The sequence below is a fragment of the Fistularia commersonii genome, chromosome 17 (assembly GCF_037954325.1).
Source record: "Fistularia commersonii isolate RoL2024-O1a breed Wild chromosome 17, RoL_Fcom_v1.0, whole genome shotgun sequence".
NCBI lineage: Eukaryota > Metazoa > Chordata > Actinopteri > Syngnathiformes > Fistulariidae > Fistularia > Fistularia commersonii.
Window position 1 is genome coordinate 8,602,489 of NC_141300.1, and position 141,984 is coordinate 8,744,472.

General features: G+C 39.6%; 4 protein-coding genes across 6 annotated transcripts in view; all 4 read left to right on the plus strand.

The window, feature by feature from the left end:
* Positions 1 to 535, plus strand: part of tsnaxip1 (translin-associated factor X interacting protein 1) — a 4,235-nt gene extending 3,700 nt beyond the window's left edge. The window contains exon 9 of the mRNA XM_086163625.1: positions 1 to 535. This exon is cut by the window's left edge and continues 310 nt beyond it. The gene's annotated coding sequence lies outside the window, so the exon portion shown is untranslated.
* Positions 536 to 1,997: 1,462 nt separating this feature from the next.
* Positions 1,998 to 10,982, plus strand: nutf2 (nuclear transport factor 2). Of its 2 annotated transcripts, none has more exons than XM_086163803.1 (5): positions 1,998 to 2,070; positions 3,229 to 3,350; positions 7,987 to 8,058; positions 8,322 to 8,420; positions 10,112 to 10,982. In XM_086163803.1, exons 2-5 carry the CDS (start codon positions 3,252 to 3,254, stop codon positions 10,223 to 10,225), a joined length of 384 nt encoding a protein of 127 aa, XP_086019929.1. In that variant the 5' UTR covers positions 1,998 to 2,070; positions 3,229 to 3,251; the 3' UTR covers positions 10,226 to 10,982. The 2 variants fall into 2 exon arrangements, with proteins under 2 accessions (XP_086019929.1, XP_086019930.1); XM_086163804.1 differs by lacking the exon at positions 1,998 to 2,070 and adding an exon at positions 2,227 to 2,338.
* A 4,353-nt stretch (positions 10,983 to 15,335) lies between these two features.
* On the plus strand, positions 15,336 to 36,329 carry edc4 (enhancer of mRNA decapping 4). The gene is made up of 30 exons (XM_086163417.1): positions 15,336 to 15,521; positions 16,624 to 16,786; positions 17,216 to 17,327; positions 18,852 to 18,951; positions 19,702 to 19,888; positions 20,066 to 20,213; positions 20,664 to 20,768; positions 21,918 to 22,030; positions 22,237 to 22,320; positions 22,461 to 22,556; positions 23,586 to 23,685; positions 24,016 to 24,196; positions 24,302 to 24,368; positions 24,678 to 24,769; positions 25,009 to 25,193; positions 25,982 to 26,061; positions 26,259 to 26,388; positions 26,474 to 26,763; positions 27,252 to 27,482; positions 27,750 to 27,851; positions 28,061 to 28,201; positions 28,416 to 28,452; positions 28,953 to 29,100; positions 29,380 to 29,535; positions 29,970 to 30,085; positions 30,200 to 30,365; positions 31,150 to 31,336; positions 31,770 to 31,989; positions 32,229 to 32,392; positions 34,307 to 36,329. The coding sequence occupies exons 1-30, from the start codon at positions 15,434 to 15,436 to the stop codon at positions 34,488 to 34,490; spliced, it is 4,173 nt and encodes a 1,390-aa protein (XP_086019543.1). The 5' UTR covers positions 15,336 to 15,433; the 3' UTR covers positions 34,491 to 36,329.
* Positions 36,330 to 45,905: 9,576 nt separating this feature from the next.
* Positions 45,906 to 114,182, plus strand: nrn1la (neuritin 1-like a). Of its 2 annotated transcripts, none has more exons than XM_086163581.1 (3): positions 45,906 to 45,958; positions 100,205 to 100,355; positions 112,097 to 114,182. In XM_086163581.1, exons 1-3 carry the CDS (start codon positions 45,910 to 45,912, stop codon positions 112,401 to 112,403), a joined length of 507 nt encoding a protein of 168 aa, XP_086019707.1. In that variant the 5' UTR covers positions 45,906 to 45,909; the 3' UTR covers positions 112,404 to 114,182. The 2 variants fall into 2 exon arrangements, with proteins under 2 accessions (XP_086019707.1, XP_086019706.1); XM_086163580.1 differs by lacking the exon at positions 45,906 to 45,958 and adding an exon at positions 49,178 to 49,322.
* The last annotated feature ends 27,802 nt before the right edge of the window (positions 114,183 to 141,984 follow it).

Below are 141,984 nucleotides of genomic sequence, written 5' to 3' on the forward strand. Positions count from 1 at the left end.
AGCACTAATTACAATATGTCCTTCTTACGTATTTTCAAAATGTAACTATGGTTTACAATTATGTCAAGATGTTTTTGCCCATTTTCAGTCGAGGTGTTTCACTGGATCGAGTTGCACTGACAGTCACAATTTATATCAGTGCACACAATCCAGTTGGAAGCAAAATTGAACACTAATTTCTAGTCCTTTGTGCTATTTTCATTGATTTGTTCCTATTACAGCAAATCAAAAGTGTTCTTGTTCCCATAGTTTGACCTTCAGTATTGAAAAAATGATGCATGATTAGAACTCAACACTTTAAAGATGTTTTCACATTCATTAGGTTTTCTCTGAACTCACTGAAAATTTAATTTCATGTGGCAGCCCCAGCAGCATGATGCATTGCATTGCGAATATTTTCAATGTAATCCTGTTTTATAATTCATTGGACATTTGTTTGATGTAGAAAGTCGAAGCAAACTAGAGAGTAGACTCTGTGTTGATGTTGAAAATATTTGGATTAAATTTGTTTTTCCAATAAAGTTCAACTTCTGGTTGACAGCTTGAAAATTCCAGCACAGCAGTCTTATCTCTAATAGAATCAGAGGAAAGGCATTGTAATATTATACCTGCCAATTGAGAATATCGTGTTTTTTGACTGGTTGTTAAGCAAAGAGCTGTCTGCTGTTGCCATTCACTTATAAAGTAGTAGTGGGCTGTTTTGTATGACAAGAATCATACAAAGCAATGTTTCTAATAATCTGCCCATGCAAGTATCAATGGGGAACTGAAGACTCCACTCCATTTAAGCCCTGTTCAATTTATCAGCAAACTAAAAACTCAATGATAAACATGACAAAACATGCCATGGAAAATTCTTCTATGACATACTAAATATTTTTCAACTGGTAGAATTTATAGCAAAGCTGTTTATGTCAGGTTGTCAGCTTGATTTATTGAATGAAAACTTTGACACGTGTCCTGCTTTAAACAAACCAGAAATTAAAAAAAGGTAAGCAATGATGCATTTAAAAAAAAAAAAAAGTTTAATAGGGAAAGGCCGTTGAAGCGTATCTTCATAGGGGAGACACAGCACAGACTTCAGTCCAAGTCAGATTTGGTTACTCAAGACTTGGCCACTATTTATACCTTATGTCATTTGAAGCACCTAGTTCCAAACACGTAGTGGCAAATGTAGAGTTAACGTTGTGCAGGATTCAAATGCAAACTGGAGCATTCCACTCTTACTAATTTCTTGTTAACTTGAGAATTGTTCATCAAGTCAAACCCAACATTCCCTATGAGCAAGCATTTGGCGACAGCGGCAAAGTAAAACTGCCTTTTGCCGGGGAGAAAGCTTGAACAAATCATAGCATAATGTTGGCAGCTCTCTGTCTTGACTCTTACGGTTAAAAAATGAGTAAGAGATAGAAGCAAGAGTTTGATAGTTGCAGAGTAGTATGAAGGTTAGGTATGGACTGCATTATTAATTACTTAATAAAAGAGATAGCATATGCCCATGATTTATTTTTAAAAATGTGCCTCAAGAATATATTTGATGATTTGGATAAACTGCATTATTCTCAAAATGTCTTTTTTAAAGTATTCAGATAAATCTGGCATCAACATGTAGACAACAAATCTGTGACAAATATCACAGTGGTCCTATTAAATCTAACAACACTTGGTGTTTCCCTTGTTTAAAATTTTGAAAGAACAGCTTAGTGATGTTCAAGACAAACCAAAACATCCTCCTCCACGCCTGTAATCGAAAAGCAACAGGCTGTAGTATTAACATACTAATGTTTACAGATACTCCTTTGACAAACAAAGAAAATATGTCAAAAGTATTCTTTTTATTATCCTTTCTTTCTTCTGTTTTTTCAACAAACGCAGAAAATAATATAAATGTCAAAATGCCCTAATTCCAAGAACATATCAACTGTCAATGCACAAACTCATTATAAACGCGACTCATAGACCACATTTCCCACAATCCACCGGGGTGTCTGTTACGGCTTAATTGCGTGCCTGCACGTACAGGAATAGAGGGCGCTGCCATCGTGCTTTCAGCTTTGACGTTGGTTAGAGGTAAGTTTCGCTTACTTATTTTCTTACAAATATCCTTCAGTGAGTGGTGAATGGGAACACATGAGTACAAATAGTAGTAGTTTAGTCGGATGTCCTAACAGCTTTGAGCTTGTATGAGTCGTCCAATTTGGCGCCCGCCAACTGCTAACATTGGGCACGCCTATGTAGGGTAACTGTATATGCTTCGGGTTCCACCGCTGTGTGCGCGGGCCGGAGAAGGTATCAACTCTTGGAGAAGACGTGGTATTTATAGCTACCGGCGAAAAGGGTGAGGGCCAACCAACCATCCTGTTAGCTACGGCCGGGAAAAATAAGTTATCTGGCATTTAGAACTTTGGTTGTGAAGAGGAATATAATGCTACATGAACTGTCTGCCAACAGGGGCTGAGTCAACGCCAGCGATACTGGTAGCTCCCATAAGCTAGTAGCAGCTAGTATGCTAACTGTTGCTACCTTTGGAAATACCTCTTATATCTGTCAGTGTTTGAAATTTGCATTTTAATTGTCCCCTTTCCTGCTAATCGCATGTTCTCTGGGTTCAGATCTATTTATCTACCGTCGGTGTCAGCGTCATTTTTTAAGACTGCACTGCTAAATATCAAATCCCTCCGATTGTTACAGCATCAACAGTGCTACGTTATGTGGAGGCACATGACTATTTCTGTTCGTGTCACCCAGGCGGAAGGGATCAATCTGGGTGCAGCGTGTTCAGCAAAACCCGCCAGGACCACATGTGCCCCCTTTATCACTTATTTGCGTTGAACATTTCAACTACTGACAGTCCTGTTATCCTTTTGTCGACTGTACGTTTCAATGACGCCGTGATTGTTATATGCTGGCGCTTTGAAAAGGTCAACATATCACATAAATGAAACAGTGAAAACCCTTGGGATTGGCTTATATGTGGCAACCCCTTTGCTGTGCTGTTTGAATGTTTATGCATTGTAACACTATGAAATGCAGCATGACAAACTACATAATTATTACATTGTGGCATCTCCTATAAATATACAGCTAGCATGAAATCTACTTCCATGGAATTATTTGAAGCTAATGATCCCAGTACTAAAGTTACTATTAGTTGTTCATTGATCACTGCTCAGTTATTGTGCTGTTGCTAATTCTCAACATTTACATCCATCTTTTCTATCTACCCAGTGTGTGTTGCCAGGTGATACAGAATGGTTGACCAGCCTCTGTGGGAGCAGATAGGATCCAGCTTTGTGCAGCACTACTACCAGGTTTTTGACTCTGACAGAGCACGACTAGGATCCTTATATGTGAGTGTAACAGAACCATGCTCTGGTTCAGTTTAGGTATTTTCCACCATAAGTTTACAATGCAAGAGTGATGGGCTTTCAGTCTGATACCACTGTTATTGGAGAAGACTTTTTAAAAAGAAAAACATGTATAGGGATGCAAAATATACACACCTTTCTCATTACAATGGAACATTGCTAACATGTATAACATTTCTTTAGTTTTCCTAGAAACAAGTTACGAATCAGCACAACCTAAATTATGCTATACTGACAATTTCCTACTGCTTAAATATTTCATTCTTACACAACAGACCAATGAATTTAAGCAATCCACTTGCATAGACATATCCATTGTTGTATAAGCAAAATACTGGTTGCTGTCAGGTTTTGTAAGCTAAATGTCTGGGGCTTTCATCTGAAAGCTTGACTATTATTCTGAGGAGATACCTTTTCTTTGTATATTCATATTTGAAACACCAATTTTTTTAACATGGCCTAAGAGAATAGCTTGTTGGCCTCCTACGTTCATAACTATTGCCCCGGCAACATTGTTTATTCACACCTTTCATTCCTCTCATTGTTGGTTTATAAAATTTTGTGTTTGCGTTAACATCACCACATCAATAGTCTCAAGTTGACCCTTACATATGATTTTTTTTTTTAATTTTTTTATTCAGTTTCATAGCTTAGTTTGACCTATTATATAACAAATACCGTTACTAAGGCATCACAGGCATTTAACATGATATTCTTGTAATTTTTTTCTGGACAAAAATCTGTCCTTCACAGATCCAGTTATTTAATGGGATTGTCAGGATTTAGTATGATTTTCAGGATTGTAGGTATTACCTGCTTTTCAACCTTGCTGTGCAGCATTATTAAATAAATCCAATTTTCTATTGCAGCATTTTCCTAAGTACTTTGATGCATTGCTGTATGGCTGTCTGGGGGCCTCATCTGGTCTTGCATGGGACTTTGACATTGCAATAAATGCGCTGCATGACTGGTGTAATTGAAATAAATGTCTGTCAGGTTGTACAAGCCATTCTGCAGCACACAAATAGTAGAAGATTTCTGCACACATTTCGAGCCCAATTTGGAATGAGTTTTTGTGTTTCATAAATAAACAGTAAAATTATTGACTTTTATAGAGCTTTTTCTAATCTACAGGTCATTACGCATTCCACAATTGGCAGCCTGAGGACCAATCTAAACATCAAGCAAATTTTGATTGAAGGAGCTGACTTAAGATTTCTGCCTTGAATTTGATCCAGTCCATTTGTCTGTCTGGCCCATTGACATACACTTTTCTTTTTATTGTAAAGCCTCTTTCATTGATATACCAAGTGGCTCAAAAACAACATCATTACTTAAAAGATAGATCGATAGAAAGCTCTGCTGTCCCTCGGTGTTCATCGCTTTCAGGCTCACCTTTGAAGTCATGTAGTTGTTTATTGAACAAAACAAATGTCCTTCTAGCACTGTCTTCAGACCTAAATAAACCTTAATTCTACCACTCGTTCCCTGCAGCTGTGTAGTCATGGTCCCTTGTTCACTGTAGTTCCAACATATCTTCCTCGGTTTGCTCTCGTTTTAGCAATTGCTAAGATCCAAAGCATTTTTTTTCTTTTGTATGAATGAATTGTTAATCATAGATTATATTACTTTGTTCAGTCCTCAACGTAATTATTATTTCATATTCTTTAGAATGTGAATGGAATGCAAATTATTTTTCACTGCATTGTACCACCACTTTGTAACAGTGCTGCCACTTACAATATCTCTTGCCGCACTGGATTCCCTTTCAACAATTATTCTCATTTTTCATCTTACACCCTTCTTGCTACTTCTCTCTTTTGTTTCTAGTGATGGCTGAATGTGCTAGGGACCATATTACCGTGCCCTTCTTCGCATTACTAAACAGCTCAACTTTTAAATTTTGTAGATGAAAATCAGCCTTGCTGCCAGCAAATCCATTCCAATAACATGAAAAATAACTGCATCGTGACCACCGCAAAAGTTATCAAGCATGGAACCCGAGTTAACTCTGAATTGGTTACCATTTGCTTTAATTGCAAATTCTGCTTTCATTGTTTCTTTCTTTCGTTTAATGATAAAGCATCAAAATCTTATTTAATTTATCTAGTTATCAAAAATTATAAATTTTATGTAATATGATTATTGTGCATCAAATCAACTGTGAATTAAAAAAAAACAAAACAATTTCATAATTCACCAATCCATGAATTTCCACAGACTGGCAGGTTGGTGCAGTGGTTAGCACTGTAGCCTCACAGCTCAAAACTTTAATTGTCTTAATTGAAAGATATGATACAGTAAGTATATTCAGCAAGTGCGAAACAACAACCACGCTTCGTAAACAAATGCGTTCTATGATTCGATTATAGGGCACAGTGTCGTGCCCAAATAGATTCCAGTACTGAGCTGGGGGCTCTCTGGCTTCCTTTCAAAATCTAATGCACAATAGGTTAATTTGAGAGTGAATTGTTGAATTTCTCTAGATGTGGCCCTGTCATCGACTGGCAAAGGTGTACCCCTGGACAGGCCAGCCATTGACAGCTGGGATTGACTCCAGCCCCGACACAACCCTGTGTGCAATATTTGTTCCAGAAGAAGAGGGCGTTAGAGGGTAATTTCTGTGGCTTTATAGGTTTCATGATTTTTATCCCTAGTGACAGTTGTTGCTTCACCCTGTTCTAGGGACAGGGTGTTTCACTGAAGTGGGAAAGTGTCTGGAGACTTTTGGAAATTGCATTATTAAAGTTCTCTCACCTACTGTTTGTGCTTAGGGACTTGAAAGCCCCCCAAAAATCCACATAATGAAGCAGTCGCATGTTGTCTTTATTTCTGAGTCATTACCAGGACAGTTCTTCTGTCAAACTCCATAATCCACTCGAACACAGGGTTACAGTTTGATCAGAGCACTTTATTGTTCTGTAACCCCCAACTTTTTAGGTGTTAACCATTTTTGTTGTGTTATGGTATTGTCTTCTCTATGACATTGGAGTACAACACCAACCTCTTTTTTTTCTGAAAGTGTAATTCACAGCTGAATGACAGTACTTTGCCCATTGCATCCTTTCTTCCATCTCAGAGTTTGCCCACCAGTTCAATGCTTGATTCTGTTTTTCCACTTCTTTACATGTATTATTCCACCATTACACCACATTACCGTCTGCCTTGCATATGCTTTTGGTTGAAATTCAGCCATTATTGCAATTGCTTTATTTAATTGTAAAGTAGCCACATTCATCACTTTCTACCAAAATGTCTTGATTTGCACTTTAAAACCAATTTTCCCCTCTATTCTCAGCAGTCTGTACTTATTGAAATACGCCGTACAAGAGAGCGATTTATTGCAATAGTTACCTTCTGGTAGAATTTCAATGAGACTGAAAACTGTGGTATTTAGGTTGTCTCAATCCACTGAAGAATCAACATGGATGACTTGTGATGACACTATGCAGACACCCCTGTGGATTGCAGACTGCACTGCATATTCCTTGACGTTTTCTATCTGAAACCAAATTGGTACATGGCAGCTGTTAGTCCTAAATGTGGAGTTTGTTACTCTAAAGATTTTCTTCTTACTGTGCAAATATACTGTACTTTAACATCTTGTCTCAAAACCCCAGTCTTCATTTAGTAACACTCTTGTTACCTCTACTATTGCAACAGTCAGGCCCTGCTTTGTCTTCTTGCTTCACTGTCATGGGTGCATATTTTCCAACTAATGGCTGACATTAAGGCAGTTCTAGTACGAGAGGATATTGGTCGATGCTAGTTGCGTCTACAAATTCAAACCAGATGAAGTCAAGCCAGAAGATCTCCCAGAGGCTGCATGATGATGACAATACTTAAAATGGTTTATTAATACTATTTATACTATACTGACCAAATGTTGACATTTGGAGTAAGTGTTTGTATCAGATGCACTTTTTGTGTCTTTGTTGCAATATAGGGAGATTTGCTGCCTGGAATGTTTTGCCATTGAAAAAGGTTTTCTGATGTCTTTTTGCCCCCTGTGACAATATTGTGACAGTTCTAGATTATTATAAGATTGATCCTACACTAAAATAAAAATAATCTGAGAACCCCCTAGGCTTACATATTGAACTGATTCTCTACACCAGTATTTGATACTCTTATCTATATGTTTGTGTGAAAAAGAGGCTAATGAAATGAAGCAATCTCTTGAGGAATTCACTTCCCACATACTCCAAAAGATTCAAAGCCTTCATTCTCATGAATTGGCCCTTCCATAACTGTGTTCAAGGAATAGTCACTGACAACTAGAAATGTGGAAATCCACCAAGACCTTCTGTCATATTAAAAGAAATCCACAACAGGATTCCTTTTCCTGAAAGATTAGAATATGCATATTTTATTGAATTAAGATGAAATAATTACTTGGGACTGAAAGGAAATATTTGAAAAATCCATATTTTTTATTTTTGATCACTGATGAAACAGAGAAACTCAGGATACACTTCTTACATTTATGCTAAAAAGCAGTTAGGAAGGGCTTAATGAAAATGTTGTTGGAATGAAATGTATGCCATTTACTTTCTTTTACCAAGCAATAGTTTACAAATCACTTGCATTCCTTGATCGTGGTTTATTTTATTAACAGATTGACGAGTCATGCCTTACCTGGGAGGGGGTGCCATTTCGAGGAAAAGCAGCAATTATTGGGAAACTCACTGTAAGTTTGTGCTGCTCTTTTTTTGTTTTGTATGAATTTGTGTCTGTACATAAACCTTGTTTCAGCATCGATGAGCCTTCTGGAAATGCCTTAATTGTCAGATTTGATTCAGCATTTTTGGCTTGTTTTTTTTAATGAATTTTGTCTTTACCAGCAGTAATCTTAATGTTCTTTCTTTCTGTATGTGTGTGTGTGTGTGTGTGTTTGCGCACACGCCCTCCCGCACCCACCTGGCCGCACGCACACCTGTGTTAATACCCCAGAGTCTCGACTTCACAAAAATAGCGCATATTATAACAGCGCAGGACCACCAGCCAACCCCAGACTGCTGCATCTTGAGTATGGTTGTAGGACAGCTAAGAGTAAGTAAAATGACAATAATAAAACAAAACATTGATCATTTAGATTTTTAAAAAGTCTGCATGACTCGCATATTGCTATTTGTTGGTGTTTCAAATCTGTTGCAATAATATTGCCTTTTTGTAACCGATATTCAATTTATACATACACACAAATCTTTGACCCACACTTTTGGTGTATTTATTCATACACAGGGTATTGTTGTACTGTTAATTGTTGTTTTGCCAGTGTCTATTTTGAACACAATAGAAAGGTACCACTTTGGATTATGCTCAGAAGATTTATATTTTCAGGAAATGTCAAGAATGTAGAATAATTAGGTGTGCACACTGATCAGTAATATAAATCCAACAAATTAGTTTATTTGCACGAGTTGAAATAGATAACTTGAGCATTAGAAAAGCATGTTGATTTTCACAAATGTTAAAATCCCTGTTAGTCACCATGTTGCTTTCAGAGATAATCCATCCATGCGACAAGTGTAGCCTGTCACCTCTGTGAGATGAAAAAAAAATGTGAATGTGAGATAAGCATCAAATTCTGTTTTAGTACTGGAAGTGTTAACTGAAAATCTGCAACAGTGTTTTGATATTGGGGAATCCTTTATCATACTCACTGGCTGAATTTTAAAATATCATGCCTGCATTTGGATCTACTTTACTAGCCTTTTTTTTTTTTTTTAAACCAGTCTGAAAGAGATGATAAAGTTAGAGACAGCTCATCTCAAGCCACATCGAGGCTTAAATTATACATGTGGTCAAAGGACAAGGTAAAGCAAAGATAACTGCAACTTAAATATGTATTGAAATTTAAAAAAACTATAAAACGTTTACCATCAAGCTAGGGAAAGCAGATTTGCCTCTAAGCTAGAACACCAAACTAGAAAATCAAAATGATGCGGCGGCACTGCATTATTGATCTTTGTTTTTTAAATCATGTGTTTTCATCAGCTTTTAAAAATTGCCATTTAACAGTTTAAGCATGATTTTTCCCATATTGATTGGAGGTATTTGCAGTTTCAATGACTGCAAGCCCAATCTATTTTACTTATCTCCACTCTTGACTCAAAATCCATAACTGGTGACTATAACTTAGACTCCAGGTACTACCTCGACTTGGTCGCCTCAAGAGTGCTCAACTCTTTTGGTAGTTTCTCATTTCAGTTTGCAGCTTCAAGTGACTAAAACCAGCTGCAACAGAATTCAAAACTCAATATGTTAATTCCATGCCTTTTTTTAAAAAACCTCTTGCCAACAATTTTCTGTTTCTAATTGCCCCTCAGAATCTCTGTTTTACCATACATAATAGTTTAAATGTTTTACTATCAGAATTTTTATATTAAACACAAAAAATATTACCTTCTACATAGGAAACTGTATATTTGATTTTATAAAAAATAAGAAAAGGGTGTAGATGTATCTGTTTCTATGTGCCCCTGGCCCAGGCTGAACTGGCTCTCAATTAACATACCTGGTTGAAATCAAGGTATCCTATTTATTATGCTACAACACGATTTTTAAGGGATGAGCTTTTTCACCTGTATAGCCTGTAGCTCCAGGCTGAAATAACCATAGTAGTTTTTAATTATATGATTTCTATCTGACTTTGCAAAGAGAGAAATGCATGAAGTATAATTGTATTACCAGAAACCCCCTCACATTAGTTTGAATACCTGCTATTTGTGTGTTTGCAGGCAGATGATGATCCAATCATTGGCTTCCAGCAGTGTTTCATCCTCAAGAAGTTCAACGATTCTTGGGTGTGCACCAATGACATGTTTAGGCTGGCTCTTCACAACTTTGTCTAACCCCGTCCCCACCCTGGTTGGCAGGGGTGGCCCTTTTGCAGCGCATCATATGATGCGGTATGGAAGGTGAGGTTGAAGAGAACAGACAACAGTCATCCCTCCCTTCTGAGGTCTCATCATACACCCGTTTGAGAAACAAGCAAACTCCGGATTCTAGATGTCAATCACTGAACCTCATCTAGGTGGGGTTTCAACCCCCCTCCCCCCAAGATAGTAGAAATGCAACTTTTTGTTTTTGAGAGTGAACCGACCAATTGGACACCCCTGTCTACCACTGCGTTGATTTGCATGACTCTGACCGCAATCCAATTCAGCAACTCCACACAAGGCAGAAAGAGGATCAGCTGACTGACGCCATTTACTCTGCTCTCCACCCTTCGTTCCTAGGCCTAACACGTTCTACTCTGCTCTGTTGAAGATACTGCTGTTAGCAATTCTGCTAACTGAGGTGTAGGTTCATGCACCGGTTCAGAGTTTGCTTCTTCAAATCCAACTTCTCGTGTTGTAATTTGTTTTTAGAAGCCTCCTCTACTTACGCTTGCCTTAGTTTCTTTGTAGCTGAGTTTTATCTTTCTTCAAACAATTAACATTATCATGATTCATTCTGCCAGGTTTTGTGTTTGCAAACCAAAGCAACCCACAAAAAATAAACTTGCTGTTTGATTGGCTCTTATTCTAAATCTTTCCCCATCTCTCCCATACACTTCAGGCACTTACATGTACTACATCCATGATACACAATAAAACCTGGACTTTTTATTGATGGCGTGACTGTTTTCATATGACTGTAACTCTGAATGTATTAGCATTATTTGAGAAGTCTTCAGCATGATTCTTAATGAAAGTTATGTCTAACTACTCATGGTTGTCAACATGGGCAAATCCAACAAAAATTCTCTTTGCTAACCAAAAGTTTCTCACAACTGCTCTCAACCATCACTGGTCTTAAAATGATCTTAGATTTTCCAGAAATTGCAGAATTATAATTTTATCTGTTTTCTGAAAAGTCGGCCTCTTATACTTTTTCTTCAAATGAATCAATTGCCATCCCTACCTGGAATATTCATAAAAAGAGGGCAATAAAAATGTGGATGCAGGCAGGCAATGTTTTGTAGATGCAGTTTGGGCAAGAGGGAGCTCTTGTGTCACGGTTTGAGCAGATAAACATTGAAATGTTAGCCTGGGCCACAGAGTTCATAACCCTGTTATATTAGTGCCATCTGATATTTTGCCTCGTGCAACCTAAGTGCAGGTCAAAGTTTTGACAGCACCCTATAGGCCGACCTATTTCAATAACATTAAAACATGTAAGCTTGTTTTTTTTTTTTTTGTTTGTTTTTTTTAATGCATTTTCATGAATAGTGTAATACTTTTGGGGATACTAACTATATTGCTGTTTTCAAAAACCCTCTAATTGATTAAAAATTATATAATAATGTATTGAACTGCCACCCTACAAGGTGCCCAGGGTGAGTCCACATAATACCAGCAAGATCAAGAAAACTTTTTGGGGGGTGGGGGGCGTTAGTCAAAAGAAATGTCAATTTATGTATTTCACAGGTCACATTGGAAGGCAGCACAGAACATTTTTGTTTTCAAACATCAGTAAATTAATTGTCCTTATATTCTATCATGGAAATACTTACTAGCCCAGCTTCATACTTTCTCTTTTGGCTGCTCCTTCAGGGGTTGCCTCAGCAGATCAACTTCCCCTATCTAACCCTAATTGCTGTATCCTCTTCTCTCACACCAACAAGCTTCATGTCCTCATTCTCTCCCATCCATAAATCTCTTCAGTCTTCCTCTAAGCCTCCTGCCTGGCAGTTCCAACTTCAGCATCCTTCTACCAATATAATCACTATCCCTTGTACATTGCCAAACCATCTCAGCCTGGCCTCTGACCTTCAAAATATCTAACATTTTGTGTCTATCTGATGGACTCATTCCTGATTTATTCCTCCTTTATCACCCCCAAAGAGAACCTCAACATCTTCATCACTGCCCCTCCAGCTCTGTTTCCTTTGTTTTCTCAATGCCACTGTCCACACAATACAACATTGGTTTCCCCATCTTTCCCACCACTGTCTTGGCTTCTGGCTTAAACTCTTTTTGTCACAAATGACCACTGATGTTTTTTTTTGTTTGATTCAAATATTTACTTTGGCCAAAAGTTTTACGCCGGATGCCCATCCTGACACAACCCTTTTCATTTTATCCAGGGATTGGGACCAGCTCATGAAGACATTGTATTGTGCCCCCCCCCGGTCCTGCATTAGCCCATCTTACTGTTAACTGGAATTTTATGTTGAAGATATGTTTTTTCTTAACTTCACTACAGTCTTGTTTTTTTCTATAAAAACTTACAGGGAGCTCAACATTCTGAAAAAGGCCAGTTACTCCCCAATTGTTTACAAATGCAAGTGCTGCAGGCAAGACCTTTACATGATTTTAGATTGCGACTTTGCACTATGATAGTAGCTATTTATTAGGATACATGGTAATATAGAGAAACATGTCAATGTGTGACAGCATGCCAATGGATCCTAAGGTTGATGCTCAACATACAAAGCCTTTATAATAGGGTTACACAGAATAAAATTGCTTTTCTGAGGGATGCAAAAATAGTAATGACTAGATAGCCTTTCAAAGGCTTTATTAGGAAGTGTTGGGATCTGATCGGCAAGGTGGTCGGGTTGCAAAATGATACTATGAAAGAACAGGACCAACCACTTCAGGAGAACCCAAGACCTGCCGTGAGGAGAAAAAACCCCGCAACAAATCATCTACCTCTTGACATGTTTGAGCTAAAATGGAGAAAATGCCAGATGGAGGGAAACAAAGTCTCATGAAAATGGATTTCAGCAAAGAAACAACAGATTCCAGTCATTGTCATACCATAATTTTTAACCAGCTGCAAAAATAAACCCTCAGAAACCAAAACTTTATTTGTCCATGAAGGGCAATCAGAGGGCATAAGGGCAAAGAAAACTAGAGTGGTTAACCATCATCTATAAACATATCAAATTAAAATGAAAATATAGAATAAAGGTAAAATAGAGTGAAGTGACTCCCAACATCTGTAAATAAACTATACATCTATACAGGTGGCTGTACATCTGTCCAAAAGGCAGAAGGAAAAAAAAGGTAAATTTGTGTGATGCTCTGTATTTTTGGAATAAATATAGCACGAGCGGCAAAACACTGAAGGGGAGGGTTAGCGAAGGGGTTTCCGAAGCTCCTGGCAATGGAGTAGTTGGACAGCTTTGGGGATAAAGGTTGCCCTCCTCTGGGTTTCACTGCTGGGGCAGCGGAGTCTGAAACCTAAGGGGAGCCACTAAGAAGCAGGTCATAGGATGTGGGAAGGATCCTGAAGCATTCTTTTGGCCATCCTTATGGTTTGTTGGTCTTGGAGGCAGGAGAGAGATCTGATGGGTTGGCTGGTGATTTTTCGAGCCGACCTTGGCAGTGTAGCCTAGGTGGTTCCTATCCTCAAGGGTACTCAAGCAGAACCAGCAGGTGAAGGAGGGAGTCATTAAACTTGCGATAAAGGAGTAATAAAACATGGACGGTACTGGATAGTACTTTCCTAGAGCGGGATAGTGCTGCTCACATCTGTGCAGAGAATGAACAGCAGGGGACACAGTATGCAGTCTTGATGTGAGCCAGTGGAAGTCAAAGAGTCGACGAGACTGCATCTTTTTTGATGAAAACAGTGGTCAAACCACTAAAAAGAAGATGTCCCTGTGGTTTCTAAATGTTTTGAAGCTCTGCAAAACAAGCAATAGACTATAAGACCAGGAAATTATTTTTACATTACATTACATTACATTGCATTTGGCAGACGCTTTTATCCAAAGCGACTTACAATAGAGGACATAGGGACTGGAAATACACTTGCAAATACACGATGCACAGGATGCACGTATCAATGGGTAAGAACATGAAGATGAAATGGCAGTGAAAAATGAATGATACCAATAATATCACATTTAGGATGGACAACTACACTGGAGAAGGCCCCTGGGAGAAGTGTGCCTGGATTTGGCCAGTATTTTTGATACACAATACACAATTGGAGGATATACAGTTTGTAAATGGTCTCCACTTTTACAGTGCTTTCACTGGATTCACAAACACACTCCCACACAGAAGAGCTGCCATGACAGGCACTAACATCAGTAGCAGCTGGAGCCTCAGTGTCTTGCCCCAAAGAACAATTCAGCATGCAGACAGAAAAGTTTGGGAATTGAAACCCAAACCTCCCAATTGGAGGGACATCCACTCTACAAACTGAGACACTACTGATGGGAGTAGAATTCCATTCTTTTAATTGAAGTGAGATTTTTTCTGATAAAATTGTTTAAAATAAGACTGTTTGTCTCTGTTTATTAAACAAGATGAAAATAGGAAGGGTTCATTCAAATTTCAAAACATTTGTGTGATTTACATTATATGCGAGATTAAATAGATTTCTATGCTTTCGTATTGTAATATTAGTGGGTTCAACAAGCACACTACCTGACAGACACACACAGAAAAATGTGGGTGGGCACAGATCTGACATGAAGAAAACAAACATTTTCATTGTTTGTGCGGTACTTGTTTGACATTTAAGCAGTAAATTTTGTTTTGATGTAATTGGTTTTAACAACATAGGTTAGATGTCATGCCATATGATGTAAGGTGAGAGGAGGTGTTAAGCCTTATAGATAACGTGGCATATTTTACAAGATTATTGTGCAATTTATTTAACCATCTCTTTTCTTTTTTGAGCATATAGACGTGTATGTGTGTGGAGAGGCATTATGAGTTAAGGAGAAGAACAGTTTCAAACTCATGACCTCATTGACTTACATTGTGCTGTATCGCTCCTTGAACGGAAAAAGATGTTACGCTTGCTCAAGTTCCACATCTCACATAATAATAGTAATAGGGGCCATCTGACAATCAAATATATTTTACTTTTATTTACTACCATTTTACGAAGGTCGATAAACAATTTAGTAATGCTTGACTACGGTTTTCAGGAACACCATGTTGGGCAGGAACCAACGAACTACCACAGAAACAACACGGAACATACGACGCGGACTACCAGGAAGTTTAGACGGTTGCTCCGGGTGAACGAAGTAAGCACAGAAAGCCTCGCATTAAGCTAGAAATACTTCTGTCTCCTCGGTTTTACCCAGTGTCCCCTTTCCCTCACCTATGGCGTCCAATTCTAATATCGATATTGAGGGTGCGACCCAGCATCTCCGGGACATCCTTAAGCTCGACCGCCCCGGGAACGGAACTGGTAAGTGTAACCAGCAACGGCTGCGCAAGTTTAGGCCGCGAAAGCTAATGAAAAAAAACAGCTAGCTAGATTGTTACTAAGCTAACAAGAATTGACTTAGCGCGCTGCTACAAAATGCATTGGATTGAAGGTAGCTTTGTAGCAGTTTTGCTAACTATTACCAAGCTAACAAAATTGTTGTTATTGTTTAGAATCAGATGTAATAGATGCATTTACTCATTGATTCCTGTGTCGCATCGAATGCATCCGAGTTCATCATAGTGCCGAATCTGTGAACGTCGAAGGAACTGCTGTTATCATTCATTGAGCCTTGGTTTAGCAGTGTTATAAGTTAGCGCATCTATTTTCAGATATTGGAAAGCTCTGTCCTTAGCCGACCGGAGGGTCTACACAAAGATAGTTAGTTATGGTGTTTACTTTTTTAGTTAAAAAAGGATTTTTTGACCTACTTACTTGTATGGATGAATGGCATTTTACTTATTTACTCGGGTTACTTTCATTGTTAGTTCACAATACGAAGAAGGGATGAATGAGGGAAGTAAAAAATGGGCACATATTAATTAAAGAAGTAACTCCTAATTCGTTAGACTAGTAACTCGGTGTACTTTGTTGTATTTTCTAATGTCATAGAGCTAAAAAAAGGAAAAACACGTACATCCGCTGACCAGTTAGGGATCGGTGTTGGAACAGTCGATTGAATAGAGGTTTGAAAAAAATCTGCACACCAAAAGTGCTCTAAAAAATAAAGATAATTTATCTAACTAATAATAAGGAAAAACCTGTTCTTGCATGACATTTTGAGCAAACATAGGCTCAGAGGCATATGACATACACATATATCTGGTTTGTTCTGTAGGGATCTGGGGAAAAGAAAAAACATCCGAAATCTTATTTTGATTTCTCTCAAATTGTAGTTATCCACCATTAAATAGAGGTGAACTGGATTTAACCAGATAAAAAAAACCTTTAACTGCTAGTTGTATTTAACACTGTGACTGAAACCTGTATTTTTCAAGTAAAATATTTTTCATTCAAGACTAGTTTACTAAATAACATGATCACATCCAGTACTATTTACCCTGAATTTATTTTCTATTCACAGAGGCACAATCAGTTGAAGGTCAGAGAAAACTATCTTTTAATGGTGAGCTAAATGGGTTATTGGGAACAGCAGGTCTTCTTGGAGGCGGTGATCTGTCAATCGGTACAGAATCTACAAGACCCCTCTCTGCAGACATTGGCATCACTCAGGAGAGCCAGATAATGTAAGTATGTTTCTTAGATTCAATCTTACCGTTTTTGTGAATCTTATTTATAAATAAAGCACAAATACAGCACACTTTCAGTGAGTATTTTATCTTTGCACAATACAGAATATGCTTTATATTTATTTTATTATTTGTATGTTCTTTTAGTTTAGAATTCATTATTTAATTTAATTTCACAGCAATATTTCTCGGCCAGAAAATGTTTTTTGTTCATGAATGAGGCTCTGCTCAAGTGTGAGTTTGATATGTAGAGCAACACAACATGCGATACAACCCGATTTCATGGTGTTTCGTTGATATAAAAATTATCATAGAAGGAAGTCGAAGCTGTCAGTTTATGCATCCTCCAGCCACCCCACTCAACTAAAGAGAGTGAGCTACTGATATTAATGTGTCAATTGTACTTGATTGTTTTCCTGCCTTTAGCTGTCTCTCAGGAGATGATGGATCCACCTGTATTCCCATCACCTCCAACAATGTAGAGATTGTGGCAAGTCAAGCCTCTAGTATTGACAGTAAGACTCGAGGTAGCAACAAGGTAAGATTTCCAACAATAATTCTATGTCATTATAGAGACTAAAAAATGTAACCACCAAGTTCTCTTCCCTTTTGACAGAAAATAAAGAGTGCCATCACAATATTCCCCAGGATGTGATTTGAAATGTATTTTTTTTCCATGCAAACACAATGCTGTCTGGGTTTTGAGAGTCCTCTCCTCTTCTGATCTGACCTTCCATTTTACACAGTTCTGGTTTGGCGCTGTGGCATCCCCTACTTTCTGATCCTTTTTTCTTGTTTCATCTGCGCAGTTTCATACTGCAAGGCTTAACAACGATGTAATACACCCGAGAAAAACAGTCTGTGTAATGGTTGCTAGTTTGTTATGTAAGCAATGGTTAATAACAACAGAAACATTTCAGAATTTTGTTTTCCCTGCTGCATTGAAGTCATAAAACACAAGCATGCAACTTTGATATGGATGTAAAAACTGATTTTTTTGTGTAATTGCATTTGGAATTACAAAATGAATAAAGAATACCAAAGCTAGTAGATTAACCAGCCTGCTCCAACCACAGTCTGCACAGACTCCTTTTATTTACCAATAGCTAATTCAGTCAAGCTATCTGACTTTGACTCAAAGAAAGATTAACTTAAAAAACATAATAATAATATTACATAATGATTATTTTAACTTCAACAAAAGATGGTTCAGTCATGTATAGAGGAGGGATAGTGAATATATTGGTAAATGGATGTTGGAATTGGAGCTGCCAGGCAGGAGGTCTCGAGGAAGACCAAAGAGAAGATTTATGGACGTAGTGAGAGAGGATATGGAGGTAGTTGGTGTGAGAGAGGAGGATCCAGAGAATAGGGTTAGTTGGAGAAGGTTGATTTGCTGTGGCGACCGCTGAAGGGAAAAGCCGAAAGAAGATTAACTCCATCAAAAGAACAGCATCTTGGACATGGTGATCTGTTAGCCAACAGTTCAAGCAGGTTGGAATGAGTGGAGAAAGGTGTCACGGGTAACATGCGATAGAAGACTATCAGCCAGAATGACAAAAAAGGTGTACACGATTGGGGCGAGACCAGCGATGCTGTATGGTTTAGAAACAGTGATACTGACGAAAAGACAGGAGGCGGAGCCGGAGGTCAAAGAGATGAAGATGTTAAGGTTCTCTTTGGGAGCAATGAGGATGGATAGGGTCAGGAATGAGCCCAGCAGAGTTACTGCACTTGTTAGATGATTTGGAGAGGAGGTCAGAGAGACCAGACTGAGATGGTTCGGTCATGTACAGAGGAGTGATAGCTGATATATTTGTTAGTTCGATACTAGAAATGTCTGCATGGTGTATTTACATTTAGACACTTCCATTGGTCTGTATATTTCTAAATAAAAACTATAATACATATGGTTTCAACTCCTAGTTGAAAAAAATGCAAGTTTGTTTGAGTTAAATACAAGTTTTTCTTGTCTTTTAAAATTAAGTCTTTTATAACTGCTCTCAATCATATTTTTGTGATATTTACTCAAGTATACAATGGGATTTCGATGTCTTTTCAGGTGAAGATTCAACCTGTTGCCAAGTATGACTGGGAACACAAGTATCATTACGGCCGCCTGATAGCTGTGTCCAATGCTTTTCTGGCCTATGCAATCAGAGGTGAGTCATGTTATGACACTTCTATTGGTTTGCGATTTCAATAAATAATTTTAAATTAGCTGATAAGTAAATCAGCAACTCTAAAATAGGAGAATTACAATTCTCATGAAGGAAGTATTTGTTACACAGATATAGTCTGCAAATATTCAGCTGTAAAATCAACTTCAGATTCTTATTTGATTTTGATTTTGATTTCAAAACTTTTTTTCAAGTCTCCTAGATATGCAAAGAATGTAGCATCCATCAAGCACAAGTACCACCACAGTTTTATGTCAAAATGTCAATCAAAGTATACCGTTTAAAGTTTTGACAACCTGATAACAGTAGTCACTGGTATCCTGACATTTAGAAAGAGATGTACAACAGATCAGTGCAAGATATTTATAGATTTATGTGTTGCTGTGTTTGTGCCAATTGAAGGAGAGGTTTACTCTCCGAATTTGAAGGTACACCTAATGAAAGCTCATTGTAACATAATCGCTTTGATGTGGGTTTTTTTTTTTTTTTGTATCTTTTAGGTTTGTATGATATAACTGTTCAGCCCTGCAAGTTATTTACATGCATAGTTTATTTACCAGACAGTCCTTTGTCTTTTCTTTCACTTTTTTGCTTTTGTTTAAACCAAGCACTATCTGAATTTGCCTTATGTGTCATGCAACTCCTCTTTGTAAATACTATTTCACTGACCTTTGCAGACATTATGATTTTCCTGAAAGTAATTAATCTTTTCTCTCGCATTGCTTCCTTTAGGGGCCAACAACCATGCTATGATCCGTGTTTTGAGTGTGAGTTTTGGAGAGCGCTCCTTACTGAAGGGCTTCACTGGGGCCATCACAGACTTGGCCTTTGCCCATCTTGACTCCTCTTTATTGGGTTGTGTGGATGAAGCAGGCAACCTGATGGTTTGGCAGCTCACATGCAGCGGCAGCAAGATACTGTATCCTAATATACGGGAGATAATGCAATGATTCTACAATCTATGATTGTATTACCTTATAGGTTTGCACATATCCTACGATATTGCAACCTGGTTTGGCAATGTAGTGAGATACCAAACATAATAATGAGAAGACTGGTGTCTTGTCTAATTTTCTTTAACCAATTCTGCTTTTAGAGATCAGATAGTGATTCATATTCGACGATCAGATGACACTCCGCTGAACTCATACCGCCGCCTCATCTGGTGCCCGTTCATCCTGGATGACAACGAGGAGAATCAGGATGACACCAGCCAGACACTGGCACTTCTACATGAAGACAGGGTATTGTTTAATATACATAGAAATGTTTGTCTAACTGCCCAAAGACCACTTGTTCAAGTTTCTTATGGTCTGACATCTTGGCAAACCTAATCATCTGCAGCCATGAGGATGCTTTTTAAGTATTAGCTCAGCTTTGTTTGTTAGACTTTATGAATGACATATGTAACAGGTCCTCTGCATGAGAGATGTTTTTGGAATGCATCCTAAAAATACACGCATTGTATGTTTATGCACACTTCTGTGTCTGGCCAGTATTATAAGATAACAGTTTCTCCTTTCTCTCGTCCTGTTAACAAATAGATAATAAATCCTTTTTCTAATTTTGTCAATAAATGACCAAGTCAGTAAAGTTGAAAGGTTATAGCAAGGAATTATAGCAAGGAAAAAAGTCCTTGCTTTAATTGGAGAAGTCTAAGACATATTTTTAACTTAGTCCTTGTCCTCTTGCAGGCTGAAGTGTGGGACCTGGAAGTTTTGAGAGCCAACAACAGCAGTTGGCCAATTGATGCCACAGATGTGAAGGAAGGCCTCATTAAAGTCAAGGGATACTCTCAGGTAGGGATCAGGAGCTGCCACATAGGCATCCATTGTGCTCTATTGCTGCATCAACACCTCCACTACCCCTGGCCTGCTCTTTCTTACAGACTTTAAATTGTATGTTGTGCAGCTCTCAATTATGCATTTCCTGTTATTTTGTCAACGCAAGAAGCAAAGAAAAAAAACAAACATTTGATATACTACCAGACTCCTGGTAGTGATTATGAAATAATCCCAAAATTATGATTGATGACACTATGTCTGTGAAACTTCAATTTTCTATGATGGTTGCGGTTGATGTATGGTTTGTTGGTGCAGTAGTTAGCTCTTTTCGCCTCATAGCACAAATGTTCGTGGCTCAATTGTACATGAGCATGTTCTCCCAGTCCCTGCGTGAGTTCCCAGTCATCCGGTTTCCTCATGCAGTCTAAAAACATGCAAGAGGTTCATCTGAATTTACTTGAAAAATTCCCAGATGTCTGAATGAGAAACGGGATGGTTGCGTGTCCAAATGTGGCCTGGAGATCGACAGGTGACTGGTCCAGGGTGCACCCCTCAGATAGGTTCCAGCATCCCCGCAACCCTAAGTGCAAGATAAGCGTTAGATAGTGGATGGACTGATGGATGCAATTGATGTGTGTTTGAGCACAAAAATAACTGTTATTAAAATTCAATGCCTGAAAAGTAATGTAGGCAGGACAGAACAGGCAAATAAATCATCTTACTTGAAATTTTGAGGAAATTACTTTACTTTTCATGAATTGATCTATTTAGTTCCCTTGCAAAAATTAAGCTGCTTGTGGTCAGTTGTATCAAATTTTGATGTTTTCAAAACACAGTATTACTTTGAATTGCCATGCGTTATTTGGCAGTTTTAGGATACTAACTTTCAGAAGTGTATTTATTTATTGGTAACCACCTTTGGAAGAGTAAGGCTGCCATAGTCCTTGAAGAAGATTGCCTAAGACCCAAGGATTTTACACCACAGTTGTTTTCACTAGATGGTACATTGGGCTTCACAAATGGCTCTGGATCAGGACAGAGCTACTTCAGCACTACTCCTTTGCATTCAATAATATCATGTGTACTTGTTACATGTAGCCTATGATTAAAACGAACTGTCTGTCCACACATTTCTAAATTGTGAAATTTTTCTTGTCCCTCAAGCGAGTCAGTGAAGGTGCCCTATCGCCAGATGGAACTGTTTTGGCAACCGCCAGCCATGATGGATATATCAAGTTCTGGCAACTATACATAGAAGGAGGACAAGACAAGCCCCGGTAAGCATGCACTCATGTATGTTCTTTTTAGCTTTGTCATGTACCAAATGTGATCAAGAAAGAAAGAAAATTAATATTTTTGAAAGGACCAATATTAGATCCCAAGAATCTTGTCTTTCCTTGCTGAGCTTTTTTTCGTGTGTATGATGTACATTTTTGTGCTGTTTTTCCTTTCTGTGGTTTCTTCATCATGCCATGTTTTTTAGATGTCTTCATGAATTACGACCTCATGGAGGTCGTCCCCTCTCCTGCCTTCTCTTCTGCGACAACCACAAGAGGCAGGACCCTGAGTAAGTGCACACATCACATGCAGTTTTGAGTGAAAACAATTACATGGTTTTACGATTTCACTATTAAAATTTTGAGCATTTTGTTATTTGGGTTTTGGTTTATTAAAGGTGTCAACCTCTACTTGCACCTTCCTATATAGGGTTCCTTTCTGGAGGTTTCTGATAACTGGAGCGGATCAAAACCAGGAGTTGAAGATGTGGTGCACTGTTTCCTGGACCTGTTTACAAACTGTCAGGTGAAAGCTTACTTCATCATTCAAAACCATGTTCATCCTAAAGCCTCTTTCATGTTCTATGGAAGAATTCACATCAGACTCAGAGTATGTTTGGTTGCCAAATGTAAAATGTACACAGGAATGACAGCTCCCTATAGGAAATTAAAGATCAGCGCGTAAGTAATAAGAAATAGTAACATTAACTTTGCAAAAAAAACAAAAACAAAAAAAAACACAGGTTGTAGAAATATAAACAAGTTAAGTTGGATATATGTGCACGATGTGAAGGGCAAGTGTCTTTGGGAATGCCGGGGGGATGGGGGACTAAGACAATTTGTTGAGGTGGGTGATGGCCTGTGAGGGGAAAAAATGTTCTAGTGGTTTTGGTCCTGATGGACCTGAACCTGCAGCCCAATGGGAACAGGCAGTGAGTTGGATACGATGGATCCCCCACTTCCTTGTAGCCTGCTGCCTTGACCTGCCGTCGTACAGAACACTCATGGGTTCCTGTTCATAGCTCGTGTGACAACTGGCTGTTTGCACAATGTGTTCCAGTCTTGTGTATGGTACAGGCAGAGTATGCGGGGTACCACACAGTGATAGAGGGGGTGAGGACACTCGATGGTGGCCCTTCCTTCTTCAATCAAATTGTTATTTCAAAACTCACTACCAAAAAACACCGTAGTCCTGAGCTGCAATTTTTGCATGCAATAGTTATATTAAAATGTTATCCAGTCAATTTTTTTCCAATATTAGAGATATAAGTGACTGGAACAATATTTTGTTAACTATTTTCAGTAACTATATAAAGGATAGATAGTCAAACACCAGATCACAGGAATGCTGGGTTGAGTCTTAATTTTTTCCATGTATCTTCCTTCTATATAAAAAAAGCCAACATACAACATAAAGTTGGAAAATATAGTTTAGACTGCCAAATTATTTGGAAGGATTATATTTATAGTTTAGAAAGCCAAATTATTTGGAAGGATTATTTTATTTAAGAGGCTTAAATTTATTTTTGCCAATGATGGACAATTCCTCTCTCAGGTTCTCTCCAGATCCGTTCAACTCTTCTGTATTGCCAAGTCTGAAGGCCAGTCTGGACCTCTCCTCCGAGTACCTCATCCTCACAGATGTACAGAGGAAGGTCAGCACAGCCATTTTATTTATTTGTTCATGTGTATAAGTTTATTTAACCAGGTAAGTTCATTGAGAACAAGCTCTTATTTACAATAATGACCTGTGTCATACCACAGCCATTTGGTGAATTATTTTAACTTTAAAACAGCTATTTCACTTAGTTGTTGATACTTTTGCGGATAGAATAATGTTAAATGCAAACTTTGTTTAATACACTGTTAACTCCCTTATATCTTAAGCAGTCTCATCGGGATGACACCCTTTGCTTTGCTTTTCTTTCTTTAACTTTTCATCCTTAGCCTTACGTTGTATCTTTTTTTTTGTTGCACCTCGACAGGTACTCTATGTGATGGAGCTGCGGCAGGACCTGGAGAAAGGAAAAGCTAGTTTTACAGCTGTGTCTGAGTTTTTGTTGACCCACCCCGTGCTTAGCTTTGGGGTCCGGGATGTCTCTCAATGCCGTCTGCGACATACTGAGGTACTTCCTGCAGAGGAGGATAGTGAGAGCATAACAACAGGTGTGCATATGAAAACTCTCTGTGATTCTTAAATTTGCCATTTGTATTGTCACATTTCCACTTATCTGTGTGGGATTTTTTTTCTTTTTTTTTTATCTCTCCCAGAGGGACCTCAAGGACCCACTGAGTCCAAGTCTGGGATCCAGATCAAACTTTACTGTGTCCATACCAAGTGAGTTCCCCTTTAATGTTTCCACATTTAGGTGAGCTTGATTTTATTCAGAATCTTAGATTTCCTGCAACACTGATAAAAGAACTTATATTAATTTTGTATCCCCACAAACATTGCCCAACTGCTGTAACTAATGCTGAGTACACAATACAAGCCCTTGGATCAAAGGGCTAGTATTGTGGAAATAATTGTTCAAGAAGTGTTAGGACCTTGTTATACCTACTTTATGTCAATCTTTTTTGCTAAAATACAATTAAGACATCATTGGGGCCATTTTATCAATTTCTGTATATGCTTGTGTGTTTTCAGGAGTCTACAGGATGTGCAGATCTGGTTCCAGCCCAATACTGACTCCTCCTCAGCTCCTTTACTGCCACATGCTGATACTCAAGATCATTTTGGTGAGTATCAGTTTTGGAACTTTTAGATTAATTTCATTCATTTATTTTCAACATTTTACTTTCCTTGATTTTACATCAGTATAAACGACAACTGAGGGGACACCTTGGAATACTTAAAAGCAGTCGAATGCATTTTTTTTCCCTCATACATTCTCCTACCCTGTGTGTGGTGGGAGAACGTACACTCTTAAAATTCTACCAGAAACTGTCAGTTCTCATGATGCTAATCCCTCATACAGCAGGATTTTCAGACCATCTGACCGACCAGAGCTCTGACAAGGACTCCGGGAGTGGTTCCCAGACTGACCTGAGGAATATCTCATCGCTTCCTGCTCCCTCTGACTTTCTGTCAAGCCCAGCTCCTGGGAGTGGGACAATGCCGAAGCTAATGACTCCTGATGCCTTCATGACACCGAGCACTTCGGTATACTGGCTAACCTTGTTTTCTTGTGGTATTTATTTACTGTCTCTTTTGATGTCATTTTTTTGTTTTTCAGCTTATAAAAAGGACTTATAGAATTACTTTGGGCATAGAATTGTAAATTTGCACCTGCCACTGTCCAAATAAAGGTGGCTTAATGTTTGTGGGTGCAGTATTTCCTGCACCTACCAACCACAAGGGTAGATAAAAAAGGCGCATATATAGAAACAAATCGGTGATGTTTCCCGTAAAAGATCAAACCTGCTTGTCTCACTGGGACACCTTAAAGAGGAGAATTGGCTTTGCTGCCAGAACTTTCACTTCAAAAGAGTAATGAGATCAATGTAAAACTGGCCCTTTCATCTCTTAGCTATTGATACAATTTTTTTGTCATCATCCCATAATTTGTATTTTCATATTGCATTGCACCAGCTCTCTGTGTTTCTAATGGTGTCACTTACTCATAGTGGCATCAATCTGCATGGGGTATTGCTATCTTTTCTGAGAATGCCACTCTCATAAAAGCAATTTAAGATACATAGAATCTAGAAGTATTAGGTTTTATCCAAATTACCTATTTTAAGGTAATTTTGTTCATTTTAAGAGTTCACGCATTTCCTGCAAAATGCGAAGTGGCAAATATTTATTAGATGATTTAGGGGTAATTCGGGTGCTGAAAGGAACTGGAGTGACCAATGAGTGAGAAGAGATTATGGCATAGACATGCCGCATAAAGTTTTTTCATTTTTGTGCATTTGCATTTTCAACTCAATGTGTACATCCTCCTGTAGGTCCCTGCATCTCCTGGTAGTAGTGCAAGCAGTCTGACTATAGTAACGGCCATCAGCAGCAACTCTGACTCAGCTAACAGGTAGGTCCCTACTCTGTTATATTTTATTTATTTATGTATTTATTTACATTACATTACATTGCATTTAGCAGACGCTTTTATCCAAAGCGATTTACAATAGACTTAAACATCCTCAAACTGTTTTGTCCTTTTTGTGCTGTATTGTAATCCAAACAGCCCTGTAAACTGAAATATGTGCCCATATTATTTAATTTTAGGGGCATAGATGATGTCTGTCAGAGTCCTAACAGAGCTGATAACAGCACCAGTAGTCTAGCACTCTCTGCTTCAACTAGCAACCCAAGACCTGCTTCCGCTGTGCTGCTACCTGGACTGGAAAATCTCCAGGTTAGGACATATTATACCCTCCAGATCTCCTTTCGAGTTTAGATAGCACGACTTATTCCAATGCCCTCTTCCTCTTCATCTCCAGGCTTTGACATCCCCAAGTGGTCCACTTAATCTTGACACTGCTCCGGTTCTGGATTCTCCCCTCCTGCCACCACTTGCTTCCCCCACTAGGGCCAGATCCCCTGATGTTATTTCTTCAGCCTCCACAGCTATGTCCCAGGACATGCCAGAGATTGCATCCCAGACCTTGCTTCAGAGGGGTCTTGTGTCCAGTTTGGAGCCCATGCCTCTGTCTGGTCTCCAGACAGACAGCATGGCATCTGCTGCATCCGCCCTGCACCTTCTCACCTCACCTCGTGCCACTAACAACAGGTACATGAAATATCTGAATCATAATTCTCCTGAAGCTGATGAGAGTCACAGTAAATTTCAGCTGTACCGCCAAAAAGAAGAAAGCTGGTACATGCATTATTCATTACACTTCTGAGAAACTGGGACTACTCATGATGAAAATTGATATCAGTGAAAGGCACTTGCATCGCCTAAATTTTACTTGGTGGCTATCATAGTAAGCCAATATGATCCAATAATTCACCCCCAACCGAGAGATTGGTAATCTTTAACAGGTTTTGAATCTCATGCCTCTTTGTTTGACACTTGATCCAGAAGACACAGGTTGATAAAATGAAACCAAAAGTTAAATAGAATCATTGGAGTTAGCTGGTTTTCCTTCTTTCCCCTTATTTTACACCCCCAACAAGATTCTTCTGGTTTCACTGATTAAGAATGCATTTTGAGCACGAAGAGCTACAATATGTTGCCAGAGGCTAAATTTATGGTAACATTTTTTTTTGCCACAGCTTGTTGCCCCTTGAACTTGGAGGGGCAGATGTTCCAGTGGGAGGGTCTGTTGATTCAGATGCCAGACTTAGCCATACCCCGTCCCTCCTTGAGACAGCCTTATCACAGGACAACCCTGGATTAGGAGGAGGGTCCACAGATGGCAGCGTTAACCATGCACCTTGGCCAGCCGCGCCTGACATCACCAGAGAAACAAGGAACATCCTTAGAGACAACGGCCTTGGCGACTGGTACAATACATGGAAGAATTTTAAAAATCTATAAAAACAAAATCATTTTAAAACGTTATTAAATTTTGATGAATTTTGGTGCCGGTTAATGGCATCAAATATTTTAGACTGTGTTGAAACAAAGCACATTTTTTAGGCCAGCAAACTTTTTTATTTCTTTTCGTAAAACTAAACATATCTGCGCAACATTTGACAATTTCAGATCTTCGTAAATAGATATGTTTTGGGTTGCCATTTGCCATTTGACTAACTTTTTTACTGTGTTAGTTCAAGAGAGGAGGTAAAAGATAGACTTCTGACTTCACCTTACCCAAGACGATCCTATCACCTCACACAGACTGACAGTCAGGATCCCGGTCAGGACCACAGGTAACACAGAACAGAGTGTTAGAACACAATGTTGATGTGAATAGATGAGACAAGCATGTCAGCCTGCACAGCACAATGACATGTTGATTTCATTCATCTGATGATGATCTGATGATTTCATTAATCTCCAAGATGATCATGATTCATGCAACATAAAGTAAATTACACAGTGTGAATGCCTGGGATCTTTGCTCGTGTGATTGATCCAGTGACCCAGATGATGAGGTGGCCAGCTTGGCATCTTCTGGGAATTGCGGAGCTCGCTCATCTCATAGACTATCAGTGAAGGATTGGAAGACCTCCCCAAGAGGCTCACCAAAATTAAAGAGGAAAAGCAAGAAAGATGAAAGGTATGTTAATGTGTTAATGGGATTAGAATGGTTAGTTAAAATGTAAAAAAAAAAATGCTGATAATGTCATGATCAATTTTTTTTGTAAAAATTATGATAACAATTATGTTCATGATTATGTGATGACTTTGCCGTTGAATAAATTATTGTAGTTTAAATATTTTTTTGACAAATGTATGAGAAATCTTTTTTCTGCCTTTTTCTTCCCTTTTAGCGAAGTTTCTCATTCGTGGCAAATGGATGCAGGTCAGGTAATGGAATTCAATTTATTCGCCACAGTGATCAAGAATAGGTGTGCAGGACTTGCACTTGCAGAAATTATATCAGTTGACATAGTTTGTTTGAATTCTAAATACCTCATTTGTTACTAATTATCTAATATAACTTAATAAAAAGATGGTTTTGATAATCAATCAGCTGTCTGATTTTAAAGATAATTTTGATTAAGATCTTTCTGCCTCACATGGATCGCTGTGATTTTAACTCTTATTTGCATGTGTTATTAATTAGAAATTCAAGTAATCATTAATTGATCAAAGAAAACAAGTTCTGGATTTATTTATTTATCTGTCAGTGTCCTATTTCATCACTTACAGTCTCTCATCAGTTGTCCTAGTTACCAGATTGCTTCTACTTGGGTGTGGGTTGACTTATCAAATGTTAGCCTCTGTTTTTTGATCATTCTCTAGAGGAACTGTATGTATTTAATATGGGTCATCTCTTTCTTCTGTATTTCAATATTTCTCCACAGATGAACACAGAGATGCAAGAAGAGTTGTTAGTTCTTCTGCGTAGCCAGCAGAGGGAGTTATCTGAACTGCGTGGGCAGATTGAAAACATGCAAAGCTCCATTATGGCTCGGGTCGAGCATGTTTTGACCAACCACCAGGAACAAGAACGTATCCTTCATAAGGGAACAAGTATTCCACATCGTCAAACCTATTAGTAAAAAAGCCATCTCTTGTCTTAAGGCTTAAGTGCAGTGAACATAAAGAGATAATCCATTTGATCAGAGATTCAGCTTACAGCAGTTTGTCCCAAAGTTAATCCATAATTAAAATGTTAGTGGCACAAAATAATGTTTAATAGCTTCAAAGTGTGATATTTTTTAGCCTGATTGAAGACCCATCCCCTGCATCCACTCTTTTTTGGATTGCCTTGACCTTCAATGACCTCAGAGCGCAGACTAGAGCGGGGACTAATGGAGAGTCAAAAGCAGCAGCAGCAGCTTCAGGAACACCTCTCCCAGCAGCTTGGACATGTACTGTGCTCTTCTCTAACCAACAGAATAGACAAAGTTCTGCGAGAGGAAATGAAGAAAACCGTCCCGCCAAGTAAGGGGGGGGGGGTGCAATGATTCACACACAAACAATGCAAATCAAACTAAAAAGTGATGATTATGGCATTTTTTTATGCCCGCTAAACTTACCTTCCTTTAGTAGACTCAAGTATGGATTACTTCCATCAGGCCAATGCCATGAGGACTTTTGGATGTTTAACATCCTATATCTTTGCAAAACATTGTCTTCTTTCTCTTATAATATAAAAGTAAAAACATTCGCACAATATAATATACATTATCAAATCTTTCTTAATACTCATAGATTTATACATAATAGTGGATATTAATAGCTAGATAGAATTATTAGATATTAATTGTATGTAATTTTGAAACAATCTGTTTTGTTTTGGACCCCCAGATTTGATGATGGGTCTTGACAATCAGTGCTCAGAATCATCCATCTGACTAAATTATTTTCCATTTTAGCCATCTCGAAGAGTCTGGAGCCTGTGACAAATCAGCTGAACAACACTGTTTCTGCTAAATTAACCGCTGTGGAGGTCACCCTTAAAGACAATGTCAGCAAAGTGGCCAAATCCAAGGTAGGTAGCTGGTTGTCTTCACTGTCCCACAGCATGTTTTGACTTAAACAGTTGACATTGCAAAATCTATCTACCACTGTACTTGATCCAAACAAACTATTTTCTTTTTTCCAGAATACAACAGATGCAATTGGAAGAGCTGCAGCTGAGGCAATGCAGGGGCCAATCCAGGCGGCCTATAAAGATGCCTTCCAGAGTGTTGTGCTGCCCGTTTTTGAGCGAGGCTGCCAGTCCATGTTTCAGCAAATCAATGATAGCTTCAAACAAGGGACACAAGAATGTAAGTCATCAGTCATGAGCATGAAAGTTAGTACTGTATAGATACTCATGAACTCTTTCATATAATAACATATAAATATGTGTACTTTGCCTCAGAAGAAAACATATGGTTTAAATGTGGATGAGGAATAGGCCAGTGATGGAATTCCTGAGCAAACATTTATTGTAAAAATTGAATTCAATTTTTTTCAATTGCTGTCTTAAATCTTGTATAATTTCTGTTGTGATATATGCTCTCCAATAGGGAAATGACTTCCAATTGCAAACTGCAGAGTTGTACTCATGCAGACACAGTATTGTCTAAGAATTGATTATTTTAATGACTTATTCACACTGGTAAGACGGTAAAAAGGATTTGCCAATCCCACAGAATTTGCACTGTTTACTGACTCGTAGTCCAAATTATATGGCAATTTGTTTATAATCCCACACTGTCTGGCCCAGGTTTCAGATTTTGCTTTAGCACAATTGTCTGCTGTCTTGTAGTTGAATTACCGCCTTTAGTTTTGTCGTGTTAACCACAGCTTTATCTTTATGCCATTTAGGTTTGACTTTTAATGCCCACAGTACAAAAAAAGACTGAAATGTCCCTAATCATGTCAAAAAGAGCCATCGGTCAAGGGCGCCTCAAACTTTATGCAAAGCTTAACTGCTTCCCACTCATGCCTTAGGGAGGAGCTTTATTTATTGTCAATAAGATTTATGGAAGCTGTTATCAGGGAAAGCTCTCGATCTTTTCTTATACTAGTGTGATTAACCTTTCTGGTGACCTTCATTTTTTGTAGATATCCAACAGCTAGAGACCCACGCAAAGAACAGAAAACAGAGGGAACAGGATACAAGAGACCCTATGATTGACCAGCTCCAACAGATGATTGACAGCTTCCAAAGCACCACTGATCAACTGGCCAGTAGCATCACAGCTAATGTCCGGGCAGATATCCACAGCCAAATCCAGCTGATGGTGGGAAAGTATGTATCCAAGCTGCCACTCATTTCTCCCTGTGTCGGCTAATTGAGTTTCACTAAGTCATACACTGTTATCTCAAAGGGATAATTTATGTCCGGTCTGAAGAAGCTTCATGTGTCACACTCGGTCAGTAGATGGCAACAGTTGACCAAAGGGCTGATGTGTTCAAGATATTCAGAAAAAAGTTCAAATTCTTTCATTTAAATTCTATTGCAATTTTCTTTATTCTTTAATCCAGCAGCTTGGATATGTGCTGCTGCCCCTTTGGTATTTATTTTACAAAAAATCCTGAAATGTTAAAATACAGTATATGGCGGATTCAAGTGGATAATATAACCAATATGTATGTGATATATGAACCAGTGAAAGTTTTCTGTCATCCAGGTCTTGGCACTTGTTTTCAATCTTTGCAACTGGATGTGTTTCCTTCTCCAGTCTTCAGGAATCCATTCTTAGCCATGTTCAGCGTATTGTCAAAGGGGAGGTGAGCCTGGCAATGAAGGAGCAGCAGGCTGTGGTCACTTCCAGCATCATGCAGGCAATGAGGTCAGCAGCTGGCACGCCTGTTCCCGCTGCACATCTGGACTTCCAAACACAGCAGGCCAACATCCTGCAGCTCCTGCAGCAGGGACAGCTGAACCAGGCCTTCCAGCAGGTAACAATTGTTCCTACACACATCTGATTCTTACTTATTATTTCCGCCAATGATTGGGACACAATATTTAATTACTTAAACATTGGCCCATTGGCCCATCTAGTCCGTACTCTTTAATTAGGGTAACAAAGTCTCATGGTTCCTTTTATGAATGGATCAGCAAGGGTTTTATTGCCGATGGAAATGCTATGGGCAGAAGTAATTTGTGCTTCATAATACAACTTCTCCTTCCTTTCCAGGCTCTTTCAGCATCAGACCTGAACTTGGTTATGTATGTGTGTGAGACCATCGACTCTCAGCAGGTGTTTGGTCAACAGCCATGTCCCCTGAGCCAGCCTGTTCTGCTGTCATTAGTCCAACAACTCTCCTCCAAACTCACTAGCCGCTCTGAGCTCAAAATCAGGTGAGGAAACGAAGAGTTATTTAATGTCGACAAGTATAGGAGGATGAATGTTGTTTAGCGATTCTGTTATAGCCCTACAAATCACCGTTCCCTCTTGAAAAACTAGATATGGTTTTTCTTCTGGAAGGAAAAATAAATCTGAGCATCTTTTCTAACTTTAATCACATCAGCTCAAAGAATTCCCCCCACAATTTCCATGGTTTCAATTTTCGTACTGCAGCCTGTTATGAACTTGTTTAACACTCAAGTTATGGCAGCGAGTCTTTCAGCCTCTGGCAAACATGATGCTTACCTTCCAGACCGGAACCTCAGCGGTCATGTTCGTTCAACTTAGTTACAATTTAACAATGGTTGCCAATGTTATGTTTTAACTGTGTCCCAACAGCCCCTTTATCAGTGCCTGTTTGAGTCATGAATATTGCCTGGCTGTTATACCATGCGGTCCTTAATAAAGTGTATCAGGATAGGAATGTAAAAGGGACAAGCAGAAGTCGGGACACCTGACAGATGTTAAATACACTCTACATACATAATAAACCCTGAGACCAGGGTGGCATTAGCCCATCATATTTAGGTTCAGCGTAAACAAGCAAAGTGGAAACACATCTCCAGAGCTCTTAAAGAAATAGTTATTCAAAATATATTAACTTTAATTTAAATTGTATTGAATATACTCATGCATTGGATCAGGAAATATTGCTTTTAGAAATGTATTCATGTTCACTTCAAAACTATTAAATAATAATGCAAATGAAGTTAACAGCTATTATAACAAAAAACAAAAAAATTGGCGCTTTATTTCCTTCCATCAGTAGTAGACTCAGGCTTTGCCCAGACTTCTGCTTTCCATCTCATCTCCATTGTATGTCCATAATTGCTTGTCTCTTGGGCGCTAAGCAGTACTAAACTGCTGACCTGACTGCCCTGCTCCGTCTGCAGCTCGGCTCCATAGCTGTCTGGGGAGCGTGGGTGATCCTCTGAATAGTGCTGCATATTTTGGATGCTCTCTGTTCTTTCTGTGTCCTTGTAGCTCTGACAGATTTGCTTTTTCCTCATCCTACCTAAATAGACAGTTTTTTCCATTTTATTTATAGAAAGTGAACCATAATGTGATATCATGGGTAAGGCATGAATGTCAAATTGTGATTAGACACTGTCTGTATAGCATAGACCTGGAGCACAAATGACATGTAACAGTATTTTGTAAAGACTGTTTTATGCAGCTTCCAGGACCCATTAACTGATCAATACTGATCTTGCTGTTGCTGCCTTCTACCATTTTTTTGCATTAGGATATTTTAATTTATTGCTTGATGTATAAAAAAAGTCTCAATCATATTTTACCATGGTTTATAATGAAAAATGTTATTGCTCACTCTAACTCCGACCCCTCTGGATGTTTGAATGAGAAAAAAAGGGTTTCCTGTATAAGTGGGCTGGCAACAAGGAGGGGCACAAGAACAGCGCTTAATACTGAAGCCAAAATGATCATGTTTACATGGACTGCAATAATCTGGCTTTTTTTTTTTTTTTTTTTTTTTGAGAAAACACAAAATCATTCCATACAATGTGCTGCTCAGTTTTACTGTAATTCAGTTTTTCCCTCTAAAATTACACCACAATCTGTCACTGTTCGTTGTTACACTTGTTGTGCATCTGAATCTAGATCATGCCTCATCAAGAAATTTGACCGAGCTACCAGATACAAAGTGCTGTGCAAAGCCTGTGTTACACATATTATAATTAAATATCCATGTCCATATATATAGATACATATGTGTGTAACATGTATATATAAAAACAACTATGACCTCATTCAGATCAATGTCATCCTGGAATGCCGCTCACATCATAGCATCTCACTGACATGCTAATTTTTAATCTAACATGCCTTTCACTCTTTCTCCTGTACAGTTACCTGGAGGATGCAGTAATGAATCTTGACCATAATGACCCCATGATAAGAGACCACATGGTTTCCGTGTTGTCCCAGGTCAAACCGAAGCTGTTTGCCTTCCTGCAGCAGGACTCCCACAGCCCCCTTAGCAAGAGGGCGAGGCGCTTGATGATGATGCTGCAAGGACTTGTCAACCACTAGTCCCCCATTTCACATCAGAGGCAGAAGTGTTGTTTGCTCATAGATAAAGATCACGAGTCCCATTTTGTTACGAATGTTGCAGAGGAGAAAAACATCCTCCTCATACACCATGGACAGAGTCACCCCACTTAGAGCAGTTTGGTGGCGAGATGACAGATGATGGTGTTACAGCAGGAAAAACGGTATTTAAAGAGTTCAAGACCTTAAGAAGTAGGTTCACGCGCTACCCCCCAGCCTGTTGATCTACATGCACAGTAAGACATCATATGTAGACTTATGGACTGTTTTTGTTGCCCCCCACTCTTACCACCCCTTCAGTACAAGGCAATGTTGTCCCTGCCAAGAAGACCAACATTGCTTTTCCTTTTATTCAACTCTGTTTGTCTGACCCATGAGTCTGAAATATAACATTATGGTTCACTGAACAAGCTGTGCCGCAGAATTTTCTCTGCAAGAACAAAAGTCAAAGTTTTCACTTCCAAATTTCAACCTGTGTCATGGTCTTGATATTGAACAGTGAATTTACACTATTTGCCATCTTGTTTTCCAATATATGCGGGATTGAACATTCTGCAGTTCCTTTTAGTTTTTGAAAGCATAATTCTGGCAACCAAAAGTTCTTTTACAGGCAATTTGATCATCAGTGGCACATTTTCCTTCAGACATCTTGCAGTCAAATGAGGCTGACAACCTCACACACCTGATTGTTTTCAGTAACCCTCAGAGGTTTAGTTGAATATAGAAATTGTTTTTGCTGAAAGTTACTAAGTTGAGCATTTATTTGGCCTTAATCATTCCATTGAGGATTTTTGAATGATACAACTAGAAATGTATGTATGAAAAATAATGCAAAAAAAAAAAAAGGAAACAAACTGACTTCCCCCTTAAAAAAAAACTCATGTTTGAAGCCCAGCATTTAGGGTGGCAGCCGTCCATGTGTACAGTTCTTTCTGACATTTAACCAATTACTCTCCTGGTTTCTTCTGTGTTGATCCCTTTTTATATATAAAAAAAATAGTATTTGTACACCATGTATACTTGTTGAAATGTTCAAATTAGTAATAAAACATAATGATTCTTGTCATAACTGTTTGTGATATTGTTTCATCAGGATGTCCCTAATGTTTGTAAAATGCTCAGTTACATCTCTTGGAGAACAGGAACTTTTTATGTATCAATTTGGTTCTCTCAAATAAATTCAGGTCTTTGCTTTTACAGGGGAACCTGGTGAGGAACCTGCCTTTATGTTGATACTGTGGTATGAGCAGCTCATGTTAGAGAGGGAACTCAGATCAGTCTTCATTTATAAACATTAGTTGTTACAGATGAAACGATAAACAGTCTGTTTGACCTCTGTTAAGTATCTGTTCGGATGGATTTGTCTAGCAAGTGCCTTACCATATTTGGTATTTTACATGGACATTTAATCTTGTTCGGGCCTTTAGGCAACTTTAAAAATTCAAGCATCACTCCATCATTTCTGCAGTTCTGTTGAAGTTTGCTTTCTGGGAAAAAAAAATATGGTCATGTTTAAAGCAGGACTCAAATGTTGGATAAAAGAAAAGCCTGCAGATTTAGTTTCAGTGATTCGGGCAGGTGCTGGAATGTTAATCTCATAATGGAAAGTACTATTTTGACTACTACCCATTTTGACCTTTCATTTACACCCCTGCATTATTCTTAACAGGGGGATAGTGTGACTCCTGCCTTGCCACAAATGAGTGAGACAAAACTGAAGCTTGAGTGTTTTTCTCTTTGCATTAATTTCCCCTGCCCAGTATGGTTGCATTGTATGTTCTGCAGTTTATTTTACCTGAAACATTTTGGAATAAACAAAACACATGTTCAATTAAATAGTTTCAGTTCTTATTTGAAGGCTGTTCCTGAATTTAACAAATTACTTTGCATGGTTTCCCCCCTCCGTGAGCTGCCTTACTGTGGTGGAGGGGTTTGCGTGTCCCAGAGATCATGGGAGCTATATTGTCGGGGCTTTTATGCCCCTGGAAGGGTCACCCAAGGTAAACAGGTCCCAGGTGAGGGAACAGACAAAGTTTTACTCAGAAGACCCACATTAAATAAGAATATCATTGGACCCAGTTATCTCTTGCCTGGATGCGAGTCGCCAGGCCTGCGGGTGGAGCTTTGTGGCGAGCACCTGGTGGCTGGGCCTTCACCAATGGGGCTGGGCCGGGCACAGCCTGAAGGAACGACATGAGTCCCTCTTCCCCTGGACTCACCCCCCCACAGGAAGGGCCAGGGGGGTTGGGTGCAGGGTGAGCCGGTCGGTAGCCGGAGCAGGGAAGGAGCCCGAGCTGCTGCACGGCTGAGAGATTTCGACTAGATATAGTTGGACTGACCTCGACACACAGCGGGGGGGCTGTATGCTTTTTAAACATTTTTTTTTTTTAATTCTGGAGTTGCCCCCGATGAGAGGAGCTGGGCAGATGTGGGCATATCGATTGCTCCCCTGTCTCAGCGGCTGCATGTTGGGGTTCAACCCGGTAGACGAGAGGGTAACCTCCCTCTGCCCCTCATACCACCATCATATTCTGTCTAGCATCATATTCTGTCTAGCTAGACTGAGCTACAACTACTTTGCAGTCACTGATCTCTTTCAGGTTACCTCGTCTATACAAGATGTATTCTACCTACGTGCTCCTCCCTCCGCTCTTACAAGTTACACTATGCTCCTGTCTTCTCTGGAAAAGTCTTCACCACAGCCATTTCCAATAGTTTTGCAAATACTACCACCATCTGTCTCACTGTGTTTATATTCTGTATACCAAATCTGCCCATCACTTCTTCATTGCCTGCACCAACATGTCCATTGAAGTCTGCACCAATTTCCATTCTTTCATTTCTGGGGATATTCTGCATCATCTCATCTAACTCATTCCAGAACTTCCAGAGAAAACCTCCCCGAGTTCCTTGCAGTCTATCCAAACCAGTGATGCTTATCAGAAATTTGCCATGGAACTTCCTCCTCTTCCACGGACCTGCCCTCTGCATCAGCAGAGCAGACGAGCATACAGTGGATTCTCTTACCCTGTGAGCACAGAGCTGTGGAGAAGGGGGAGCTGTGAAGTAAGGCATCATTTCTTTACTAAATTAAATCAGTCTGGGAATTTGGGAAAAGGTTGTGAACCCACCGTGAGCACAGCAATGTGTCCCTGATAAGTTCTTATGTGCCTGCTCCTCCTGCCTGCTGGTCTTATTCTGTGAGTACTGGAAATCATGAGAAGAAGTGGTGTGTCATTGCGCTTTGTGAGGAGAAATGGAATTTGTGGTATTCATCAGCCCAGAACTTCTGCAGAGCAGGAACTTGTTTGTCTGTTAGTTTAAAAGCCCACAAACTGCAAAACTGTAACCTCAACTTAGTGTGTGAGAGTGGGATTGATAGAGAGGGAGAGAGGCTGAGTGTCTTGTTTCACTGCTAAATGTTGCTCTTCAGTTTGTGTGATGACAAAGAATCGTCCTTGTAGGCTCATCTTGTAAAATATAATTTCAGGCAGCAAAGAATCATATATGTTCAACTTTTCTATGCAAACAACTTTGTCATATTAAAATTGCACATGGTGACGTGAATTACTAGGGTCTTAAAGTAAAGAGACTGGACACATGAGTACTGCATAATATACGAGCACCCAATTCTGGTACACTGGTTCCCATATTACATTCAAATCATCTTTAGATATGTTCCTCACTTCTCAGAGTGTGTAATGACTTGAAAAATGGTGAAAACCCGAGGTGTACTGACGAACATTAGACATCCAGTCAAGATGGTGGTTTTGAAGAGGGAAGTCTGGATTCTGTTGCCCACAAGCAGAAGTGTTCAGGTGCTTCCCTGGAGATTTTAGCATTTCAGTTAATTTTGTCCTCCACGTTTTCATTCTGCACATTACTGTATTCAAGCACCCCTTTGACAAAATAAAACAACAAATAAAATTGACTGCAGTTATTTGTTTGTTTAATTGGCAAAAAGGCATAATCAGTCAGATTTAATGACATTTACAAAGCCAAAACAGCTTTTAATCCCACCTCTGAAAAGCCCCGGCTCATTGATTAGGTTTCATCTGCATTGAATCAACAGCGTTGTGCTGATACAAACAATGCACTTATTTGTTGACAAAACATTTCTTCTGAAGTTGAATAGAAAAGCAGTTAACTGTAACGGTTTTAACAAATAAAATATGAACAAACTTTCTCAATTTGACACCTAAGTTTAAGCATAGTTGTCTTTTTAACTGAAAATCCCACGTCATTTTGAATACGCTCCTTTTAAGTGTCAGTCTGCATTTTCCTTTCTCGGATTCATCTGTTGATACCAAGACTCTGCACATCACATGCAAATGTTCTTCAAGAGCACATCGCTGCACCGCCGGCCCGCTGCTACCTAAGACCCTTGTAAACATTGCAAGGAAATACAATCTAGTGCAAGCATTTTTTTCCCTTTCCGCCATCCCAGAAATGATAGCGTGTGCTGCCAAGCCATTCTGACAGTATAGTACTATGGTCTGTCTTTGCAAGACTAGAGGTCAGGAAGCTATATCCAGTCCAGATCTCTGTGGTATTGCTGATTTGTGCTGAACTATTTCGAGTTCAGGTCCTTGCAGTTCCAAGTGTTCTTTTACCCACATGGAGGTATCCCAGTGGGGCTTGCAGGCATCATGGCCAGTAGGCGCATTACTGACAGCATCCTCGCTTTTCCTCAGGGCTCGTGTTTCTTGCTAGACTGGTTTTGTTGTCATAGTGATGAATTCAATTCCATATGCAGGTAACCACCAGTCAATCAAAGAGAGATGGGCGACCACATGTAGTCATTGTTACACAGCTGTCTGGGTTCTGATATCCAATTCATCAAGGATGCTGGACAAATCGGGCAGGTATAAACTTACAAGATAGCACCACTATGCCTCCTTTTATAAATGTTTAGTTTCTTTGTTTTAAGTGGAAAAAATAGATAAAATCAAAATTGGCACAGTTTCAGCAGATAATTTTGCCATTCTATTAAATAGTGATGGCGATTGTTATAGGGGCTGACATTCAGGTAGAATTGCTTCATTGCAGTGACTGAAACCCAAATATCATTTTAATTTTTTTGGCCAAAGATTATTGTTAGGTTACATCTTTAGCCATCCTGCTCACCCCGGTATATTTTCAGGAGTCTGCAGAAGACTTAGATCCAGTTCCAGCCTGACATGGGCTCTACCTTTGCACTTCCCTGACCCCTCAGACTCAGGAAGGTTTTGGGATGTAAATTAGCAAGGATACTTTTCTTCAGATCTGTGTAAAGGAAGGGCTCTATTCTCTCTCACGAGAATAGTGACCTTTCATAAGATTGAATTGGCATGGAGGAGGCGCGGCTGGATATTAAGAATGCCATTCAATAGGGATCTGTTTAGGGACATTTCATTTACAATGCAATCTGTGCTTTGATACTATACTGTCTATCTGTCTGTCTCTCTCTCTTTATATATATATACATAAATATACGTATACACTCATACAACACACACATATATATATATGTTTATATATATATAGTGAGAGAGAGTATGTATATGTATATATATATGTATATGTATATGTATATGTATAAACATTCGTTTCTCTGTTTTTGTACTGTGGGAAGAAATTGGAGAACAGGAGTACATACAAGCTCCACATAGAAAGGTCCCCTCTGCGCAGCTATAATGTCTCAACTCACTTGTATAGCCTTGAATCAGAAATGCTTATCATTCTACTCTCTATGTGCTGGACAACATTTCCTTTATGTTCTGATGCGTGTGGATGAAAGAAAGATGATGCTGTAGGATAAACCTGGAACAAGAAAAATTGTTTGTTTTTTCACAACCTGGTGGCATTTCTCTCATTTAAAGACTGTCGAAAATCCCAGATAAACCCGCCTGAGGTGGAGCCCATAACCTCCTGCTCCATCTGACCCCCTCCCCAGATGAACAAGGCCCCAGATATGCTGATGTTTCTCAGCTCTTGCCATCACGCTGAGCTCAGTCTTGGACTGAAGAAACCTCTTCGGCTTCAAATATGATGTCGATGCTCATCGAGAAATACATCTCTGCTCCCCTCCTCTGTGTGGTAATACGACGGCTGTAAAATTTTATCATGTTTGACATTTTCGAACGGTTGCCTCTTCGTCCCACATTACATCTTCACTCCAGCGATGGTGCAGGAAAAGGTGTCGGTGCCTCTGCTTTCCAGCAGATGGAGTTATCTATGCTGTAGAGACGGACTGAAGCCCGTTTACCGATGCAAAGCGTGTAGTGACAAACCGCTGGGGACAGGAACGTGTCCTTTGTAACAGAAGAACTCATTAAGATTTTCACCTTCAAACTTCAGCAACAACTGTAATCTCTGGTCTTTATTAAATAACATAAGGGGAGCAAAAAAAAGGAATAATCCACAACGTTTGCCTGTACAGTTTATCACAGACACAATAAATAATATTGGATGAATGGTTAAATCGATCCAGTCTCTGCTGTTGTGCTTCTTTGGTCACATCCAACTGAACTTGTTTCATTGAATAGGAGTAAGATTGGAGCTCGCCTGAGTTTATGTGGTTATTATTACAGCAACCGTAGGTGGTCTGGTTTATCCATATCTGACTGTGCCCTCCTTGAAACAACCACAGACATTCACATCTCCAGGATACACTAGTTACCTTCGTCTAAGCCCCGTAATCATCATTCTGCAAAAGCTCAGGGACGTCTTTTGTAATGATTCCCTTTCAGACGGAGCTGCGGAGCCGCTCTGTGAAAGGCGGTGTGTTGATCCTCAGGTTGGAGACGAAAACCTCCACCGGAGTCCGGCAGCTGTTTTGAAATTCACCAAGGCTGTCAGAGTGTGTTCAGAGACACAAACAGCTTTCCATCAGTCAATAACAAGGTAGCAAGGGTTCTTTTTCTCTTTCACTCCTGGTCTGTCTCTCTCTCTGTCTCTCTATCTCTCTCTTTCTGTCCCCCCTTCTGTCCTCTGTCCTTTCTGTCCTCACTCTCTCTGAGTCTATCGCTCTGTCTTGCTCTCTCTCTCTCTCTCTCCCTCTCTTTCTGTCATTCTCTTTTAGGCTCTGTCTGTCTCCGTGTGTGTGTCTCTCTGTCCTTCCCTATTTCTCTCTGTCCCCCCCTTTCTGTCCTTTTTTTCTCTCTCTCCCTGTCTCTCTGGCTGTCTCTCTTGGTCTCTGTCTCTCTTTCTCGCTATCTATCTTTCTGTGCTTCCCTCTCGGTCTCTCTTTCTCCCTCTCTCTCTCTCTCTTTCTGTCCCTCTCTTTCTGTCTCTCTCTCTCTCTTTCTCTCTTGGGCTCTCTCTCTGTCTCCCTCTTTCTGCCTTTCTCTCCCTCTCTGTCTTTCTCTCTCTCTCTCTATCTCTGTCTTTTTCTCCCTCAATAACCAAAGACAGACTTCATATTTGTATGTAGTTTCATTTTCTTTGCTGAAACATAATTCAGTGAGAAGATTGATGAACATGGCAAAACTGATCTTCCTTCCCAGTTTCCCCTGAAGGCCGTCCCAGTAAAAGATTTATTTGTGAAGGGTCGTGTGTCACAGCCCTGGTTCCTCCCCTCCTGTGGCCATGGGTAGTTCTGCAGGCCGTAACGTCGCTGCACACCTGTTTCCTATCCCCCTGCTCACCTGCGCTGTTGTACTTAAACTCCCTGCAATCCAGCATTCAGGGCCAGATGGTGGTCAGCACACACCCTGCGTCCGTCCCCCAACTGTCTGCACAGGAAAACCCCGGCTGGCCTTTGCTTGACCCCTCCCATGTCACCCCCCCCCCCCCCACCTCCCCCCTGTTTACTTCATCTGTTTGCATCATGAGTCCAGCCTGCTAACCTTGAAGCTGCTCTGGATTGATTTAACAAGCATAAAATAGAGTACATATGATCAAAAATCATGTTTAATATCCTAAAAAAATAAAAAATCTGTCAATCTTTAAATGTCAGGTTATTTTGCTTTGAATGTTTTGCTTTGAATGACAGGTGGAATTGTCACTGACAAAGTCATTAAAAAGTCGTTTTACTCTGTAAAACAGAGTTACTCCATTACTCCACTCCGTAAAATAATACCTATGAAAATATAAGTGCCACGGGAGAGAAGAATTTCAGGTTGTGTTTTTTTTACAGGAAAACTGTAAAGTCAAACTTACAGCTGATCAAACTTACAAGTCCTTGTGGCAAATCAGCTGAATCAGCTCTGCACATCCCCCAGACACAGAGGAACATGGGTCCTTTTATTGTGATATTTGCAGAATACTGTTATCCCGCTAATGACTTCAACACACTTTATCAGATTTTCCTCTCGCAGTGTTGAATAAAGATTTATTGTGCTTAATATGTACATTTTTTTCCATTTTCAAAATGGCAGTGGGGCAGAAAGATGCTGTAATTTTTGCAGCATTCACTGTAAGTAGTTAATTAGTCACTACTTATGTCAGTGACATTTTTTCCCATTTCATTTTGGCACAATTTAGGTGTTTTCTAACACTTGCAAGAAGGCAATAAGTAACTTCTGAGTCTTTGTGTTTTTTTCATGTTGACCACCCCTTTATTATTTTCTTGTTTTTGGCCTATCAGGTAAAAAATGAATAGAGGCCTGAATCATGATCTTTTGAAAATGAGTCATCATTCTGGCCCCCTGCAGACTTGGCATTATGGCTTGAAGAGTTTGTTGCAGAAGCTCTCTGTCCATTTATTTGCTTTTCTGCTGACCTTCATCTTAAAATACACCCAGCGATTGGAGACCCTGAGCAGTAAACAGAGGGAGAGGGATACAAGAGACCCTGTGATTGAACAGCCCCAGCAATACGATGGACAGCTTCCAAAGCACCAGTCATCAACTGACCAATCGCGTCTCAGCTCATGTCCGGGCAGATATCCACAACCAGATCTAGCTGAAGGTGGGAGAGTATGCATCCAAGTGACCTCTCATTTCTCCCTGTCTCAGCCGTTTGAGTTTGACAAGATTATACAAAGGGACAATTTGAATTGGGTCTGAAGTAGCGTCATGTTTCAGGCTCAGTCAATAGATGGCAGCAGTTGATCGAAGGCTTGATGTGTCCAATTCATACAGGAAAAAAAAAGGACGCAATAACATCCTCTGAATGCAGAGATAGTGAGTGATCTATTTGAATTCCTGTGGCGTTTCTTCTCCAAATATTATCGACGTAAATAACACTAAACATTTGAATCTCATTGAAACAAGTGTTGGTTCTAAAGGGTCTGACTTTCCCATTGGACAATATATCCAATTTGTGTATGAACAGATGTCTATTTTTTTTATCCTGATTATATATATTGGCAGTTCTTACTGCTGAGCAGCACACAGGGTGCAGGGTTGATTCCTGAGGATGATGTGAAGCCACAAATTTGATCATGACTCTTTCTCCCTCTGCAATTTATTTCTCGTCCACCAAAGTCTTTTTTCCAATATAAAAAAAAAATATCCTGGGGGAATCAGAAAGAGGAAAAATTGACAAAATTGACTTGACACAAATATATATGAAAAAACAACAAAATAACAAACAGAAACCCTTTCTGATATATTTTGGCTGGGACAAAAATTATATCGATTGATCAACTTTATGTATATAAAAAAATACAGGGAGATTGTTGGTTGATGTTGCCCCACCCAACCACACACACACACACACACACACACACACACACACACACACAACATCCAGCAACTTCTGCTGCAGGGACAGCTGACCCAGGCCTTTCTACGGGTAACACACACCCTTCTCTTCCACGCGTCTACAATCCTTTACTTCTTTCGATCAGTAGTAGACTCAGGCTTTAGCCATACTTTCGCTTTCCATCTCATCTCCATTGTATGTCCATAATTGATCGTCTCTGGAGCGCTTAGCGGTGCTAAACTGCTGACCCGACCGCCCTGCTTCGTCTGCAGCTCAGCTCCACAGCTGTCTGGGGAGCGAGGACGAGCCTGTGAATAGCGGCGGACTCGGATGCTCTCTGTTCTTTCCATGTCCTTGCAGCGCTCCCTGTGTTGGTCACTCTTACACCCCCCCCCTTCCCTCTGTTCTTCTCAAATTTTACGCAGAATCACATCAGATTCTCAGTGTTGGCTGCTATTCAGAGCTGCCGCCTCGCTTTGTGAAAGACTCTTCTGAAATCTTCGCTTGCAAAGCTTCCTCCTACAGCACTGCAAAGTCTCTTTATGACCCAGACACCTGTCTGGTTTGCATTTACCGTGTTCTGGCCTATCACTGTTAATGACGCCTCTGTGTCGTCTAAACACACAGATGAGGGACGGAGGTTATCATGCAGCATGCAGGAATAGCAGCATAGATCCTGATGTTCTGGAATCATCTTAAAGTATCGATTAAAAACTGATCTCATTTTCAAGAACTGTCACCCAGTTTATACAAAAAAAAGGATATTGATTGCTTTGGTTTTCTTACAGAGTTTCACTGCTTTTTGGCCTTTTTGTCAGCAAATCCTATGTAGATGTGAAAGCACTAAATTAAACACGTATGCGCCTTTTCTCTAAAATACAAAGGATCTTTATGAGAAACCAGTGATTTGCAAACATCTCTGATGTGACTATGGGACAAGAGAGCCGAGGGCGTTGCCGTGAATGGTCAGTTAAATTGTAAAAAAAACGTAAAAAAAATGCTGGACAGTCCGACCACCAGATGTCTGACTATTAATTTAAGAGGGAAATGCAGGTTGGCAGGAGCCAGAGGGGAGGACGCAGGTGACAGCGGCACAACTCCCATTTCTACAGATGTTTGACTGGAAACACAAGGTGCACATTAACAGAACGGGCGGGCAGCCAGGAGGGGCTCAAGGATGACACCTGACATTGACGTCCAGATGATCGCGTTTACATGGACCGACTATCGATGTGAGTCAAATGAAGAAAAAGTTTCTCCAAAGCCTGTTGACGGAAAATAATTACAGATCGAGTTCTTACTCTGGAGCACTTGTACACTTTTCAGATCATCGCTGCGGCGGTCACAAGCACAAAACAATATTAATATAATCGGTCTGAAAGCTGTCACTGACAGCATGTTTGTATTTCTATCCTCATTCACAATGCACCCTGTGTGTTTTCACACACACTGTCACATGTACGTGTCTTGTTTCAGTGATAATAATACATATGCTTATAGATCACTTACCATTAAAGTGCTGTTCAAGTGAGGAGGGAAAAGAGTAGGACACAAATCAATAGACACACATTCAATTAGTTTTATTTTTTTGCCTATTCTGCAGTGAGGGTCTGGATGGGGAAACATCCAATGAACTTGCTGGATTTTTTGGACTATTGGAGGAAACCGTAGAATCCGGAGGAAACCTCTGCAGACACAGGGTGACCATGGAGACTCCACCCAGAGAGGCCCCCCTGATGTTTCACTCCAATTACAAGTTCAGGCGGAGGGGATGGCGGCACGTTATTTCATGTCATCACAATCAAATGGTTGCAGTCCAGGTAAAAATCCTCAAAGAATGGGATTAAAAACCCTGTTCCAATACATTTCGTGAATATTCATTCATTATCTGTACAAGCTATATCGCACTCAGGGTTATGGGATACTGCAGCCTATCCCATCTGCCATTGGACAGGATTCGGGGTTCACCTTGGATCGATCGCCATTTATAGAGGCGTCAACCATATGCTCTCTCATTCACACGTCCGGGCAAATTGGGCAACGACGTGGTTTTGGTTTGTGGTCGGAAACAGAGAACCCGGAAGAACTCCACGGAGAACACCGAGATAAGGCGCCCTTGTCGGAAATTGAACCAGGGAACCGCAGTGAACATTATCATTATCACTTCTTCTCTTTGTATAAAATAAAAGATGGCTTTAAGCGCCTCCGGTATATTTTAGTATATCTTATTGAGTCTATCTCTTCTCATGTTATTCCTTTAGTGAGGACTGACAGATTTTCTGCTTATCTAAAAAATAGTTGCCCAAGTGAAAAATAGACATAGAATTTTCTTAGTGTCCTTCTCTCTCTGTGCACTTTTATAGAGGCTGCGCTGATGAATCTGGTTCATTTCAACCCTCCCGTGATAAGAGACCCCGTTGTCTGTGAGTTGTTCTGGGTCAAGCTGAAGTGGTCTGGCCTCCCGCAGCAGGACTCCCTCTGCCTGATGATTTGGCTTGTCAACCACAAGTCCTTGATTTCAAGTGTGAAAATACTAAAAGCTAAACAGCAGGCATGGAAACTCTTTTTTTTCCCACTATTTCTCAGTTAAGTTTTTTAACTTTTGGTTATGAAAGAGTGAACCAATCCTAGTTACCAAAACCATTTTTTATCATCTCTGTAAAATTCACTTAACAGCCACGGGGGACGACAGCCTCGCAGCTCCACACCACTCTCAGCACTTTAGAGAGGAGCATTGCATTAGAAATAAAGTTATTAAAAATCAATCCTATTCTGGAAATGTTGCAGTTGAGAGGCACTTCTTATGTAGTTTTAAATTTGGCCTTCATTTTGCAACTCACTCCAATCAATATTTTCTTAATTATTACGCTCAAATTAATAGTAATAGAGGAATAAATGAGAGTAGTTTGCAACATTCCCTTTACGATATCTGACATATTTGCAGCCCAGCAGCTGCTGGCAGTGGTCTGTGCGTGCAGTTTTTTGCCTCTACGTTCACCTGGTAGCTCCTCTGGTTTCTTCTCTATCCTGGTTCCTTTCAGAATTTTATATTTGTGCTTTTGAAGGATTTGGATTTTTAAAACATTGCTCGGAATGTGCAGTTACTCCCAACAGGCTCTGAGTGGCAGCACTTTGTCAAACAGGAAATCTCTACTTTGCTAATCAGTTAGGTTGTTCTTTCAAATCGATCAAGGTTTTTGGTTCTCCGTATGCCGAGGAACCGACATTTCTGTTGTTACTCGCGTGTGATGGCAAACCAAGACCAATCTACCTTTATAAACATTAATTAAAGATGAAACTATCAGCAGTCCGCTATCCTGTCCTCTGTTAAGCATCTGTTGAAATCGATGTGTCTCGGAGGCGCCTTACCGAGTTTAATGTTTAACTTGGACATTTGATCATATTTAGGCCTTTAGGCAACTTTGCATATTCAGGCATTACTCCATAGTTTGAGCAGTTCTACTGAAGTTTGAGAAATATTTATAGTTGTGTCTAAATAGTGGATAAGAGAAAAGCCTGCAGACTTGGTTTCAGTGATTTTTGGGCAGATGCTGCAAGGCACTACTTTGACTACTACATGTTTTGCCCTTTCCGTTACAGCTCTGTGTTGCTCTTATCAGGTGGACAGCGCGACTCCTGCTTCACCCTGAATGAGAAACAAAACTGGAGCTCGAGTGTTTTATTCTTTACCGCACCGTTGCATTGTATGTTCTGCAGTTTATTTTATTTATTTCTTTGGTTCTTATACGGAAGCTGTTCCTGCAGCAAACAGGTCTGATGATATGTAGTCTTCTGTTTTTGTGGGACACTGAGTACACATTCAGTTAGTGATAAAATCTTCCCAACTTCCAGATTAAACAGCAAAAGTGCATCATCCCCCAAGGGGCTGGAATTCAGGACCTATTTATCGGGTAGTAGCTCAAACATTTGGAAAATAACTAGATCAATTTATTTGGCACTGGTGGTGGTTCCATTTTGAGGCATTATATGAAAATTTCCACTTTGTCTTGTCTGCATTTATCTACACTCACATTTGAAACATGCTTGGAAAATCAGTCCAAAATTTCAAAGAAAAAAAAACAATAAAATTTAGGATCCTGTACCCCTGTGACCTTGAGTGCAGAAGAAGGGATGTAGAAAATGAATGGATTATATCAAATTTATTTAAATTAAAATATATGATATATAGATAAATACACGAATATGAATTGAAAATTATTAAATCAAACTAAATCTATTAAATTACATATAATTTATATGTTATATTTATTAATTGATTAATTAAATTATTAAATATTCTATTTATATATTATATTCTATTACATAATATTATATACATCTCTTTAATGTAATATATATTATAAAAATAAATTAAAAATCTACATGCAAGTATTCACTGGTCATCCCTGTGGACCTTGGATAACATCGCAATGTTTTAATAATGAAAACCAGAAAAAAAGGAATGAATTAATGATTGAATTGTTACGTCCCTAGGGGTCGTTGTGTGTTGTTTTCTTCCGTGCTCTCTTCTCTATACATTGCAGGTAGTTTTGAGCAGCTGAGAGCGTTTTTGTTAATTGGTTGCAGTCTGAAAAGTCTTTTTTTTTAGCCACGTGGTGCACGAAGTAAGAGATTAAGAGATTTGAATTAAGAGAAACTATCAGAATTACCATCAAATGTTGATAATATATCATTTAAGCTGGTTTTGTTCCTTAGTTGTACATGAACTTCAATGGAAACAAATGTAATTCCTCGAAGTAAAGCCTCTTGAACCTCCCATCGTTCCAGCGCAGTCTGTCCGGACCAGACTTCATACAAGAGATGCTTATCGGGGGAGCTGCCGTGGACCTTCCTCCTCCTCCTCCTCCTCCTCCTCATCTTCCTCCTCTTCCTCTTCTTTCTCCTCCTCCCCTTCTTGCGCGGACCTGCCCTCCCTCATCCGAGTGGATGAACGCGCCGTGGATCCTCTCACACCGTGAGTACAGCGCTGCGGAGCGGGAGCAGCCGTGAAGCGGCATTTCTTCACGCTACAAAAAAAAACAACAAAAAAAAAACAAAAAACAAATTAAAAAAATAAAGAAAAGGGCTGGGAATTCCTGAAGTCGTGAACGCACCGCGAACCCAGCATGGCATCCCTGACGAACTCTGCGTACCTGCTGCTCCTGCCTGTTGCTCTTGTTCTGAGTAAGTACCGGAAATCGTGCGGGGAAGTTGCGTTTTTGTAGTTTTGGTCAGTCAGAGTGCGGAGCTGCGGCAGGAGGAGGTGAGCGCCTCCTCTCAGGGAAGTTCAAGTGTCCCATCCTCAGCATCCAGAGGATGCTTCGAGGATGTCAGGCACTGAAGTCCCTATCTCTCTCTCTTTCCTGTGAGTGTGTGTGCGTGTGTGTACGTGCACGACGGTTGCATAAAAGTAGTACTGTGACTCTCACAGAGGTTGCTCTGCTGCGCCTCCCCGGCTTTTCTGTGTGACTCCCAACTTGCGTATTGTATATTGAATTTTGTGCACCTGCAGGTCACGCACGTGAACTGATGTGCACTGCATGAGGGGCTGCAGCTGTTTGATGCTCAATCTATCAATAAGCCTTATTCCCTCAAGACTATTTATCTTAAGATATATTTAAAAACAGATTTTTCATTAGATTGGCCCTAGGGATACGCAGCTGATTGAGCTGGATGTTAAAGCAGTAGCAGTAGTGTACAATTATGTTTAAATGGTCGGTGACACTTTGAAAGTTATCGGTTTATAAAAAAAAAAACAAAGAAGAGATTAAAATCATCAAGAGGACATGTAATATCCCAAAAAAAAAAAAAAAAAAAAAAAAATCTCTTCGGCTCTTAACTGAGCATTAGGAAATGTCACTTTCAGTAGAAGGCAATAATAGAGAAAATGGAAAAAAAAACATATTTAACCTCTTTAATGTACAGGTATGTTTATCATCATCATCATCATCATCATCATTCTCATTGTTGTCATAGTCAATAGGGATTTTCATGCCATGCTGCTGCTGCTGCTGCTGATGTGAGAGCACCGAAAACTGGGGCTGGATGAGGGTCTCCTGGGAGCCGGAGACTCTCTGGAAAAGAGAAAAAAAAAACCTCAACCGATGGAGATAAATGATAAATGTATCTCAGCTTTGCTCCCCCTCCTCCTCCCCTCCGCTGCTCAGGAGAGTCTCCGGAGACTCCACTCAGTCGCTGTGTGAACCTGACCGGGAAACACTCCTCTGTCTTTACTTAGCGTGTCCCTCCACGCAGCAGCGCTGGGAAATGTTGTCCCATTAATACAGACAGATGTTTCTCAATCGCAGGGCCTTGCCGCCATTTGCGCGCCGGGCCCTCGGCTTCCCCGTTGACTCCTCGAAACCAATAAGACGATAGAGCCGGATCAAATTCGGTGCTCTTAAACAGAACCATCGGAGGTTCATAATTAGCCCGATTTCTCATCTAATCCTGATTTACTGCTGCCTTTGATCGCACCAGATACTTACAAGGCTCGTGTGTAGCAAAAGGAGTGTGCTAGAAGAAAAAAAAAAAAAAGTCTTTCCAGTGCTCGGTCCCGGCGGGGGCTCATTACTACGTTCACACAGCATCTCGCAAACGTCAGGTGAAGATCCTGCTCTGAGATTTTTTTCCTGACAAAAGAAAGTCTGTTGTGACATTTGATTACTGACAGAGGAGAAATGTGTCCGCTCGGGCTGCACACACACACACACACAGGCATCGAAAGGTAAAGGCTGGTCTGGACCGCTGTGTGTGTGTGTGTGTGTGTGTGTGTGTGGTGCTGTTTGACCATGTGAAATGTTGACAGGCAGGAAAGGCTCGGGTCCAAATAACACAAGGAAGCTTTGACTTTTGGATCCTGGTGCTCATCTTGACTCAATGTCAGCCCTTCCTGCTTGACAACGGATTGTTGTCTTTTTTTTTTTTTTTGGTAATAATTGTTTAAGGCTGAGCTTCCTATATAAAGATAATTTAAACAGTTGTATTTTAATATTTTATCATATTTACATTTCAAACTGCAGCTTTTTTGTCCCATGCTAAATAGATGGTATTAACAAAAAAAAAAAAAATTATATCATAAACAGGCCAACACTGATTTGCGAGTGACTGATATTTCGTTTTCAATGCCGTAATTGTTATGAGAATAAAGTGGGAAATGGGATTGTGTCAAAACATCAAGCTTTGTGCAGTTAGCCTTGACAGATGTTCCCGTTTGTAATGATCGGAAGGCCTGGAAGATGGAGGGTAGTCTTCTGGTGATTGGGAGGGAGCAGGGGATTACAAGATTTCTTTTTAGATTCTCAGAAGAAGTTCCTAGGTAGCAGAAAATAAACCAAAAAAAAAAAAAAAAAAGAAAACAGACATTTATCTTTTGGACCTCCAAGCAAAGTTTCCTCCCGCTTCCTGCTTTTATGCTAAGCTAAGCTAACTAGCTTCTTCATCTTAGAATGCAAACGAGTATAATCAGTGGAAATAATTTAGTGCCAGAAATCAACAACGCACGAGTTAGATGCAGCATTCAATTTATTCAAAATCACGTAAAGAATAATTTTTCAGACCCCAATTGGATTCATGATCCCAGTGTTAGAGAAAATGCTATAATTTGACAACAAGTGCAGGAAGTACACCGTTCATGGTTGTACCTGCGTTTTAGTTACTATTTGTTACTCCAATAGCCTATAAAGCAGGTACTCATGAAATTATCCTCTGGAATATTAACGGCGCTCTGTCTGATGTGTGCTTTTGGCAACAGATGAGCTCCCAAAAGAAATCAAGACTTGGGAAAACAACAGACAAAAGGATGAGAGAGAGAGAGAGAGAGAGTGAGTGAGATAATTCTCATCTATAACACTGGGAATTGTCGGGTCAGAAGGTAAACCCAGTCAAATAAGGCTGCTTCAGCAGGTGCTAATTTATAATAACAGCCGTTCATAACTGGTTCATTGAATGAAGCGTATTTAATTATCACATCCAAGTAATTGATTGCCAAGCCAGTTCAATGTCCTCGATCAATGGGTTCTTTGAAAGACTTTATCATTGAAATCGGCTCATACTTTGTCCATATAGTATGATTTGTTTGGCTTATTTTAAAGTTTTAACTGATCACATTGATTAAAATATACTCTTATGTACCTTAGACAAATCACAGGGATGTTGTTCAAGTTTGTTCTGAAGAGATTATATATGATATACAAATGGGACTCCAGCTCAAACCATGAGACTCCCAAATTAGCACCTTTTCTTATCAGCGAAGCTACACAGTTTGTAATCCAGTCTTAAATATCGTCTAAACAGTGATTGGTCCACTTTATTAGTTTTGAAGCTTACCAGTCGTGGCCGTTGCAGTGGGAATACTGCATATTTTCTTGGGCACGATGAGTTTTGTGCTGCTTCTGTGCTGGAAAACCCGGAGGTATGAGGAGGAGAGAGAGCAGGTTAGATCCTCTTAGCCGGCAGGTCTTCTCTCTGCGTCATCGGCGCCCCGATAATCACATTAAAAGCGGTCTGAAGTCGAGGGGGAGATTGTGCTCCGCTTTTAATTGTCCTCCTTGGGAAATACCAACCTCTCTCTCGAAGTTCCATCTCAGTGGGTCGGCCTCGGCACCTCGAGATGCTTTTGTTTTTAAACTCTAGTCGACACACAGAGAGCGGATGATTCCTCATTAAAGTAGTTAGAAATGTCCGGTGGAAAATAGTCTGTGCTCCCGTTTGCTCCTGGTTTCCCTTCAAAGACTCACCATCAACCCTTCTTTCTCAGCCCCCCTCCGCCGTCCATCCTTCATTACTACTTTTGTACATCTCCTCATGTTTGCTCATTTTTTGCATCTGCGGTCTTTTCTGTCTTTCCACTCATCTTTAAATGCCCTGTTTTTTTTTCCCTTCTCCAATTTGTCCCCTCTGTTGCGTCCGTGTACTTTCGCCCGGGACCCGAAAGTAACGATGAATCCGATCCTACATCAGACCCTCTGAATATAAGCAATGTCACCTCATCTAATTTTTCTAAAGCAGAGAAGAACTTAAGAGGTCTCGTGTGATCAGATAGAGCGCCGCTCCCCGCATCACTCTTTGACTTACTTAAACCTCACGAGGCAATGAGAGAGGAAGCTTCTGAGAAATCATTACTTTGCGATTAAACTAAACTTTTATGGTGCCTGTTTGAAAGTTGTGAACCCCGATGCTGCCGCGCAAACTGGAGGATGATGAACAGACAGAATATAAAACGATAAAAATCATTATGAATAAAAAAAACCCCTCTTGCTGAAGTTATGAATCACACAAACTGAACTTTAGTTAACCCCTTACTGTAAGATTTGCTAGAATTACATGATTGACCGTAGTACACGCTGAGATATTCAGTGCTGTGGCGGCACGGTGGAGCAGTAGTGAGTGCTTCCACCTCACGGCGAAAAGCGCCCGGTTCAATTCCGACAGGGGGATTTTCCATGTGGAGTTCTCCCTGTGTCTGCCTGGGTTTCCGCCGGGTCTCCGATTTCCTCGCGGTAGGTTCACGGGAGACCCGGAATAGTCCTGATGCGAGAATGAATGCGGAACGTCTATAAACATGGCCCAGTGCTCGATCCAGGGGGACCCCGCCTCTCGCCCAATGATAGCTGAGATAGGCTCCAGTGCAGCAGCCCTGATTGCAAGCAAGATAGATAATTTATCAATCAGAATCAGAAATATTCTATTGATCCTGGAGGAAATTGAGAAATAAATGAAAGTGTGTTCGCCAAATACAAAGTTGTCGCTATTTAAAAAACAAAAAATGTCTTTCAGGCCTGTGCTTTTAAGCTTCAACATGGCTGTAATCTTTCATATTTTTACGATATGGATTTTTTAGGATCACTGAAGTAGGATGCTTAAAATGCATAAATTATGCAATGCAGAGGTGAAGGTGTTTAAAAAAACGTTCGCTCTTTAAAGACACCTTTATACTTCTGCCGTGCAGAGACTGTGTGAAGCATCAATTACACCACCAAACCAGGAGTTGGTTAAGGGGCTTAAATGTTAAGTGTAGAGGTTTCACCCACACACTTCTGACACTTGATGCGGAAACACGGCAGATTTATGAAGAGAGCGAATGTAGAACATTCATTAGTTTGAATAACAGAAATAAAAGAAAAGTGATCATCAACATATGAAGTGGAGCACGCTAAACTAAACTGTAGGTTACGGTGCTTGTATCCAGCTGAAGTGCCCACACTTTTGCCAACACGGTTAGATTCTATGATCACGTGTAATCTCAAAAACCCACCCTCCACCAAATTATTCTCAATCAAACTTGGTGTATCTGTGTCTTGTAAGCTAAAATATCTGCATGATTCTTTCCAGACTTACTCAGAGTAATGTAGAATTTCTCCAGAAATACACTTAAACGTATGATTTGACAACACAGGCTTCTTGAGCCACTCGAACAAATCATGCAACTCATATCAAGGTCCAACAGGTAAACCAAAACATGTATTGTTACTAAAATAGTATCTACCTGAAGCACTTAGGATAGAAATGTTTTCATTCATTCTGCTGCTTGGCAGACTTCGCATGTCAAACCAGGCACCCCCGTTACCTGGGGTACGCTGTAGTTCTTCCTGGAATTCCTCAACTTCTCCCCAGGCCACATGGCATGTATAATTTTTCCAGAATATTTAGTGTCAACCTCTTACAAGATGAACCTCTGTGGAACATCTCTAAAGGGAAGTGTCCAGGGGGCATCCTTTTCAGATGAGCACATAACCTCAACTGACTCCTTTTGACGCGAAGGAGCGGAGGCTCTATCCCGAAATCCACGTCACCACTGGTGCCGCAAGGACCTGGCAGCTCAGTTCATGTTTCATCCCAGTCTCACTCGCTAACAACACCTCGAGATACTTGAACTCCTTCATCGAGGTAGTGACTCTCCTCTGAACCCCGATGGGATGATTCGCAGGTTTCTGGGCTGAATCACTCGCTCTGACTCCGAGGTGCTGACTCACCTCCCGATTTGGTCGCAAACCATCCCCGCGTCTGTTGGAGGTCATATGTGATGAGGCTAAAAGAGCCCCGTCATTCGGGAAAAAAAAAAAAACAATAAGCAATGCCCGGGTCTCCACCCAGGACACGAGGTCCTCTCCCTGAAGATTACAAACCGTATTTGTGACAAAGGGCAGCCCTAGCAGAGACCAGCAGCCACTGGATATGTGTTTGACATTGTGCCAGAACTGACGTTTGTACAGATACCGGGGGGGCTTGTTAACAACAGCCGTGGGACGCCGTTTTCCTGCAGCACCCGGCACAGAACACCCTCAAGGATGAGCTTTTATTCTATTTTTCGTGTGGCTGCAGCTCAGCTGGTTCCACAGCCCAAAGGAAGGTTGGTGGTTCAGTTCCCATCTCCCCATTCATACATCCACTCATCCAAACACTGACTCATGTTACTGCTGTAAGCAGCTGTTGTCCACTGCTCGTCTCCATTTTTTGCACTACTCTTAATCTTTTTATTTTGGATGCTACTTTTCAACTTATGATATCTATAACTCAACTACCTTGATCGCAATTTCTACTTTCTGCTGTGTGAATTAAAATTTCCCGATCATGAGATGATTTTAGGCACATTCTATTCTATTCTATTTTCTATTCTCCCGTCTGGGTGCTGAAGTGTCCTTGAGCTAGTCATGCAACCCCCAGCTGCTCCCGATGGCGTGGTTAGTGGCTTGTGTGGTAGCTCTGCTGCCGTCAATTTGTGGACAGGTGATTTTCAGAGAATCCCCGGCCCTCTGTGAGGCGCTCGAGAACAAGGACTTTTAGATTTGGAAGCAGAATATCTGCCATCTCAATCTGTCTATGGTCAGAACTGTATTCACCTACTTCAGCTTAATTTTAAGTTTGGTTTAAAAAAAATGCAGAATCTAAGTCTGAGCTGATGCAAATGGTGAGCAATCACTTCTTGTTTTGAGATAGCAGTAAAACTAAAACACTGTCAAACTTGTAGCCGAGACAGTGCAAATTGTTTACAAGTTGCAGAGAGTGATTGTGAATTGTTATCACATCAACTGGAACCCCTGAATTGCCCTCTGAGCGATCAGACCCGATGAGTTATTGTGTAAATGAAAGTTTAGAAATCTGAAGTAGGAAATTCGATGTTTTTGGGGCGGACCAGGCAGCCCTGTCGTGTTTCCATTATTCGTTGCCGTGTCGTTGACTGCTATTTTTTTGGAGGAAGTGCACGTCAGGTAGGGAAGGTACCGGTAGCTAAACGTAACTAAGCTGAAAACTAATGTGATGCAGAAGGATAAACAAGCCTTCACAAAAACAAACTCCGCTCTCCTTTAAGCTCAGTTCCCCTAATTACCCCCCCAACCCTCCCGGCTCCCTCGCATCCCACAGTATCTGCACTTCAATTACTTTCTATCTGCAAAACTGCCATATGTTTAGAGTTCCCATTTGACACTTATTTATTTTCAATTTTAACCGCAGCTACCCATCCAGAATCATTGAGGGTTGTTTTTTTTCCCCACCACAATGTGTATCTCACTGATGGCGAAAAATCTCAGGATACACTTGATGAACTCAGACATGCAATAAACAAGTTTTGATCTATAGTTAAAATGTTAACTGTACAAATTAGGTAAAGGTAATGCAATTTATACTTGACTATGCCTCACTTCATTCCTTTAATGTAATTTTGGTAAATATTATTAGCAATTTGTGCATTTATGCATGAATTTTGGTTAAGAATGGAGTTGCCTTAGATATAAGAACACGTAGCCCACAATTAAATATCTTACCTAATTTGACATACATAGATTCATGCTTTCCTTAAGATCAACTGGCCTCTAAAGCAGCTCAAAACATTTATTTGATAATAATAACAATGCATTATATTTAAGGTACACAACATTCATGGACACTGTGCAAACATTTACAAAAAATACAGATTATACAGATATACAAAAGAAACAACGAAAATAAAAACAATTAAAGTGACAAAGTGATTAAAAAAAGGAAAATATCTGCACAGTCCAGTGCTATGGTTTTATCCCATTAGCTTGTCCACTAATTATTGAATCCCTGTGTTTATGCGGCATTGTAAGATTGTAAAAATGCTTGCGTGAAACTCTGTCGCATTTCTAATGCATTCATGGAAAATACCCTTAGTGTATAGTAGAGTAATGCCTTCACAAACACACACTTAATGAACAACAAAAGGATAAGTGACTGCACACACACACACACACACACACACACACACACACACACACACACACACATTTGTCTCCTCCAATTTGTTTTCTTGTCCCCTTGATCTTCTCTCACTGCTCTGGCAGTGTCTGCGTGTGTATGTGTGTGTGTTTAAAATAACCTTTACCGTGGAAAACATTTTGGGTGCCTCTTGAGAAGTGTTTCTGGTACAAACACACACATTTGTCAGTCTCAATGTGGTTTGAATGTAATTTTGGACGTCTGCCTTCAGGTCAAGCTTTTGCGTGACTTTAATAATGTAGAGATCCGAATAATGCTATCCATAATAAACAAGTGGATGTCAATGTCCTAAGAAGGACAAATGTACATTTTAAAGCCTGTCTCTGTCTCTCTCTCCCGTGTGTGTTTGATTTTGTTGCATATAGATCTGAAATTTTAATCCAGCTGTTGACATTAATTTACATATTGTATGTCTATGTTAACTCACTCTCCCCAACCTCCTCCTCGTGTAAACACATGCTCGGTCCGCACACTTATTCAACTTGCACTGTGTACAGAGAGCATTCACAAAGGCTGCCGGCATGGTGGGAGCCATTGGATGTTCAAGGTCGGAGACACTTTTAAAGTATGGAAGAGGTGCAATTCAAAGAGCATGAGACGTAGGACGGGGGAGTAGAAACCCATGGAAAGATCAGGACTTGTATTTATCCAGGCTGTCAGTAAAATAGAAGACCATCATGGGTCAATGACTAGAGTCTCAACACAATTCAGTTCAATATGAAGCCAACAAAAGAAATTCTTCTAAAGCCCCTCTCTTGAAACACTTTATAAAACCTACATTACAAAAAATAAAAGAAAAAGGAGTGGCAAAAAAAATGGAGAGGCAGACAGCACATGTGGATTTGTGAAGGACAAATGTAATGAAACTGTACCCTTTCACTTTAGTGGAAAACTTTTTTAGATAAGTAATGGAAATGGAGACAAGGAGGCGTGAAGCACTCGGCAATGTTGTTCCCGGTCACTTTGAAATCATCGGCATCGCCCAAAATAGGTGGATGGTATGATGACGACTGGTCGCATCTTTAGATTGATAATGTTCTTTGGGCTTTTCCCTGGGAACAGAATAATATCGTCAACGGAGATATTTCAAGTATTTTGAAAGTTCTGAGGCTAAAACAATATCATTGCATGGCTCCAGCCCTGCACTAGCCATCCCCTGGCAATATCTGTAAACTGCGAAAATGAATGAAAGTTATTTGTCAAAGTTCCCATGAAAATGTCATTGTGTTTCAATTCAGATAGAATTACCCTTGAAGACACAACTAAAATATTTTGCTTTAACATCTGCTCATTTTTCATTGTGGTCGTTGCTGTGATTGAGGTGTTTTGTTGCATTTTCCCCTTTGGTTGAATGAGGTTAGTTTTTATTTGAGTACATTGTCCAAAATAGTGATGGCAGTATTGCAGTTAATATTTGTGGCATTTTGTAATTGGGGCCCTTTATCAAACCAATATCCAAAATATGATGCATTTGAGAAAAGGCGAGGATCCTTTCATGCACTGTGGCTTTCTGCATTTGCTCTCGATTGAGGTAAGAACATGTTTATACCAGAAACCAAGCATAGAAGTTTGCTTGAAACATTACTTAGAGCATTTCACCCACAAGCTTTCAATTTGCCTGCTTTAACGCCTGTGTTGATATGTTCGCACCTGTCCAACCCTCCTGCCCCAGGGAGACCAAATGCTTTATGTTTTTTATTCAATTAGACTAGCAACTGCAGGTACTTAAATGCTTTGCCACTTCAGTAAGCAACCATTTATCTAACTGAAATGTTTTTTAAGGCATGTGTCGTGAAAAAAAATGAAATGAAATCATTAACGTATATATTAAAAATGTTAACTAATCTCATGGCTTGATCTCCAGTGCTATAAGGAACTCACCAGTTTAGCTGCCTACCTATGAATAGTCGCGCAGTTACTTGTGAGATTAGATCCTGCTACAATAGATAAGAAGTTCTTTGAAAACAGTGAACAATCTCCATGGATGGTAATTGATGTTACATGAAAAAAAGTTGCACATGTCTCAAAGGATATGCATGTATGCACGTCTGCACTTGCCCTCTCGCACCTCAGTGTGATTTTGTGTGTGTGTGTATGTGTGTGTGAGTGTATGTGTGTGTGCATGCCTTTTTCTGTATGCATGCTTGCATATGTGAACACCTGTGTTTCTGTGGGAGAAAGAGGGATCCAAAGTCAAGGTTTTTTTTTAGGCAGAGTGGATGGCAATGAGACTTGTGGACAAAAAAAGGACAGAAAAATCCCAATGCATAAACTAACTGAATTAGTTGCAGGTGCAGAAATCCAAGCAAAATGAACTCCCCGAGTCATCAGTGATTTGAAGGTGGGCAGTATCAGTGGTCTCCCTTGGATATTTCTTGCAGATGCCCTGAAAGTAGAAGTGATGTTCTTATATGTCACTTTTGGTGGAGGCTCGAGGATACAATATTGTGTATTTCACTTAAAAGTTCACCTTAACACACAAGTAGAATAAACCATGAAGTATCCCATAAGCCCAGCACGTTGATAGTTAGAATCCACAATTTACATAGGGTTATATTTGTATATACATGCGTCATAGTCCCTTGTGTTTTGTGTCATTTTCACAGAGGAGACTTCCCTGCATCCCCAGATATTTTCCATCAAACTTAGCTATGACTTGGAAAAAAGAAAAAAAATAATGAAACCCCACTTGATAGAAGAATAAATTCCTTCCCCTTATATGTTCTTGTTTAAGATCCTATTTGTTGTCCTGTTCCCTATTTGAACCCACTCTCTCAAGAGTGTTAAAAATAGTCTCTTAAGATTGAACATACATATGGACAGCATAAAGGCTATATTCATTGTGTGTAACGGAAATCTTATCATCCCACAATGGCATTTTTAAGCTGTTTTTCTTCCTTATCAAAACATTACATTTTGAACATAACGTCCATGTGTATGGGAAGCGGAGTCTCTAGTATTTCAGCAGAATCATTTTCTATGAGAGCATCTAAACGTGTTTTATATTTGGGAGGCCAAAGTCCCTGCAGTCATAACAAGGTACCGCGTCCTTGAACTGAGACTATTCAATCCTCTTCTTATGGGAATATTACAAGCCTTTTAAAGTTTCTGTGACTGTCCCCTGTGACTGTCCTTAGGATCCACCGTATTCTGTGGCTGTACCCACAGAAGGGTTTGCAAACCCGAGGTGCTTAAAAACAAGAAAAATCATTGGAATTGGGCCACAATGTGGATATCTTTTATGCACCAAAAGCACATGTGGGTCGACATGTATGTTCAATAGCATGATAATAACTGGTGTAGATATAATCTCCCCTGACCTGGCTGGATGTTGGTAAAGATGCGCAATGGGATTTTTTATGTGCACAATATATGAGGCTAGACACCTATATCTTGTTAGGTCACTTAACACATTGAAATGTAGTGTACCTTTTTTAGCCTATGTCTGTCAAAATGCACATTTCAGCAACCTCAAAATCCCTTGCATGGAATTATTTGGACATTTGCATCCACCACATAGTGAAAGTATGGTACAGAAATTAATGGACTTCGCACTGGATATCATTTCACAAGCGGGTCTCCACTATCAGCTGCACACTTAATGAGAAACGTTGAAAACACAGTAAATACACATACACGTACATCCAACGTTTGTTTTGACTTTAGACTTTTAAAGGAGATAATGCTGCTCTGAATGATACTCTCACTACTGCAATGTCCAACGCCTATTGGTGATTGTCAGTTATTAATATTGTAATCACTTTTTCTATCATAGTGAGTTAATAGTTGCTGTAATCATATTGAGATTCAAGGCGCCAGTAACAGCTTGTTAATAGACGGTCTGAAGAACACATGGCTGTGAGTACACAGGTATGCAAATGTGTTGATATAGTGGCACCCAAATAGCTCTAATCACACAGCTCTCTGAAATGTAAATTTTTTTTGCAGGCACACATGCACACACACACACACACAAATCTATTTGCCTGGCTTGAGTTGCACACTTTGAAAGGTTCAACTTGAAATACTCATGAATTAATTTATACGCACATGATTCTTTTTGGACACAACGACACATGACACATGCAGCCCCTGGGACAGGAAGTGGAAGGCAGGATTTCCATATTGTGTACATAAGAGGTGTTTTTTAATTTAAGGAGACTGCATGTGCGCGTGGATTGCGCTTGCATGCGTGTACGATACCCTGAAGGGAATAGAGATGAAGATGCAGAGAGAGAAAGACAAATAGTTTTGAATGTGACTGCAGTGACAGGAAATATAAATGTCGCATGAATCATGAATCTTAGTCTCTGGAGAACATAAAATGCAACTTAATGTACATCTGACCAGTCATACAGTAACTGATAAAAGTTGGTATTTCATGAGAATTCTCAATACATGGCATGAAGTTTTGTTCTTTCCAGAGAAATCTTAGTGGCAATGGCACACATATATATATATATATATATATATATATATGAATATAGATATGCACTTACAGGTTTTTTGGGAATATAAAAAAGAATTATGAAGTAAAGACTGTGTTGTGAAGAGCTCTCCACTTGTCACCTTTAGTTTAATGGAGATAGGTTACAAAAGAACTAAAGCTCGATGTTTCTGAAGATTTGAAGATACAAGGTACGATCTATAGTATTTACTAGGACATTCTGAACAACAAGGCTCTTGTTGATGGATATAAAATCTACATTTTTGTGAATTTAGTAAACATCCATATCAGAGACAAGACAGAGAAATGTGATAACAAGGCCGTTGAATTATGTTACATATGTTTTCAACTAGACAGAACAAGTAAATACAACAAAATCAAAAGATTTGGAGCAATTTCTTTCTTTGAAAGACATATTTTGTGCCTTTCATAACCAAAATATATATATGTACAAAAAAAATGACTGAATTGTTAACGTATTCAAAAAAATGAATGAGAATTAATTGATTTTCAAATCTATTTACTTCAAACAACTTCAGTCTCATTTGTAAATAGAATACTGTTTATAGACTGAGGCATCGAAGTATTTATCAAATTGAAATATTGACTTTACTTTTCACAACACTTAAAAGCTGCTTAGAGACTAAAATCACAAAGTGACAAAGGGTTTCTGTCGTCATTTTGCTCAATTCACCTTGCAAACATTTTTTTGCGATGTGCAGAATAGTCACGACTACTTAAAGTTATGGGAAACAGTAGTTGGGAGAGACTTGGGCCAGAGGAGAGACTTTATGACAGGTGTATGGTTTTATGCCAAGAAAGAGTACTATTAATGCAGTACTTGCTTTGAGAATGTTGAAGCACAGAGAAGGTCAGATGGAGCTGTATTGTGCCTTTCAGATTTAGAGAAAGTATATGAAAGGGTGCCAAGAGGGGAACTGTGGTACTGTGAGAAGAAGTCTTGAGTGGCAGAGATGTATGTTGGAGTGGTGCAGGACATGTATGTTCTAGGTAGAGATGGGACTGCCTCAGATCCCCTTCTCGTGTGCTATGCTGATGGAAAGGTGGACAGATGAAGTTCGCCAGGAGTCACCATGGACTATGATGTTTGCAGATGACACCGTGATCTTTGGTGAGATCAGGGAGCAAGTGGTAGTATGTCCTGGAAAGAAGAAGGATGGGGGTTAGCTGCAGCAAGACAGAATACATGTGTGTAAATTGGTGGGACCCTCTTGGAACAGTGAGACCACAGTGAATAGAGATAAAAAGGGTGGATGATTTTTATTACCTTGGGTCAACCAGGGTAATTGAGAGAGTGGAAAAGAGGTGAAGAAACATGTGCAAGCAGGTCAGATGCAGAGAAGGTCTGCAGCAAACAGAGTTGAATGAGTCCATCAGAGGGACGATGCATACCAGATGATTTGGAGATAAAGTCAGAGGGGGATGGGTTGGTCATGCACAGAGTAGGGATAGTGAATATATTGCTGCAAGGATGTTGATATAGGAGGGCTAGAGAAAGACCAGAGGACATTTAGAGACAGAGCGAGAGCCATGAAGCTAGTTGGTGTGAGGGTCTTCAGGAAATCACTTAAATGTCTGCACATTTGCGCCTTAATTGTTGTATCACAGATGTGTAAGTTAACTTAGTCAGACACTCAAAGAAAACCCCAGGCCAGGCTGGACCCCCGACTTCTCCATCCATTCTGCATCCTCCTGCGTCCATGTCTTTGCAGTGCACACAGCTGACATAAGGCTTCCTCATGGTTGAGCAGAGTTTAACTGGAATTCATCGGGTGGAAGTCTGGATTGCTGTGCTTGGCGAAGGTTCACCAACAGTAATCCGGAGCCCATGTGATTTCACAAGCTTTGGATGAGTGACGGGTCCTGATGCAGCGATGCAGGAATCACAGATCACAGGTGTTCAACTCAGATAGTGAAAGTTTACTTCCTCCAGACTTTTTTAATTATATGTTGTAGTGTTTTCTCGCTTCTGGACATATATTTGATGTATAGACACACAAATAACAAATAAATTAAAGATTTAATGTGCTGTATAATTAAATAATGCCACTTCTTGGGTGTGCACAATGGGTATGATTTACTAATGCATAGGCAGTTACAAAAAACAAGAGAAACATGTCTCCAAGTAATCTGGAATGAAATCCAAGTTGAAGTAATTTGAGAAAAACTTATTTTTTAAATACTTTCCCAATACTGTTTTCCTTACTCACAGCCAACAAAATAATAACTAGAGCTGTTTTTGTTATGCTTTGTGAATGGAGTATTACACAAGAAATTAAAAAGTATTTCCCAAACTAGTTTGTGCAGAGGATTCCTTGATTGTCTTTTTGTTTTTTGTTTATCCTTCTGATTGACAGACAGACAAAAAAAATAAAATAAATAACATCGGGAACAACATGCACAGCCACGTTGCTGCAGGCCGGAAACTAAAAGTGAGCTGCAAACGGAGTTCAAACCTATAGTGGTGTGAGCGAGGATGCAATTATCTCAATTTCGCAGCAGCTTGGCCTGTGGTGTCAGACTCGGGGAAACCTAGAGCCCTAACAACCTGTTGTAATCCTTTTAATAGTGACACAGCCAGCTCTTCTGTTTTTCACTTGTATTTACACCCACTGCAGGCTGCGGGAGTTCCCACGCTCGCATTTCTGTGCCTCCACGGAGCTTCACACGCCAACAGATATTACGTGTGTTTGCACGCTCCCCTGTGTGTTGTGTGTCCGGGGAGCAAGAGCTCTAACAGTGATAAGTTACAGCAGCCACTTCAGGTGCTGGAGTCAATAAAAGCTCATTAACTCGACAAGCGGGTCAGTCCTCCACCATATACCTCCCACTTTGTCTTCTTCACAGGGGAGCGGGGTTTGTGTGTGTGCAGCGGTGTTTTCTCTGCCTATGCACGCATGTGTGCGCCGCCGGATCAATGCAACCACACGGTTCATTTCCCCGGACTTTAGAGAGAAGGATGGAGGGGAGGAGGTGGAAGGGCAGAGGATGGAAAGAATGAGTTGAAAAAGAACAACAACAATTACTTGATCAATGGAAGTGGTGAAGACAGGAGCTATCGGCCGTTCTCCCGAAAACCTTCTGTCGTCTTTTGGTTAAAATTGGCCAAAAAAAACATTCCTTGCAGAAGATCAATATACATAGTATTTTCAAGGATATTTTGAAAAAATAACACGGCCACTTCTGGAGCTGGACTAAATCAATATATTCTGTTGTTTGAATATAAAACAAAAGAAACAAACAACCGGGACACTGGCATGGTTTGATCTTTAAATGTATTATATGAATTACATATATGTTTTCTGATACCCCCATCCCACCCGACTGAAGCTCAAGTTTTGAAACTGCAGTACTAGATAGTTTCGGCTGTGCCGAGTGTGGTGGCCCTTGTTTGGCAAGAGGGGGTTCTAAGTCCCGTCTCATGTAGAGACGGTGGTCGCTGCCGCAGGGAGAACTTACTGAATTCATCAGAGATCAGGGTCCCTCAAGTCGCTCGGCTGTTCCTCTCCGTCTCTGTGGATTTCTAGGATTTTGTTTCTGTCTCATCTTGTTTTTTCATTGTCAGTCATTTTGTGAGCTTCTTGTTAGTGTGTTTGTCCTTGCGTCTGCTGTAATTCCCTCTATACTCTCCTGTCTTTTACTTTCACTCAAAATTTGCATATGTAACTCCCAACCGCTGCTTTATTGCTTTGCATAACACTGGCTAACTAAACATTTTTATCTTTTTTTTACACATCAATCTTTCATCACAGCTCTATTGTAGGCTCTCCTTAACAAGCTTTTAGACTGAATAATGTACCAACTGGTGGCCAGAGGCCTCTTCTGTGTATTTTCTGATTCACATTCCTGTAGGCCAGACTCATTTCCAATCACAGCAGGTTCATTGACCCATTCCTGTTGAGGGATGTTTCAGGGCTAAACGCCTCTATCAAGGGCACAACGAGGTCATATGGGCCATTTGTCCAGGCCTAATTATTACACCAAAAAACTCACCCGAACACGTGAACTTTCACTGCCTTTGCTGCAGGAAGGCATTTCATTCCTCTCCAGTCTTCTCTGAAAGTCGCAATTCACATTAAATCTTAATCTGACTCTGTGCCCCCGCACAGCTTGGCCTTACCTGGACCCGTGATCACCTGACTGACATTGCACGTTGGTCTTATTTGTTATCAGAGGAATATGACTAAAATATCGAGCGGATACTTTTGATTGTGTTTTGGTTTAAATGTCCTTGGAAGAAGTAAATGGGAATAATAGTACTGTTTATAACCGCTTATTCATACTTTTTCTACTTACTGAACACTTGTCTTCTCACAGATTGTTTGTGCTCTATATTATCTTAAATGAGGGACCGGCATATGTTTCTGTAAAACTGCCCACCCATACCAAAGTCATTTTCTGTGCTCCTAGGAAAGGTTATTTCCAAGGGGATTTATCGAGGTCACAGCTACTTGTAGTGAGAGGCCGGTCTTGATATATTTAATATTTGCATTAGTACACCCAAAAATCAGCCAACTAACCAACCAATCAACCAAACAAACACAAAGGATCACCAGCAAACAGAGTTGAAAACTGAACTGGGACACTTGTCACAATTGCATAAAATGTATTTTATGCAAATGTATTTTAATTACCAAATGTCTCTGCCACATTAATAATGTGTAATAATCTGATAATCAGACTTTGGCATAACTCCATTGACTCCTTTTGGGAAGATTTTTTTTATTTTCTATTTATTACCTGTGATATGTGTTCACCAGCAAGACTTCAAGTCTGTTGGTCATTCTGTGCTGTAAGTTTTAATTTGAAAAGTTTTTTTCAATATAGTCAAAGTGCTGCGGCATTTGAAAACGGTGCTTAGGGTAGAAGTCTCCAATCTCCGCTCCTTGCGAGAAGCAATTTTTTTCAACATCACACATTTCCTATTTATCAGATTTCGAAGTGGATCAAAAAATGTTTGGAAGCGAAGACATGAAAGAATGAATAGAATAAATGATGCAATAGTGATTGTAGCATATCTATATGAAATATATATACACAAATGTATGTACATGTAATGCATTGCATTTCCTAGAAATAGAAATAGAAATGGCAGCCTATTGCACAGTGAAGTCATCAATTTGATATACAGTAAATGTCCCTTTGTAATATTGTATATTGCACTTCCTGTAAACATAGTTTTATTCTGAAGTCAATGCTAGAGCTGTACAATACCTTTGTAGGTATGCTGGACTTTCTGATGAATTGCACTTGTCTATTTGACAATGCACAGTCTGTATATTTTTTTCTGCTTTTGGTCCCACAGTCTCGGGATGGAGGTTTGACTGCTTGAGATTGGTGAGTTGCCTGAAGTGAGTTCGGATGAGATGGACCAGGAGTCTGACAGGGCTTCTGGTGAAGTCTATGACCTGGGTATTCTACCGGACTGTCATAGCGGTAAAGACAGAGTTCTGACAAAGTCAGCCTCTATATATCAGCAAAACTACAATCCAAGCATCAGCGAGGTCGTGAGCTTTGGAAATTGACCAAAGGGATGAGGTTGCTGATACAAATCAGCCCCTGTGAGCAAAGGGTCAGGGAGAGCAGTGTTTGCATTTCAGAGTAGAGAGGTTGCTTCTTCATACTGAACTGATTGGGATATGCAATGCCTTCCCAATGGAACATGCAGAGACATGCCAAACAATAAGCAGAATAATGTCAGTATTTAGATTTTTTTCTTACTCCTAAATGGTTAACACTTTTCTTAAAAATGCCTACACGTGACACATCGTTGTCGCTTAATAGGATATTCATGCTTGGAAAGCGGCGGTAGAACAGGTCCTGGTTCGTTCATTTCTTCTGCTGCAGCTACTAACTTTCTCCTTGACGCCATGTTTGATGGCAGCACCATGAGTCGTACCGCAGCTGAGCGCTTCCTCCTTTAAACCCCACAGTTTAAATAATGTGTGGACTTCAAGGCTCGTGTCCGGCCTCAAGACCTTTTTCATGAAGGTTGTGGATGCACGTCTGGTGATTTATTCAATATAATTAGTCTAAAATTTGGCCTGTTTCTCTCAGTTAGATTAATGTTGTTGTAACTCCACTAAGTGTCATGCATAGAGAGCGAGCCAGTTGAGCGGTCACCTGTGCCCCACCGTTTGCTGCAGGGACTGTTGACCATATGGAGATAATTAGAAGAAAACGCTCAGAGGTTTGTTACGTATAAGCTCCACGCTGTTAAAAACAAGATTAATGTTACGTTAGACCTAATGTTGTCAGTGACGTATAAAGCCTATTAATCACGCACAGGTGTTGGATGGGTATTTTACAAGCCCATGTCTGAGCAGCCCATTTTCATTAGATGGTTTGTTTGAGTTCATTTGAAAAGCAATGAGTAAGAGATAATGAGAAAACAAATTTTCAACGAGAACTTGTGATTATGGGATGTTTATAGGATTTCCTTCTATATTTCACACCTTGCTTTTTTTGCGGTAGGATACAAAATCACTTTAAGAAGCTTAGGTGTCAGCACTCAGGCTGAAATAGTCTGACCTATTATTTGATTATGGGGAGAAGTGGAGATCTTCATCGAGGTTTTGTTCAAGGTTAATGTGTCTCTCAGATCTCTGACAATAATAAGAAAATCAAGGTGACACATTTACCTTTTTGCATGAAAATCACATTCAAGTTGGCGTCCCAAGTTTTTAAAATGACCCTTTTCTGTGTAGCTAGGTGCCGCCTCTGAGCTATGTCACAGTGGTCTCTGACTGACTGTTGTAACAGTGTGTATTTGTTCACACAACTCTCATCAATGTTACATGGATGCTTATAAATAAAGCATTTGCTGTTGCTGTGCATAATTTTGACAGAAACTGAGATAATTGTTTTCATAGCATGGCTAAATTTGCATAAGCTTCGAGAAGAATCAGAAATGCCACACATAGAGGATTATGGACAAGGTAATTGGCGCAGGGTTTGGCATGAAAAACAAAATCCTTTTAAAATAAAAATAACCCATCCCCCCAAAAACAAAACAAAACAGAAAGGTTGTTTCTTTTGGGTTTTATCGTGCCGGATAAAACTCCAAATCTGCAGGAGGTTTAACACTTAACTTTGTGGGATGAACTGTATCCGCAGTCAAGCAACAAGACTGAAGACAAAACAAGCTGGTGACAAAATTCAGTCTAATTTGTCTTTAACAGGTCTGATAAATAAAACACTTGCACTAACGTTAAAAGCATTCTGCCAAAATAATTACACTCCTCCTCCTCCTCCTCCTCCTTCTCCTCCTTCTCCACCTGAGTCGGAACAGCCAGTGAGGTGTGTGTGTGTGTTTGTGCTCGTGTGCGCTTGAACGAGCAAGTGATGCACTGTTTTTTTAAATATCCGGCAAATCCCCCACCGCTGCACACATGCATGCAAGCACACCCATGCACAGAAAGGTTAACAGATATTCCTCCCAAAATAACAATTTGTTCAAAAGGCCTTTTAATCACCTGATCTTCCTCTCATGGGATTGACACATGGGAGCGCTTGTGTGTTGTAAAGAGGAAACCTGCCACTCACACTGATATGTGTGCGTGTCGGTGTAATGCTGGGACCGGAATCACTAAAACAATCAAGACTGCACATCAATGCTTGCTTTGTTTTACAGGAGAAACTATCAAATATTTCGAAACTCTGTATTTGCCTCGCTTTGCCAGTGACTTAACCCAGGCTCGGTTAACGCGGGTCAGAAGATACGTTGAGGGGGGAGTTTGCGCCACCGTTTTGTTAATATCAAGATTTAATTTCCTGAATTCTGAACTTGAGTTCATGTGAATCACAAACTAATGAGCTGACACTTGCTTAGCCAAGTGCGCTAATATGCAATCTATCACTGTAATATCACACCTCGAAAGGTGAAGGGAGAAAGAATTACCTTTTCTTTCATTCATCTGTTCATTCATTCACACATAGATTATTTATAGTGTTTATCCTGCAGTCATGGTCGCAGGGATGCTGGAGTCTATCCCAGATGCCACTGGGTGAGAGGGTTCATCCTACAAGGAGGGCCATTTAAATAGAGATTTCCTCAGATGACATTATCACACAGTGCATGAGCTACAAACATACATCATTTTTCAGTGTTTGGTTTTTACTTTGATAATGGTTGATATGGAGCGACAGAAAATTAATTAACGTAGGGGACGTGAAGAGATGAAATGGGGTGAAGAAATTAGTAACTTATTTTTATTTGGATGTTTGATCTGCCTTAACAGTGTATAAATATGTTATTAGCATTGTAACAACATTGTTTATTTACATGAGGAATGCATATGGAGGTATATGCAGCGTTGTATGCAGACTGAAACTTTAATTTAGTCACTTCAAATAGTCACATTTAGTCACAAATAATTAAAATAGATATTTAGACATATTGTTTTTTCATGTATTCAGAAGACACTGACCTGCATGTCATGGGAAAATTATTTTCATTAAAAAAAAACACTAGCCATAATTCTTAGACCTGTCCTCCATTTGTTGATTAGCTGGGGTTTTTACACAAGAGCTTACAGACTAATTATCTGACTTTGCAGGGTAGAAAAGAGGTTTACAAAATAACCGGCTAAATAGCTGGTGACCAACTCACCAACAGCAAAATCAATAATATGAGGTGACCACATGGCCAGATCTCACTGCAACTGATTTCTACTGCTGTTGTTAGTTTCAGTTTAGGTGTCTAATTACCACTGTGTAGTAAACACACTGTGGTGAGCTGTGTTATTAGATGTTCATTACCAATTAACCTGCATTCATCTCAAACACTGGGCTTTCATTTTCCACCATCGATTTTCACACGCTAAGATCGCATAGGGTGAAATAGATGCAACAGTCATCTAGCCACGTCAGCATTCATCACGGTGCTCAGCAGAGAATGAAATAATATGTATTTATTTTTTTATTTCCCCCCACCAAACATGCATTCCCCCTCTTCTTCTTTTGTCTCAAGGTGTCCTCTTCCCTAAATCTCCAAGCCCCAAACCCTCTTATCCACTTCACCAAAATGTATCTTTTTTTTTCTGCAACTCCATCGCTCCAACCGCCCCCCTGAGTCCCTGTTAACTTTCCTCATATTTTTTTCTTTTTTTTCCGGTCCTCTCTTAAAATTCTTTCCTGTTTTCTCTCACTTGCTCACATTTTCTCTTTCTGTTGCTCAGATACGTGCGTGAGATGGTCCCGCTCAGAGGACCGAGCGAGGTTGTACCCATCACGGTCGGCCTCAAGAGAGACTTTGCACACGTGCAACGGCGCCTCAAACGGATCCTTAAACATATTCACTGATGCAACCTGGCATATTTCCAAAAAGTGCAGAATCTGATCAGTGACTTTCCACATTTATTAGGTTACAATACATACCGCCTGGTCTGATGAGATGGTGCTGAGCAGCCTTGGGGTATAGGAGGGGGAATTCACCCAAGTCAGTGTCTCATTTCAAGGAGTTGGTTTTAATAGTATGTATTTCAGGGCAAAATTGTCAGGAACACTGTTGATTAAATGCAACTGTGAGGACAGAAAGTTTTACGCACAGATGAATGAAAAAAATCGTTTTTGAGATGGTTTTACAATTTGGTGCATCATTGACAGGGAATACCTTTTTTGTTTGTGCTGAAATACATTTGTGAGACCATTAGCGCTCAGTGGCGGTTTGCCTGTTAAACTTAAGTTTACCTTGCATCCCTCCTGCAACAAAGAAATGATTTAATAAAAAAATAAACAAATAGAAAAGAATCAATAAATATATAAATATATTTAATTCATAAATACATACATATGTAAATGAACAGATTTAAGATTTGAATTTAAGTTTAGATTCAAATGTAAATGAAAGGAAACCGTTTGTCTTGTCTTTTGTTTATATTTTTCAAAGCCCTTAAAAAAAGTAATATTTTTACAATTTTTTCGGCAAATATGAAAGTTAGTCGCAGCAAGACAGTATATGTGTGTGAATGAGTAGAAGCCGGCTGGAACGGTGAGGCTACAGGGAGTGGAGATCAAGAAGTTGGAGGATTTCAGATACTTGGGGTCAACAGTCCAGAGCAACAGAGGGTGGAAAAGAGGTGAAGAGACGTGTTCAAGCAGGTTGGAATGGGTGGAGAAAAGTGTCAGGGGTACTATGTGATAGAAGACTATCAGCCAGAATGAATGGAAAGGTGTACAAGACAGCGGTGACACCAGCGATGCTGTGTGGCCTAGAAACAGTGACAATGACGAAAAGACAGGAGGCAGAGCTGGGAGTCACAGAGTTGAAGATGCTAAGGTTCTCTTTGGTAGTGAGGAGGATGGATAATATCAGGAATGACTCTATCTGAGGAACAGCACATGTTAGATGTTTGGAGAGAAGGTCAGAGAAGCCAGACTGAGATGGTTGGGTCATGTACAGAGGAGGGATAATGAATATATTGTTTGACGGATGATGGAATTGGAGCTGCCAGGCAGGAGGTCTCGAGGAAGACCAAAGAGAGGATTTATGGACGTGGTGAGAGAGGATATGAAGGTAGTTGGTGTGAGAGAGGAGGATACAGAGAATAGGGTTAGATGGAGAGGGTTGATTCACTGTGGTGACCCCTGAAGGGAAAAGCCAAAAGGAGAAGAAGAAGAAGAAGATTAGCGCTGACATTCAATAGAATGTATTGATCCATGATGTTGCATTTAAGTTTCACCAAAGGTCATACCACTTTGGCAAGAGAAGATTCTTTAGACCCATCATATGTGGAAAAAAAATGTCAAAATTTTGCAGAATTCAGGTTGTGTGGAGGCATCCTTGGTGTAGAAATAGTCATTATTATTATTATTAGTAGTAGTAGTCGTAGTTCTAGTAGCAGTATTAACCTTTATCTAACCAGGGAAAAAAAAAATGCAATGAGATCAGCAAAAGTGACCTAACCAAGTGCAACAAATGTCCTAAGAACTTTTTTTTTAAGAAGTGATAGAACAATTTGAAATATAACCTTTACAGTGAAATATAGGGTGACACAGAAATAACTCAACAATTTAAGAATTTAAAAACACAGGCTCTGTTCAAACATCGCACGCTGTCTGTCCCTCGAGACGGAGCGGGATAAAACTCCAAGTAGAATGACCTCAGAGAGTTTCAAATCAGCCTTTAGTTTGTTCAAAGCTGAAAGCTATTTTGCCTGATTCCATTCTTACCCCTGGAATTGACAAAACAAATGTAGAACAAGAGCACAAGGCATAGCAGCTGCTCATTCTCCGCAACAAAGAACAGAAATGAGGTGAAATTAAACATAAAAGAGCCTCATATATTAGGGTTAGCCAAGGTGCGTATCTGCACAAACTCAGGGAAGGCAAGTTCGATCTCATATACTTAACAATTCACAGTGGTGGCGGAGCCGACCACAGCCGGTGACAAATCTCAGTGCTGAATTAAAAACAAAAGCACTTCCCGATGGTCGAGAATGGGCACCCACGTCTTCCTGACCCTGAGAGGTTCTATTCCTGAAAAAGAACCTGTCCATCCATCAATCCAGAGATCCATCTGGAGGAAAGAAAACACTGCTTCTAGTCGCTTTGTGAGCTGGTTATCTGCCAAAGTGTCTGATTGAGACAGCGACTATCCCCAAATCCAGCGGCTTTAGTTACAGAGTCCCTCTGATCTGCTGAATGTTGTTAGCAGAGGTGCCTGGCTGTCGGGCTTCAACCCACCTTAATCACACTCTCAGTGTTTGTTTGTTAGTAGGAAATATAGATTTGGTGGTCAGTCGGTGTAATTGGCTATGCACCAGCAACTTAAAGTCAAGCAAAGCCTTATTATACTGCTTTTCCCTGAATAAATCCCAGACCAGTATGGGACTTTTTCCACTGATACTTAGCTGGATATAGAGTTCAGTATGCTGTTTAATGACTTAATGGGTGACTGGACAAATGCAAAGCTTTTCCCATTAATTAAAAATTGACATGTCCGAATATATCAGCGTTTTTTTTTTTTTTTTTTGTTTTGTTTGGAATTAAAGACAGAGAAGTGAAACACAGACTAGAGCTGAATGTGAGGCTTTATCTTGCCACCTCCAGCTCCAGATGTTAACTCTTTCCCATTGATCGTAAGGCCGCAGACGTATAGAGTATCACCCTGTGGAGACACTGTACACCCATTAACAACATGCAGCCACCTGACCCAGCTCTACGGCACAGCGCTGCAGCAATCTTGTGCTTTGTAAGAGAGAGGGAGGACACTGTCTCGGAGCACCAGAGCAGCAGCATAGTGTTGGAGAAACGTCCCAGCGCTGTGCAGCACTAATGGCTGAGAGACCAAAAGAGCTGCATTTGTAAATACGGCAATTTCATCGTCTCCGTGTGAAATGGACAGAGACTGTTATCATCATTAAGAGACACTTTGTGAAGCGGCTTATTGAAAATTAATGAGTCACTCTTTCACGGAGAAATTAGTCTCTAAGTCTTCACTAAATAGCATATGAATTATCCACCAGTCACAGCTGAGGAACATCAAGTTATCTGACATGGCGTGACTAGTAAATGAAGCGGTGGCGGTGAAGCATGACCAATCGTAAGTGCGAGAGGACGTTTCCGTTTGGTTTAGCGTCGTTGTCATTCTGCATCTGCAGACCCGCTTTGGGCTCCTGACATTGGCCGCGGACTGCAGATGGAAGCGCAGGATGCTGTCAAGGTGTCTTTTAAACCCCGAGATTCCATATTCACAGTTGTAAAATGTGTATACAGGGAGAAGTGTTAACTTTGCATGACTGGTGTCAAATAGCAACTCTTGTTTTAGCTAAGGGGACCAGAATTTTTTTTAATTGATTCGTTTTATTAATTGAATTTATTGATTCATTTTATTATTATTTCTTTAATGTTTTATTTAAGTTTTTATTTATTTTGATAAGAAAATATAAAAAAAACCACTTTGTTCCAATAATATCAAAAATTAAAAATTATATTGAAAATTAAAAAAAAATGTTTTTAAAGATACACACCAAATGAATTCCACTTTCAAAATTCAGTATTTTACAGTGTTTTGATAATAGTCAGCAGTGCAGTTCATCGACCTTTGTTTTCATGAAATTTTTTGTTTATTTGTATTTTTATTATTTATTCAGAGATACAGCAAACTGAGATACAATCCTTTCAGAAAACTGTGCTTTTGTCATGTATGAGGATGCACTGAAGAGCCTCATTTCCTCCACAGAGTGGAGACCAGCAAACACCTCCACTGTGTCTCTGCATATGGGATGGATTGTATGTTGGTTTTCCTCATTGTGTTTACCCTATTGACTATGAAATGCTAGGGTGGGAGGAGTTTCTACAATAAGGGATATGCTCTTCAGAAAAGTCTTTTGAATAACCTTGTACCTCGATGCTGTGAGCTGCTTGAAACGCCTGTGTGCTTGTTTCAAATGAAAAGTTTTCAGTACCCTCTGGTTGAAGCCAGGCAGGTTTGAATGCACACTTGTGCGGTGTGGAATTGATTTTCTAAGAAAATGTTTCTGTGGAGCACGGAGGTACAACTACAACTGCATACAAATTGGAAGTTCTGCTGACTGGGCATATTAAGTGTATGTTGTATACCTAGTAACATTTTACACACGGCAAATGGCTGCCAGCTCGATGAAAGGCCTGGCTTTCTCTCGTATCTTGTATTGCTCAGGACCGCAGTTAATTTACCCCCTTCCTCGCCATGCGTGAGCATCCTGACTTCGGCGTATCATCTAGAAGCGTCCCGTTATGTTGGTTTCTCAGTTCCTGCAAAAAATCGCCTGATTCAGCATCTCAGGTTTACTCAGATCATAGAATAGATTGTCTCTCTCGCTCATTAGCATGTGCGAAGGATTTAACGGTCCCGCGAGAACGAGGGGAGGCCACCACATCCCACTGCGGGGCGAACGCAGCCTGGGTGTTCGAAAGCGCTCTGCGGATAAACTCCAGCTGTGGCCTCAGATGTAGTGCTATATTGATGAATATTCACATTCTCCTCCAGTTGCGGGGCATCAGCCAGCAGGGGCTGAGACAGTCCTTATTTTTTTTTATTCTGTCCTTTACCTTTACGTGTTGGTGAGGAGTAGATAGGGAGAGAACGCACGAAGGGCGCAAAGGAGGGAGAGGGGAGGACTAATGTTAATGATAAAAGAGACTTAAAACTTTTTATCTCTGGCTACCTGCTCTGCAATGCAATGAGGAAGAGAAAGATCCTAATACAAATTCCAATTTCAACAATTTATATCAAACCAGCAAACTCTCCTTCTCTCTTTCACACTCACACACACAGATACACACACACACACAGTCACGCTCAGACCTCACTGTGAATAAAGCCAATTTAATCACTGATCACAAGCCTTATCAAACTTAAAAGCCCTATGTAAACTTAGAGATCCATTTTCTTTTCATCCCTTCGTAAGAGGAAGAGTAAAGCAGGCTCGTCCTGTCGGTATCAAACATTTCACTCCTGCCGACTGTCTAATGCACCAGATGCGTGTAGATCAGAGCTGATTTGGCTGCATGTGGAGCAGATCCCGCGGAGCCGTGGCAACGACTCCCTGGGAGAAAGTGGATGGAACAGGAGTGGAAACGATACAAGCCACTTCAACCTGATGGCCCTTCTTTTGTTTTTATGGCATTTAGGGATAAGTATGACTGCCAGTCATAAACATGGAAATCCAGACAAGCCTACAAACTGAGCCAACTATGTTATTCGGTTTGTTTTATTTCGCATGATATTATTTGTGTGTCAACACGATTCAACAAAGTCATTTATTATATTTTGTTCACATATGATCTGTGAATCTAAGGAGATCAAGAAGAGAATATAGTGAGCGGTAAACTTTACCCCGGTCCTTGCCATCATGTAGCACTTGGTGATCAGTTTTCTCCATTATCATATTACGCTCCTCCAGATCCTCACCGGTCTCAGAGTGGAAGTATCCGCTGGGTGCCATTAGTTCAAAAATCCGATTTCAAAACTGAGGAGATGTGGTTAAAAGGCCATGTGGCAGGAGTTTACCACAGAACTTGTAAAAGTTTTTTTTCTGCACTCTTTTAACAGAGTAGTGAAGTGAATAGCCAAAAACTTGGTTATACTATCCAACACTCTGTTTTAACTACCGCAGGTACAGCACAGTGGATTTTGATAATAATAATAATAATAATAATGATGATGCTGATAATAATAATAATATTAATGATAATAATAATTCATTTTATTTTAGGAGCCTTACTTGACACTCACCAAACAGACATATAGAAAAAATAAAAACAATAAACATGACAAAGTGGAAAAAAAATTGTCCTATGATAAATGTTTTCGCTGAAAATTTAGATTTAACCAATTTATTTTATCATTATCTATACCCCTTATACTGCGTTCCTGGAACCTATCCCAGGTGTCATTGGACGAGAAGTGGGCTTCACCTGGACGGGTAGCAGGTCGATCACAAGGCTACAGAAACAGTAGAGATAAAGACCAATTATTCTGTCATTTGCGAATCTGGGCACATCAGGGTGTCTACTGAACCCACCGTATGTTCCTGAACTGTGGAGAAACCCATACAAACAAGGGGAGAACATGCACTATGTACAAAACTCAAACTAGTTTTATAACCATCAGCATATGAGACTGCCTGCCACAGAATTATAAGTGGAGAATATGGATTCATAGGTATAAGCCATAACAGCACTCATGATTTCCAAGGGTGCATTTACTTCGTCACAGTCTCTGGTAAATGACTAATTCAATTCAGATAGCTGGCGGGAATTTTGATAAGACACTGACATTCTGAGAAGACGGTCATATCCATTCACAACCAGTTTGCTGCGCAACCAGGAATGGACGCCACACATTAACTGCATCACAGCTGATGATCTACCGTCCACTCACTAAGAGTTCCTGGAACTAAAGTCATGATATAAATACTACAGAGAGAGAGCGATATAAAGTACAATGATAATCTAAAGATACGATTAATAATTAATCAAACATCAGTATTTAAATAGTTGATGCTTTGAATAAAATCAGTCACTCTGTCATTAAATGTTAGCCTAGAAAGTACTCCTTTTTTGTCAGATGAAATATAACATGATTTAAAAACATATTAATTTGGTTAAGCTTTTTTCGTTTACTATCCTCTAGAAATAATAAGATAACATGTCTGCAGTCAATCACAATTTTTTCAATTCAACGTTTTAGCCCTATTAGCATTGAGGAAGATGTGAAACCAGTGATTGAGACCCCTTTTCAAACAATAAAAACTGCCCCTTCTTGCAGGTGTGATTATCTCCACATTAACTTCAGATTTACGACCCATAGAGTGTGTCTAGTATATTCTATAATCTAATATTTTAAAAATACAATCTGGTGTCTGCTGATTTGATAGAGGTCATCCAGTGCAAAAAGGATTCATCAGAGGACTTTTACCTCCGAGGGGCTGAGATGGGTAACCATCTTATGCCTTAGGTGGCAATATATAAACTGAAAGTAGTGTTCAAATTAACAGAGCAGCAATAAAGGCTAGTTAATATAATGTGATTAATAAATTATATGGGACGTTCTATAAAATAGACATGCTTGAGTTTGGTGTTTGGTGTTATTACAATTGTTGTGCATTGTTTTTTTTTTTGTTTTTTTTTGTCAGATGTAAGTCAATGAATAATATTTGAATTATTACTCAACAACTATCTAACTGTTTAAATTACAGTTGGAACCAAAGTCCCACGGGGATAAGAAAAATCCAAAATATTGCAGATGCGATGTCAAATTAATTAGATGTAATCCATTAAATCATAATATCAGATCGATAAGAAGGAGGTGTAATGCAAGATTTATTGAAGCGGCAGCAGAAAAACGTTGGCAGTCACAGCGTGTGAGTGGCAAGCATATCGATGGCCGGATTATTCCCCCCCCCCTAAAAAAAGGAAATTGTTTGTAAGCAGAATGTTTTACAGCTGTTTCTGGGGTGAAGAGATTGACATGACAAGCAGGGATCAATGTCTGAGTAAAAGAAACCACCAGAAGAGTAGAATAGCGCAGTCTAAACATTCACAGGAAGGGTGTTTGGATTCACACCATGTTTGTTATGCAATGCAAGATTTGAACAGTAAAATGTAGAATTTTTTTCAATAATTTCCCACAATGTTGTAGAGGACAGGGTTGTTTCAAAGAGAAACTGGCAAATAGTGATGTAAAGCTTTAAATGATGTTTTGGAGAAGTCAAAAAGAAGTCCTTAGTCACCTGCACTCAGAGAGGAGCACCAAATATTTGCCACAAAGCGTTTATTCCCCAGCTGAAAGTGCCAGGGGTTCCTCTGAAAACGCAAAGCAGATTACTTTGTGCTGCAGCTCCATGCAAATTTGCTCGCCGTCTAGGGTGACGGGATGAAATAGCAGATGGTCCGAATGAAGTGTTGTCAGTATATGAAAAGACAGATGTATATTTCTCACCCTAAATGTCCACAGACGAACATTTTCTGATCTTTATTGGCTGATGTGAGAGAAAGTTTCCACAGGCGCTGCGGTATACTGGTTGATGTGAGAGAAACAGCCAAGTCTCACACCAACTCTTTGCTCTGTGTTAATCTCCAAAACTGTATCCTTCACCCGGAGTCTTGACTTTAAGGGATACGTCTAACAAATACTGGACAAAAACAGGCTGGCAAATGTTTGCGATAAGCAAACTTCAAACTGCAACTTCAGCAATCGATCTGTCGACTACTTCCAGGTATCAAATCTGCACGCCAAAGCGACTTGAAACGGTTAGAACACGAGAAAAGAATATTTGACATAGTTTTCAAGCTCGACACATACAGCGCATGCAGTACATATCCCCCCAAAAATCCTTCCACTTCATGTTTTCAGGAGAGGAATATTGGATTTTCTGCAAATTCTGCATGTTTATACTATTTTTGTATTTTTTACATCCTTTTTTTTTAATGTTTGTTTAATTTTTCCATATTCTATTCTATTCTATTCTATTCTATTCTATTCTATTCTATTCTATTCTATTCTATTCAACCCTGATTTGTCGAGCTACTTAGAGGTGTTAGAACATAGGATGGGCCACCTCATATAATCACCTTCTAAACACAATTGCTTTGTTAAAAAATATTATTTTTTTTAATTTTTTCTCCCGAAATTAAACTCCCTATTCAACATACAGCACAGTTTTTTTGTGTTTTCTGGACAACTTGAAAAAAATGATTGAGGCAATACATTTAAGAAGGCTATGATATTCAGAAAAAAACTGAAACCTTGACACAAAGTAGCTTAAATCTCCAGAAGGATTATGGGATGAAGAAAAAGATTGTGATCTTTTTGTGGTCGTTATTCAAGGCTATATTTAAAAGCAACCACCTGTTTCCTTCACAATATTCTGTCCTTGGTTTACATATCATCCACTCTTTCTTCTTCTCCCTCAGTGACATCAGAATAGATGATCACTTTATGATTAACACTCCATGAGCCTTAAATTAAACAGGAGGAAGAGGGTCTCGTGTCAGAGGAACTTTGACCTTCATAGTTAAATGTCTTTAAACATCTAGGAAATAAGATTCAAATAAGCCCAACCCCACCATTCAATTTTTCTTTTTAACATGTTTTTTTTTCATGTTAACAAGCAAGAAACCTGTCCACGGAGACCCCATGCACACCTCTCTCCCTCTCACAGGTTGCACATTTCTCCAAGTCAGTTACCTAAAGCTGCTCACTAATGACCAATTGGATGCTTCTCTCTTGTGTTCTTTCCACTCTATTCTGAGCTTGGTTGCCCCCCCACAGAGATTGCACACACACACACACACACACACACACACACACATACACACACTCACACACAAAGAGGTGTTCATAGAAAGGTACTGTTGAGCAGGCTCCTTAGTCCCACTAGCAATTTACCGGACCTGGTCAGCCTAATTATAAGGCAGTCCATGCTCCTCTTATGACATGTGTGCCAGAACATACATGTACATGTGCTCTGGGGTGAAACGGCTCAGGTGTTAGATTGGCTGCCGTGTTGCTGCAGCCCTCTGCTAACTGCATTGGAGTCTGCGTACAAGTGGAGGAGTGAGGGCTGTACTAAGAGCACTTTTAGTGCTTGCCAGATCAAAAAAGGAGCACGATGCAAACACCATCCATTCAAATTTCTTCTTGTAGAATATGAGATGCACATCGAACATGCACTCACACACACACACACACACACACACACGCATGCACACATGCACGCAAGCATAACACATGCACGCACATATGAAGATGTAAACAGTCTCAATGGTATGATGTTTCTCACGCAATGAGGTCTGTTACCCAGGGGCCATCATTAGCTCTTTTACATAAATGTTTTTCCTGAGGACAAACATCAGAGGCCAAGGTCTCCATAGCAAAAGTTGCTATAACTTCACCACCTTATGGCATGTGTGTGTGTCTGTGTGTGTGTGTGTGTGTGTGTGTGTGTGTGTGTAACTCAGGTGGGTGGGTTTCGTATCACAGAGAGCCATGTGCGTCGTTCAGGGATGGATTGACACCTGAAGAAAAATAGCTGCAGGTCTAATCAATTTGAATGTCCTCCCCTGAGAATCGTGTGTGTGTGCAAGCGTGTGTGTGTGCGTGTGTGCATGTGTGTGTTTATTTGTCAGGTGAGAAGACCAGCAAGCATCAGCAGCATTTCAGTCCAGTCAGCAGTGATCTTGCCAGCCCCTGCATGGCCAGACTCATGAATAGATCAGTACACGATGAGCCTGTATGTGTGCTTGTGTGTGTCCATGTATGTATATACATAAATGTTAAAGAAAATGTCACACAAAAAAAAAGAAAACTCTGATATTATCCACTCACCTCATCTCCAGGTGATGTTTTTCCAGTCCATGAAACTGGCAAAACGGCTCAAGACAAATGATAAAATAACCCTTTGCCCTGTTTGTTTGACTCGATCCAGATGTGAATTTCATAGCACGGGTATGCATGATGACTAAATAAGGAAACTACAGTAAAACAGTAAATTGCCATGACCTCATGTGCCATTGCTTCCCATTAGTGACTTAACAATACCAACCGAAAACCCGAAAACTAAAAAGGCACAGAAAAAAAAAATTCAAAGAACATTTATTTTTTCAAGAACATTTAAAATCTTCATAGCCTTCACTAACCGGTTGAATCACTGGCTTTGTAGTCACACTGCATCAACACAACAACAAAAGCAACGCACTTTCTTTTCCAGTCTTTCTCTCTGAAGGTAACACACGCTTAATCGAATTGCTACTGCAGGGAAGCTGTCCCTGAAAATATTGTTAGCCTTGTCTTTTCGCTTTGTAAAATGAATAATCATTAAATACTTCATAACATTAGCATAATGTTACCGCCGAGTGTGCAAGTGCTGCCAGTTTTTCATTCTCTGGTCATGTCACAGACTCTTGGTAAGAATGAATTTCTCCGAACTCCTCATCATAATAAAACATAATAGCGTGAGACGGAAGGCATATTAAAATTGAACGCCGAATATGGAAAGCTGTGTAATCCCCTTTGAACTACCTGGGCCTCGTCAGGGTAACTGTCAAGGGTCATTTGAAAAACAGAAAAAAAAAACAACAAACAAAAAATCTTCACTGCAATATCAGCAAGCAGTTTTTGCATTATTGCTGCATGACACCTATGTGTGTATATATATAAAAATCAGGAAGAAAAAATTTTGTACAAGTATATAGAAGTATATGCTTATATATTCAGTACAGCTGAATATATAGTTCTGGGTTATTACACTAGTTAGTTTTGGATATAGGTATGGGTCATTACACAGAAAAAATGAATACACATTGACCAGGTATTTCACACAACTAAGGAATTTCGGGTTTGGTTGACATTTACAACTTGCACTGCCATGGAGGTAAACAATGACTGGGCAAAAAAAAAGTTCAACATCTGTTTAAGTAATTAGAAGGTAATCTGCATGGCTAATGTAATTAGCAAAGTAGTGCAAAAATTAGGTAATAAGATAAATGGAATAGTGTATAAAGTGATGGTCTGATATTATTGTAAGTGTGTGACAAGGTATGTAAGTTGCTGTTGGGAACTATGCATTAATTGCTTGTAAGAAAAAAGCTGTTAGATTAGATTCAATGTTATTGTCATTACTGATGTACAAGTACAGGGCAAGCATATGCAGTATAGCACCTAACCAAAAGTGCAAAAAAGCAGCAGGTGCAGATACAATAAATATATGAACAGTACGTGTATCGGGTAGAATATTGTAGCACGTCATAAATGATGGGGTTTATGATGATGCTTGTTTTCTGTGTGATTTTGGGGTTGTTGGGAATTTTGTGGGCGTGGTTTCGGGTGCAAAGAATTCTGTTGTTTTTTTTTATTAATAATTTACAGGTGATTTACAGATCGGGTACTATGAAAATATTATACAAATGATATGTACTTTTAATGTATATTTTTGGGTCCTATGTCTGGTAGTGATGGCATATTGCAAAGACCATAACAAAGAGGATAACTAAAGGCCAACATCACGGCAGGTGACCAGTAACCAGTGTATAAGTCATTGAGTCCAAGGAGGTCTGTAAGAGTGTTATGAATGAAAAAAAGGACTTCCAAGAGCAATATGAGTAGATGTGTCACAGTGAGTTTTATATGCACAATGAAACTGTGTGAGCTTGAAAGAGATGCGATGATCATGTATCATCTTTACCCACACAGGAACTACCTTAAAGACAACATCTGTCCTTGAATGTAAAACAGAGACAGGTAGTAAACTGAGTGGCTGAGAGGGAATCTGTGAGTGCAAGTTCTGTGGATGGATTGATGTTGTAAAAGTGCAAGTGCTGGGATCCAGTCTCTGTCGCAAGTCCCTTCTTTTTTAATCTCAGGTCTTGTTCCAAATCCAAATAGTGAATTGTGTTTCTGCAATAATAAATACTATTTAACCATGTTGTCCAAATTTGCAAAGTCAGATTAAATATTCAGATTTAATCTGATTAAATAGTCCAACTTTAGACTTTAATATGCCAAAAGATGTGGAGGGATTTTTTTTCTCAATGAAAACCCACCAAGTTGGTTTCCATGTGTTAAACTGAATGCTCCAGGCCAACTTTAATTTTGCACAATTTACATTTTTGAACCAGTCCTCACAATTTTATAATGTATCATTATTTTACTCACCGTTCTTTATGAGCTATTGTTCAGGAACTTTCGCCTTAGTATAAGCTTTAGCCTAAGGAAGTGTGGATTCAAAGTTTATAAGAAAGAAATATTGAATGTCTCTACAGCTTCCTGCCCCCCCCCGCGTGATCCCTCAAAAAATAGATGGCTTTCTTTGAATAATTTTTGTTGTGTACCTGAATATCTTTTTTGCCAATGAACACTTCACTGAACAAAACAGATATGAAGGATCTTGTTTTTGATGCAGATGAAACCTGTGATGAAGCCAGTCCAACAAAATATACAAATTAAAAAAAACAACAAATGTATTGTTATACATTTTTTAGAACACCACAATATATAATATATATCATAATCGTGTCCAACAGCAATGATTTATCACACCATCAAGTTGTGTTATTTATATTTAAATGTTTGATATCATCACCTTTTCAAAAAATATTAGCAGGTCATTTTTTTCAAGTTTTGCAGAACATACTAACAACTGAGCCATATGTTGAATAAGAAGGTGAAATGGGCTCTTATTTTCTGACACATGCAATTATTTCCTGAAGGTGACAATCTGATAAGAATGACAAGCAAAAAGTTCCATGGTTCAATTCTCACATGTTGCTTTTCTGCGTGTAGTATCGGAAGTGTCGGATTCCTCCCACAATCCAAAAAGCATGCAGTAAGTTCATTAGAGACCCTAAAATGCCCTAAAATGTGTGAACAAGAATGAGTGGTTGTTTATCTCTTTACACCCTGTGATCGAATGGCGACCGGTCCAGGGTGAACCCCCCCTTTTGCCCAATCACAGCTGTAATAGGATCCAGCACCCCTGTGATCCTGAGTGCAGGATAAGCAGTGGAGACAATGAATGAATGAATGAATGCATGCTTGAAAGAGAATAAGAACTATAAAAATTGCCACAGATGGTGTGTGACTGACCACAGGTGATGAAACTGACTGTCAAGACAAGATGTAATTTCGTCGTGAAAGCTGGTGGCAGCTGCTTTTTAAAGAGTAACAACTCAACAAATCCTCATAATATCTAGTTCAGTGCAGTGGTGAAATTCAATGTTTTTACATCAACTTTTTACCTCAAAGTCGAAGTTGGAATAAGAATTGCACTTCAACAATAATTTAATGATTATTTCAGGGGTGTCAAACTCAAAGCCTGCTGGCCGCATCAGGCAAACAATCTGGCTCGTATAATCCAGGTTTCAGGGGTGAACTGAACTATAGGTACATTAACAGCAGTTAATATTTCATGATTTTAGCCGTCCAACCCATTTGAGAATAGATTTTCCTCAATGTGGCCCCTGAGTTAAAATGAGTTTGACACCCTTGGTTTTTTTGATGTTTTGGATTTGAAACCGATGTTTGTGTTTGCTGCGTTCTGACTGTTTTGTTTGGTAAACAGCCGAACATCACGATAAGCAATTGGATGGACCCGCTAATGAAACACCATAACATTTGTAGCTTTTGCATCCTCCACCCCTCCTCCATTCATTGTGACGGCCATGGTGGACACTCAGATGTTACATCATCTGTCAATATTCACTCTTTAGTAGAGTCAAGCCTTGGCTTGTGAATGCCCCCAATCATGAACAAATCGACCTACAAACAGAGTTTCCAATCAAATTTTGCCTTGAGCTGCGTACAAGCCTCCATGCACAAATACACAAACATACAAACTCACAGTCTTTCCTCATTATTTATATCGTTCATCATCGTGCTCTCCTGTTAAAACACTTTTTGTGCTTTTTTTTATAGTAAATTATCCCTCGTTGCGGCTCCCAAATAAGTTACGAATGCTAGTGGTGTAACAAAGGAGTTAATAATTAGAGTCGATCTGAAGACGGAAATAATAGCCAAACATGAGTGTAGTGCTGGGGTTACTGATCCTGGCAAACACTACGACATGGCTAAATCAACCGTCTTTACAATCCCGAGGAACGAAGACACGCTAAAGATGGCTGATGTGGCTAAAGGGATGACTAGGTTAACAAACAGTTATTGTTAGTTTGGATTAATGACAGACATCTTGCTGGCGATAGCGTTACTGAGGGTCTCAAATGCGAAGGCTTTACTTTTGTTTTAGTGAAGGAAACCCCATGTACAAGTGCTGGCAAGAACATAAACAACAAAAACACAGAAAAAATTAGGCTTAACTTAAATTCCCTTTTTTTTTTCCACAAATAAACCCATACAAAAGGTTTCAAAAGAGTACAATATGTTTTGGGGTCAGAGAACGGATCAATGGGATTTACATTGATTTCAATGTCATAAATGGGTCAGAAAAACTAATTTGATTAGTAAGCAGAGTCGCTACTGTTACTACTGTGTAGACCGATTTATGTGGTTTCATTTTTCTTTTAGCACACAAACATCACAATCCATCCATAAACTCTACCAACATTGAGATGACATGTTTTCTCATTTCTACCTTTCTGCGCACTAACCACTAACCACTGTTTTGACAGCAGGTGTTCTAAAGATGATTGAGAGCTCACTCCTCTCAAGTGTTTCTTCCAGAGCCTCAAAAAAAGCAGTAATCAAACCAATTTGCGGCAATTCCTTACTGAACAACCACAATCAAACCGGCCACTTCTCAGGCAAATCATTGAAAAACAGGAAAATATCCATCCTGACACTTCATGTTCCAGTTCAAGGCCTCTGCGTTTAGATTATGAAAATGACAACCAAAGAAAACTTGTCTTGGATGACACCCTAAGCTGTCTTTTACATTTCCAAATCCTTCCTACTCTCATTCATAGACAAAACCCCAAAATACATCTATAATTGAGATAGTCATTCCCTTCAATACAAAATAATTGTATTGTCTTTGCTCCCAAGGATTCATCTAATCCTGCAAAATGTTATCAAATTACATGACAAACTGAAATCTGAATATGGATCGAGATGTTTTACATTGAAATCGGGAGATATTATCACTGAACGACGCACACTCCTGTATTACCATATCAAAAGAAAGGCTGACCAAACGTACTGGCTGATGCCGCAATAAAATGGTCAACAAGATCACCTCCAGCAATTAGGGTTTTATTGTCTTGCTTTTAAGAATTGCATTCTGATAACAACAAAACACAACATACAGGGGATATTACTGAACCAGGTTTAAATCCGGAGCTACCCATTTATATCAACAAACTACCCATAATGTATCTTTAAACCTAATACGACGATGGACCTCACATAATTTAGAATCTTTTGATTCATACAGAGTATTTTTCTAGGACTGCTTTTCATTATACTTAAGCTATGCAATAATTACATCTTCTACTCCAGTCATTCCATTAATTTCTTTGGACAGACAAAAGTTTGATGAACTGCCTAAATATTAATTAATCTTACGGTTGTCATTAATTTACTTTGGCCGGATTGTTTCAAGTCTGAAAATGAGTGACTATTTATTCAAACGACTGTGAAATAATTAATGTAATATCTTTTAATAAACACACTGAAATGAACATGCATAAGTCAATCAAATCTCTGGAATTTAATTCCACCTCCATTTCTGCAGTATCAGGGGGAAAAAAACAAAAAACAAAAAAAAAAAACTACATATTTTAAATACAGATGTGACTGTATTTTGAGCTTATCGTAAAGTTTTCAAACTCGCCTTGGACTGACTTATATCACTTAAGCACGACTAGCTTTTGCACAGTTCCTTTGGATCCAAGAAAGACTTTATTATACTTTGCACATATGCTATATCCTACCTATGAGGTGTAAACATACTTTATTGAATAAAATCAGTAGGGTTTCTCACCGGCCCTTCCAGGGCTGCTCCAGGGCAGAAACCTGCGGCTTTGCCTGTATCAACCCATGTTGTTCCCAACACACAGAGCATCTGTATCACTGAGAGTTGCATTAGATTTTTCTCCAGTTGATCCACATATGTGCAAATGGAATTGGAAATGTGAAATATATAAGAAAAGCCTCTTAATTAAATATCCATCATTTTAAACATGGCAGCATTGCAAACCATCACCACTGTAGAAATAAACTGAATTTTTGTAATTAGGGTATGCGATTGGTTCAGAGTGCCCCTGGGCGAGGCACGGAAAAGTTCGAAGACGCATAGTAAGAGGGAGGACATAAAATAATGTTAGCCCTGTTCTTTTAAATTTGCCATCTTTGTTTTACAACATACTTTGAGTTCAAGCGCTATTAATGTGCTCTGACATCGATTTTGCTGAACAATTCTGCCAAACAAATACTATTCATCAGTGAAGTTCATCAAGCCCTTCACGAAAATACTTTTCTACTCTTCTTCATCTCTTTTCATCCACTTAATCTCTTTTTCTGATCGCAATTAAGTCTGCAAAGCTGGGAGATTCGTCTTGCTGTCTACAGTAAGCATATACTGCATTCCTCTGCCTCCGTGGCTCCCTCTCCCCAGGCTCAGTCTTAGTTCAAATATCAAATATTAATCAAGGCCGGTTGAGGAGCAATTGATCAGCTGTCCCTTATTTGATTTGCTTGCTTCCCTCAGCAAAAATGCTGTTTGCACCTGGAGTTGTTCTCTCAGTGTGTACTCAGGTATAAGTTGTTTTATTCCTTTTTCTCAAATCTTTTCTTTATACTTTTGAGCACCACTACTGTTTCTCATTATCATGTCTTTAGTCAATATTAAAGCTATGACATCTTTATTCAAAACCTTTTTCTCACTAGACCATTCCAATTCGGGCCAGTGAGCACACATCTGGGTTAACCTCGACTTATTCTTTCCACCTACTCATGGTTAAGGTCCTGCAAGGGCTTTAGCAATTCTCTGTGGACCCAAATAATTTAAATTCATAGTTGCCAACCACTTAATGCCATGATTTATTTTCTTTAACTGCTTATCCTCTCCAAAGGGTCATGGGGCACATCCTAACAGGCACTAAGAAGGAATTGGGGTCAGACCCCGTCTGAGATGAGGGTACATTCAGGAGGATCTTACAACCTGTTGACCCTTTTTTGATTGCTGTAGCATCACTGGATTTTTTTTAAGGAAGCGTTGAATCCCAAAAATCCAGTCACAGCTTTAAATCCAGTACACGATGACTGGACTAATGAAGACCCGTTCTTTAACACATTGTTCCAGGATATCGTCATCAAGGCCAATGCAGGCACAATATAGCAAGCATTGCAGCTGGAAAATAAAGAGAACTTGAAAATAATGCATAAGGTACAAACAGTTCTTCTATTACAACCACCACTGCTACTATTACTATTAGCAGTGGTAGAAAGGCAATCATTTTGGAGGCAAAGTATTCTGAAACAGGAGTTCTTTCACAAATACAGAAGAATAGCCAAGCTCAGGAGCTGATCTTTGGGGATGGTTTTAGTTTGTTGTTCCTGTATTTTCATTATTTTGGGTGGCCATGGGTCACTTAGTGAAGCAGTTGTCATACCTATCAGAACGTTGGTGATTTGATTCCTGGCGCCACTCATCTGCACATCAAAAAATCCCTGGGCAAGACACTGAAACCTAGATCTATGTATATAGATGTGTTCTCTGTGGGCAATTGGATGATAAAGGTGCAAAGGAGTTTAGAATGTGTACTTTTGACTGTATTTAAGTCTGGTGGAAAAACTACAACACATTTTACAATTATACACGCACACATCTGATAGTGCAACTAATGTTAATATAACTGCACATTAGGGGTGGGCCATTTTGAGATGAAATCATATTACTGTAATTGGGTTACGTAGCTACTTGTCAAGGAAGAATATATCAATTTATTTTAATTTGGTCTCCCAGCCAGTGAAATTAGAAAAGGTCATGCTAAAGAAAAAGAAGATGAACTCTCAGCCTCAACAGAACCTTCAGTGGCACATTAGTCTACGCCAGGCTCATTTGGCAAACGCTCAGTAGCTGAAAAAGTTCATATGTCTCTGCCAATGCAGAGATATTAATACTGATATCATATGAGCAGCTCGTGCAGGAAGACCACATGTTAGCTGAAACAACTGGATACCATTTGGACAAAGTACATCATAGTAATCTATACATGCCATTATGAAGGCATGTTAGAGGACTTTGGCTGCCAAATTCAATAAACTGGGTTGTATATCCTGTGACATGCAACCGTGAATATAAGACAGAGGTTCTTATCTGAGTCTGAGATATTGTGCAGCCTTTGAGATTCATGGAGAAATCCGAGAAAAGAGACGTAAATGTAGCTGAGTCAAGGAGAATATTTCAGTCCTGTGAGCTTGAAAGTTCCGGACGCCATTGCATAACCATTGACTGACTTCTGACTGGCAAGTCTCTAATTTAACCAGCTGGGAGGGATCCTCAACTCTTAGAGAGGGATCAGGTCAACCTCTTCAACCTCAGAGTTCCTCATGAAAGACATCAATCTAGATTTGGATTTGCTTTTAAAAAAGTTTCTGTGAAGTTAGTGAGAGCTGCTCCTGCTGTCTTCAATACTCATTGGCGAAGACAGCACAAACTGCCCGGCATGCTCAAGGGCTACCAATGAAGAATGTCTGGATGTCTTAATTTGCAAGAAGAATCCAGAATGCTATGGTTACTGAGGTTGGATACATTTACCCGACTCATCCTAAAGGAACTGAGACACAAAAGAATCAGCCTTTGCGTGAACAACACAAGCGTTAACGCTGTGATTGAATTGTGCTATGTTGAAAATGAAGACTCTCTCTTGAGCCCCTGTGCCTAATGTTGGAATCTCAATTTATTCTTCTTCCCCTTTTGGCTTTTCCCTTCAGGGGTCTCCACTGCGAATCAACCTCCTCCATCTAGCCCTATTCTCTGTATCCTCCTCTCTCACACTAACTACCTTTATATCCTATCTCACTACGTCCATAAATGTTGTCCATAAAGTCTCAACAATGACTCAAAATGTCTTGAATTCTGATTTATTCTATTTTGAGGCAGAGAGAGAAATGTTTGGGTGAAACATTATAACCTAATTTAATGATTAATATCAGACTTAATCAGGATTTTCTGTCATAATACATAAGAATATTTTTTGTGGTCCTAAAGAGCCCTACTCTACTTGCCACTGACTGAAAAACTGTCTCCGACTCAAAGGAAAATACTTTGTAAAACCTGAAAGAGCCTCGCTAATCCATTCACTATATTTTATTGATAGATCTTGGGTCAGCATTTTAAATTATGACACTATATCTATACATCCCAATCAGCCTTGACAGTGCTTTGTGTGCACTGTTGTGTATGCTCAGTATACTAATTCAGCATACACAGAAATATCTGTTGGTAGTTCACAGACTCCAGTTGTCTCGCTTGCCAAATGACAGCCATTAAATGTGCTAAAGAAAGCTGATACCTTATACTGAGATTACAGACCTGCTGTAACCTCAGTACAAGCTGAATTAAACCTTTGCGAGCTGATCATTCGTTAACAAGCCAGAACAGAAAGAATAAACTCCTGCCAGTTGAGCAGATGTGCTTCCTTGAATTGATTTCCCAACAGCACACCTAGAACTGTTTGGGGCTGTTTGAGGACCGGCTGGTGGAGACAATCATACTGCACTTTTCAATGTGTGTGTGTGTGTGTGTGTGTGTGTGTGTGTGTGATAATCAAAATCAGTACATTGTGGGACAAGCCTGCTTGTTTACATTCGTTTAACACAATGGCATCACATCCCAGGGACGTGTCATCACATCAATGGATGTACCCAAACAGGGACCTGAGCTGCGAGCCCCACCTCCCAGCCAGTCATAGCCAGTCACCCTGGTTAGTATGCTAGGTAAAAAATTAAAACAGAATTGACATAATGGCTGATTTTAAATATTCATATTCACATTCACTGAAGGGTTATTTCCCTCCACATTTAGACATTCTGGTTTTTTTTTTTAAAATACTGAGCAAAAAAAAATAAAAAATTTCAAGTTCAAATATCTATCTTATTGTCAGAAATACAGAACATTGTCAGATCATTTTGAAAAAAGACACTTCCAGATAAGAACAACAAAAAAGATGTAAAAGAAAGCTGAAATATAGCAATATATGTAGTCTGAGGGCTTGGAAGGAAAGAGGTTGAAGTGGAAAAGCGACTCTCATACTCACATATATATTTATTAATTTAATTATAATTTATTAATCTATCTAATTATTCCTCAAATTAACCCATCATGGATGAACCATAAGCAGTTGGCAGCCGCTTAGCAGCGCCATGGGAGCTAATTGGGGTTCAATGTCTTGTCAACAACACTTCAACAGGTTTGAGGGAGCACGGGAAAATTGTCAGATCCTGTCCCATTCTACCTCCCCACTATGTATGGGTGGATCCTACGTGTTCGTTGATGAAGCATTATGAGAAGATATTTAGGCTTCAATCAGTATTTAATTCAGCAGTCAAAATAAAGTAAACAGAGCTCAGGCTTCAATCTTCTATTCCCTGACAAGCAACAAAGTGTGTCAGTTCACAAAATCTGACTGGCTATGTTTCCCTGACCCAGTGTTTTTATAATACAAAGAATCAAACGTGCAGTTGTACGTGTCTTCATCTCATTGGTCATTGACATTTGTTATGTTCTTCTCCCAGGTTGGCCTGTCATTACCTGACTCCTGACGTCTTTTGGGTTCCTCAGAGGAGCTGGAACTCAAAAGTCATGTTCACAGTACACACACACCTCAGTACCTACTTGTTTATTTTTCGAGTTGTTATCCATTTCTCTACAATCATGTTCTTTTACATGAGGCCCTTTAATGCGGTCAAGTATGACAGTTTCCAACGTGCAATGCACGCTCTTTTATCTGTACTTCTCCAGCCTGAGCTGCCCGTGCAAATTATATTGTTTTGGTTGAGGCCCCATTGCGCAGCCGATGCGCTTCTGTTCTCTGACCTCTTTGTGCATTTAATACGGCTTTTGCGATTTGGCTTAATGAATATTATCGTAATAATTTGCTAATGACTAATTGTGTGTTTATAATGATTAAGCATGAATGTAAAGCTCTAAACCTCTAAATATAAAGCATAAAGTATATGAAGTTAAGCAGTGAGGAGGCTATCACTGGACATCAGGATCAATCATCCTTAGACTGCGTATAGGAGGAAGATGAAGAAAGATGATTAACAGCTCTGATCCCCCTTTTTTGCTCTCAGCCTGATTTAAAGATTGACTTTTCCATTTTAGTGTGTTTCTTTGGGAATCATTGCTTTTACATTGGAGTGTGTTTGCGTTGCCCCCTCACATTTTGCCCAGCTGAGGTAAAAAGTTAGAAGGAAATGCCGGTTGTTTACAATCATCCTTTTTAATTGCGCTTTGGGGTTATTATTTTAGCAGGCAGTTGATTTTGCTCATTGAGGCAGGTTTTTAAATGTGTTGTGATTTTTTTTTTTGAGTAAATGGAGCATCAGATAGTGACTGAGTAAAAAATAAGGCTTTTGTGATCCCCATATACCTCTCAGCAACACCTCTACTCATCAAAATAAATCATTCTGCGTTCCTTTCAGGCTTATATCATGCTCCTCTTTTACTAGTCGTTAGGTTTCTCATCCTTCTGCTGCTATCATTTCCACCACTTTTTTTTTTTTTTCCACTCATGTCCTCTTTTCTTTAAATCTAGCCATTTTCCTTCCTCAGGTCTTCATTAAAACTTGATGGAGATCAGTGAGGCCAATAATCTTCAGGCACCATGAACAACCCTGCATGAAATCAATAGGTTTCTGGAGGGAAAAATACCCCACAAAGAGAATAAGGGGGGTTGGGGAAAGGCCTGGTTTATTAAATATTAAACAGTGCCTCTCTAGGGAGGGAGGAAGAGTTGGGTTGATGCAGTGTCTGACCCAATTAGCATCTCCTGTTCACCTGCCAGGCTCCAGCTGTGGCTCCACTCTGACTTTTACTTGTTACGACAAGCCTGTTCTAGGACAGTCGCACTCTTCAGGAGCGTTATCCCTGCTGTCTTCTACACTAATCATGACATGACGCGTCTGTTCTCGTCACACCCTCGAAGAGGGCCATCTTAGCTCTGCGAATTATCTGTCACTACCATTTCTGAGATGATCTCCCTCACCGTGAGGGTCTCCTCTCAACAAGTCGTGATGTGCTACCTTTGGGACCACCCTGATCTTTTGTTCCATTGTATCCCATAATGTTTCCAGCCCGGACATTTTCAACCTCTTTTGGATCACCTAATAATCTGTGAACTTTTCTTTACCTTTTTTTTTACCTGAAGAAAGGTGTAAATTTCACCTTACAAATAAGTTTTTTGTGCTGGAGGGCATGTCAAATCATAGAGAAGCCAGTGATTGCAATGATCAGCATTCACTGAAAAATCATAAAAATTCTGAGCTTCACTCTGCACTTCAGGAAAATCATTTTGTTCGTTGTGTTCGAGGAAGATTTATCTTATGAGCTTCAATTTGAACCCTGAGTCCTGAGTCGAGTCTGAGGTCTGTCCAGAATTTTGTTTAAAAGGGATAATGCTTATTAGCAAAATATAATGTCAACTATAGGAGCCATCAATAATCTATCTAAGGCGTCTGTAAGGTCTCACCGTGGTCCAGAAGATCAGATGCGTGCTTTGGAATTTTGATGGGCAGTTTATATTATTCTGATGTTAATTCTTTCAGGGACTGGTAGCCAATAAAGTGATCCAAGGGAAGAAGAGTTTGTGCTGAGATTTTTAGTTCCTGCCAAAACCCTGGCAGCCACTATCTAAATCGATTAAAGTCGTCTAATTGCTGACTTAGACAGACTTGTTGGCAGGTCATTATAGTAATCCAGTTTGCTGAAGACAAAGCTATGAACAAGATTCTCCAGATCGTGCTGCACCACAGTGTGGACTCTAATCCTTGAGGTATTGGAAAAAAGACGGAGAAAAATTGATTCTGTCACTGATTTCTGTGACTGCTGAAATTCATGTGTAAATGAAGAATCATTTTCCTTGTAAGTGACGCACGAAAGGTAAATATTGAACAGTCGACAAGTTGGTGATCGAATTGGCAGGTGGAGGAGTAAGGACAGGTTTTAAAATGTTTAGTTTGGGGTAATTGAACTATGGATAAAATGAAAACGAATAACTATTTTGTACAAATGCTTGGCCTGTTTGTCCCAATTCAGTGTCTTAGTTTAAAATTCATTTTTCATTCTCTCATGTAACTCCACTGTTACCGAGACCACTTTACCTGATGTATCCAGTTATGAATTTGTCTCAGAGCTGATTAACTTTCTACCGTATGATAAATATTCATACCAGTCGAGTGATTTTACTTAAGAGAATCAGTAAAGACGTAGGCCTGATTTTTGATGGATGTGATTTTGAATTTGGAAATATTTCAAGGGCTCTATTTCGCCCCCTCCCCTCGGTCATTCATATACATGCGATGGTAACTGCTCCAACTTTGTAATTCATCAGACTGGTTGTCTTTGGTTTGCACTGCCCTTAATCAATCAGGAGCTCTGGGATGAATGAGTATCGAGATGAATTGTGGTAGAAGAAAGGCAGGGATGAGCAACAGATGGCAAAAGAAAGACACTGCCAAAGCCTTTTGCCGCACCTCTTTTTTTCTCCCCCTACTCTCCATCACTCAAGTGACGAGACTGCATAGGAATAATACCGCTTTGTCACTTTGAAAACATGCATTCAAAAAAAAAAAGGTTCTGCCAATCATTCACTGAGGGTTTAAAAAGAATTACAGCTGGTGATTTGCTTATTTGGCTGTCTCTGTTTCCGGAAATCAAAATTCAGAAAGAGCATATATACAGTATTTTTTTAAATCACATTTTGATGTGGATTGCATGCAGAAACTTTTTTGGTCATCCTTTTTCCACTTTTTTATGTAATTCTGACTGTAAATTGTATAAACAGGTGAATGGAGCTTTTTTGTAATTACTTGGTTGTGAACTCATTTGAAGCCTTAGTTTTTTTTTTATTTTTAACGTCACTAACTTGGTTAACTTTGTTAGATTAGACTGTAGAGTATGAAAGAGCAAAGGTTTGGTTATGGCTATACTTGTGGGGTGACATGTATGGTGTCCTGCCTTAAGGAAAAGTCATAGGTTTATCACTTGGATGAATGCGTCTTGTATTGAAACAGTTGACTACCCTCATAGAGGCTGTGGAAGACTAGTTTAAATTTTCCTTTTTGCTGTAAATTACCACCTCCATGGTCCTCAGTCGGATAAAGGTGGAGTGCCCTCTTCGGGCCGGGGGATGAGCACCAGCCCTAAATGGAGGAGTTTCAAGTATCTCAGTGTCTCTGAGGGAGAAAATGGAGCAGGAGATTGAAAGGTGCAGAGTCCGCTGTAATGCAGACTCTGTATCGGTCCGAAGAAGGAGCTGAGCCAAAAGGCGAGCTGTCGATTTATCGGTTGATCTACGTTCCCACCCTCACCTATGGCGACAAGCTGTGGGTAGTGACTGAAACAAAGAGATCATGAACACAGGTGGCCAAAATTAATTTCCCTCTCAGGGTGTCTGGGTTTTCCTTTAGAGAAAGGGCGAGGAGCTCGGTCATCCTTAGGGGCTCAGAGCAGAGCTGCCGGTCCTTTGCATAGATGGGAGCCAGATGAGATGGTTTGGGGATCTGGACAGGATGCCTCCGAACACCTGGTGAGATGTTTCGGGCAAGTCCCACCCGCAGGAGGTCTTGGGGACCCACGGCAAGGTGGAGGGACTATGTCTCTCACCTGGCCTGGAACGCCGTGGGATTCACCACGAAGAGCTTGTCTACATTGCCAGCGAAAGGGAAGTCTTGGTCTCCCTGCTTCAGCTGTTGCCCCTGCGACCTCAACCTGAATAAGCAGCAGAATGTTAAATGTAAGAATGAATGGATGGATGAAAAAATGCGTCGGGTTCTATTGGGACTGATTAGGTATGTTGCCATCTCGTAGTAGCTTTTCAAGAAACAGCAACTTTTGGCATTTGCAAAGATCGGTGCGTTCGCTCAGACACAAGAAGAAATGATTTTGTTCTAAATCTTTCCCGTACGAGCCCTTTTCATTTTGCTGAGAAAGGAGTGTATTAGGGGAGACTGAATAATCTCGATCCCAGGTAGAATTTATGCGTAGACCGAAAATGTGTGGCAGTATAATCTCCTCTATGTATGACTCTTTACCACTGTTTGATTTCCTCTCAGGTCTTTATTCAAATCCATTTGCCTCTCCTTAAAAGATGAGAAAGGATCAGTGTCCTCAAACAGAGGTCCCTTTATGTCACGAGAGATCCTTCCCATCTGCAGTGTAAAAAAAAAAAAACAAAAGCCTCCGTCGCCATTCTTCCAGCCCCCTGTAAATGGTGGCACGGCACCAAAATAAATGAATGATTGCAAATAATTATTTCAAAACACATATACCAAAACACTCATCTCTCTTGTTGTTTGAAGATTTTCGCCCCCTTAAATCTGATTCAACAAACAGCTTTGGGCTTTGGTGAGTTGCTCTAAATAGCTATGTAAAAACTAAATGACTTGTGAGACTGCCTCATTGAGGCTGTGTCTTAATGAATGCAGCATGCACTTTAGCATCTTACTTTAAAATCCAGCAAGTCTGGTTTCTCAAGTTTCCTATATGGAAGGAAGTGGTTTCTGAAAAAGGTTGCCTAACTGTATATTTTTTTGGCCTGACAGGATGCAATTAAATTATTCACGGTGGTTTTGCAAAGTTGTTCCTGTTTCATACACAACAAATTTCCAGCCCTCAAAAAATGGATAGGATTTAGCCCCTGATGTGATTCACAGCATTCTATTTTTCAATCAAAATGCCTATATGCTCCTTAAACATATTTTTTGCCCTCATCGGCTCCTTTCTTAATAAAGCAGGGAGATCCGTTTCACATTTCTGCAGAAAAAAAGCAAAAGGTCGTACCCTGTGTAAAAACCTTTTGAATGTGTACAGAATGGTCACTACAGGGTCCTGCAAACCCGCTCTTTGTTGAATTGAAACCAGCGGTGGTTCTGTTCAGGCCTCCTGAATGCATCAGAACCGTCGACAGGAACCATGGTCATCTTTCATCCCCCGTCAAAAGAGGTGATATTCAATTCTGTTTCGTGAGATTCGGTGAACGGATCACTTCTGTGCTGAGCTGCGGTTAATACTCCGATTAAAAATACAGCTCTTTTTATGTTTATAAGAAATTGAAAAAGTATTTGCAGCTTTTATAACGAATCAGCCAGTCCATGTTGGAGTTTGTTGCAAAGTTTTATCGCTCGTTTTGCAACCTTCTTCAGTTTGGAGCGGTCTAAACTGGCGGACCTTCATTCGTTATCTGCACTGCTCATCTAGAATACAGGGTTAAAGGGTGCTGGGGGGGGGGGTTAAGGGGCAAAGGGTGGGGTTCACCTTAGATCCTGCAAATCAATGAATGGGACGGATACGGGATAAGAAGAAGGTGCTTAACCAGAAAAGGTTAGAAATTCACGTTTTTGGACCACCAGGTCATCAGTTTGATTCCTGTCCAGCAAAAAAGGGGGAGATGGGGTTGGGAGGTGAGTTGAGGACGTTGGTTCTCACCACTGAGATGTCCTTGAGGAAGGTCCTGAACCCCTTTCGCTTTCAGTGGAACTCCTTTTTGACAGCAGATTTGACAGGGGCTTTGCTCAGGGGGCCTCTTGTTTTGAACATAGTTAGACCTTTTAGTGTAATCAGGATAAGATGAAAAGAGAATTACAATTTCTTTTCTTTGACTAGATGTCCTTTGTGATCGGAGAGGTTATTTTCAAGCGTAACAATCCGCCCAGCAGAAATTAAACCCAACAGTCTCATAGTGAACAGTTTGAACCATTTGTTTTCATCTGCCGTAACAGGAGTTAGAGTTAATATTATGCAGGTTTATTTGGATAACTGGGCCCCACAAGATGACAGACAAGTAAGGAGTCACACGATCAGCTGACGAAATGAGGTGCGAAAAAAAAAATACCATGGCAAGTTGAGATTTCATCAAAAGCAACTTGTCTGAGGAGATGACGAACTCTGTGTTTGGATGGACATTGAAATGTCTCCTTGGGATTTTGATTAACGTTTATTTCTCGGGTAATCAGTCCAAAGTCACCGCTTGGGTTTTAGGTGCTCTGGCTTGAAGTGTATTCTCACAGTAGACACATAACACCCTGGAATCTGTCTTCAATCCAAAATCTGTTTTGTCTCTCTCCTTTCTAAAGTGCGCATTGTAATTCATGTCACTTCGCTTCAAGATCTTTGAACCTATTGAGAACCGACAGTAGGCAACTTGTCTCACTTTTTATTCCAAAACAAGTCCTGATACACACTGGCAGCTGGCGTGATGCTGCGGTGGCAGTGTGTCTCAAAACAGGTTTGTTTTTGTTTTGTGGTGGTGGTTCTTGGATTTTCGTTCACTTTGAGCTTCGTTCTTTGAAGTCCCATTTGTTTGAAAGTTCAATTAATAGATAAATCTCTCTATTTTTTATACACCCACAAAGGTAGTCATTAACACTATTAGACAGATAGATTGATTGGTTGATTGATTGGATGGTACATAGATAGAGTGGTTGGTAAGCTTATACTGTTATCATTTTCATAAAAATATTTTTACTATAAATCTGACCACCTTACAGAAGTTCCACATTTAATCAACTCCACCAATAAAGTCTTTATCCAGCAACTAAAGATGAGCATGAAGCCACGGTTAAAATGTAGTGATATATAACAATATATCACTCAGTGCTTTCCCCAGCCTGCTATACATTCATCGCTGAGAGTCAAATATTGGTGTATAGATATATATTAATCAATATATTGGGGGTTTTCCCAACTTGTCGATGGACTGAGCAAACACATTTCGGTTACTCTTAAACGAGATCATATGTATCGCTGCTTTGAACTCGGCCTAATCGCCGAGTATAAAGAGATATGTTGACTGTACGTTCTTATACCGGCTCAGGGAGACTTGTGCTGTCTCAGCTTTGATATAAACAATCGATCAGCTGCTGACTTTAAACACTGGGAGAGTGAAAGGGAGAGGATTGAAGAGGGACAGACTGTAGGTCTGTGGATATGATGGATAATCCCCCACCTATCCGTCCATCATGGAAACAAACAACTGCTTGGACAGCCGTGTCAGTCTCTGCACAGATGCTCTTTTTTTACACTTGACACTTATAAAGGACATGCATTTCTTGACAAACACTGCACTGATCTTTCTATATAAAACTGCTTCATATTTCATGTTACAAATCAGGTTCAATTTTAAACTTATCTTTTCTCTATGTTTTCATCTATGACTTGAAACTTGATGTTTTTAACCAAACCTGTGTGCTTTCCAGCGCCGAGCCCTTGCCCTGTTGCCGCAGTGTCAACCAGAAGGTGTCACTCCATCTATAAGGGTTTTGCTCAATGTCTGATGGCTCTGGGTGACAGTTTGACGGACAGCGCCCGCAAGGATGAGGACACGCACGAGATACACTCTATCTGCAGGTCAGTTCATTTACACCCTAGGTGTTTTGTATGAGGTCCAAGCTTATGCTTATGGTTTGTTTGTCCATTTGTTCTCCTCATGCCAATATCTCTGAGCTGCTTTGAGGGACATCATCAATATTGCAGAGATATTCCTGTGCAGAGATAGTCCCCTCCTGCAAGCACAACCTTCTTCTTTAGATTTCCCAAACACCCAAACTATCAAAAAGTGACCGATTTTATATCATTGGATTATTATATTATAAAAGTTTCAGTGGGTGCAGATATCAACTTGGATGAACTGAAAGGTCAAGTTCAGAGCACATTGTGCTAAAGTTGTTTTTCATGAATTATTCTTTCAAGTCTTTTTACATTTTGGGTCAAAATAAATTATTTTTTCTTGTGGTTTTCACAATTTGCTTAGAGAAAAAATAGCATACATTATAGATGCATGGCCTCCATGGCCCCGCCCTTCTTGCTGGCGTTAAATAGCTTTGTTTTGATTTTGTAAATGTTTTTTAAATGATAAACCAACCCATCTTGGTCTTTTTACACTCCAAGAAATATTTGCAGACACCCAACTCATTTATTGTTGGACCTCTGTAATTCCAATCTTACAGGATAGCCTTTATAAAGGCTTTCTAATTTGACTTTATGAGTCAAAAATCACTGATGCATTGGTGTTTAACTTTAAATGAAACAAATATTTGTGCCTTTTTAGCCACCATCTATCCCTTAACTTATAAGTAATGAATAGATGAATAGTCCGGTCTAAATTTGTTACTTTTAGGTTCAGGATACAGGTTTTGTTAGATCCCACAACCAGACAAATTGATATATAAGGATGATGTTTACATAGATGTTTAGGCTTATCTTGCAGAAGAGTTACCCGGGAACAAAATCGAGTTCGACCTCTCTTTATTTTACCTAAGTGCCGGACTGGTCAAAGTCGCAGAGCGTCCCTGGCTCTCTTTCTCTTGTTCTCCACTTTCCTTATTGTCACCATTTCATCTAACTACATCCTGTATCCATCCGTCATTCCTCCCACTCGCTCTGTCATCCCCGCTCACCGCTCTATTTATACATACCTCTGTCATCCATCTTCTGGTGAAGTTGTATCCTCTCAACCAGGGAAAAGATCCATTAAAGTGTGAAGGGTCTTAGAATAGGATCGCTGATCTGAACACCGTTTCCATTTAGCTATATTTGTACAATATCTGAAGATAGTGAACACAACAGAGGGCGGACAGAGTTAGATTATATTTTAACGGAGGGAAATGTGAATAGCACACATTTTTCAACTGATTATGAATGAGGCACTTGTGGGAACTTCTTGTGTAAGTGTAACAGGGGCCAATGGGAGGAAAACTTGTGAGAATCCTTAAGAGATGGGTTACCAGCCAGAAATGGTTCCAATGGGCTTTAGCCTTGGACCACACTTGGGGTACGTAATGAAAGTAAATGAGTAATTCTAGATTCGCAAATTTGTATCTGTTAAGGACTTAGCTGGTAACCATAAAGTACCGCTATATTATGAACTACAATTCTGCGGATAATCAGCAAGAAATGGAATTAAACGATGCCTCGTACCTGGGGGCTCTCACTTAATTGACATCTGAATTCTGATTAATATTTAAAAAAGGCATCTGAATGGCACGATATTCTTTTTTTTTCCTGAAATCACCCGGGCCTAATATGCAGTGACATGTACTTTTGATATAATATATTTATCTAATCTGGCACCACAGTTTATAATTACTAGTCTTGCAATACAGGAAAGGGTAATATGAGAGTTATTGGCACAAGACTTGATTAGAAACACCTTGGTAATGCTCAGGAAGCTTACTGAAGGTGTCTTCTTCATTACAAAAGTATGCTTAAAGGGAGAGGACCTTTGGAGATAATCATCCAAATTGCATGGTATAATATAATGATTTACTAGAATGAAAACAACTAAAAAAGCAGGCCTTTGGTGATATTGGACCGCAGACATTTCATCTTATGAAGAACGCTTACTTATTGTTGTGAAATATTAAAACGTCAGGGTAAAACTAATGACTGAAACTGCTGATGTACATGAGCGTGGTATCTTTAGGTTATCTTTGAGTAACATCATTTCTGTCAGAATTGAAATTTTACATTGGATACTGCGAGAGCAGTGTATTCATCACACTAGTGACATTAAGCTTTTTAACTCAGCAACAAATAACGCTGGTAAAAATAACCCACTGTGTGAATTTATATACTGTTTGCTTTGCTTGTTTGACCAAGCTCTTATTTTTCTTAATTTTACTCAAATTCAGAAAGAGCCAAGTCCCTACCTTGACTGCCTGCTGAGGGACCGATCTGTACGCTCTCCCATTGAGTCTCTGTTTACGATTGTAGAGATTATGTTTCGCAACAGCAGTTTTACAATTCCGCCTCAGTTTCTATGGGTTATTTTTAAAAAGGGAAACCGGATCTAGGAGTTACATGTGTTATAATGTTGTCTGCAAGTATGTGAAGTCTGTTCTCCTGTCACTCACTTCCATATGCATTGTTTGCACACACATTTAGACAAATGACAAAACCCTGCAGACCCTCGCTCCCTGCTTCTTCACAGATCCCCCACCACCGAGTGTCCTGCCCTGTCATTGGCGGTAAATGTTTGCTGCTGTTTACTGGTGTTCACCACAGATGTGGATGTGCATTATATTTAGGAGTATGATGGCAAAAACAAAACAAACTTAAAAAATAAATCAATGAATAACATAATGCTGTCATCATCACTCAGATGTTGATTCTGCATATGTGTCTTGCTTTCGAGGCTCTAAAATGCCAAGAATTTAAATTGAAATTAGTGACAGACCCAATCTGATTGTTGTGATGTAACACTGAACTTGAGTGGATGTAAACATGAATGGATTTTGTCTGGATTAAAATAGCATCTTCATTTCATTATGAGCCTTCGCACGCGTTTGTGTGTGTGTGTGTGTGTGTGTGTGTGTGTGTGTGTGTGTGTGAGTGTTCAGACAAATACGTGTCATCATGGCCCTGCACTCCAGCCGTGCACTGTACACTATTGTTGAGTATCTTCTATTCCTTGAGGTACCAATTAAACTACTAATCCTGCAACCCGGCCACTTTAATTTAATGTGCACGTGTCTTTTCACAGGGACAGAACACACTCGCACGCAACCCCCCCCACTACCCCCTACCCCCACCACACACACACAAACACTAAAATACACTTTTCCTCAATCTGCACCCTCACCTCACGTCTTTCTTCTATGTAACATTGTCCCTTCACTTTCCCTTCCTATGTCTTTGTTCGCTTTATCTCCTACCTCAATTTTTTCTCTTCTTCCTTTTGACTTTCTTCCATCATTTCCTCTGTTGCTTTAGCACTTCTATCTGAAGCAACTAATGAGGGAGAAGCATGGCGTCCCCCCTGAAGATCCCAAGCACATGTGCTCTCTTGCTCTCCCTCTCTCTCTCTTTCTCACACACACACACACACACACACATACACACACACGGTTAAGTGTAAAAACTGAATAGGAAGCCGATGATTTGCATCTAGGCCAAGGCTCCACTATTGTCAGACCCATCCCAGGAGCGCACTACTGCTTTTATTCTTCTTATTCACAGCGGGCAGCAAAGAGATCCAATCATTCACAACGGATCTGATAGGTGAGGTGAAAATATTTACGGCCAAAAAGGCAGAAGAACGAAGCACAATAGAATTAATCAGTAACCTTTGGAAAACCCAAGAGACGCACACATTAAAACACATCAGAACAAGGCAAAGCTCAGGAGTGTATACATTATTCTCGGCACTGATAACTAGAAAATTGCTTTCCTATATTATTATATTTGGAAAATAGTCCTGACAAATAGTTGGATTTGGACTGCGTATCCCGTTTTTGCATCAGGTCTGTGTTGTATCTGCCGCATCCCTGGCAGCTCCCGGTTGCTTAGCTGGTGCATTCAGAAGGAAAGTATTTCAGTGTCTTCACACCGCGCACGCACATGCTTTTCTTTTAACGGAGGCACCGGGAGTGTTGATATTTATTTTCCAGAATTCATTGAAATGCCGACAAACTTTGCAGGTTCAGCGTTACTTTAACCGTCAAAAAAAAAAGGCTCCAATAAGATGACACATGGCTGCAGAAAGAATAACTCTTTGGCTGCACTAACCACTTAACATGTCCAAAGATTATTCACGGCTATAGCAGCAAAGCCAGATTTCAAATAAAATAAATCTATAACAAGTTCTGGGGCGGCGAAGTTGTGTGTGGAAAGTTGGGCAGTAGAATACCATGTGAAAGGGGGATTTTACTTTAATCAGTCCAGGTGGGCAGAGGATACAGATGCAGAGGGAAGTCAACTGGGTATTTGTGGACTTCCAAGAATAACAGAAGGCTCATATATGAGCACTGACAGCTTTGGAAGTCCAGTCAAAGAATGTCTCACTGGCAGTTTCATGTTCAAATATTCAATGGCAGAAAACAGTTGCACTTGAAACTGCTGATGTCTGCTGAATTACTGCAGCCGCTCTTGATAAAGTAGACAATAGTGTTGAGTGTTTTCACTTAATTTTTTTTTTCTGAGGCTCTTCAGTCACATATAATTGAAGAAAAAAAAAGACAGACAAAAACTGAGAATGAGCAATAAAATCAACAGTGAAAGAAAGTCTAGACAGATGACAGAATATAGGAATTGCAATTCTGACAAGGAGAAAATGATACGCTCTTCTAATTTTTGGCTGGTAAATGTCTCAAGGTAGAGCGTGGCTTTTATGAATGCAATTAAGAAGTCCTTCTGCTCGTAAAGTAAACAAAAGTACTAAAATGGTATTCGACATCTGTTTTTGAGTTAAATTTGTTCTAGTTCAATGTAAAGTCCTCTTTTACTCTTGGCATTTATGTCCGATGAATAACATTTAAGATTCAGTTCAGATGTGCGTGATCTTACAAATCCTGCTTGTGAGCGCATCTTTGAAATCCAACATTTAATAATCTTAGAGAAAAAGTATTTTTTTTGTAAGGGATAAAAATGGTCTTTTGGTATCAAATACACTTTTGACTGGAGGGTGATTTATGGTTTACCTTTTTATTTCCATGTCGAATCATGAGAGGTATGAATCAGTAGAATCAGCTGACTGGGAGAGGAGAGGGGACGTGTTGTCGCTCGAACTAGTCCATGACTAATACCATCATTGTATTTATGAACTCCACTACAATTTGATGTCGGAATCGCATTTCTAATATAAGTATTGTATTTTGTGATCTGTCACTTTTATATCAGTGTAGCAGTTTAGCTTGACAGCCTTATATTCCTGCCTGGGTAAAATGATGTCAAGCAGGTAAGAGAGCAAATTTATAACTCTCAGGGGGACAGATACCACAACCGAAGTGAAACACAGCTTAACCTTAGAGTGCAGACGGAACTGATTTAAAAAAAAGTTTGCTTTAACTGTCTAGAATTTTAGTCTAGAATTTGTTTTAACAATGTTTTTTCCTGGATTTGTAGAAGCACTTTTAAATTTGGCTTGATGTTGGTCCCCGTTTTTCAACTGAATTGTGATAAAATAATCATCCTCAATAAGTCAGTATAAGATAAGATGAACATTATTGGTGCCACAATGGGGAAAATTAATTGCCACAGCAGCATTATAGGGTAGAAAGGTGAGAAAATAGTAATAATAGAAGAATTTAATACAAAATAAACAAAAAGTAAGCAGAATATAGACACTAGAATAGAAAATAGATAAATAGAAATATTAAAAAGAAGTAAAAGAAAAAAAAATGAAGAGAAATATCTTGTGCAGGTAATGAGGGAATGGTTAGGGAGCAACGGGGGAACAGTGAAGTAATTCAATGGTCCAATATTTTTCCAATATTTAACACAACTTTGTCTGATTTCGTTTCATTTATTTCATTATAATAACAGGGGCATGATCAAAGCAAAACACTCATAAAATGTATTATTCAAATCTTCAGTTGAAGAGTTTGTAGGAATAAACAGGAGCAAGATGAGAATGTTATATTCTTTTGCTTGGTTACAGCCACTCAAACAAAAGTCGTGTAAGAAAAATCTTACAAGGCTGAGCATTCTTACACAGTCTTTTTTCATACTTCTTTCATTCTTCTGTACTCCTCTATATTTTCATCCTCTACAGATTTAGCCGAGGCCATTCATGTTTTCATAGCATCGCACAAAGGAACTCAGGAGCATCAGTTCTACATCTCATTTCGGATGCAGCTGTTAGGATTTAAACTACTGTCAAACAAAGTTGTGTTATTCCCAAGTTCACCATCTCTCATTGGTAACATTTAGAAGTATAGGAAGTGGGAATTAATTTTTTCATCTCTTTTCATTTCGACACAGACAGTGGCGAATACAACGGCGGATGATTAAATAGTTCTAATAACACTTGCTTCTGACCTCCCTTATGATACACTGTAGAAGGTATTTATATTGAAATTGCATAACCGTTTACCTTTGCGGACTTTTCTTAGAGGAAAAATTGAAGGGAGGTTTCTTGAAACATGTCAATGTTATAACCCCAATGAAGGCCGAGGCAGCTGAAATGTATTAGCCTGGATGTAAAAGCTTTGTCAAACATTTTCTCCAAGAATAGCTGGAATGTCTCTTCTGTTCTTTTCAATCCGTGCAACAAGGCGCAACTGAGAGGCTGCGACAGGTTTGTTTTCGTCTCACCTTTTTAGTACATCAATCCCGGACGGAAACGTCACCGCGCCCTCTGAAGTTTCTGCAGGATTTTGAAATAACTGATGTTTTAGCAGCAATGGCTTGTAAGGGATTGCTGCATGATTTAATGCAAAAAAAGAGGGCATCAAAAATGCATCGCTGCTGCTGCTCGGTTAAATATTTAAAAAATATTTTATTCTATCCCTCCGTGAGCTGCCACCTTACCGTGGTGGAGGGGTTTGCGCATCCCAGTGATCCTGGGAGCTATGTTGTTGGGGGTTTTATGCCCCTGGAAGGGTCACCCAAGGCAAACAGACAAAGTGCAGTTCATAATACCCCCATGAAAAAGAAAAACATTGGACCAAGTCTTCCCTTGCCCAGACGTGGGTCACTAGGACTCCAACCTGGAGCCAGGGGCAGAGCTCAATGGGGAGTGCTTGGTGGCTGGGTCTTCACCCATGGGGCTTGGGCGGGCACAGCCCAAAGGACTAACATAGGTCCCTCTTCCCCTCGGCTCACTACCCACAGGAAGGGCCAAGGGCGTCGGGTGAACTGTGAGCTGGCTTTGGCTGGAGCGGGGAACCTTGGCGGTTGGATCCTCAGCTGTAGAAGTTGGCTCTTGGGACATGGAATGTCACCTCTGTGGCGGCAAAGGAGCCCGAGATGGTGCGTGAAGCTAAGAGATTCCAACTAGATATCAGACTCACCTCAACGCACAGCGTGGGGTCTGGTACTAGTCCTCTCGAGCGGGGCAAGACTCTTTTTTTACTCTGGAGTCCCCCCCAGTGAGAGCCGCCAGGCAGGTGTGGGCATATTGATTGTCCCCTGACACGGTGCCTGCACGGTGCCTGCACGACCTGGTGGATGAGCCTCAGGTAGTGACCGAAAGAACGAGATTGCGGATACAAACGGCCGAAATGAGTTTTCTCGGCAGGATGGCCAGACTCTCCATTAGAGATAGGGTGAGAAGTTTGGTCCCTGGGAGAAGCTCAGAGTAGAGCCACTGCTCCTCCGCAAGGTATTCCAGGGATGTCTATCTGGGCGGAGACCACGAGGAAGACCAGGACATGCTGGAGAGACTATGTTTCCATGCTGGCCTGGGAACGCCTTGGGGTCCCCCCAGAGGAGCTGGACCATGTGCCGGGGGAGAGGGAGATCTGGGCCTCACTGCTCCGGCTGCTGCCCCCGTGACCCAACTCGGATAAGTGGAGGAAGATGGACGGATGGATATTGTAGTCGAGGATGAAAGGATGTAGTAAATAACACTGTGGCAAGGACGTGTTACCACTGTCACCCACACAAAGGAAATTAAGTGGATAGAAAGTCAGAAATTGTTTATCCAAATATACCTGGACAGTTTTATTATGGAAAACAAAATGTGAAAATAAGGATTTGTCAGTGTTGTCCGAGTCTTTGCTCCTCAGACACTTACGCTGTTAGGGGCATCGCTTGTAGAGACAGTAAGCTCCTGCAAAAACACAAGACAAATGGAGTGTAACAATTATGCCGAAACCCCGGCACTCTGGAGGCGCGGTAATGCTAATCAGGGATTTGGTCTGAAAGCCTCATCCATGTGTATTTTCATTTATTTAGGATTGCTGGTTATTAACAACATAAATTGGAATGTGGCTTCTCTTCTGGGCTGATTTTTTTTAATCATTTTGAATAGGTTCCCATGGCAGGTTATCTCTGTATAAGAGACCTATCAAGAAGAAATATTAATAATGTGGATAAATTGATAAATAAACAAACAAATAAATGAATAAATAAATAATGTTTTTGAGTTTTCAGCCATGTATAAAACTTCAACATCTGTTTTCATTTGTAAAATGATTTTTATAAGATTGATAAGCTGGTAACAAGGCATCAGGATACATTAATGGATAATTTATTATAAATATTCTCACTCAACATTAGTTTCAAATGTTTTATTTCAACATCCAAGTCTGTATTTGCTTATGAAATAACTCACAGACAATGTACTTTGCTATCGCAGCTGTTGACGCTGGAGTTTGTATCACATCATTTAAAATTCATGCTCCTATTCCTGTTTTCCATTTTGCACTTCGGAAATAAGTGTACATTTTATCTAAACGTATTACATATTGCTCTGGATTTCATTAATTTATCTGGTGCTGCACACACACAGCCAGCACTACTCAAAATAGATGGTAATGTGAAGAAGAAAAAAATAATTTCATAAACAAGCTCATGACTGGGTTTGGGAGATTTTCAGATGCCAGCAGTGGCATGTTGGAGCAATCTCCTGGGGTTTGGCAGTTTTTGAAAGCAGCTGGATGTCTCTAAGTGTCCTTACAGAGTTTCTGCTGTCTCCGCACCACCTGTGACTTTAGCAAAGACCTACACACACACATACACACACACACGCACACACGCACGCACGCACGCACGCACATCGCACACACACATGCACACGCACACACACACATACACACACACACACACACACACACACACACACACAAAGGTGCACTAACTGTCTTACACACCCCAAATCCCTGTGTTTCTTCACACATACTGCACCTTTCTTTTTATTTTTTCACCTTTTTCTTTTTAAAAACATCATTCCTTTGCTATGTCTTAGACATGAAACACTGTTCTGTTTTTGCTCACATGCACTCAGGTAGACAGATGTTGCCACTCCACACTTCCATCAGCTGCTCCACCCACAGCAGCAGGCAAACAGCCCATCTCCTTCAGAGGCAAACTACTGAAGCATTTAGGTCCTGGACATAGGCCAGACACACACACACACACACACACACACACACACACACACACACACACACACACACACACACTTGTACTGTCTGACATGAGACAGGAAGTAGCTTTGGCTGAAAAACTCACACCTGGACCCCTGCGTACTGCTGCTGCTCATGTATAACCTGGACGTACACTGCTGTAATGCACCAGTGATAAACTCTTTTTTTCCCTCCTTTTCTTAGGTTTGACACATGAATCATGTTCGTCCAGCAAATGTGATAAACTCCCAGAAACACGTCAGCTTGACTTGCTAGAATATATTTGTTTACTTTGCTCAGAAGCAACAGATAATGACAACCCGTGCTCCAATAAGAGTATCTTTTTCTGTCACTATGTGCACATGAGTTAACCTTCATAACTGTGTTAAATCACCTTCTCTTGTACAAAAGAAAACATACAGAGAAATGCAATTAAGCACTGACATGGACACTAACACACCCCTTTTACTGTAACAATGCTGGCCTATGAGCTTGAAGACAATGTAAATGTGACACCGAACTTAGAAAACTGTTTTCTAAATAGTTTCCCGTTTTCCGTCAGTCCTTCTCTGATGATCTCAGTGGAATTTTTGTGTTGATTATGACCTGCAATGCTCATGAAATGATTTCACCTTGAATTTCCAGATGGCGTTGCGATTAACTGTTTTTACCGAAAAATGTTTTCGAACCATTTCCAGGCCTGGTGTCACAGAACCCCATTAGTATTCAATGAGTATCCAATTGATGGAGTGAAGGTTGCTTAAATTTAGTGTTGGTTTTCATCTTTGTCCCTGACACACAGGGATTTTCAAGGATCTCTGAATCCCCTGATAATGTTACGGATCGTAAATGTTGAAATCAGTTAAATTGCTGAACTTGGACTTTTTGCCACTGCAGATTTTTACAACGTGTGCCTCCGTCCTTGCTCTTGACTGAACCTCTTCAAAGATCCCCATTTTATTTGCTCAGTATGACTTATTTTTGCATTTTGAGTATTCTATTCAGGAATTTTGGACACCCCATTCATATCTCATTTTTTTTATTGCTCCCCTTTGGATATTTTAAAAAACTATTGGCATCATAAAATTTGGAATAACTATGATTTACCAAAAAAATTCAGTTGATATGGTAAAAACTTGAAGTAGAGATCTATATCTTAAAAAGAAGAGGAAGAAAAAAGGTAACAGTTAATTTTATGTGATATCAGATCATTTGCTTCTGCTGGAAGGAACAGAGTTTCAATAAGGTTTCATTCAGGTGCAAACCTTATGTGGAAAATTTCTGACACATTATTTATTTTTTTTAGACATATACATGCACATCAGCCGATCACACAAGATTTATTTACCTTCCCACACATGATGCTGTCTAATATTCCCTCCGAAAGTCACAGTTACCCTCTGAATGCAAATGCTGGCATGCCAGGTGCCAACACATCACCAGCTGCACTGAGGGATTTTGTACGATTCATAAGCAAACTATAATATACTCTCTTACGAGGTGTCTCCGCTTTAACCCAGCCCACATAATCATGCGTCAATATGCAAAAGGTTATAAATAAAACTGTGAAGGTCGAAAGATCATCGTTGCGTTCATGATATCTGTTTCATCTTTGGTAAGGTCCCACTCCTCCCAGAGATAATTTGCTCCCTTACGTTCAGGTCTGGAAACACATGTATTTGAGTATTTATCAAATGACCGTTGGGATCCCAGAAGAAATGATAAGTATATGTTTTCAAGCGAGATGCTTGCGCGTAGTTGCACGCAAGATGTACCAGCATTGATCCATCCATTATTCAAATGTCCCACTGGTATTTTCTCTAGTGAGATTTCTGTGTGCGTCCTATTAATTGGTGTAACTTTTTTGTTGATTTGTTGTTTTTTTTTCCCTTAAATATTAAAAGGAGGATGTGTTTGTAAATGACACTGATTGATTACGTTGCATATAGAACATACCGCAAATAATAATCTAAACTTGAAAGACGAATGACAACCCCAATGGACCTTGTGCCAGATAGTCTGCCCAGATTATTAATCATTCATCTATTTGAAATTCTTTAAAAGCACCCAAGGTAGAGGGTGTTTTAGTGGTAGAATTAAATCCTGAAATTGGCCCGTTGACATAAAACTAAAATTTCAAGTTATGTTTTGAGTCGCATGGTAAAGTTCTTTGCATTGTTGTGTTAAGGTGACCGGTCATGTTAGTACTGAAAGTAATTCACTGTTCTTTTTAAATCTGAGATCCTGATGTGAAAATAAAGATTTCAGACAAACCAATAATTCCTTTTTTGTTTTATTCAGATCCTGGGATGAGTTCCATGACTGTGCCAATGTCGCGATGGCCGGTTGTCCGGAGGAAGCTGCTGCTGTGTGGGAGTCTCTGCGCCGGGAATCCAAGAAGATGCAGTTCTCGGGAAACCTCTACGACATGTGCTCTGACCGAAACGGCTACCCGGTGGCCTCTGTGTCTCCACATGGCTCGCCCAACCAAGGGGAGATTAATCAAGAGTCTCTAAGAGGATGCGCTAGTCATTTGGCAAGTTGCTCCAACCTTCTGAAGCTACTCCCACCTCTGCTGCTGCTGTTGATTTGGATAAAACTGCCCTAAAGAAATTGGACTGCTTTGAATATATATAAACTCTGTATGTGTTTTCTTTCCCCACAAGTTCACAGACTTTCCACTGTATTGTTTTTCTCTGCTTCGGCAGGGGGTTGTTTCGTGTATGTCTCTTTTTGGCAACATACGATTCATACTGAGGTAGTAGAATACTGTACAAACAGATCTGCGGCGCACATGTAGTTAAACAGATGCTTCTAGGGGCCGTGCGTCATCAGTCTTCATTTCAAAAGTCCCTATATTTCATTCATATGAGCTATGATGGTTGCAGCAGAAATCTGGGACTAATGAGAGACAAGATGTGTTGCCAGCTAAACTAAGTGGCTATCACTTTATTAGGTTTTAACCATTTGAAAACCATTTAATTAACTTCAAGATATGAGTTTCCCCTCCAAAGATCTGAGATTCTGCATTTCGCTCAGCGCATTGCAGAGCTCTGTCTGTAAAATGCAACATTCCTTTGATCGAGTAATGTGCAAGCTAAACAGGGGTTTTAAAGGATTTTATCCCCCCCCACCGCAATGTTTAGATGTCTGCAATCACCTATACAAATGCCTTTGGAGGCATGTAAAAAAAAACAACAAAAAAAACAAACACAATTACTATAAATAGATTATTGTAAATATAATTTTTTTCTGTCAAATTTCAAAAATCTAAAAATTCTATTATAATAAATTCTAAAAAGAAATTGTGTAAATCTACAGCTTTGTAGTGCACTGTAGGTTTTGCTCTTTAGCTTTTCGCTCATTTTTAACACAGGATGCAGGAAGACGGCCCATTCAACCAGAACCTGACTTCACTCATAACTTTGACGATATTTGACACAAACACAAAAACAATATAACACAGACACAACTGAGCAACCCCAAGAACACAGCGGATGTCTTTCAGAAAGTTATAACGGCCCTTCGGGCCAGATATCCCATAATACTTCATTTTCATACTTCACTCTTTGGCCAATCACATGCCAGAGGCTGTATCTTTTCAGTTATCTTTTATTTTTCAATAAACCAATTCAAATTCTAACTAAAAACACAAAGAAGTGGCTGAAACTGGTTCAAACTGATCTCCCACCCTTGCGATCAAAGTATGGAAGTTTTATTTACATGAACGACACACACACAAACACACACACACGCACACACACACGCACACACACGCACACACACACGCACACACACACACACGACATTGACTTGTGATCGCCTGGTCCACCTGCTCGCTCAGTTGATTTGAAAATAGTCGATTTAGGAAAGATGCCTCCACGTTTTGTAAAGATCGCAAAAAATAAAGAAAGGACAAGAGACAACAACTTATAAACAAACAAGAAAGCTGCGTTTAAAAGGAGCTACACGGAGTCCCGCCGATAATACGACAGTATCGCGACAGCTCATTCTCTGACAGCAAGGCCGGTGAGTTGCAGTATCAAATGCGATTTTTTTCAAAATAGTTTATTTTTATTCTCGTCGTCTACTTTGATTTTCTTGCATTTAACGCCGTCAACCCAAATCCTGGTTCAGGGTAACACGTGTCTTACGACCACACCGGTCCGTGGCGTAAAAAACGCAAGGTACTGCTGCTCCCAGCATCCAAATATCCACAGATGTAAGGATTTGACCCTTTCTTGATTGATAAAAAATAAATTGATAAATAGATAAAATTATAATATTTAAATAAATTCAATAAAAAGTGTAAAATCCTAGTGAATCAAACCCCAGCTTGTGGCTCTCAATAGTACATCAAATCCACTAATATGATGATGCTGTGATATTTTGCTGAATATTTCTAAATTGGATAATAGATGTGCGGATTTTGAGCATTTTTTCCCCCTCTCTGCTATCACATTAAAATGGATCAGTCGAGTGTTTCTTTTTAAAATTTTGCTTATATTTATTTAGTGTTAGGTACTTGGAATATAGTCAACAAACACAGACATTATTTTGGAAATGGGAAAAAAAAAAGTTCCGGGTTCATATTCCGATTGATGTGTGAGGAACAAAACAAAGCGGGATGCAAAGGTTGAACTCTTTCCCCCAAATAAAGTGACTATTAGTTGCTCAAAAAGTATTGCTTTGTCTCAACTTATTAGCAAGGGCGCATGCATCTTTTATGACTGCTATCATCATAACTCATTACACAGAAACAAATGAAGACAACTTTAGGTGCAGTTTTTTTTTTTTCTGATGATGCTTTGCAACAGTCAACAGATTGAAACGCTGGATCTTGCAACAGGCTCTTTTTATAGCTGACATTTTGACTTGGCAAAAGCACATAAATATACCATAGCTATATTAATGGCCTGAAAAGACTTTCCATCATAGACTTACCTTTGAAAGAAGCAGGTGATTTTTGCGCGATCCAATAAAAGCTTATAAATCTGAAGTAGACATGCGATCAAGCTATTTCAGCTCCAGTCAAGGGAGAACTGGGTGTTAACTATGTAAACTGGTGTGCTCAGCTTATGAGTCCCGCTACATTGAAAACTACCTAAATTTCAACCCGTTAGATGTATTCTCTGACTCTCCAGATTTTCAAAAATCCATTTTGCAGTTAACGTTGATGTTGGCTGTTTCTACGACGAGCCATATCAGTTGACTGAGCATGTGCAACTCACAGGTCCAACTCAACTAAGCTGAATGCAGCAATTGTTAATAGAGAAAATCCCCCCCTCCCCGTGCTTCTCCTGGACTAACAAGACACAGTCTCCGCAATTAGAGGGTCCTATTTGTCTTTATAGAAGTATCTGTCATTTCAGAGAGAGATATTTGCATACAGTGACAGGCTCAGTCGCAGGGAGTCGGGGTTGGAATATGAATAATTTTACTGAAGAAAGTACTGGGGTACTTGTTATTTACCTACTTTTTCATTAGAAGTTTTTTTTTCTTGTGACAAGGCAAAGCAAGACAGAAAAAAGTCAATCTTTTCAAATTTATTTTCTTTAGACATGATGGCGGAAACACGAGTCAAGTAAAATGAAAGTGTGCTGGAGCCGTTTCCTATCTGCTGCTCGGCCAGGTACGAAATCGGAAAGGGCGTCTTTATAGAACCTATATCAGGTTTTTTCCCCCTTTATATGTCAAGTGGTTTACATACTCCAAGAATCATTTGGCCCGACGGGTCTGCTGAGTATGCATGTTATTCTAAGTGTCTGTTGGTAACAGCTATTTCTGTCAGCCCTGGTATGGAAAAATACTACACCTGGAAAACAAACACTGCTCTGCCGAGTTAAGAAGCACTAGGTTGAATCAACCTGTCTAGCAAGGAGCCTGTTTTACACACAGGACTTTAGGTCGTAGGTGTACTTTTCTCTCTTTCCGTACGATAAATCAAAGCTAAATAGACCTTAAAACATTAGCTGGAAATGAGGAAGAGCACAAAATGAAATACTGTACCCCTTAACGGAGTGTCAACTTAAATTCAAAGTACTTCGACAAAGGAGTTCTGAAAGAGCCACGGTTTACCATCGGAATCACTTTCAACCGAATACCTTGCCTGTGGCAAGTTTGCAAAACATAACCATAGGGGTAGCTAAATGGTGACAAGAAACACTACGGATAAAGTGTTCTCATTTTATTCATCTTACTTGGATATAAATGTCTACAGTAAACCGTCCTGAAAACTTTTTGCCATGTTTGTCACACCCCGCTTTAGAAAGACTTGACCAATTTTAAAGCTTGACCGTGGATTTAAGCCTTTGGAATCCTTAGAAAAGGACCCAGTGGCCATGAAAGCCTGCAGGCAGAAAGCACAGCAGGTTAAATCCCAGGGTAGGACTAAAAGGGCTCAAATGAATAAGAGGACAGCGAGCAATCAAAATGAAAGATCTAGCGGCACAACTTATTACGGAAAAAAAGCACATAATGCAGAGATATGCTCAGATGGTTTCAAGACTCCGCTCTTGTCTTGGACTTTAATTAACTGACAGAATTAGTAATTAAGGGCTTCAATCGCTAAGGTGCAGCAATTTGGGCACCATCTGCACCCAGATAAGATGCTGCCATTGGATACTTTGGATAAATTCTGAGCTATAATAACTTCACTCACTAAATCTTCTACCCCAATCCTTCTGGCCTGGATCTGTTGTGATCTAAGCATGAGGAAAAAAACTTTATTGTAATGAGTGAGTATATTTCAAATAAGGTAAATGGATAGAGATTATTTTAGACTGAGATTCGGGGAACCTATGAAAGCGCAGCGTAATTGAACAGCGAGTTGACTTGGTTTTGCAAAACTGCATTTCAGAGTCCACATGTCTTTGCCATCGGCAAAACCTGTTTTAAGGAAGATACAGTGGAGAGGAAGGACAGCAGTAGACAAAGACACAAAGTTAAACTCCAGTATGCCTTTATCATTTCAGTGATGCAGCAGATTTTTTTTTCCTTCAGTGAGAAAAGAGAACAGTAACTTTAACATCGGCTATGAGAGTGAATGTTCCAAATTGGGACACTGTAGATGCATCCTTTGCAAAATATTAAGATATTACAGCTAATATCTGCTATCTGTTGCGTCATAGTCCATTCTCAGTTCTGCGTACTCTACTCAGAGCACTGTTCAATGACCTCTGATTGAATGACAAGAAGGCCTTACTAAGGCTATTACAACTATGAATATATCAAATAAAATGAGATCAGATTACCATGGATGATATTTTTCAGAATATACTCGGCCCTCGGGAAAGGCTGAGAGGTCCTCAACCCAGCTCTCTCCCCATTTTATTTAATCAAACCCAAATCCCTTTTTTCCCGCTAAAGACGTTTTGCCATTGTTGTACTTTGTGGCCGAAGACAAACATTGCCCCAACACATGTCCCGGGGCTCCGTTCATCTGAACACACATCCTGGGTGATTAGATCGCAAGAGAGCAATTCAAAGTTCAAGTGTGAGGACACTGAAGATATGCATTCATTTATCACCAAGATCACCTTCAAAGGAATTGGCAAAAATTATCCACACTTTTATAGCTGCTGGGATCCAAAAATAATATTTAGTTATTTACAAATAGATGGATGATGTTAGATGAGATCATAAGTCTGTGCTGAATATTTGTCAGGTGACACACTGTGGTGTTACTTTGAGAGCTGTACACTTTACACAAAGTCTAAATTGCAGAAAGCAGCATTTGAGAAATGTACAAAATATTTGTGATAAGGTGTATTCTAGAATGTAGATTAATTAGCTGTTCGCCACCTAGAATATTAGTGATTTCACATTGTTTGAAGTACCGCCTGAATGATCCTTGCAGCTATTTAGCCGACAGAAGAATTGCACATCGTGTGAAGAAAGACAAGCATTCGAATCTCACAATATTTACATGCAAGGTTAAGTGGAAAAGGGAGTCCACAAAAGTGCCCACGTGCAGAAATCTATTAACAAAACAAAGAAATCACAGTAGAAGACAGCAGAACAGTTGGGCTCTGCTAAAGAGTCCGATATTATTGGAAAACAGTGCAGGTGATGAGAGGACTGCTACGGCGTTAAGACGAAGGTGAGAAGGAGGGGGGAAGTGATGCAGGTGAGCACCAAGAGGGTGAGACCAAATGACAAAATAGCAATAAAACCAGGAACAGACTTTTTGGTTTTGGTGGGAACAAACTGTACCTGCTGGTTGTTCTGATGCGTTCATAAAACGCAATTACTCATTTCAGATAACACATTCCCATTTATGAATACACTTCTTAATGGTTTTGTCCGGAGTAGAGTAGAAAAAGTACAACTTTACCTTCGGTGTTGTCTCCTCCGTGCAATCATTCCTTGTGCAATTTAGAAAACTACTTGAGTGTCTCATTAAGATTTATGAAACAACTCTGCTGGACCATTTTAAGTAAAAGATAATATGAGTTTCATAGAATTAACGAGAAGAAAACAGTGGGATCAATAGAATCGGAAAACGTACTACAAGTTTTTGGTGGTCAGGGGTTTAGAGGGCAGTAGCTGCTGATGATTCCTGTGTCGAGATGTCAGACACACAACAGCAAATATATCTCAAATTCATCAACAAATTAGACTGAATGAATATTTGGTTCTAGACTTTCAAATTGATAGTGCGGAATATTTTTTGAAATCTATTCATCGTTGTCAGATGGTTAAGTGATTTTTTTTTTCTGATTAAAATTACGTCTAATGCATTTTTCTTTTCAATTATTGCACCTCATACCAGTTGGGTAAGAGGTTTACAGGGAAAGCTGGCAAATGATATGACTATTTCTATCATAGATTTAGCGTGGCACAAAAAGAAGTAATTCTGTTAATTCAGCCCGTCCCTGGATGCCTGTTAGACTGAAATGTAAATATAAATTGTGAAAATCCTGTTTCACTTTTAACATTCTATTCTCAGAGGAGCCTCATTCATTATTGTTGCTGTTCATCTTCCCTGCATCATCTGAAAACACTGTTCCGGTTCAACATCAAGTAACATGGATCTAAAACTTCACAGCAATCATACACTGAGGGTCCGGCTCAGATGATCTCTAGCGACATTTCCAAACACTTTTTAAATGTGTATGTGTCAACTGCGCAAAGTGCAAAAGGGCCATTTTAATGAATTTAATTCATTAATCGGTGAACGAAAACAGAAAGCCCTTAGGCGATACAAAAGTGTACCACTGTAATACTGCCAGGAGAGTTTTCAATTATTTTTTTTTTCTGAGAGAGATTGCAAGGGGAGTTTAACCAAATTTAGAAAGAGTTTACAATTTTACCAATACATAAGAGAGCTTGAGTGAAGCTGGAGCTACCTGTTCCAACGTTTGCTGGTTTTAATGCCTCAGTCAAAGCATTCATCTTTACTGCTCCATCAAAATTGTTTAAATTGTTGATGGCTTATAGGTAGTACTAAATAATAAGTACTTGCTTTCCTAAAGTATGGCAATCCAAAATGATTTTGGATATCATGTTTTATTCAATGGACCTCTACATTGTAGCCAGTTGTGATGAGTTCTGCTTTGGACCATTTAAGCTTCGGATGAATTTGTGTGTGTTTGCACATGTAATTGACACCCAGGTTCCACTGACCTTACCTTCCTGGGGTTATGATGCTTTATATTGCTGAAGATTGATTTGAATTTTATAGGTTACAAGCAGGTACATCACTCGAGAGGGAGGGAAAAAAAATCCTATAATCTCACTCGAGATTACACTGTGGTGTAAATTTGCTTTTCAAATGAATGGTCACACCACAGCTTGTACATATAACCGCGTCGGCTGAACCACGGATTCTCGAATGCTTTCCAACCTGAATGTCGCTGTCTGATGTTGTTTGTTCGTAAAAAGTCGCATGCAGAACTAAAGTGTTACTTTGCCTATCTCTGCACAAGAAAACAGAATAGCAAGTCTAAAATTGGTCTGTACAGGTATGACCCTATGGAATGTTTGTTCACTCCACAAACCTGTGTGAGGCTGAGAGACAAAGAATGTGTTTCTGTTGATTTAAAAAAAAAAAAAAAAAGAATGAAACACTCGGGTTGCCCTCTAAGCAGTACGACTGTTGCTGCTTTGGGCTCCCCTTCAAACAGAATGGAGATCCAGACATCTGGGATCACATGGATGAAGAATGGACTTTTCCTGGGATGAAAGCATAAAGCTACACAACAGGAGCTCTGCACATTACATAACTGTACATCTGCTGTGGACAGTATATCAAGCTCTGTATTCTTCATCAGTACATCTAGCAAACCATCGTTTCAGATTGTTCACGCCTAGTTGTTACTGCTCTGGAAAAGAACTTTCTATGTTTGTGAGAAAATTCTCCGTACGGTTTGTCCTTTGCTGCCTTCTTTGAGTTTGCTAGTATTGGCCACATCTCCCCGTTCCCCCTACATGTATCAATCTGTCATCAGAACATTCATGTGTAGTTGGTTTTGCTACCTTTATAGAAAATCATTAAACAGGTGCTGACTAAATAACTGGGATTTTTCAGATTTTTCAATATTTTAATTATCTCGGTCTAATAACAGTCATTTTGTATAAATTGCTTGGAGTGAAGAAAAGCAGCTGGAGTGATTTATTACTTAGAATCCAAGTATGATGATGCATGGGTACATCCTTTAAAAATAATTTATATCTTAAACGCTCCGAAGTTTTGCCTCACCATATTAGACCTCCAAAATGTAGTAAGTATATTAGAAAAAGAGAAGACATCAATTCAAAATTTATTCTTAGTATTTCCTGCATGCCGGGCCAGTGTGGAGAAAAAGCAGACTAAGCAGCTTCTTACCTTCAAATGATTTGCTTAATAGATGGATCATCTGAACAGGCAGCACCTCATAAGCCATAAGGACTTTCCTGATTTCCTACATTTTTGTAAAAATAAATGTTCATTAATTAAATGAAAAATACAAACAACAGGTGATGTATGAATTGACGGGGACATTAAAGGTCCCACTTACGACCACTCTCAGCTAAAGTCTGTATTTAAATATTTTAGAGGAACATTAATTTGGTGAATATTGAGCGTTAGATATGAAGCCAGCGGCAGTGACTGACCTTGCAAGATCACCAGCTCAGCATGAGCTGTGTAGAGGAGGAGGAAGAACCACATCATCACCACAGCTCATTACTATACTCCGTGCCAGATGAAGGATATGTCTGGCTTTTTAGTACAAAAAATGCTGCGCCCGCCAAATAAAGATATGAACCGCTCCATGGGGTGCACAGTTAGACTCGCAAGTTATTTTGGAATTAATTGAAAAAAGAAATAGAGCGAGGTGAATGGGGGTTGGGGTTGTCTGCGTGTTGAATTTTTTAATACCTATGTATAAACAAAGGTTTAGTTAGAAAAACAAAGGTTGCTTAGCTTGATTGAATTGACTGTGGCTGATGGTTTGGATAAAGTAGGGTCATCATTTATCTCAAGACCATGAAAAATGTATATACATTTGTATAATATGGATAAGAAAAAACAATGAATGGATTGAATCCAAATTATTATTTAAAACCATGTTCAAACATGAAAAAGGCCTTCGTGGTCTCCTCTTGTTTTTCTAGACAAAGGTGAAATGTACTAGCAAGTGCAAAAAGTAGAAGTGCTTTCTGGAGAACAACTGCTGGTTTTGTGGAAGTGGCTCTATAAAACCAAACAAGCCGTTAATGCTGGCAGTGTGGTTGTCTTTTATTCCAGCACGTGGAAGGACTGCAGTGGGAGAAGTTCTTTTGCTCTGCTGTTACAAACAATTTATAAAGCTATTATGATATGACAAACAACCAGATTTGGTGATAGTGTGCAGCTCTTTATACTCAATATTCAGACATTAACTTAATAGCAAATGTTTGCCAAACAGAGGGCAAAACAAAGACGTCTGATGATTTTTTTTGTTTATTTATTTGCTTTGAAAGGTTATGTTTTGTGTTATACTCATGCAGACAAACACAGTGGACTCTATTTGAATTATCCCAGAAGAAAAAAAAAAATCTTCCTTTTTTATACTAAAACATGAGCAGAATTTACAGCCAGAAACAAATAAACTCTGATATGTTTTGTTTGTACTGTGAATGTGATCTGCCCTCACTCTGACCCACCGCAGGAGCCATTGCATAGTTTCGAATAAACCATCTCTGTCAGCATGTCTTCTCTCCACAGTGTGAAGCACAGCGTAGTTCACACAATGTTTGGAGAGTGTCTGTCTGTTTGTTTGTCTATCTATCTATCTATCTATCTATCTATCTATCTATCTATCTATCTATCTATCCATCCATCCATCCATCCATCCATCCATCCATCCATCCATCCATCCATCTATGGCTCAATTTGTAAAGCTCTCTCCCATTGGAAGATTGGTGGTTCAATTCCCGGCTCCTCCTGTCTGCATGCTGAGGTGTCCTTGGGCAAGACAGTGAGCCCAAATTTGCTCCCGGTGGCCGGGTTAGCGCCTCTCTGAGTATATAGGTGATGACCAACTACCATATATTGAATAAACTTATGGACAAACTGGATTTACGCAATTATGGTTGTTCTGCATAACTTTGGCGCTCTTTGAGGGGAAAAAAAAAACAAACACTTATTCTCCACCAGCCAAACCCAGGAAGGTTCCTTACCAGCGAACAGTGAGAGCATCTTCATCGTCGGTACGTAAAAATCTGGCCTGTGTAAAATCACACACAAACAAGGTGAAAATGCATAGGAGAAAAGATACTCAGAGTGATTCAGGCCAAAGCAAACCAATGCCGGGTGTGAAGACACTTTGAATAGAGCTTGACAGAAAGAGCAGCGGTGAGAGGCAGCGGAACTAATGAGCAACAAACTAAGGAGAAATTATGTAACCCTTAAAATGAAACCCTCCGGGCTGGGGAATCAGTGGATGGATGTGCTGTACTGATCGCAATTCAGGGTTCCTGTTTTACAGCTTTAGGCGAATGACATACAGTGACACGATGAAAGAGCGTGTAAATGAATAAGATCTATCCATCCATCTATCTTCCCCCCGTTTATCCAGAGTCGGGTCACGGGGGCAGCAGTCGGAGCAGTGAGGCCCAGACCTCCCACTCCCCTGCCACATAGTCCAGCTCCTCTGGAGGGACCCCAAGGCGTTCCCAGACCAGCCTGGAGACATTGTCTCTCCAGCATGTCCTGGGTCTTCCCTGTGGTCTTCTCCCAGAAGGACATGCCCGGAATATCTCGCCTGGAAGGCATCCTGGAGGCATCCTGACCAGATGCCTGAGTCCCCTCATCTGACTCCTCTCTATGCAGAGGAGCAGCAGTTCTACTCCGACCTCCTCCCAGATGACTGAACTTCTCACCCTATTTCTAAGGGCGAGTTTGGCCACCCTGCGGAGGAAACTCATTTCAGACGCTTGTAATCGCAATCTAGTACTATCGTTCACCACCCGCAGCTTGTAACCATTGGTGAGGTTGGGAACATAGATCGACCGGTAAATTGAGAGCTTTGCCTTTTGGCTTAGCTCCCTCTTCACCGCGACAGACCAGTACAGAGGCCACATCATTGCAGACGCCGCACCGATCTGCCTGTTGATCTCCCGCTCCATCCTTCCCTCACTCGTGAGCAAGACCCAGAGTTACTTAAGGATGTCGCTGAAGTATTCCCGCCACCGATCTACAATGTCTCGAGTTGAGGTCAGAAGCACCCCACCCCACATAACGACCAAGTTACACTCTGGACAACCCAGCAGCGGTTTAAAATTATATTTTTTCTCAACAATTGTAAAAACATCGGTTTAGTTTATATTGATATTAACTTTAAATGGGTAATTTTTTTGTATTTTTCTTACTGTAAGCCCATCACTTACCTCCCACTCTTATATCCTTTCGGCTGGCAATAGCTAATTTTTTCAAAATTGAAATTTCACATTTTAGCACATTTGGCATTTTTCAGTAGTGTTTTAATGTTGAAACAGCACAGGTCATGCTGCAGATGTAACACCGGACTATAGAGGATGTTTTTTTTTTGCAGTTAAGCCATCTCAGGGTAACTCACTATTATGTTGCTCACAATGGTGGCTAGGAATAATTCAGAGAGAATAACATCATTCCATAGAAGAGTTGAATAATGAGGCAGGAAAACCACTGCTGGCTGAATCTCTTGACAGAGGACTCATCGTCTTGCCAGGCGGTAATTTCTTATTCTTAAATTTTGATTCATCTTTGGTTGTGGTAAAAAAAAACGATGAATGCCTCTAATAGACAATTTTTTGTGCATGCATAGTTGGCAACAGTCCACTTGAATCTTTTAAGTTATATCCTCAACTCATGGATGTTCTCAAAAACTAAGTTTGCTACTTTTAGTAGAGACTGGTGCAGCATCCTGTATCACGTTTGTATTTATAGTTAATTGCAAAGAATTATATTTGTGCTTTGAATTTCAACTGGGTTTTTGATGCAGCCGATGCCATCAAGGAATCCATACTTGTAGGAAACAAAGTGAAGTGATGAACCTTTAGTGAGTGCCTGAGATTAATGAGTATTGCCAGCTGCGGAGGAAGTTATTTTGCTTTTTTCCACAGCAAGTTAATGTGAACAGTCACACATGACCTTAGTTTAGTTGAATTTTCTCTCATCTTGCCTGACTGTTTACTGTGACTATTTTGTGCCTTTCACTTGAAAATACTGTCTTGGTGTAGTGTCTTTTCCCTTGGGTTGTCTCAAATGGGATACCAGGAACACTATATTTGCACACTATGGCCATTACGTGAAATATGATTCAGGATGTTTATACGCTGGTTCCACTCCTTGTGTTCTGTCAAAACCACTGCAGGGATCGACTTGCCCTCCAAGTCTCACTTAAAAATATCTCTTCTGTGAGAGTGGTTAAAAATGCCACCCCAAAATGCCCCCCAACACACAAACACACAAGCACCAAAACACTTACTTCAAAAAAATGTAGAAATAGATTTGATAGAACTGTAAAAAAACTGTAATGTGTGTAGGAGAATAATTGAGATGGACAGACATTATTAATCCAGTCAATTCACACATTATATGAGGTAATGTAAATAGAGTGATCTCAGCATAGGACTAAATATAGAGAATGAGAATGGGTGATGGGAGAATGAGAATGAGAGATATGTATGCGTGTGTATGTGTATGTATGTGTGTGTATATATCTATATATATATATATATATATATATATATATATATATATACACACACACATATACATTTATATATATATATACATATACAGACACACACACACACATACATATATACACACACACACACACACACACACACACACACACACACATATATATATACATGTGTGTGTTAGTGTGTATTTATGTATGTAAATATGTGTATATATCAGTATATCCATTCATCGTCTGACGCTTATCCTGCACTCAGGGTTGTGGGGGATGCTGGAACCCATAGCAGCTGTCATTAGATGAGAGGCGGGGTACACCCTGGACTGGTTGTCAGTCAATCACAGGGCCACATACATAGACAACAATTCACTCACTAATTCAGCGCAATTTCCCCAATTTTTCCAATGAACCTCCTGCATGCTAGGGCAAGAGTCTGGGACTGAGAGTAGGGACTTTGAATATCGGGACTATGACAGGAAAAGGTATAAAGTTGGTCGACATGATGCAGAGAAGGAAGGTGGATATACTGTGTGTCCTGTAGACCAGGTGGATAGGTAGTAAGGCTAGAAGCTTAGGAGCAGTCTTTAAGTTGTACTATCATGGCACTGGCAAAAAGAGAAATGGAGAAGGAGTTATCTTGAAGGAGGAGTTTGTTAGGAATGTTCTGGAGGTGGAAAAAATGTCAGATAGACTTATGAGTCTGAAACTGGAGGTGGGACTCCATCAGGAATCAGCTCTGAGCCTCTTCTTGTTTACAGTGGTGATGGACAGGCTGACAGATGAGGTTAGACAGGAATCTTCATGGACCATGATGTTTGCAGATGACATTGTGGTCTGTAGTGAGAGCAGAGAACAGGTTCAGGAAAATCTAGAAAGGTGGAGGTATGTGCTGGAAAGGACGGGAATGAAGGTTAGTCATAGCAAGACAGAGTATTTATGTGTGAATGAGAGAAACCCTGGGTGGAACAGTGAGGCTACAGAGAGTAGAAATCAAGACGTTGGAGGATTTCTGGTACTTGGGGTCAAAAGTACAGAGCAGCGGAGAGTGTGGAAAAGAGTTGAAGAGACGGGTTCAAACAGGTTGGAAGACAATTAATGTAACTAAGAAGTAACTGGGTAACTAAGAATAAACTGACAATTTTTTCAAGTATCTACATCTATATACAGTAACATATATAGATAATATAGATACAGAAAATTGACACATACTGTCATACAGACGTACTCTTAAATACTTGATCAACAAAATGTACCCAAAGTGTTTATCCAAAAATACTTATATGGGCTGCATTACATAATACATTATATAAATACAAAATATCACTACCATAGCATTTGTTCAATAATTGTGAAATTATTTTACCTTTGTTTGACATGGTCAGGATTATCAGGTGTCAATTACATAATAAGTTTGATGCAAATTTTACTCAAAATTGAATATTTTACACAAATTGAAACATTGCAAGTGCAATTGTTGCTAAATTGTCTATAAACGTACTACTTGTCTGAATGTACTTGGTTACTTGCCATCCCCATACACAAGAAGAAGCCCAGCCCATCCGTTAAGTCAAGATGATGGGTCAAATCGCTCTCATCACAAACTAAATAATTACTTTAGCAATGCAGAGAGCCTGTGTGTCTGAAAATGTCAATAAAATGAGGACTGCCTTTTCACTCAGTCTCGAGTTCGGGTAGCAATGACAGTGTGGTTAACGTGAGCTTATGTCAAATTTCGAGTAGCAAACAACAACATATTTAGAAGGCTCAGCTTGCTGAAAATTAATTAAACCCTATTTATGAGTGAGAGAGCAATTTTGACAAGCCCCAAATGTAACGACCAAGGTAAATGATTTCATCAAGCAAAGCCATAAGCTTGAAGAGATAATAAAAGCATGTTGAGATATGTCTGTCTCTGAGGTACTCAGCATTTTTTTTTTACTTTGCTGAATCTTAATGTTTTTCTTGATATTTCTCTTTTTATTATTGGGCTTTGATTTCCCAGATATGTTTAATTTGTATGCGCCGCTGTTTTGTTTATTTTAATTGTTTGCTCTGTTGCTTGAATTACCATATTATCATCATTCATAATTTATTTTATTGTTTGAAGCACTTTGTACTTTTTTATTTATTACTTGTTTGAGGATATTACGTTGGATGAAACGATCCAAATAAATAATATGATTATTATGAGTGAGTCCTGAGATTAGAGGTAGAACAATAAACTATTTTGAATTCTGAAGGACTTCTCTAAATGTATATGATGATATTCCATGAATGCACTTAACTCGACTGGTTTTTATTTCTATGATAGCTTTTGTAAATGATCTGAAAATTTTCATGTAGTCCAGTCTGGATTAATTCAGGGCTTGCGTCAGGAAGGGCATCCGACGTAAAACTTTTACTAAAACCAAATATGTGAATCAAACCTAACAATCCCATACTGGATTGGTAAAGACCCGGTTTAACAATGACTGCCATCGGTATTGATGACCTACAGGTTGCCAGTGGACATTGGGCTACTGTGGGTCGAAGGAGAGGAGGAAGGCAGTTGCTCCTGATGATATACCTGTTGAGGTATGGAAGTGTCTGGGAGAGCCAGTGATAGAGTTTCTGGCTAGATTATTCAACAGGATCATAGAGAGTGAGAAGATGCCTTTGGAATGGAGTAGTGTGGTGATTACCATTTTTAAGAATAAGGGGGAAGTGCAGAATTGCGGCAACTATAGAGGTATAAAGTTGATGAGCCACACAAGGACGATATGGGAAAGAGTATTGAAACCAGACTGAGCAGAAGTCAGCATTTGTGAACAGCAGTATGGCTTCATGACTAGAAAGAGTACTACAGATCTTATAAAGATATTTACTTTGAGAATGCTAATAGGAAAGTACAGAGAAGGTCAGAGGGAGCTGCATTCTCCTTTTGTAGACCTATAAAATGCACATGACAGGGTGCCAAGAGAGGAAATCATGTATTGTATGAGGATGTCTGGAGTGGCAGAGATGTATGTTGGACTGGTGCAGGACATGTATGCTAGGTTCAGAAGAATCTTGAGTGATTCTCTGGAAAGGAGACGAATGAAGGTTAGTTGCAGCAAGACAGAATAAATGAGTGTGGATGAGAGGAATCTTGGAGGAACAGTGAGGCTGCAAGGAGTGGAGATCAAGAAGGTTTGAATGGGTGGAGAAAAGTGTCAGGGGTACAATGCGATAGAAGAATATCAGCCAGAATGAGTGTACACTAGAAAAGTGTACACTGGTAAGACCAGCAATGCTGTATGGTCTAGAAACAGTGACAATGGCTAAAAGACAGGAGGCAGAGCTGGGTGCTACAGAGACGAAGATGCTGAAGTTCTCTTTGGGAGTGACGAGGATGAAAAGGATCAGGAATAAGTCTATCAGAGGAACACGATTGTTAGCTGTTTTGGAGAGAAGATCAGAGAAGCCAGGCTAAGATGGTTCGGTCATGTACAGAGGAGGGATAGTGGATATATTAGTAGACGGATGCTCGAATTGGAACTGCCAGGCCGGAGGTCTAGAGAAAGACCAAAGAGAAGATTTATGGATGTAGTGAGAGAGGATATGAAGTTGGTGTGTGAGGGGGATGAAGAGAATAGGGTTAGATGGAGAAGGTTGTTCCACTGTGAACCCCTGAAAGGGATAGCCAAAAGGAGAGGAAGAAGATGTATACAATAACATGTCAAAAATACCAACTGACAAAGAATTGTATTGACATTACTAAACATCCAGAGCCTGGTGGCTTCACAGTTAAACCCTGGATTATAGATACTGGTAAACTTTCAGGATCTTGTGAAAGTTTGATATGGAAATATACATGACAAAAATCCAGATTCTCATATACAAATCTCAATCATTTGTGACAAAGATGACTATTTTAATTTCACCCATCGCAGGCTTCAGACTTTCTGGATCCACTGCGTGTGAATTGTCAGAATAAGTGGTGCCATTTAGCAGTATTCATTGTGTGCTTGTTTATTCTGCCCTTGACTGGCAATTATAGTAAATGTGATTATATAACATTTGCCTATTTGTATGCACTTATATTGTCTATTCCACAGTCTCTTCTCTTTTCACTTTTGTCTCAAGCCTTGGTTGGTTTCAAAGCACCCTTCCCTGCTTTTCCTAGTGTTTATCATGAGACTCTCTCCACTTAATAGATACTGGCACCTCTGATTTTTTTTCTTTTTAATGTTCCTAATTTGTTCTTGCTCTCAGGTGTTGTGAATAGTAGTGCCAGATTTCTACCGCTGTTTTCTCTATGCCTCTAGTTTTGATAAATAGATTCATTTGATTTACTACAGATTCTTGTGTCACTTGATTTTTACCAAGCTTGTGAGGTCTAATTGCTCAAGTGCAAGATATTTCACAACTATCATCAAGAGCACTTCGACACACTAGGAGGAGGCCGGAATTGAACCAGGAATTTTCAGTTCCAAGGACCTCATCTTTAAGAACGTTTGACAACAAATTTGGAGTCCACAGTCTGTCTCAGAATCTGTTAAAATTTCTTTTAGTAACTTTTAGCTGAGTAAATAATTATCAGATATCACTTGAGATCTTTTTCTTTAACCCTTTTACACCTATACACTTGTAAAAGTGATGCTGGTAAAAATATAATTTTCATCAATTCTGAAATAGTTATTTACAGATAAAAGCCTGAATATTACATATATATATATATATACATACATATAGTGTGAAATATATATTCTATGATAGTATATAAATATTGAATAAAGGAACATTCAATTGTAAGATATTCAGTAGTTGGCCATTCTGATGTGAGCATCACTAGATGATAAATTAATTTGTATTCTGTTCTCCGATGACTCTCTGTACAAGGACAACTTTGGATACAGTTCTATGCATAGCTCTTTTTACAGGGACACAATTAGGGTGCTGAATCCTCACATCATAATGAATGTCGTGAAATTGAGATCATGTATTTTAATAAACTTACAATACAAATAAAAACAACTCTGCAAATACATACAATAACAAAGAATACATCTGTGAAGTTGCAGTATATTTCTTCTTGGAAGATCACTGAGTAAAAATAAGCCAGAATGGATATGGAAGCGGAGTTCTGTCCTTCTGTAAAATTATATCAACCATCAAACACCGTTAAAGGGTTTGTAAGTGGGAGAGTGCACAGGGCAAGTCGGTTGCTATGTATTCACATAAGTGTCTACAAATTGTACAAAATATGATATTGTGCGTGAAGCCATTTGGAAATTGTATACTGCAATGAAGTACTTTTAAGCTTTGTTTCTGTCTCTATGTCTGGGCGAATGCTTCAAATTTCTTTCATTCAAAGATGGTCCCTCTAACTGTAACTGCAACCCCAGGAGAGTGAGGAAATCAGGTGTGGGAATAATAGTCAAAATGTAATTACGTGCCTGTCCAGCTCAAGTTCGCCCCCCAATTGCCAGAATATGGTGTGAGAGAGTCTCAGGTGAAAGCCCTATACGTTATTCAAGAGTTGCTCGAAGTTATTTGGATGTTTTTTTGCAAATTAATATTTTATTATAGCCGGATGCCTCAGTAAACAGAGAAGCAGCAGCAGTTTATAATGTGCAGATGAATTCCCAGAGCTCCACGGGTTTACACAGTAAGTGCACAGGCACATGTAAACACACACTCAGTCGAGTGGTCGGGGACACAGAAGCACAAACAGAAACAACACATGGACACTTGAAGACTCAAAAGCTACATCTGAGCTGGAGTTATTACAGGATTGTTTGGACTCCGCTATCTGCCAATGGGTCACTTCGTACAGTTTGTTTACAGCAGACAACGAGTAGCAAACCTCTTGCTTCAGGCACCGCAATTATAGAGAGAATTTCTTCTCAGGTTCGTGCTCGGAAAAGTGAGCGTAAGAATCTGTGTTAAATTTTATTATTTATTCATTCTGACCTTGAGGCGCAAATGTTTCCTACACAGAGACAGCATGCCTCTGTGTAGGATTTGAGACTTATGTGAAAAAAAAACATATGATCACAAGATCGTGAAAGCCAGCACTACATATCGTCAGGCTGAGGCTCAAATTTGATTGGGAAACATTTTCTCAACAGCCTGGAGACCTATTTTTTTCTACATCAACTTTGCACTTGTTGTCGTACAAATACTTAAAGGAGTAGCTACATGATAAACAAAATCTGCTTTCATATATACTATGTACTCCGTGTTGAGAGGTCAGTGCACTGTAACTTCAGAGAACATGCAAATAGACAATGGACAACTAAAATAGGAAAATGTTTGGAAGAAAACTGGAAAAGTAAGGAAAAGTACTATCAGTGGTTCAGTATTCTTTCAGAGTAGAGTGTGCCTCCTATCCTATTCCTGTGTTGAGTAACTTAAAATACATTTAATGATTGGATGGGTTATTAACGTTTCTTAAGTCACATTTCATATCAGATTTTATTACAATCGTAATCCTCTTCTTTTAAAATTGGTATCAGCCAGTTACCTATAGCTTTCCTGAATCTTTCACTTGATTAATATTGGTTTGTTTTTTCATATTTAAATTGCTTTAAAGGTTTACCCCTTTACAGTTATTATTCATCTATCCACAGCATCACACATTGCTCATTACTACCTATCGGTGAAGATGTTAACTTATTTCCCATTTTGCCTGTTGAGCCATGTAAAGTCCTATGTTTTGTGATGCCTGTTATATCTATTTGAATTATGCAGTTGACTGGGTTACTTGAAACTTGAGTCAACAAGTCTCAAGTCAACAAACAGTCTCAGCTCTGGATCTGAAAATAACGTTGGTATGGATCACTTTTACCTGCTCAGGCTAAGAAAGTGGTGGAATTCAGCACTCTGCCTTTTCATAGTCACTTATAGCATTTAATTTATATTTATGGGAGACAGATTTACTCTGCTGTGCAGAAGGGAACCAGAAAGGTTGCTTCTTGTCAACCCAAATATCATTGCTGTTCCGTGACCGTGATTTTCTGCCAAACCTTTACAAAAGTGAAATTGTTTCACTTGTGCAACTTCAGTTTTTAGACAAACCCATTAATCAGTAAGTATATGTCTTAAGTATTTTACAGTGCAGCACAGTTTCATATGCTAAGTGGGGTCATGTTTAAGTGTTGCTTATGAATTAAAAAATAGGAAAGCAGTGCCGCTTTTGGGTATGCTGGAATGCTTAAAAAGAAGCAGCCAACTCATCTGAAAGTCATTTCCTGGTGGGTTGGACCTCAAGCAGACAGTCTGAAGATCTTGCATATTTTCCAAATTATCAATCTGGCCAGACTTTATACTAAATAGTGATTAACTGCAGGTTGGATGCATGAACAGCTTTATGTGGAGTCATTTTTAAAAGCTATACACTCCATTTGTTTTGTGTTCAGAAATGCTTGCTCAATTCAGGCACTTACAGTGGTTTCACTTACATAATGAATAATTTTTTAAATCCAACAGTAACAACTATATAAATTTTAGAACTGTTACATAATATAATTTTAAAACCCCAAGAATAAATATTTGGTGTCATTTACATAATTTAAATATTATTGATAGTTTGATGGGGGACTTCAGCATATTCATTATTTTGTCTTTGGTGGAAGTTAATAAGAAATTGCCTTTGAATTACTTTTAGTATTTTCCATTCAATTGTCAAACAAAAATGACTTTTTTTTCACACTTTATTCCACAGTTTCCTAAAACAAATATGAATAAAATAGCTGGAATAGAAGCTATGTTAGTGAGCTCCTGACCTAAACCATTTTTCAGTTCCCAAGGCCAGAACAAACCATTCTGTACCAACATTGTTTATCTCTACTTCTAAATACAATCACATGATTAAAAAAAGACCTGCTCTATTTCTCTGAATTCTTCTGACTACATTTTATAGCAGCTCCCTAAACCTGCCTTGCCCAGTTCCAAGTGGCTTGTCATTTACAAAAAAGGCAGCATGCTTGGCCACATGGTTTTCCAGAAAACTGCTTACCCAAGGGAGGCCCTCATGTCCAGCCCGTCACATCTTTATGTAGATTATAGAGATTTATAAGAGCTTCAGTGAAGTGTCAAAATAATAACTTAACTACAAGTAATGTTAACGTATGCGGTTACTGAACATATCAAGAAAGTGCTTCTAATAGAACACCACAAAACACAAAGTCAGCTTTATTGTCAATTTCTCTGCATTTACGGGACATACATAGGAATCGAGAAGACATGTCTATGAATGTTCTGAGACATCTAGGTCACGGTGAATTCTTGTCAAAGTCTTTTGTATTTTGTGTGCCAAGAAGATTTCGACAATTGAGTAGACGTTTCTCACAATCCCACAGTGAAATGAAATTAACACAATAATAATGATAATAGAGTGCAGTAAAGTGCGCTTTTACATTAAACAGTAATACTAAGGTATGAAATAATGACATATAAAGTGCGCGCAGATGCAAACTGCTGGTAATGTGAAAAGATGACATGACAGACATTGATGGTATTAAAGAGTAGCAGCAGAGGTTTTTTTTTTTGTTCAGTTTAATGCAAAGGTCAGTAAGTTGCATAACCTTTTGGATAGAACACTGAAAAGAGATGTACACATTCGAATGTGTTTTTTTTGCTGCAGTCGGTGAGAATTTGGACACGGTGAATAGTCTGTCAGTTCTCGATATGTTGTCATCTTTTTCAATTACCTCACTGGGTTCTATGCCCTTTATCTCAAAATAATAACAATGCTGCTTTAACTGGGGTGAACAACCTATGCCATCCTTTTAAAAACTCAAAACATACCAATATAACTCAACCAACCACACTAGAGCCCATCATATTCATCCAGAAAGGAAAGGTCACTCTTCTTCTCTTCAGCACATCTACTTCTGTTCAGCTGTCTGAAAGTAGGTATTGAAAGAGATCCATTTTTTGTTATGAACAGCCGCAGACAAGGACATGTCTGTACATCTCTTCTGTACTGTGATGGCAATTAAATGAGGATGATTTAAAAGGATACTGAAGAACCCTGAAGCACAGACTCTACTTATGAGTGTGCATTGTTCATATCTATACTTGCTTCAAATGAAGATTCTATTTATAGTCGAGGACGCAGAGGAATTTGATGAAAGATATGTATTGATACATCTTGATATTACTCATTCAAATGAGTGTCACAGGTGCCTGAGGCCCCAACTATCTCAGACTGAAGCGCTACAGCACTGAAAAAAATACCAGATTATAAAACACAGAAAAAATGTTTTCGACCCCTTTGTCAATTCAAAGGTTCATTATGTACGATTATAAATTTTCCATATCTCATAATCATTAATGTTCTCACATAATTATAAAATTATTCCGACTTGGGATACTAACAATAACCCTTTCAAGATGTAAACCATATGTAATAATCAACAACACATGTGATAGGGTTAGATGGAGGCAAGTGATTTGTGGAGGTGAACCTTGAAAAGAGCAGTGGAAAGGAAAAGGCGAAGATGAAGAAGTCATAAATGAGGAGAGCAAAAGCTTTTAAAATCAACAATGTTAAAATTATTTAGTTTTGCCTGGAGTAGATGGAAAGCATTTTTAGCAATCAGCAATTGTGTGGGATATGCAATAGTTACTATATAGTTACACCTTGGCATAATAAATCACCAGAGTTCATTAAAAGTTGAAACTTTGTCTTCACAAAAATATATATATATTTATATGAATAATTAAAAAATATATAAATAATCATAAGCCATTACTTTTTGGATTTATTCTATTCCACACAAGACTTTTATATTGTTTTGGCAAAAGCAAACCCAAAATAGTTAATTTGTTGCTTACTGTTTACCAACATAATTATCCGACACTTCAATAATTATGTTTAATATCTGTGAAATGAAATACACCTTGTCATATGAAGACATATTTTGAGTCATTTTTCAGATGATGTCTGTGTTTTTCTGTTATTTACCTCCTGCTGATCCCAAGTAATTCAGAGAAGTAATGCATAACAAACAAAAGTGTGGGTCTCGGAATAGTAAGATTTTTTCCATGTTATTTGTATATGAAACCTTGAAGTAATATCAGGAGAGGACTCTAACAAACATCGTTCCGGCTTGGGGTACTAACAATTTATTTGCTTAGGGAACTTTTCTAATCCTTGAGACTCTGGTCGGGTTAATAGTGAGTTGTAGATGTCACGTATTCATCTTTACCTGAACACTCCAGTGTATCCATTTCAGTGCATGTTTCCTTTCCAGTTCAATTCCTATACAATCTATTATTGGAAGGAATGGCCTATAAGATGGAGAAACTTAAGGAATCAAACATGTTGTTAGATGATACAATTCAGCTAGTCAGTCATGTTTATTGTTCAAATAATTTCTGGAGTAATGAGAGGACCTCTTCTTCCTGTCTCTTCTCTACAACCTGGTTTCTATCTTCATGAGCCAAACCCTTTCCCATCTCTCTCTCTCTCCTCTCGCTATGCCGAACTCACAGCTGCTGCAATGCTTAATGAAACTGTGGACCCAAATGCAATCACACGCACACACATATAATAGTACTGCAGTTGTGGATTCATTTAGAGGCGAATGTGCGATCAATTAATAGCCATTGTGAGCACTATAAGTAGACGGAGCGGTGTGTAATGGTGCCATCAGATGCCATTGCCAAAACAATCCTTTTTATTTTATTTAATCGGTTTTTAAGCGAGATCGTGTTTTATGTCCAAACTAATGTGATTGCAATGTTCGTTTGACGTCAATGCGGTGCATGAGTCCATTGTGGACTGGACCCATTCAACCATTAGTCCAACTATATCTGGTGGCTATGTTCCCTCTAAAGGAACTTTCTAGAATTTTTGTAAATAACCGTTGTTTTTTTTTTCCCAGGTTTTGGATTTTCCACCGGTAAAAAAGGTGATTTGCCAATAAAATGAATTCCAGATGCCCGGAAAACACCATCATCGCTTCATTTGGTGTCTAGATTTTCTGCCACTCTTTCAAAGTTGTGGAATTCAGGTGTAACTTTGCTCCGTGTTTCTTCAGTTGTCCTCTTTTTTCTAGGTTTTCTGATGTTCTGTGCGTTTTCCCTGCGTTGCTTCTATTCCTATTGTACCGAGTTGTATTTTAGTGCTATCAAAAGTCTCAGTCTTTGTCTGAACCTTTGCGTTGTTTGCCCTTTTTTTTCAAAGCTGGTCTAGGGTTGATGTTATTTCCACTTGTTTTTATTCATTTTTCTCATGATTATTCAATCTTGTTTTTTTTCTGTCTGAGCCTAGCTTAGCATCGACAGACTAAATCACTGAGGGAAAAGTAGCCATCTTGAGTTACAAAAATACCTTGAGGAATGCCAGACGCGGTGGCAGCATTCCTCACCAGTGACGACCTGGTCCATCTATAATTGCCTGTTCTGCCCAAAATAACATTTTGTTATTGGTTTTCATGTAGCTTTTTTACAGGGGGGTTAGAGACAGTAAGATATAATTTCCAATAACCACTGACTTTCTCATTCCAGCTTTTGTGTTTTTGGACCCTGAAACCTGCATTACACCTAAATATTATTTAGTCTGTATAATACATTATGGAATCTAAACAGTTAACATAGTGTTTCGGCATTTCTCCGGGGAGCCTGGTTAGCGCCTGGCTGTTCAGATTTCACAGACAACTGTAATTTGACGCAATCAACCCATTGAGTGTTATTTGCTAGATTTTGGAAAATATTGTCGGCTTAATCACTTAACAGACACATCTTCCCCTGGGAGGCCTGCTTATACACTTGAATCCAGAGAGCTCATAATAAGCAGTTTCCTGAGGAACTATTTCTGTTATTGTTGTTATTATCATTACAATTATTATTATTATAAATTACATTACATGGATACCTTTACCATGGACACATTACAAAATTCAGCAATGTTTTCATCACTGGCTTTGTTTGTGAAAGAGCATCATACAAAATGTTCGTGATCTGCTGCGAGCACAACTTTCTCTGATTTATTGATTGATTGATTGATTGATTGATTGATTGATTGATTGGTTGGTTGATTGATTGATTGATTGATTGATTGATTGATTGATTGATTGATTGATTGATTGGTTGATTGATTGATTGATTGGTTGATTGGTTGATTGATTGATTGATTGATTGTAACATTAAGAACAAGTCAGAACCTGAGAAAACCTTTGTAATAGAGCTATTCACTATACTATATAGATTTTCTCATTTTAATTTTCTGTCACTGATTTCATAATGAAAAAGACATGTATTACCAATTCTTCTACATTTAGTTTAATTGCTGAAATCACCTGTCACCATAATAAAACAAGTTAAAACACATTGCTGTACTTAAGTGTCTTCACTTAACAGCAATGTTCACCCCAAGTTAAAGTGAAAGACACAATAAAAGGTGTTGGTCCTACTTTTTCAACGCAGTTAAGTTGCTCTTAAGATTGCTATGGTCACAATCTCTGCAGAGCACATCAAGTAAAAGAGGGGCGGATGGATGGTGGGAGTGCGCTCTCTGAGAGACAGGAGAGAAAACAAAGTGAGTGGAAAAGGAAGAAAAACAGATACTGGGGGAATGTGGAAACTTGAAGGACAAATTATGAAGATATATGCAATGGAGAATTGAACACAGGGGGAAAGGGAAAGAAAGGAAACAGAGTCAAGGTTATATTGATGAGTGGTTTACTGAGGAAGATGGAGAGGAGAAGGAGGAGAGAAGAAAGCAAAGCGGAACATAAGAGAGGGAGGTTAGGAGTGTGTGTCAGGGGATGGTTAAAGAAAGATGGTTATTTAAAGAAAAATGGGAAAAGGTGTATGTGTGTGTTTGTCGGTGTGTGTATGTGTGTGTGTGTGTGTGTGTGTGTGTGTGTGTGTGTGTGTGTGTGTGTGCTCTCATATCACCTTGAGTAACCAAATAAGTAACCACATGTAACTTGAGTCATTTAACAGCAGGGCAGGAAAACACACAGCTGCACACATTTAGCATTGCGATCAATGATCCGACACCAGTGGTAAATTTCCTGCAAGGCTCATTTCACATGACAAAGATTGATTCACGGTTTAGAGCAGCATGTAGATAATCAGGAGGGGTGCATTTCTGCATTAACATTATATCTACTGCCTCAGAGTTCCATCAACCTGCAGGTTCTGCTCCTCTGCCTCTTTCTGATGTACCACTGTGTAGCGTGCAGGACCTGTGAGCAAATTCGTGTGTCTGTATCAAAACGTAAACGCCTGTGACTGTTCGCCTCGTGGCCCCAGCTGTGGCCTGACCTTTTCTCTAATTGACTCTAATCAATTCCACTAGATCCTCTCTATCAAGCCGTTCTAAAGAGGGACAACGCTCCTCTCCATTCTCTCCATGTTCCAATCAACTCTTAAAGTGGAGCGCCCCTTGATTCGCTACACATGTGCAATATTTCTGAGATGAAATGTGCAAACTTGTAGGTCCATCAAGAACAGACGGTTTTCTGTATCTTGGCTCAAAAGGAATACAAGTTCAAATCACATCACAAATGAGTTCTTTGCTTTTCGGCTTCTCCCATCAGCGGTCACCACAGTGAATCAACCCTCTCCATCTAACCCTATTCTTTGAATACTCTCTCACACCGACTTACTTTATATCCTCTCTCACTACGTCCATAAATCTTCTCTTTGGTCTTCCTCTAGACCTCCCACCTGGCAGCTACAATTCCAGCATCTGTCTACCGATATATCCACTATCCCTCGTCTGTAGATGACCAAGTCATCTCAGTCTGGCTTCTCTGACCTTCTCTCCAAAACAACTAACATGTGCTGTCCCTCTGATGGACTCATTCCTGATCCTATCCATCCTCGTCACTCCCAAAGAAGACCTCCGCATCTTCATCTCTGCAACCTCCAGCTCTGCCACCTGTCTTTTCGTCATTGTCACTGCTTCTAGACCATACGGCTTTGCTGGTCTCATCACTGTCTTGTACACGTTTCCTTTCTTTCTGGCTAATAGTCTTTTATCACATAGTACCCTGCTTGAACCCATTTCTGTACCTCTTTTGCACACTCTGTTGCTCTGGACTGTTGACCCCAAGTGTTCAAAATCCTCCAACTTCTTGATCTCCACACTCTTTAGCCTCACCGTTCCACCCAGGTTCCTCTTATTCACACACATATATATTCTGTATTCCGCCACCTCTCTAGATTTTCCTCAACCCACTCCCTCCTCTCACTACTGATCACAATGTCACAAATGTAAAGTTATTACATCTATGTCTCGCTGGATTGGTTTCCACTCACTGAAAAAAAATGGTTCTGACTAAAGGTCAGTTCATTTGTTTGTGGTGGCGGTGTGTCAAATGGTCTCCAGTTCTTCTAATTTGATATATCTTTTCATTCGCCCTATAACACGCAAATCCTTTTTTGTGCCAGGAAAGTACATGCTGTCGGGTCTAACAATAAATGAACCATGTCTTAGGATGATGAGAGATGAGATGAGATGTACTTTATTGATCCCAGGATTGGGAAATTATTTGGCAGCAACAGCATAACATTCTATAAATTAATGAAATAATAAAATAAAATAAAATAAAATTTGAGGGTATTTTCTAAAAGTTTCTATACATATTTACCTCATATGCTGCAGGATATGGGCATTTGTTATTTTTGCTGTTGATTGCTGATTTATTTGATGTATATTATTGCTTTATATAACTTTGCAGAGCATTGCATAGCATTATATAGTGTGTAACATACATACACACACACACACACACACACACACACACACACACACACACACACACACACACACACATATATATAATATATAAAGTGAAAGTCCTATAAGTAGTAGGAAAAGTGCCGCCTACTAATTAGGGCTAAGTTACAGTGTCAAACTCTCTGCAACAGGAAGTGCGAGAAGCAACAGTTCAGTGGTTTTGTCAGTTCCCGTGGCCAAACAGCCCAAACTTAAAAGTTGAGCTGTTAAGATACCCCCCATTATTAAGATTATGCTTATGACCCTTGGGTTTTATGGTATTCGGTAAGACACTTTTCTTTGTGAATGCCACCATCATAACATTTATCTGATGATAGAATACACAGGGACGTGTTGTAAATCACAATATTGACGCACCTCTGACTTGGGGATTCTCATCTGCTTTTGTTTGACTTCTGCTAGATGTAGATTAGTGCCACCAGTGTCTCTGTGGACACTTGCAGGGAGATTTTAAAAGGATAACATCATATGAGCAAACTCAAAGCAAGGGGCATATTTTCCTTCATCTCTCAATAGCATCACCTGAATTCCAAAGCAGAGGGATGATTGCAATTTATTTCAATATTACACATCGCTGTTTTGTTATTGATGTATGTCCATATAAACTGCTCATGTATAATTCATTCCCAATGTATATGTGCATACTGCAGATTGTTTTATTCTTTATCTCTAATGTGGTGAAGTGACTGCAGACATCATCATCATATAGCTGTGCACTCTAGCAAGAAGTTGCAGAGCCTCCTCTTCCCCCCTCCCCTCCCCGACCGGCCTTGCAAACCGCCAGACACACAGCCATAAGTACAGAGGGTTTGTGTGGTGACATTCACTATGCTGCCTATTTCTCCTCGGGTGCTCTCGGTGTGCAGCATTCGATCGCTGTTCAATACTCTGCCTCTCCTCATAGACACACACACACACACACACACTAACGCACACACACGCACACTGCCTCAGCTTTTTCAATCGAAGTCTCCCACCATCCCTCTGCTTGTATATCTTTCTTTTCTCACTCATCTTGCTTTTCTAATGTGGTATCAAACTTTTGGTCCTCTATTCGCTTTCTTCTCCTCTTGTCATATCTTTTCACCTGGCTTCATCGTATCGTATTTGTGACATATGATACATTTTCCATCCTGGAAAAAAAAAGGAGAACCATGCATTATTGAGGATATTTTTTTCTCTGGATATAAAAAGTCTCATTTATGGACATTTGATCAGGGACAAAAACAAAACAGAAATAAAAACCTCTCTGTCTGTAAAAGTAGGAGGATAAAACTTTGGCAGTGATTGTACCATCACTACATTGGGATTGGTCTAGAATGGTCTTCCTGTAATGAGGTGCAGCATTTGATGAGTTTATGCTCGCAATGCAAACCAAAAGCATCGGTGTTTATATCATAGTTTCAGTGTTTGGACCCCTGGCATGTACAAAAGTACCTAATGTTCTGCAAGAAGCCCTGTAAAGCCCCGTTTTACTTTGATAAGGCTCGAGCCACCAACCCCTTCAGGCAGCCTCGGTCTAGCTGCTCAACTCTACAGGATTGTTTATGAATTCGTTAAAAAAAAAAACATCACTGGAAGAATTTGCCAGTAATTGCGCAACCTTTAGACATTTTCTTTTGATTTGCTTGCTTACAGTCAACCTCCCGTTGTCACAATAATTTGAATAGCACGGTGCTTCAAATCAGCATCTATAATCTTGAAGTGGTGAAAGTATTACATAATTTTTGGCCTGATTACTCAATTCTTACTTTAAAACTTTTAAATGTTTGAATGTAAACAGGGAACATGACAACCCCAACAATAAGCACAACAAATTGTCTGAGTTTCATTTCACGTTCGTGTTATGGCGCCATTGTAAAAAGCCAAACAACATTCCAAGCAAAGGTTTTATATTTTGCGTATATGTTGGTGAAAACAAGCTCTCCAAGAAATGACAAAATAGCATATAAGGTGACTTTCAAGTTGTGAAAAACAAAAAAAAAACTGTAAAATATTTTGACAGAGTTGTAGTCAAGGCGGATGAACATAACTGTTGACAGCCAACATGGAGACAACTAGACTCCCATTTGAATGAATATATGAATTATTTTGTACCCTGTGCAATAGAGGCATTGCTGTTGTCGTTCAGTGCTAGCCCATTTATATTTTGATGATTTATGTGCTGCTTCCTTCCCGTTTTATTGCCATTTTACTGTATTTTGGAGAAGCTATGTGGATAGTAATGTCCAGGTCAAAGTACTATATGCCTACTCGTACTGAGAATTGGAATGTGTGCTGGTATCATCAAAGATGTGTGTATTATTTGTTCC

What these genes read in the sequence shown, in the direction of transcription:
- nutf2 (XM_086163803.1), top strand. Translation starts at nt 3,252, where the DNA reads ATGGTTGACCAGCCTCTGTGGGAGCAGATAGGATCCAGCTTTGTGCAG. An exon ending in CACGACTAGGATCCTTATAT is followed by an intron (nt 3,351 to 7,986) that starts GTGAGTGTAACA and finishes TTTTATTAACAG; the next exon opens with ATTGACGAGTCATGCCTTAC. An exon ending in TGGTTGTAGGACAGCTAAGA is followed by an intron (nt 8,421 to 10,111) that starts GTAAGTAAAATG and finishes GTGTGTTTGCAG; the next exon opens with GCAGATGATGATCCAATCAT.
- nrn1la (XM_086163580.1), top strand. Translation starts at nt 49,265, where the DNA reads ATGGCATCCCTGACGAACTCTGCGTACCTGCTGCTCCTGCCTGTTGCT. An exon ending in GCCTGTTGCTCTTGTTCTGA is followed by an intron (nt 49,323 to 100,204) that starts GTAAGTACCGGA and finishes TGTGCTTTCCAG; the next exon opens with CGCCGAGCCCTTGCCCTGTT. An exon ending in GAGATACACTCTATCTGCAG is followed by an intron (nt 100,356 to 112,096) that starts GTCAGTTCATTT and finishes TGTTTTATTCAG; the next exon opens with ATCCTGGGATGAGTTCCATG.
- edc4 (XM_086163417.1), top strand. Translation starts at nt 15,434, where the DNA reads ATGGCGTCCAATTCTAATATCGATATTGAGGGTGCGACCCAGCATCTC. An exon ending in TGATACTCAAGATCATTTTG is followed by an intron (nt 24,770 to 25,008) that starts GTGAGTATCAGT and finishes TCCCTCATACAG; the next exon opens with CAGGATTTTCAGACCATCTG. An exon ending in GAAGAAAACCGTCCCGCCAA is followed by an intron (nt 29,536 to 29,969) that starts GTAAGGGGGGGG and finishes TTTCCATTTTAG; the next exon opens with CCATCTCGAAGAGTCTGGAG.